This window comes from Prunus avium, chromosome 2, assembly GCF_965620075.1.
Source record: "Prunus avium chromosome 2, drPruAviu1.hap1.1, whole genome shotgun sequence".
Taxonomy (NCBI): Eukaryota; Viridiplantae; Streptophyta; class Magnoliopsida; order Rosales; family Rosaceae; genus Prunus; species Prunus avium.
The window spans coordinates 42,601,452-42,723,347 of record NC_142285.1 but is presented as its reverse complement, the minus strand read 5'-3'; the positions used below and the strand labels follow the sequence as shown (position 1 = coordinate 42,723,347).

The 121,896-nt window shown below is 37.9% G+C and overlaps 22 protein-coding genes and 2 pseudogenes across 32 annotated transcripts; 8 read left to right on the top strand and 16 right to left on the bottom strand.

Annotated features, from left to right (window-relative positions):
- The first annotated feature begins 217 nt into the window (after positions 1-217).
- LOC110767641 (hydroxyproline-rich glycoprotein family protein) lies at positions 218-3,993 on the top strand. The gene is made up of 2 exons (XM_021971235.2): positions 218-622; positions 2,284-3,993. The coding sequence occupies exons 1-2, from the start codon at positions 530-532 to the stop codon at positions 3,688-3,690; spliced, it is 1,500 nt and encodes a 499-aa protein (XP_021826927.1). The 5' UTR covers positions 218-529; the 3' UTR covers positions 3,691-3,993.
- Positions 3,994-4,935: 942 nt separating this feature from the next.
- LOC110767789 (Divalent ion symporter) lies at positions 4,936-8,703 on the top strand. The gene is made up of 4 exons (XM_021971444.2): positions 4,936-6,023; positions 6,541-7,861; positions 7,953-8,142; positions 8,274-8,703. Exons 2-4 carry the CDS (start codon positions 6,671-6,673, stop codon positions 8,534-8,536), a joined length of 1,644 nt encoding a protein of 547 aa, XP_021827136.2. The 5' UTR covers positions 4,936-6,023; positions 6,541-6,670; the 3' UTR covers positions 8,537-8,703.
- A 2,735-nt stretch (positions 8,704-11,438) lies between these two features.
- Positions 11,439-17,989, top strand: LOC110767750 (mitogen-activated protein kinase kinase kinase YODA). The gene is made up of 12 exons (XM_021971390.2): positions 11,439-11,702; positions 12,376-13,241; positions 13,377-14,114; positions 14,272-14,359; positions 14,457-14,519; positions 14,820-14,980; positions 15,108-15,183; positions 15,551-15,610; positions 15,700-15,807; positions 15,992-16,231; positions 16,398-16,489; positions 16,679-17,989. Exons 2-12 carry the CDS (start codon positions 12,676-12,678, stop codon positions 17,196-17,198), a joined length of 2,712 nt encoding a protein of 903 aa, XP_021827082.1. The 5' UTR covers positions 11,439-11,702; positions 12,376-12,675; the 3' UTR covers positions 17,199-17,989.
- Positions 17,990-18,056: 67 nt separating this feature from the next.
- LOC110767751 (short-chain dehydrogenase TIC 32, chloroplastic) lies at positions 18,057-21,344 on the bottom strand. The gene is made up of 8 exons (XM_021971391.2): positions 21,055-21,344; positions 20,122-20,353; positions 19,927-20,006; positions 19,497-19,650; positions 19,177-19,255; positions 18,707-18,791; positions 18,539-18,585; positions 18,057-18,377 (listed from the first exon to the last, which is right to left on the bottom strand). Exons 1-8 carry the CDS (start codon positions 21,158-21,160, stop codon positions 18,219-18,221), a joined length of 942 nt encoding a protein of 313 aa, XP_021827083.1. The 5' UTR covers positions 21,161-21,344; the 3' UTR covers positions 18,057-18,218.
- Positions 21,345-21,637: 293 nt separating this feature from the next.
- Positions 21,638-26,596, top strand: LOC110767749 (SKP1-like protein 21). 2 transcript variants are annotated; one of them, XM_021971389.2, is made up of 11 exons: positions 21,638-21,805; positions 22,776-22,868; positions 22,954-23,046; positions 23,704-23,925; positions 24,168-24,359; positions 24,435-24,545; positions 24,744-24,822; positions 25,207-25,307; positions 25,516-25,694; positions 25,967-26,100; positions 26,180-26,596. In XM_021971389.2, exons 3-11 carry the CDS (start codon positions 23,011-23,013, stop codon positions 26,194-26,196), a joined length of 1,071 nt encoding a protein of 356 aa, XP_021827081.1. In that variant the 5' UTR covers positions 21,638-21,805; positions 22,776-22,868; positions 22,954-23,010; the 3' UTR covers positions 26,197-26,596. The 2 variants fall into 2 exon arrangements, with proteins under 2 accessions (XP_021827081.1, XP_088105027.1); XM_088248901.1 differs by lacking the exon at positions 22,776-22,868.
- A 351-nt stretch (positions 26,597-26,947) lies between these two features.
- On the bottom strand, positions 26,948-27,944 carry LOC110767569 (uncharacterized). The gene has a single exon (XM_021971148.2). The coding sequence runs from the start codon at positions 27,782-27,784 to the stop codon at positions 27,026-27,028; it is 759 nt and encodes a 252-aa protein (XP_021826840.1). The 5' UTR covers positions 27,785-27,944; the 3' UTR covers positions 26,948-27,025.
- Positions 27,945-28,241: 297 nt separating this feature from the next.
- Positions 28,242-29,446, bottom strand: LOC110767748 (uncharacterized). Its single transcript, XM_021971388.2, has one exon. It carries the CDS (start codon positions 29,239-29,241, stop codon positions 28,510-28,512), a length of 732 nt encoding a protein of 243 aa, XP_021827080.2. The 5' UTR covers positions 29,242-29,446; the 3' UTR covers positions 28,242-28,509.
- Positions 29,447-29,697: 251 nt separating this feature from the next.
- LOC110767724 (uncharacterized) lies at positions 29,698-30,623 on the bottom strand. The gene has a single exon (XM_021971353.2). The coding sequence runs from the start codon at positions 30,578-30,580 to the stop codon at positions 29,789-29,791; it is 792 nt and encodes a 263-aa protein (XP_021827045.1). The 5' UTR covers positions 30,581-30,623; the 3' UTR covers positions 29,698-29,788.
- Positions 30,624-31,326: 703 nt separating this feature from the next.
- On the bottom strand, positions 31,327-36,105 carry LOC110767697 (C2H2-like zinc finger protein). Of its 2 annotated transcripts, none has more exons than XM_088248515.1 (10): positions 35,853-36,105; positions 34,813-34,990; positions 34,427-34,563; positions 34,261-34,305; positions 34,119-34,172; positions 33,604-33,708; positions 33,286-33,489; positions 33,108-33,193; positions 31,999-33,017; positions 31,327-31,895 (listed from the first exon to the last, which is right to left on the bottom strand). In XM_088248515.1, exons 2-10 carry the CDS (start codon positions 34,988-34,990, stop codon positions 31,621-31,623), a joined length of 2,103 nt encoding a protein of 700 aa, XP_088104641.1. In that variant the 5' UTR covers positions 35,853-36,105; the 3' UTR covers positions 31,327-31,620. The 2 variants fall into 2 exon arrangements, with proteins under 2 accessions (XP_088104641.1, XP_021827009.1); XM_021971317.2 differs by having other exon boundaries at positions 34,813-35,034; positions 35,853-36,104.
- Positions 36,106-36,522: 417 nt separating this feature from the next.
- On the bottom strand, positions 36,523-41,450 carry LOC110767758 (U-box domain-containing protein kinase family protein). 4 transcript variants are annotated; one of them, XM_021971404.2, is made up of 11 exons: positions 41,302-41,450; positions 40,932-41,180; positions 40,594-40,715; positions 40,275-40,396; positions 39,813-39,917; positions 39,495-39,619; positions 39,320-39,387; positions 38,900-39,040; positions 37,814-38,341; positions 36,978-37,718; positions 36,523-36,844 (listed from the first exon to the last, which is right to left on the bottom strand). In XM_021971404.2, the coding sequence occupies exons 2-11, from the start codon at positions 41,137-41,139 to the stop codon at positions 36,662-36,664; spliced, it is 2,343 nt and encodes a 780-aa protein (XP_021827096.1). In that variant the 5' UTR covers positions 41,140-41,180; positions 41,302-41,450; the 3' UTR covers positions 36,523-36,661. The 4 variants fall into 4 exon arrangements, with proteins under 4 accessions (XP_021827096.1, XP_088105703.1, XP_021827094.1 ...); XM_088249577.1 differs by having other exon boundaries at positions 40,932-41,175; positions 41,302-41,447; XM_021971402.2 differs by lacking the exon at positions 41,302-41,450 and having other exon boundaries at positions 40,932-41,295.
- Positions 41,451-42,395: 945 nt separating this feature from the next.
- LOC110767672 (ATP-binding protein) lies at positions 42,396-44,784 on the top strand. Its single transcript, XM_021971281.2, has 5 exons — positions 42,396-43,464; positions 43,541-43,617; positions 43,910-44,021; positions 44,123-44,239; positions 44,340-44,784. The coding sequence occupies exons 1-5, from the start codon at positions 42,499-42,501 to the stop codon at positions 44,685-44,687; spliced, it is 1,620 nt and encodes a 539-aa protein (XP_021826973.1). The 5' UTR covers positions 42,396-42,498; the 3' UTR covers positions 44,688-44,784.
- A 483-nt stretch (positions 44,785-45,267) lies between these two features.
- LOC110767629 (ATP binding microtubule motor family protein) lies at positions 45,268-50,624 on the bottom strand. Of its 2 annotated transcripts, none has more exons than XM_021971216.2 (18): positions 49,611-50,624; positions 49,108-49,273; positions 48,812-49,012; positions 48,536-48,725; positions 48,231-48,436; positions 47,881-48,122; positions 47,736-47,778; positions 47,429-47,494; positions 47,262-47,309; positions 47,119-47,175; positions 46,966-47,022; positions 46,801-46,888; positions 46,350-46,705; positions 46,232-46,278; positions 46,077-46,098; positions 45,927-45,995; positions 45,742-45,780; positions 45,268-45,535 (listed from the first exon to the last, which is right to left on the bottom strand). In XM_021971216.2, exons 1-18 carry the CDS (start codon positions 49,817-49,819, stop codon positions 45,491-45,493), a joined length of 2,151 nt encoding a protein of 716 aa, XP_021826908.2. In that variant the 5' UTR covers positions 49,820-50,624; the 3' UTR covers positions 45,268-45,490. The 2 variants fall into 2 exon arrangements, with proteins under 2 accessions (XP_021826908.2, XP_021826909.2); XM_021971217.2 differs by having other exon boundaries at positions 47,429-47,482.
- A 155-nt stretch (positions 50,625-50,779) lies between these two features.
- Positions 50,780-53,460, bottom strand: LOC110767632 (Oxoglutarate/iron-dependent oxygenase). 2 transcript variants are annotated; one of them, XM_021971220.2, is made up of 7 exons: positions 53,300-53,460; positions 52,170-52,289; positions 52,001-52,058; positions 51,810-51,911; positions 51,611-51,668; positions 51,337-51,509; positions 50,780-51,233 (listed from the first exon to the last, which is right to left on the bottom strand). In XM_021971220.2, exons 1-7 carry the CDS (start codon positions 53,368-53,370, stop codon positions 50,880-50,882), a joined length of 936 nt encoding a protein of 311 aa, XP_021826912.1. In that variant the 5' UTR covers positions 53,371-53,460; the 3' UTR covers positions 50,780-50,879. The 2 variants fall into 2 exon arrangements, with proteins under 2 accessions (XP_021826912.1, XP_021826913.1); XM_021971221.2 differs by having other exon boundaries at positions 52,170-52,286; positions 53,300-53,458.
- A 247-nt stretch (positions 53,461-53,707) lies between these two features.
- On the bottom strand, positions 53,708-56,938 carry LOC110767630 (alpha/beta-Hydrolases superfamily protein). Its single transcript, XM_021971218.2, has 5 exons — positions 55,472-56,938; positions 55,094-55,152; positions 54,771-54,899; positions 54,280-54,415; positions 53,708-54,151 (listed from the first exon to the last, which is right to left on the bottom strand). Exons 1-5 carry the CDS (start codon positions 56,174-56,176, stop codon positions 53,891-53,893), a joined length of 1,290 nt encoding a protein of 429 aa, XP_021826910.1. The 5' UTR covers positions 56,177-56,938; the 3' UTR covers positions 53,708-53,890.
- A 1,444-nt stretch (positions 56,939-58,382) lies between these two features.
- On the top strand, positions 58,383-59,709 carry LOC110767633 (large ribosomal subunit protein eL36x). Its single transcript, XM_021971222.2, has 4 exons — positions 58,383-58,477; positions 58,809-58,913; positions 59,148-59,347; positions 59,452-59,709. The coding sequence occupies exons 2-4, from the start codon at positions 58,812-58,814 to the stop codon at positions 59,483-59,485; spliced, it is 336 nt and encodes a 111-aa protein (XP_021826914.1). The 5' UTR covers positions 58,383-58,477; positions 58,809-58,811; the 3' UTR covers positions 59,486-59,709.
- A 203-nt stretch (positions 59,710-59,912) lies between these two features.
- On the bottom strand, positions 59,913-64,750 carry LOC110767628 (GPI-anchored adhesin-like protein). Of its 3 annotated transcripts, XM_021971214.2 has the most exons (11): positions 64,240-64,750; positions 64,065-64,151; positions 63,124-63,891; positions 62,945-63,033; positions 62,629-62,717; positions 62,399-62,502; positions 62,212-62,311; positions 61,688-61,763; positions 61,468-61,579; positions 60,841-61,372; positions 59,913-60,746 (listed from the first exon to the last, which is right to left on the bottom strand). In XM_021971214.2, exons 1-11 carry the CDS (start codon positions 64,538-64,540, stop codon positions 60,254-60,256), a joined length of 2,751 nt encoding a protein of 916 aa, XP_021826906.2. In that variant the 5' UTR covers positions 64,541-64,750; the 3' UTR covers positions 59,913-60,253. The 3 variants fall into 3 exon arrangements, with proteins under 3 accessions (XP_021826906.2, XP_021826905.2, XP_088105231.1); XM_021971213.2 differs by having other exon boundaries at positions 62,945-63,891; XM_088249105.1 differs by having other exon boundaries at positions 62,945-63,891; positions 64,065-64,162; positions 64,240-64,383.
- Positions 64,751-65,767: 1,017 nt separating this feature from the next.
- On the bottom strand, positions 65,768-67,779 carry LOC110767585 (cytochrome P450 89A2-like). Its single transcript, XM_021971167.2, has one exon. It carries the CDS (start codon positions 67,573-67,575, stop codon positions 66,028-66,030), a length of 1,548 nt encoding a protein of 515 aa, XP_021826859.2. The 5' UTR covers positions 67,576-67,779; the 3' UTR covers positions 65,768-66,027.
- Positions 67,780-68,848: 1,069 nt separating this feature from the next.
- LOC110767627 (cytochrome P450 89A2 pseudogene) lies at positions 68,849-70,615 on the bottom strand (annotated as a pseudogene).
- A 3,429-nt stretch (positions 70,616-74,044) lies between these two features.
- Positions 74,045-76,211, bottom strand: LOC110767752 (cytochrome P450 89A2 pseudogene; annotated as a pseudogene).
- Positions 76,212-80,190: 3,979 nt separating this feature from the next.
- On the bottom strand, positions 80,191-85,183 carry CPSF100 (cleavage and polyadenylation specificity factor 100). Of its 2 annotated transcripts, none has more exons than XM_021971365.2 (18): positions 84,947-85,183; positions 84,692-84,860; positions 84,483-84,579; positions 84,272-84,398; positions 84,040-84,155; positions 83,739-83,833; positions 83,473-83,624; positions 83,285-83,342; positions 83,094-83,201; positions 82,701-82,953; positions 81,991-82,175; positions 81,639-81,731; positions 81,440-81,538; positions 81,198-81,329; positions 81,060-81,104; positions 80,805-80,972; positions 80,639-80,713; positions 80,191-80,534 (listed from the first exon to the last, which is right to left on the bottom strand). In XM_021971365.2, the coding sequence occupies exons 1-18, from the start codon at positions 85,093-85,095 to the stop codon at positions 80,433-80,435; spliced, it is 2,223 nt and encodes a 740-aa protein (XP_021827057.1). In that variant the 5' UTR covers positions 85,096-85,183; the 3' UTR covers positions 80,191-80,432. The 2 variants fall into 2 exon arrangements, with proteins under 2 accessions (XP_021827057.1, XP_021827058.1); XM_021971366.2 differs by having other exon boundaries at positions 81,991-82,172.
- A 449-nt stretch (positions 85,184-85,632) lies between these two features.
- On the bottom strand, positions 85,633-88,488 carry SPPL1 (SIGNAL PEPTIDE PEPTIDASE-LIKE 1). The gene is made up of 4 exons (XM_021971287.2): positions 88,350-88,488; positions 86,784-87,720; positions 86,302-86,502; positions 85,633-85,971 (listed from the first exon to the last, which is right to left on the bottom strand). Exons 2-4 carry the CDS (start codon positions 87,576-87,578, stop codon positions 85,855-85,857), a joined length of 1,113 nt encoding a protein of 370 aa, XP_021826979.1. The 5' UTR covers positions 87,579-87,720; positions 88,350-88,488; the 3' UTR covers positions 85,633-85,854.
- Positions 88,489-91,084: 2,596 nt separating this feature from the next.
- On the top strand, positions 91,085-95,640 carry LOC110767565 (Pectinacetylesterase family protein). Its single transcript, XM_021971144.2, has 13 exons — positions 91,085-91,618; positions 91,747-91,829; positions 92,537-92,666; positions 93,416-93,495; positions 93,692-93,778; positions 93,915-94,039; positions 94,126-94,186; positions 94,287-94,346; positions 94,429-94,506; positions 94,594-94,699; positions 94,792-94,940; positions 95,182-95,292; positions 95,382-95,640. Exons 1-13 carry the CDS (start codon positions 91,447-91,449, stop codon positions 95,409-95,411), a joined length of 1,272 nt encoding a protein of 423 aa, XP_021826836.1. The 5' UTR covers positions 91,085-91,446; the 3' UTR covers positions 95,412-95,640.
- A 2,007-nt stretch (positions 95,641-97,647) lies between these two features.
- Positions 97,648-109,467, top strand: TPP2 (tripeptidyl peptidase ii). Its single transcript, XM_021971405.2, has 34 exons — positions 97,648-98,005; positions 98,222-98,300; positions 98,394-98,467; positions 98,653-98,762; positions 98,872-98,952; positions 99,474-99,560; positions 99,644-99,786; positions 100,037-100,187; positions 100,273-100,395; positions 100,568-100,651; positions 100,756-100,943; positions 101,052-101,226; positions 101,332-101,453; positions 101,545-101,624; positions 102,016-102,074; positions 102,272-102,426; positions 103,089-103,267; positions 103,408-103,520; positions 103,588-103,758; positions 104,293-104,421; positions 104,534-104,634; positions 104,729-104,846; positions 104,969-105,048; positions 105,215-105,287; positions 105,529-105,614; positions 105,694-105,745; positions 105,826-105,960; positions 106,128-106,196; positions 106,752-106,844; positions 107,335-107,430; positions 107,548-107,646; positions 107,817-107,909; positions 108,558-108,722; positions 109,023-109,467. The coding sequence occupies exons 1-34, from the start codon at positions 97,672-97,674 to the stop codon at positions 109,179-109,181; spliced, it is 4,056 nt and encodes a 1,351-aa protein (XP_021827097.2). The 5' UTR covers positions 97,648-97,671; the 3' UTR covers positions 109,182-109,467.
- On the bottom strand, positions 109,186-112,561 carry LOC110767613 (cytochrome P450 714C2-like). The gene is made up of 4 exons (XM_021971195.2): positions 112,228-112,561; positions 111,868-112,097; positions 110,976-111,584; positions 109,186-110,128 (listed from the first exon to the last, which is right to left on the bottom strand). The coding sequence occupies exons 1-4, from the start codon at positions 112,532-112,534 to the stop codon at positions 109,700-109,702; spliced, it is 1,575 nt and encodes a 524-aa protein (XP_021826887.2). The 5' UTR covers positions 112,535-112,561; the 3' UTR covers positions 109,186-109,699.
- Positions 112,562-121,896: the final 9,335 nt, after the last annotated feature.

Sequence of the window (121,896 nt, the reverse complement as noted above, 5' to 3'; positions counted from 1 at the left end):
TCATAAAATACATCCCTTAGAATAATGCATCAAGTGGCAAGCCCACGTGCCCTTTTTTTGCTGGTTAATAAATATTCATAAAAAAAAATAAAAGAAATAATGCGAAGATGGGATTTTATTGGAGGAAAATTTTAAAAAAAATAAAAAAGGGAGTGGGCCCCAACTCCGCAGAAAGAGAAAGAAAGAGATGATTTAGGAGGAGGAGGAGTTAATGAATGTTAGTGTTTCTTTCTATATTTACAAGTTCACATTTTGCATTCATTCATTCATAGCTCCTCCTCTCTGTCTGCCTGTCTCTCTGTCTGCTTGCTTCGGCTCCTCGGCTTCAAAAACGTTCGTCACCAGATCGAAATCCAGAACCCGCCATGTCCTTCGCATCTCGCCGGAAAATCCATCGTTCTCCGGTGACATAGCCCGAACACACAGAGACGGTCGCCGGAGTTTAAACAAAAGCAGACAAATTCGCTCGAAAAGCAAGAGCTTGTTGGATCACAAATTATCCAGAATATATAACTCAAATTAAGCAACCATGAGAAGCGTCAATAGCAGCGTTGATACTATCAACGCCGCCGCCACTGCCATCGTCTCAGCCGAAGCTCGAGCGCAGCCCACCACTGTCCCTGTATATATCTATCTCTCTCTTGCATTCATATATATATATATATATATATATATATGTGTGTTATGTATGATAGGCATATATGTATGCATGTGTGCTGTTTTTTTTTTTCTCTTATCTCAATTTGTTTAATTTGTTGTGTTTTTGGGTCCTTCGTTTACTCTGATTGGTTGCTGAGAAACTGTGGAAATCTGAAACACATATATGAGCAGTTGGATCTTGCGTTTTATGTTCCTTTTACTTATTTTCAATGCTGAAAAGTGAAAAGTATGAAGCTTTGAGTGTTTTTGGGAATCTTTTTAGAGTCTAGAAAACTTATGCCTTGATTTGGTTACTCGACTCTCTCTCTGTTTTGGCTTTTTGGTTCCTTTTCTTTTTTCAGAAAACTTATGCCTTGATTTGTCCATCACATGTTTGGTTTCTCAAATCAGTAGTAATAATAGAGGAAAAAGTTGAGAAATTTAATTGACTTGACTAGTATAAAATGCAAGATTTCAATTTTGGTTCTGTTTTTCTTTTTTCCCAGGGTCTTTGGCAACCAGTATAGCATGGTGTTAGACAAACCACATGCCTTTACCTTTGAATTAACATCATATAGTTCTGTAGTCATTTTATTTCGTGATTTGTCTGTATCATGCATTTCAAGTCCAGACAATGATGTTGGTGGTCAGTAATACACCTGAGCCTTGCTCTGTCTTTAGATAGTAGCCATAGCTTGCTTTACGGAGACGTGGTTGTCTTTGTATTCGTGGGTTGCTTTATGGAAACTTCATTGTGCTTTATGCGGTACTAGTTAAGTGCATTTTATTTCAATGGCTAGTCTTTCAAGTATGTTTTGATGTAGCAGCAGGTAACTTAGATTCCAGATTTTCTTAGTAGCACCTAGCAGATTTACAGAATTTTCTGTAAGGCGTCTGATCAACATTTGGTAGTTCAGAGATTTTGGAGCTTGGGTCAGGAATTCTTCAAGTCACAAGAATCCAATTGGGCATGGGACCTGCTTCCCATTCTAACCACTCATCTTTCTTGCCGCGATAGCTACGGAGGATGTTGTCTGGGAGTGTTTTCAGTATCGCCTTTTAGAGTGCCAGTAGAAACACAAGGGAATTTTGATTTTCAATTTCCACTTGGATACCTTTAACCCATAACTGTCAAATGTTCAATGATCAAGTTTGTTTTATTTGCTATATGAGGCAGAATGGTGCTTTTATATGAAACTTCATACTCATTTTGAAAATTGGGCCTCAATTTCTTCTGTTTGTGGCTTTTAGTTTTAAAGGCAGGTTATTTCCGTTTCTTTAGTGCCTGCTTTCGTAGGATCCCCTTTATCATTGCCCTTATCACCTCTAGTTGTCTGTTCATGCTGTTCATGGATATACTGTAGCCTTTTAAGTCAAGTATTTCAATATTGAAGCCACTTTATGGAGTTTAAATCAAGTTTCGTTTATATTTATAGTTTGTATCAATGAGCATTAACTAGGCTAAAATGATGTGGAAGATTTTCTTTAGCTTCTGGACACATTTTATCCTTGATGCTGGAATAACAAATTGATGCATGTAATATCCGTGAAATGCTTGAGCCTTACTGGGTAAATAAGAAACCAGACATGATCCAGCTGAAACTGAGTCATTGACAATATTTTTTTTTAATCATTTGACTACAGAAAAGAAGATGGGGAAGCTGCTGGAGCCTATATTGGTGCTTTGGGTCTCATAAAAACAAGCGAATTGGTCATGCTGTCCTCGTTCCTGAGCCCGTAGTTCCAGGAGTTGCAGTTTCTGCCATTGATAACCAAACAACCTCAACTGCAATTGTAGTACCCTTCATTGCCCCTCCATCTTCTCCTGCATCTTTCCTCCCATCTGATCCACCATCTGCTACCCAATCACCTGCTGGATTTCTGTCCCTCAAATCTCTTTCTGCCAATGCCTACTCTCCGGGTGGTCCTGCATCCATCTTTTCCATTGGCCCTTATGCATATGAGACCCAGTTAGTCTCACCACCTGTATTCTCTACCTTCAACACTGAACCATCTACTGCTCCATTCACTCCCCCTCCCGAATCTGTGCAGCTGACTACACCTTCATCCCCTGAAGTGCCTTTTGCTCAACTTCTGACTTCTTCACTGGACCGAAATCGTAGAAATAGTGGTACCAACCAGAAGTTTGCATTGTCACACTACGAATTCCAGCCTTACCAACAATATCCAGGAAGTCCGGGTGGTAATCTCATATCACCAGGATCAGCAGTCTCAAATTCTGGCACATCTTCTCCTTTTCCTGACAGACACCCTGTGCTTGAGTTTCGCATGGGAGAAGCTCCAAAACTCTTTGGCTTTGATCATTTCACCACTCGTAAGTGGGGTTCTAGGATAGGTTCTGGATCATTGACCCCAGATGGTGTGGGGCTGGGTTCTAGGCTAGGTTCTGGGTCGTTAACGCCGGATGGCAATGAGCTAGGTTCAAGGCTAGGCTCGGGATGTGTGACCCCCAATGGTGCTGGAATCGGTTCCAGGTTGGGTTCTGGATGTTTGACGCCTGATGGTCCTGGCCCTGCCTCTAGAGACAGTTTCCTTCTGGAGAACCAGATATCTGTGGTGGCATCCCTGGCCAACTCAGAGAGTGGATGTCAAACTGTGGAAACTGTATTTGATCATAGGGTGTCATTTGAATTGACTGGTGAAGATGTTGCTTGCTGTCTTGCAAATAAAGCAGTGGCATCAAATAGAACTGCATCAGGATCTTCAAAGGTTATAGCATCAGAATACCCAAGTGAAAGGGATGCGTTATCTTCAGATTCTAGTAATCACTGTGAGTTTAGTGTTGAGGAAAGTTCCAGTAGAATTCCTGAAAATGTTTCTGGGGAAGGGGAGGATCAAGGTTACCGGAAGCATAGATCCATCACCCTTGGGTCAACGAAGGACTTTAATTTTGACAACACGAAGGCTGAAGTTCCCAATAAGCCCAACATTGGCTCAGAGTGGTGGGCTAACAAAAATGTTGCTGCTAAGGAATCTAAGCCTTGTAATGACTGGACTTTCTTTCCAATTCTACAACCTGGAGTTAGATGACATAGGAATGATTCAACATGGCTTCACCTCTAACCCATCTGATGTATAGCTTGGTAAACCTGGGATCACATTGTTGATGGATGGATGGATGGATGGATTGCAGAGATGAGAGTTTCTTTGGCCCTAAAAATATAATTCAGAGAGAAAATAGATTGTAGAATTGTTAGTGTGAGTACTCAAAGGAGCATTCTTTAGAACATTTCTTTACTTGATGTTATACAAAAGATAGGATTCACTTATAGATTTTGTGTTTTTGAATATTTTTTCTGGATGTGTAATAAAAAGGTCGTATTATCTCATTAACCTCTGAATCATTACACGTTCTTTGCTGCTTTGAATTCTCTACTTCTTTTATATTGGTAGGTCTCTCATATCTGGAAAAAGGCTCATAAAGCATGAGGCTGTTTGATTGAGCCTTACAGAAAGTATCTTTGGTATTTTGATGTTTGGGTCATGCCTGCCTACTCATATCAGTGCGATCATACTTCTTGCCAAGGCTACCAAATTCTAGCTGTTGTGCATATGTTTCATGTCAATTATCTGCCATGTAGGGTCCTGTGAAGGGAATAATAATGCTCCAAGCCCCCCTGACCTGGTCCACTTCACCTAGTTCTCTGTTAAAACTACCCTTAATAGTGCATTTTTGTCTTCTAAAATCGGGTTCTTTGGCCTAAATCAGTTGTGATATATACCAAGTGTAACAAGAATCTGAATATATATATATATATATATATATATATATATATATGTGAGTTCCATTCAAGTTGGTTATGGTGCTGGCCAAGGATAAGCATAAATTGATTGAATGTCTGCTGCGTAAATGGTCAAACCTCATGTCTCTGTCTGCCCTACCCACTTGCCCAAACACCACTACAAGCATGAAACTAGAAAGAAACAGGCTGTGACCAACAAACCAGGAGACATGATAAAACAAGAAGCAATAGGCATGTCATGTGGAGCGTTTTATGGTTCAAAATCAAAGCTCATCACCGTCAGGTGGATAAAGATAAAGAGGCATTTTGCAGTGTGGCAAATTGCAGACCAGAAGGTTTATGTGAAAGTAAAACCTTGACACCTTGTTTGTTTATTAGTTAGATAGATGTAAATCTCATTCCAGGAAGGTCATTTTGGACTCTTTCTGGCATGTCTTGGGCTCAGATATCAGACTTCGAATTGTTTAATGCCCATGAAAATGATATGCCCTCAGGAGCCAGCCTACCCGTGAAATATTTTATTGATGTTTGATAATTTAATAAAAAAGGGAGTGTGTCACATGATTTGGTTACGATATCTGACGTTAAGTGTTGAATTAGATTGAAGATTTTTTATTTTCATGGCATCTAATTGCGTCATTTGTTTTGATTTTCTTCTTTAATAATAATAATAATTCTCTCTTGAGATCCAATAGCGACAAATTGAGTTTGATGTTTTGATAGTAGACAAACAAACAGGTTACAAGCATTTGTGCCTGCTGGCTGGCTGCTATGGAAGAGATGTAAGAGGAGCTCGAATGCTTTGCTTTGCACCAAGGCCTTGAGGTGCTGGTCTCTTATTATCTCAGTTGTCTGGAGGTTCAAGGGTATTGCGACATTGTCGTTGATGCTCTTCCGGGCAAAGTCTCCGTTTCTTTTCGCGGCGATCATCTTCATGTTGTGCATGTTCAACACATTTACCATGAAGCAAATTTTGTCGTTCGTTTCTTGATTAAGAAGGGTCTTACCCCAGATTTTATCTGGACCTCACTTGGTAGGTACAAAAAGTATAAAAAAAGGTGCATTTTTTAAAATACAAAAAATACAGATTGACTAAACATTATCTTTTTGTCGCTCTCACTAAAATATAGTACAAACTTGTCATTTTCCATTAAAACTCAGAAGAAGTAAGAGAAAACATTTTGCCTAAAACAAAAAAAAATCCTTTTTGACTAGCATATTTCATTAATCCATGTAACATTGCAAGAAAAGAAGGCATTTTTGGGACAAAAATTTCTTGTTTTCAAATCCATTTATCATTTATGAGGGATTGTTGTGATGAGAGGGGTACGAGTCTACCACGCAAGAGCATCAAACAGTAAATAAGTTTTCAGAACAGCAAAGATTACAAGATAATCAGGGAATGCTTCATATAAAGGTTTTTCGCTTTTAGATGTGGAAACCGAGAAGAAGCTCAACGATCTCCTCTTTTATTTAATTTAGCTGAAATAGAAAAGTTGGAATCTGCCCATCATCCAATCCAAAACCAAGAACTTTCTGTTTCGTAGAGTGTCTGCTTTGCAGTACAGTTATACACACAATGTTCTTCTGATTTTGACAGCTGCAGAACGGCATGTTGAGGTGAGGTTATGTTGCTTTGGGGCCGGAGTAGCATTAATATATGCACTTTTTTCTGTCTAATATCCTATCTGAAACAGATAATTATACGTGTGGTTATCTTTTCATATTGTGTGTCCGGATCCCTCAATATTATTGAGTTCTTCATAACAAATTTTTGGATATGGGTTTCTTTTTGAGATGGACTTGAAACATTGGCATTGACTTTTTCTTCCCTTAATACTATCTTTGTAAATTTCTGTTATGTATAGAATTTACGATTAAACAGTAAGAAAGTTTCAATCTTGGCTGGTTTTCTTCTTGTTATGTACTGAGCTTCACAGTCCACGCGAAGTTGCAATACTACTACTTATACTGAACTTCTTGTTTAGTTCCTGTTTTCATTGCAGCTGTTTGATCAGGTCTTGAATGAAATGTTGTCTTGCTGCTTCAGATTCATAGCATCACCTTGTATGTCTATTTCAGTGTCCAAAGTTGAATCTTTACTTAATCTGATTGTGCAATTGGTTTCCCTGTTCAGGGTCTTTACATTTTTGGCCTGTATTAATGCATGCTATCGTTAGCTGCGGGGTTCTTAATATATTCTCAAGCGTTTGGAATTTCATATGTATATACCAAGAATAAGATTCTGAGCTTCTTAAGTTGGAAAAATGGCCATGGCTTCTTCTGTGAAAGTGGTTCTTGGCTCAATTGCCTTTGCAGTCTTTTGGGTATTGGCAGTGTTCCCGGCTGTCCCTTTTCTGCCAATTGGGAGGACTGCAGGGTCCCTCCTAGGAGCAATGCTTATGGTTATTTTCAGAGTTTTAACTCCTGACCAAGCATATGCTGCTATTGATCTCCCAATCCTTGGTCTTTTGTTTGGGACAATGGTTGTCAGTATTTACCTTGAAAGAGCAGATATGTTCAAATATTTGGGTAAGTTGCTCTTGTGGAAAACCCAAGGAGCAAAGGATCTGCTCTGCCGAATCTGCTTGATTTCTGCAATTTCCAGTGCTCTCTTCACCAATGACACCTCTTGCGTGGTTTTGACTGAATTTGTTTTAAAAGTTGCAAAACAGCATAACCTCCCACCTCATCCATTCCTACTTGCCCTTGCCTCAAGTGCAAATATTGGGTCTGCAGCAACCCCGATTGGTAATCCTCAGAACTTGGTTATAGCTGTTCAGAGTAAGATTCCTTTCGGAAAATTTGTGATCGGAATTCTCCCTGCAATGCTTGTGGGAATTTTTGTGAACGCCTTAATCCTTTTATGTATGTTCTGGAGGTTGTTGTCTGTCCATAAGGACGAGGAAGATCCAGCTGGAGAAGTTGTTGTAGAGGAGGACGTAAGTTCTCATCGGTTTTCACCAGCCACATTGTCACATAGTGCATCCTTAAACTCCCAAGAATGGAACTCTAGATTAGAAAACGCAGATTTGAAAAGTTCTCCAAATTTTAGTGGGAACATAGATAATGCTGAGACTCTTAGAAACCGTTTACCTTCAAGTGAGAATGAAATAAACAAAGTTCATAGTGGTGCTTTGGACTCTGCAAGAAATTCAATTGCATCAAAAGAGGAGACAGTTGATGTGTCTTCTCACAAAAGGGAGGAAACGATCCTATCGGAAAGGGCTGCGTCAAACAATAGACTAAGAGATGCATGTCCTACAGAGTCTTTGGAAGGGAAGGAAAATCTGACCACAAGATGGAAAAGATTGCTGTGGAAATCTGGTGTTTACCTTGTTACTATAGGAATGCTGATTGCATTGCTTATGGGCCTGAATATGTCATGGTGTGCAATTACTGCTGCACTTGCTCTAGTGGTTCTTGATTTCACAGATGCTGGGCCAAGCCTACAAAAGGTATATTTTATAAGCATATGATCCTCCTCTCTCTGTATGTTAGATTACACTTCTGATAACTTTTTTTTTAATTTTTCTCTACTTTGAGCAGGTCTCGTATTCACTTTTAGTTTTCTTCTGTGGGATGTTTATAACCGTCGAAGGGTTTAACAAAACTGGTATTCCAAGCGCTCTCTGGGACTTCATGGAGCCCCATGCACATATTGATCATGCTACTGGGATAGCTGTTCTTGCCCTAACCATACTTGTGCTATCAAATTTGGCTTCAAATGTACCAACTGGTATGTTGCTGTATTTATTTTTACGATTCTAATGTCTATTTGAAGAACACCAACAGCTAATGATCTCAAAACTGGAGCTGCCACTTTACATGTTTTTTTTTCTTCTTCTTTTCTTTCTTCCTGTTGGCTAGTTCTGTTGCTTGGAGCACGGGTGGCAGCATCGGCGGCTGCAATTTCTGCGGCAGAGGAGAAGAAGGCTTGGCTCCTTTTAGCTTGGGTGAGCACGGTGGCAGGAAATCTATCACTGTTGGGATCAGCAGCCAACTTGATAGTGTGTGAACAGGCTCGCCAATCCCCATACCTTGCATACACTTTATCCTTCTGGAGCCATCTCAAATTTGGCGTCCCCTCCACTCTTTTAGTCACCGCCATTGGTTTGACACTGATAAGATGATTGATCATATTTGCCCTGGTTGGTGTGTTTGATTTAATCAATCTTGTTGCAAGTGAAACTTTTGTACAAAGAAAAAACCAAAAATCATCAACCTTTCGGAATAGGGTTTAGGGTTTGGGCCTTTACCATGATGTGGTTGGTGGGTTTGAAGGATGGGCTTTTACTTTCATGGGCTCTCTTTTTTTGTGGCCTTTTTCATCCATGAAATACAAAATAGGTGGTTTATACTCGAAAAAATCATGACATTAATGTAACAATATTATAAAATAAAATAAAAATAAGAAATTATGATGACTTGGAAGTTAGAAGCCATTTCAATCAAGTATGATCTAAGTAACATTGATGAAAGTAAGAAGAACTGAAGCTGACCTAACCCTAATTTACAGAAAGGGAGTATCTTTCTTGTGTGGGAAGGGAACATGCCACGTGCAAGCAACTAAGGACCCGACAAGTTTTGCTCTCCTCTCCTCTGAATAGCCTAGTTACATCTCCCCTTGACCCTTGACCCCTGTGTAGATTAGATTGGCCATCTTTCATCTCCAGCACCAAACCCTTGTCTCTTGCCTTCTTCATTATTCAGAGTTTTCCTCCAACGAATTTTCATATCAGTATTTATCCTTTTCTTCTTTTCTTCTTTCTTTTTTCCTTATTTCACGTACCATGTTTGCGGTTGAGTGACTTGAAATCAAAACTTGTTTTTCCTACGAATATTATCAACATTCATGAAAACAAACAAAAACAGTCTCATGTTTCATGTGTAGCTACGAATATCACCTAGGAATCAAGTTTCACAGACTTTGACAATTATCAGGAATTCAAGTTGATAAATTATTCAGCCTCAAATCATAGACAGCGAGCGTCGTGTCAACATATATATAACTTGCCGAATAGGGCCAACCAGAACGACCCAAGTCAGTCAAGTGAAGTGAACTCAAGGAGTCCAATTTCTATCAGCTATCTTCTTTTCTTATTATTTTCTATTTTCTATTTTTTTTTAAAATCTTTTATTTATTTATTAGAAGACAAAAAAATGGTCCCCTTTGAGGACATCCAATAAAATTGGAAGCGGTCACTGGTGTAGTTGGTTTGGAATAATTGCTCCCCAAAGTAAGATTTTGGGTTCCAGTTCTAGTATCGGTATTGTGTGTGTGAGTTTAATATATCATTGTCATTCTCAATATAAAAAGATCTTAAGCCAAAAAATAAAGACAAAAAAAGAATAAAAATGTAAGTTACTATTTAGCATACCTTTTCTGCTGACATAAAAGGTCAAAACAGCATCATCTTTTCTTTTAATGGAGTAAATTGTATGACTTTTTCCGGCAAAAAACACATATATGCTGCTACCCTTTTATTTTGTTTTGAAGAAATCATCGTACTCTATAAGAATTTTCTCTCTGATCTTCACTTATTTACTCTTCCGGGTTACAAGTTTATTTAATTAAAATTTTATTTTAGTTTGCATCTCATTTAAACTTGTTGAATCCAATAGAGTTTAAAATCACTTTATCAAACCACCCCCACATCATGATCAATAAGTGAAGTTTTCCTAATCATCACGCACGCATAATGATTTTTTTATTTATTTTAAAAATATACACCCTAATTAACCAGTTGGGAAAACCTTTACAAAAACATTAATAATTAAAAGAAGAAAACAACAAATATACCTACCCAGAAAACAAAGTTCATTATGTTTAAATAATGAATAAATAAAATAATAAAAAAACACACCCACACACCCACACACCCACACAAAGTAGTTCAACCTAACAATTAGTAGCATGGTCCAATTAATTTTGACTGCACCAATTAAAACCTGTCAATATTTTATTGGAATAAAATGATGGTATGATATGACTGTAAACCTTAATCCCATTATATTCTCTCAAATTATGCCATCCCCAAACAATTACTTTAATGAGTAGCTACAAATGTTTCTTAATCACCACTAAATTTCAACATACATGAACCATGCAATCAATAAAATTATGCATTTCACTTGCTAAAGGTTACTCTCACTCATCTAATTATTTTTAGCCTGCTAATTACAATTTGGATGCCATACTTTGCAATGTTTTCTTGTTTAATTTAAATTTTTTTAAAGAAAGATACTGCACTACTTTATAATTAAAAGTTGGGTATCAATCAAGTTGTCTGTTTTTTTTTTTCCTTAGGCACATATAATCAAGTTGTCGCCAGACTCAATTTACTTTTTGTACATTGATAAATCATGGAATGATTTTAAATTTTAAAGTGAGGGCTGCCATCTACATCACAAACTACACTATTTTTTTTTCTTTTGAAGTAATTATTGCATATACGAAATGATGACTTTGAGAAATTACAATCCCCATTAAAAATAAAATCATATTAAAAAATTTATTTACCCCCAAAATTTTTGTAACGAAATAGTCATGACGTGTTTATTAATTCGTGTGTTTACTCATGAATTAAAATAAAAAGTTGGACTCCAATTATGGATTACTCGTACGTTTATCGACATCATGGAATGAATATGTAAGTGGGGCACACACAAAATCATAAAATTCATTGGACTCTTAGGTGGGAAATAGTATTCTTACTCCTGGAGAATCAACCCATCAGGAATTCATATTTTTCTACCAATTATATCATCACATACCCCAATTCTAAATAATTTAGTAATCAACTTCATGTAATCCAGATTTTGACTCATCCTCAATTTAATTCCTCCTCGTCCAGTTACGGATTAGTAAACATAGTTTAAATGTCATTAGTTTTAAAAAAAAAATCCTTGTTGGAGAGCAGAAGGAAATGAAGGTGGAATATGTAACCTGGCACTGTTACAGTAATTAAATATTTCTTCAATCATCCGTATTAAATTTGTAAAAAAATATAAAACAAAAAATCAGCTTCAGACAACTTATTAATGTCTTATGCTCAGACATGCTCTCTCTCTTTTTCTCTCTCTCTAAAAGCGACGATTCCCCTCAACCTTTCAATGCAAGTAAATACATCAAAATCCTCTTTATCCCATTACTCGCGTTGCGCCCTTGATTTTTAGGGGTTTGTTTTCTGAGCTATTTCACTGTGCAATCAGAAGAAGTTCATCAAGTTCATCGTTGAGATTTGTGCCAGATTCCAAGTGGGTTTAGCTCGGATTTTGCAGCTCCTAATATTTACAGTAAGTATCATACTGTCTGTTATCTAAGTGCAATAAATTTCAGATTTTTCTTTAAGTTAGTTAGCTGTTGATTCCGCTCAGATTATTTAGTTGTAAGTAGATCTGTGTTGCAAGCTTGTGCTTGTGAGCAATTTGGGATCGAAACCTTTCGTTTCGTTCCCGAGAAAATTGGTGAAAGAAGATTAAACTGAAATTTTGAACTTTATTCTTACCGTTATTTCGTGTTCTGGGTATTGAAAAATTGAGCCAATGGGTCCATGCCGCTTGTTGAAGTCGGAGTTTTTGTGCCCAATTTATCAAGCTTTGGATTAGAAATTATGGGTTTCATTTGCTTTTTGCCGCGTTTAGTAGGGAACCAAACAAAGATTAGTGTTTTTGGATTGGAAAGAAGTGGGTGCGAGCTAATTTAACCTAGTGGTGCACTCCAAAATTTAATGGTTCACATTTGTTGAGTGCATTAAGTCAATGTCATGTTAAGCCAGGTTAGTGCGTGTGGCACGAGCATAAGCAATGGTCAGATTCCTCTGATCTACAAAATTTTATAAACTAGGATTTAGGTCCTAGTGTCATTTACTTAGTTTTGGTTGTTTTTGCAACATAGCCTTCTGTGCCTTGTATTTAATTTGGAGATCCTTGAAATAGAGTTACTGACCTGCAGCCTTTATCCCTGCAGGTTTTTGTTATGCACTGAATTTAATTGCGAACTCATTCAAATACTGGCTGATATTTTAGAATTGGAAGGTGTGGCTTTCCCTTGTATCTGTCTGATGAAAGTCATTTCTGGAAGTCAGAACTGAACATTCTGTTGGTCTCAAAACCTGTATAGGTGCAGTAACTGGTTAATAATCTCACTCACTGATCGAGAGAAAATTAGCTGATTGATAATCCCATGTAATGGTGCTGTACAATAAGTTATAATGCTGGCAAATGAAATAGCTTTAGAGTACTTGCCCATTGATTCCATAAAACTTTTATGAGAAATATGCCTTCATGGTGGGGGAAGTCGTCGTCCAAAGAAGCAAAGAAGAAGGCCGGAAAGGAAAGTTTCATTGACTCATTACATCGGAAATTTAAATTTTCATCAGAAAGTAGAGTGAATGGTAGATCAGGAGGGTCACAAGGACATTGCAATGACACAATTTCGGAAAAGGGATGTCAATCCCCTATAGAATCAAGATCCCCTTCGCCCTCCAAAAATGTTTCAAGATGTCAAAGTTTTGCTGAAAGGACTAATGCTCAACCACTTCCACTTCCTGGTCTACATCCTGCTCATGTTGGTCGTACAGATTCTGGAATTAGTATATCAACAAAACCAAGATCGGAAAAAGGCTCTAAGCCATTATTGTTTCTACCTCTCCCGATGCCTGGGTGCATTGGTAGTAGGTCAAATCCTACAGACTTAGATGGAGATATGGTCACTGCTTCAGTTTTTAGTGAGAGCTCCGTTGATAGTGATGATCCAGCTGACTCATGCCATCGTAGCCCTCAGGCAACTGACTATGACAATGGGAATAGAACTGCTGCGGGAAGCCCTTCCAGGTGAGCTTTCACTTGTTGCACATGCCATTATGCTACTAGTAAGCATCTTTTATGTATATGCATGGATGTGCATGATTTATTTGTAATTCTTTTAGCTTGCTCATCCCTGATAAATTTACTGCAATTTTTCTGAAGTTCAATGCTGAAGGATCAGATATTCACTGTTGCCCCAATAAAGTCAAGAGAGCCAAAAAAATCAGCCATTTCCTTCAGTAATAACATTTCCCCTACATCACCCAAACGGAGGCCTTTAAGAAGTCATGTGCCAAACCTACAGGTTCCTTATCATGGAGCATTCTGCAGTGCTCCTGACAGCTCAAAGTCAAGTCCTTCTAGAAGTCCAATGAGAGCATTTGGCAATGAGCAAGTTGTGAACACTGCTTTCTGGGCTGCAAAAACTTATACAGATGTCACCCTAGTTGGATCTGGCCACTGCTCCAGTCCAGGTTCGGGTCACAATTCTGGGCATAATTCAATGGGAGGGGATATGTCTGGACAATTGTTTTGGCAGCAAAGCAGGGGTAGCCCTGAGTATTCTCCAGTACCCAGTCCCAGAATGACAAGCCCAGGCCCAGGATCAAGAATTCATAGCGGTGCCGTTACACCTATCCATCCTAGAGCAGGAGGGACTCCCAATGAGACACAGACAAGCTGGGCTGATGATGGGAAACAACAAAGTCATCGTTTGCCTCTTCCTCCTGTGACAATTTCTAATGCGTCTCCCTTTTCTCATTCAAATTCAGCAGCAACATCTCCTTCTGTGCCACGAAGTCCAGGAAGGGCAGAGAACCCAGCAAGTCCTGGTTCACGCTGGAAAAAGGGAAAGCTGCTGGGTAGAGGGACATTTGGACACGTTTATGTTGGTTTTAATAGGTAGATACCTAATTATATTTCCTATCACTCTCTCTCTCTCTCTCTCTCTCTCTCTCTCTCTCTCTCTCTCTATATATATATATATATATATATATATATATATATATATCACTTATTAGTTAATATCCTACCTGATTTATATTATTAACTTGTTTAGTGAAAGTGGCGAAATGTGTGCAATGAAGGAGGTTACATTATTTTCTGACGATGCAAAGTCCAAAGAAAGTGCTAAGCAGTTAATGCAGGTATCATCATGCTGTTTTATGTGTCATTAAGCTTCCTTGGACAAACGTTATATGCTTTGTGTCTTTTGTTTGACTTTAATGTTGCATGTTTTGACAGGAAATTACTTTATTGAGTCGTTTACGGCATCCAAACATTGTTCAATATTATGGGTCTGAATCAGTAAGTCTTCTGTCCATTATGTATTATTCATATTACGCATTTAAATACCATTACTTACGACAATCTTTTATTTGTCTTGTTTGTCATTATCGTATGTTTAGTTATGACAAGAGTGACTCTGAAGAAGTTAATGCTATATGTATTCAGTAGTTGTCAGTTCACAGGTCTTTAGCAAGCTAAGCATGGTACTCTTAATTGGTCTGCCATAAAGCCACATTATCTGCATTATTAATTTCTGATTGAAGATTCAAGTACCATTGTACTCCACTTGATGTAAGCTGATAGTCATTTGTATAACAGGTTGGTGATAGGCTGTATATATATTTGGAGTATGTATCTGGCGGCTCCATATATAAACTTCTCCAAGACTATGGGCAATTTGGTGATCTAGCAATTCGTAGTTATACTCAGCAAATCTTGTCGGGACTTGCATATTTACATGCTAAAAATACCGTCCACAGGTGAATTTCATTACCTATTTTTGATCAAGTAATTTGAAGCTCAACTGTTGCAGTATACTGATTGTAATGTATATACTGGACATTAAGCATCTTTCATCTTTATAAAACTGTGTGTTCTTTTGTACAGGGATATTAAAGGAGCAAATATACTTGTAGACCCAAATGGACGTGTCAAGTTAGCAGACTTTGGGATGGCAAAGCATGTAAGCATAGGCATTTTTACTTTTCATATTAAGTGTTGTTAAATGAAATGACTATTAAATTATGCACGTGAGACCAGAAGAATAGGGAAATAGGATTGCTTTTGTAATGGTTGGTTGTGGTTCACATTATCATTTTCATATTCCTATCAGCAGATTCTACCTTGTTGAGAGCTTTTGTGAATGCATGCAAAGAGCATAATTGATAAAACTGTGATCTTAAATGAAATTGCATGAGTTTGCGGCTGGAACTTTTTTCTCCATATTTACTTTCTAGTTGCTAATATATTATATATCACAGAACAAGCCTGCTTGACCTTAATTATGTGGATCAATCTTGCTCTCCAAACTTATCTTGTGTGCTTTGCAGATCACTGGCCAGTCATGTCCTTTATCATTTAAGGGAAGCCCTTACTGGATGGCACCTGAGGTTATACTTTTTCTAGTTTTCCCCTTCATCTCCTCGGTGACATACTTTGTGATGGTTTTACCTAATCTTCACTTCTGTTGCGTCCCCAGGTTATAAAAAACTCAAGTGGTTGCAACCTTGCTGTGGACATATGGAGTCTTGGGTGCACTGTTTTGGAAATGGCTACAACAAAACCACCTTGGAGCCAGTATGAAGGGGTAAGAATTTAGATCTCGTGATGAAAGCTTTTGTTTGAATTTGAGACTGAGATCATAGCAGCTGATTCAAGCATTCTCTCATGTTTGAGGCTCATGTGTAATAATATGTTGCGTATATTTGAAACATGTTCATTAATTGTTCTTTCTTTTCATTGTGTAAATATATTCTTTTTGCGGTTAATAGGTTGCTGCCATGTTTAAGATTGGGAATAGTAGGGAACTGCCAGTAATTCCAGATCACCTCTTGGATGATGGAAAGGATTTCATAAGGCAATGCTTACAGCGAAATCCACTCCATCGTCCTACAGCTGCTCAGCTTTTGGAGCATCCTTTTGTGAAATATGCTGCACCTTTGGAAAGGCCTATCTTGGGTCTTGAGCCTTCTGATCCACCCTCTGGGATTACAAATGGAGTGAAAGCACTGGTATGAATTCCATTTTTACCACAAATGTAAAATTGGTATCTTATGGTGTTGGTAGTTTTGTGCTCAGTCTCTATTTATGTTTGAGCATAGTGCATGCTATCAAGTTTATGAGTCCTCTCTTGTTGCTTCTTATTTTCATCTGTTGTGTTTTATTGATCATTGTCAGGGCATTGGGCAATCAAGGAATTTCTCCAACTTGGATTCAGATAGGCTTGCAATTCATTCATCTAGAGTTTCAAAAACTAATAACCATACCAGGTCTCTCTCTCTCTCCCTCTCTCTCTCTCTCTCTCTCTATATATATATATATATATATATATATATATATATATATATCTCTCTCTCTCTCTCTCTCTCTCTCTCTCTCTCTATGTTTCTCCCTGATGATGATTACAACAACAGTTTGATAATAAGATTTTGGTTTGATCTTATTTTCCTAAACTCCAGTGAGATCCATATTCCAAGGAACATATCATGCCCCGTCTCACCCATCGGAAGTCCTCTATTGCACTCAAGGTCACCACCACACCTAAATGGAAGAATGTCACCTTCTCCTATATCTAGCCCGCGCACCACTTCGGGCTCATCCACACCTCTCACAGGTGGCAGCGGTGCCATTCCATTTATTCACATGAAACAGTCCATCAACTTGCAAGAGGGTTTTGGAGGCATTTCAAAGCCCATGAATGGTTTCTATGTCAATGGGCCCTCCTCCTATCACGATTCATGTCCTGACATGTTTCGAGGGAAGCAGCCAGGGTCTCATATCTTCTCAGAACTGATGCCTTGTGAGAATGATGTTCTGGGAAAGCAATTTGTAAGGCCTGCCCATGCGGAGCAGTATGATGGACAGTCAGTTTTGGCTGATCGTGTGTCTCGCCAACTCCTTAAGGATCATGTTAAGATGAACTTGTCACTGGATTTAAGTCCCAACTCTCCTTTGCCCAGCCGCACAAACGGTGTCTAACTAATTTTGATGGACCCGCCAATCAGTTCAAGCTCTCAAGTTAATCAGACCATTCTTGGATATACTGGATCAACTATCCGTCATGTTGAACTGCAAAGGAAATTATATTTGTACAATAAGGACCCAAAGTTGAAGAACTGTGGAATAAGGTTGAAGCTCTGGAAAGTTAGTGGCTGGAAGCAGGCAACTCTTTTGCATGGCTTAGTGTTCAGGCTTATGGCATTTGGTAAGCTAAGCCAGACGAGATCTGATTCTGAAATCATGCATGGTCAAGCTCAATTCCTGACAAATAATAGACTTTTATAGTACATAGAACGTGACGCGGTTTTGACTTTGTACAAAGTTGAGTGCTTGACTGATTGGAGCAATGAAAGCTTGATTTCGCCGGACAAGGATGGCTTCTGATGATCCAAATGTATTGCAGTTTCTTCGGTAAGAAAATACTCAAGGCAGCAAGAAATGTATATTTTTTGAGATGTTCATATAGAGAAAGAGAGGCTAAGAAGCAGCCTAAGAGAGAAAACTATTAGCTTTGGAACAATTTTTTGTGTCTGAAACTGCTGTACAGAAGACGGGAGACTGAGCTGGGGTCCTGATTTGGTTAACGAAATAGTCAGTTGGGGATTTTTGAAGCCTGCACATTCTGTTTCTTGTACTGATTTATTGCAGGCTCATGTGTAACATTGTATACTCTTGTATCTCATTTCTTTCTTGTATCATGTATGTATGTATGTACTGTACATCATCCACTTAAGTGAAATGAAGAAATCTAACCACATGTTTCTCTTTTATCTTCTTGGGTTGCCACGTGGCATGTGATTAGCAAATTGAACAAACAAGCAAAAGTATGATTTGGAGTTGTGGTTTTAGGGTATGAGTTTATTGAAAGATGAAATTTCTGAAGTTAATACACGATGTCAAACGACAAACCAATCTCTGTCGTTTGAAGGGAATATCCAATGTGCATTATGTAAATGTTTATATAGCAATTACAGTATTATGTGATGAGTTTCCAGAAAATCATTTCACCAAATCCATGCTGAAATCCCAGAGTTTCTTCGCCAAGTCCACGTCTTGACCTTGTGGCCTTGGCTTGGCTAGGTTACTGTCTGAAAAATATTCACCTGTTACCCCCTTCACTTGTGGATGCAGTGCCACGTAGCATGTTGTTGCTGCTCCCTATGATCGACAAAGTTCATAAACAATCAAATTCTAAATTCAAATGGTTTAGAGAGTGAATTTGAATCAAAATATTTTTCTTGAGTATTTGAAATTCATCACATTTCGGAATACTCAAATTCACTTCATCTTCTATTTGCTCTATAGGTTGGATAGCTTACCTGCTGAACACTTTTAAGCACAGCTCTACCGAGCAAATTAACAAGCCCTGCATCAAACCAGAAGACCAAAAGTATAAATATCTGAAACTAAGCACATAATGAATACAGAGCCTCCTCGTCAAAGTTTCCTTTTTTCACGTAGTTTTCGTGCTAAAGTGAAGTGCTTACCATTAATGGTGCTGTTGTGACGGAAAAGATTCGTAACAATTGCACCAGGGTGAAGTGAGTTTGCAGTTATATCTGCTCCATCTTCCTGTTGAAGAAACAATCACAAATAACAAAAAAAGAGAATACGTATGTAGAAAAATACGTATATGGGCAGATGTATGCAAGCTGCTATTTTCATGAATGATGATTCTGTTGAGATACTGAAGAAGCACTCCCTCTCAAGATAAATAACAGAAAATTCTTATGCCTCCAATGCCAACTTTTTTGAAAAAGTAAGACGGATGGAGAAAAAGAAACATTTCGTGAACAAGTTGCTGATTGCCAATTCAGCAAGAATATAATACAAAAGCAGTGATATAAGTGTGAACAGTGGCCTAAAAGTTGGATTTTAAAGAGGCCATTGATAAACTCTGGCACCATTCATTTGTTGTCTAATTCATTTCACCTGGGTCTGGGAGAAGACAATATACCTTTAAACGTTTTGCAAGCTCATTAGCGTGCAAAATGTTAGCAAGCTTGGATTGACCATATGCAGCAAAACTGCTGTACCTGCAGAGCCAGTCTAAACTCAGATAAAGCATATAGAATTCTCAATTCACAGCATATGCTATCAACAAAAATGTATTAGATAAATATACTATGCGGCTAAGCCGTGCACAAGTACTGATATGGTATCAGAATCGAATTTGTAACTCACTTCCATCCACCTTTAATTAAAAAAAAACAAGTTGTAAATCACACACTAACATATAAAATAATATCTCAAAAGTAAGGGTTGTCTCATTGTTACCCTGATGGGTCGTTAATTTTATCAAAACGAATTCCTTCCCGATATGGATACCGGTGAGCTTCTGAGGACACATTTACAATTCTCCCTTCTTTGCTGCTTTTACGTGCTGTTTTTTTCATAGTATCCAATAAAAGATTTGTCAAAAGAAAATGACCTGCAAAATCGGGAAAAGAATGAGACAAGTATTGCACATTAATCTTATGTGCCTGGCTTTCCACGTAAGTCACACAATTCTGTGTGCAGCAAGATGGCAATGGAGAGGAAGGAGGGCGGGAGATAAACAAGATTTTAACAGACATATAAGCAGTCATCTAGCTTGAATGTTTATTTGCTCAAATTGGGAAAAGACAAAACATTCAGTCTAGTAGGACAGCTTAAAACAAACAATACTTTAAAATGCCATTTTCATGATCTAATCAGTGCAACATACCCACGTGGTTTGTGGCAAACTGAAGTTCTATGTTGTCTTTCGAAAGCATGAAAGGGGTGGCCATAATTCCTGCATTGTTACTTATGAAAGAAAAGTAAAGTTATCACAGGTGAGTTTTTTGAGACACAGCGGGGTTATGCATATGACACTGCTAGGGAATGATAAGACAAAATATGACAAAACTTGCACCCTTACATTAGAATGTTTAGAGGACGACCAGAGGAATTAAACTCTGAGGCAAATTTCCTCACAGATGATAATGAACTGAGATCCAATTCAATAGCATCAATTTTGGCAGTGGGTATTTCCTTAACTATTGCTTCTTTCACATCTTTACCAGCAGCCATATTCCTCACTCCCATAATCACATGGGCACCACGCAGTGCAAGAACGCGTGTAGTTTCGGTGCCAATACCACTGGATGCTCCTGCAATGAAAATATGCAGAGCCAAATTTAAAAAAAAATGCCCATAAGACCATGTAAGAACTTTAAGATCAGTCTTGACCAAAAAAAAACTTTACGATCTGTGTATCCTCATTTACTAGCAAGAAAACTTCCTGTGTCAATTCTTATTTTGAATGAAAACTGCAGTTACATAAAAGTGTTGGGCATAAACGGCTACAAATGCTACACTCCACAACTTCAGGGAAATTTTCTTTTCACAGTGCTTGATATATCAAGGATGGACACAATCATTCTATTAGAATTCCATACAAGAAAACTGATTCCGAGAGAGGGTAAATTTTGATACATAATATTGGATTGTTGATTGTTGAGTAATATGGAACAAGAAATGGACCCCACAACACAAAACTAGACTGCATTAATCTCAGATTGTCAAAACAATACTGCATCAGCAAAAAAGGATTCAAGTGAAAAATTAGCATGTTAGGTACCTACCACTATCCAAAATTCTAATTTTCTATTATTTTTATAAGTAAATCAAGAACTGATTTAATATTATCCAGTCATCCATATAACTAGAAAATGGGTGATCCATACTATCTTCCAACTGTAAAATCTTATCAAGAGATGAAAATATACTGCACAACATAACATGGTAAGAGTTGAAGAAAATAAATATATAGATATCAATTTTGAGGAAAGAAAAAGCAAATGGACTTTGCCTGTAACAATGGCAGTGAGACCACTGGCATCAATCCCTTGAGTAACTTCTTCTGCCGTGGAAGAAGATGAGAACCCAGATGGCCCTTTTCTTCTAAACAACCACATCTTTCTCTCTGGCTCTCCTTCTTTCTCAGATACCTCACAGAAAGCAAAGAAATGGGAAAGCGTGGGTTTTTGGCGACAGTTGTGAGGAGGAGTTTTTAACTGTTGGAAAGCACGTTATAAAAACAGCGGTGAGCGTGAGTGGGTGGAGCCTCAGCCAGTCAGCTTCTTTTGTTCTGTGTTCCTGGCTATGTCTATGTGGCAATTCCTGAATACACTAGTTTAGTTTTGGACATACACAAAGTTGGAAGGTCAACTCAGTTACTGTGAATACATATTCGAAATAACACGTATAGTTGCTTGTTAAGGCCCATTTACAAAAACCTGACCCAACCAAAGAGGTGTTGGCAGCTTACAATCCGACCCGCCCAAATCTGAATCGGGCCGATTCCTTCCCGAATCCCCATCCAAAAGTCCGAAACCCTAACTACCAGCACGTGTGAGGGCGCCTCCTTCTTTGATAGAGTCACGTGCCGGACACAACCGCACAGAGACTCAAATCGTGATAGAGAAATATGCAGAGGAAAAGGAGCACACAGAAAGACAGAGATAGAGCATTTCTGAAACCCTAGCTACCAGTACTCCACCCCCAATTTCACCATAGAAGTTTGTCTAAAAAATTTCCATGCATTTCAGCTCATATTTAAGGTAGGCTAAGCTCTCTTTCTAATACAAATACATATCTTTATATATGTATGCATGCAATCTATGTTAATTATATTTTGCTGAATTCAGGATTAGTTAATCGATTGATTATCAATTGAAGGTATTGTATATATATATTTTAACAGAAATGGTGTTGTCGTTTCTGGATGAAAATGGAATAGTATTGTTGATAAGGGTTTTCTTAGTTGCAAGGTGGAATCTTCAATAATGAAAGTTGAAGATTTTTCTTTTGGTGGAAATGGGTTGGATTTCCGAAACCATTTGGCATGGTTTATAATCTGAATTTTTCTTATTTGTCATTGAAATTTGGCTTTTCAGTTTCCTGGCAACCTAAAGAGAGCGTTAGGAAGATGAAAGTTTGAATCTTGTATTTTTCTTTTCTCAGTTCTTATTTGGCCAGCAAACCAACTGTTTGCATTACACTCCTCTTTTCCGTTCATATTTCTTTTTGGGTCCCGGGTGATGAATAACCTAAGGTGTCCAGTTATCATTCAATCTCTTATATTTTCGTCTGGTATTGACTACGAGCTTTGCTCTGCTAGTGTGAAATTTATTTGTTCTCAACTTTCCCAACCTCCCTAGATGGACTATTCGTAGTTGGAAACCAATAACTTGTATGTTGTACGTGAATGTACTGGTGTAAAGTGAATAAAAACAAGTGAAAACCGATACAACTGGAATCTACTGTCATGGGGAAGCTGGGAACTCCTCCCTTCGATAAGGAACCAGTCTTTGTGCTCGTCAATATCTCTCATTTATGCACACAGAGACACTGAAAAACTCCATTGAAGTTTTTCTATAAATTTACTGGCATTTCTTTTTTCTTGTTACAATTATCACTGTTGATTGTTATAGTTACATTAAAATTAGTGATGATACTCATCTTGAAATTTCAGGCATATCAAATCTGGTTTGCTCTCCACCTCTTATTGTTTGTTACCTCTAAATACAGGAAAAATATTTGAGAAAGCTCTCCGGATAAGAATGCTAATACACATTTTGTTGGGATTCAAGATCATATCATTTTGGGAAGCACTGATAAATAGTCTGTCCTTACTTAACAAAGTTAAGCTTTTGAATAGAGAAAAGGTTTTATTTGCCTTGTGACTTCCTTGTTTTTGGAATTGGAGGTGCAAGGTGGTTTCTGGTTCACATCTTCTAAAGTTTAGTTGCAGTATCACTGTCAAATGTCAGAAGGTGTCATGGCGGTAGTCAAACCTGAGGTATGCTATTTCATTATCTGATGAATTATAAATGGTAATTTAGATAAATTAGATTATTTAGTTTGGGCAACATAGGCAATCCAATTTTGCCCATTTTATCTTTTTAGCAGCCTACGCATCTTTTAGGGCCCTTTGTCATTTGAGTATGACAGGAAGGTTTTCTTGTCTAGTTGTTGAAAATTGTTCAAGGGCATACTTGCTCTCTCACTCACTCACTCACTCACTCACTCACTCTCTCTCTCTCTCTCTCTCTCTCTCTCTCTCTCTCTCTCTCTTAATGATAAACATACCTTTCAGATTTTGATTTAGGATGAACAAGATGTCCGAGGTTTATGGTTTAGGGTAAACTCTTGCAGGAATCTTAATAGAGAATAGTTTCTATGGGTGCTAGGGCTGGGGCTAATGGTCGGAATAAGGTTGGTCTTCTAGTGGTAGATCATGAGGTGAGACCTAAATATTAAGGGGTTTAGTTGTGGTGATTTCAGCTGCGTAGAAATTATTTTAAGATGGTAGTTAACACTGCAGCTTCTAGGGTTATGGGTTCTGTGGGTGGCGTGTGGTAGTTCAAGCTAAGATAATACATTCAACTTTAGGAGAACATTAGTTGTGGTTCTCTTTCGACTCCCTCTGAATTTTTCTTATGTTTTGTTCAACTAGATGAAGTCTTACATCTGGCTTCAAACCGCTGACGGCTCAATCCAACAAGTAGAAGAAGAGGTTGCCATGTTTTGTCCCATGATCTGCCGAGAAATATTGCAGACAGGAATGGGATCTTCCAAAAACTATGCTATATCACTTCCTCAACGAGTTAACCCTGCCATTTTGGGCTTAATACTTGACTACTGCCGGTTTCATCAAGTACCAGGTCGCTCTAATAAGGTCTGATACATAAATTTGGCACTCATGGTTTCTTTTGCTTTTCCTACATGATATTGTTCACCAGTTGGCAAGAAATGATACAAAGCTTTTGCATAAAAATTGGAGCAAAATGTATGCTATGTGGGTGAGAAGTGGAGGTTTTAATATTCTGCTATTCGTTATCATCATGTACACAGTGAAGTCAGAAGTAATTATATGATTCAATTGTTATATGTATTTGAGAGTATTGTTATCTTGTTTAGGAACGCAAAACTTTTGACGAGAAATTTATTCGAATGGATACAAAAAAGTTATGTGAGTTGACATCTGCCGCTGACAGCCTCCAATTGAAGCCTTTGGTTGATCTCACTAGCCGAGCACTTGCTCGAATTATTGAAGGAAAAACACCTGAGGAGATACGTGAGACATTCCATTTACCTGATGATCTCACAGAGGTTTGTTGCTATCAGAAGTCATTGGTTTTTATTCTCTTTCATCCATATTTTTCATGTATACATGGTTCAATCCAGGAGGAGAAGTTGGAACCTTTGAGAAACATAACTGATGATCCACGTATCCGGCTTCTTAATCGGTTATATGCTAGAAAGAGGAAAGAATTAAAAGAGAGAGAGAAACTGAAGGTGCTTACTTTTACTTGAAGAGTTTGAAGCCTTTACCATATGTTAAATGCGATATTTGTGGTAATTTTATATTTCACAATATTTATTATTTGAATTGTGTGTAAAGTAGTCCAATTGTGATTATGTTTTGGAGTCTTGAATGGTTAAAACCTGCATATACATGTTTGCACTAATAGAAAGTTCTTTTATTTGTTTCAGAATGTTGAGGTTGAGGAAGAGCGTGTCGATGAACGTTCAGTCGATGACCTCTTGACTTTTATAAATGGTGGAAGTGGAGGTATGAACCAGAAATCTTTCCTCTTTATCCTGGTTGCAAATTGTGTGCCTGTATTCTTACATATTGAGTTTTAACTTTTTGAGACTTCTTCCTTCGGTGTAGAAATTTATATGTTATGTTGGGCTCTCAAATTGGTAGTACATAGAATTCTCATCTGTGGTGTTGCTTAGTGAAGTGAGTTTGCTTCCAAAGGACCACTTTATAGAAGCTTACTGGCATCTATGTTCTGTCAGTACGTTCACATATATTGATACTTCAAGAAGTATTCAAGATTGTTTTTCCATTCATTCTATACTATCGCTTGGAATATGAGAGTTGTATTTGATATACCTATCTTGTTACTTGTTATCTACTAACTTAGCTGTAATGTGATATGCTCTACAGAGTCAAAGGGGGTTAAGACCAATAAGAATAAAAAGAAAAATCGGAGAAGAAAAGATCATCCAAAAGACTCTTCAACCAGTGTAAATGGAAGCCATAATAAGGTTGGTACTTCTCTCTCTCTCTCTCTCTCTCTCTCTCTCTCTCTCACACACACACACACACACACACACACTCACACACACACACACACACACACACACACACACACCCCAACCCCACAATTAAGTGTGTATAGTCTGCTTGTGACTATTTTCCTGCATATGTCAGCATTTGTTTGTGATTTCTCATTGTTGGTGCCTACATTTTTAGGACTTGGATGCTCTTTCTTCTGATTACCATGATGGTGACATTATCAATGTTGAGTCGCCATCTCCCAGTTCTTCAAAGTTGCAAGATTCTACATCAGTTACCTTTTCACCAAAGCTTGAGTTTGATGATTGTGATATTGATGATGATTTAGATCCTGCCATGAAGGAGGAGCTTGACAGGTAACAACAATGTCCAGATAGAGTTTGTCGATGATGAATCAAACTTCTGTTTATTCGTAGATCATACTAAAATCTATGACTGTAGTATGGAACTTTCGGGGTTCAAATAAAATATGCGTTATGCTGATTCTTGTTTCCACATACCATGGAAATTATTATGTAATATCCCATCACTTGGTTACTCAGTATAATGTATAGATATTTAATAATTATTGCAAGACTTTTTTTATGTCGTATGTCATATTTTACTTTATGTTCTATGCTTTATGTAGGGAAGTGGAGGATTTTGCACGAAGATTAAACTCAGATTGGCCAGAAAGAATGCAGGAAATTTTATCATTGGGCCAAGAGAGGAGGCTTGCACCTATAAATATAAATGGCAATGGCTCTGCGCATAGATATACAAGTATGTTGGAATTCATCCTGAGAGAGAAGGTTGAGTGCAGATTGTAGTTAGACTGACAGAGTTACTGGGTGGTATGCAGGTTTGGACAGGAGATAATGAGAGGATTATTTAATCAGAATGTCCAGCAACTCGAGTGATTGGAAGAGAAGCTACCCATGGGGTTTGCTGCTGCAGAAGCTTAAAAGAGGGAGCAGTGTTTTTGGTGTTGACGGCATGTGAGTATATTTGTTTGTTTTTCCATCACCAAATGCAATTTTCGTTCTGTGGCATCTTCTATGTTGAAGAAAGGAAAGAGACAGATGTTTGAAAAAAAGAAAGGAACTCGGAGGCTACAATAGGAGCAAAGTTTCCTCGTTGTCTCGAGTGCTTGTTTTCTCTTTTTGGTTGTTTAAGAGGAACTAATTTCCTCTGTTTTGCCTTGAGCCAATGTTGCTGGCTGTCTTCTGTACTTTCTTGAAATGATGCTGAATTTACAGATGTACCTTTTTCATTTTCATTTCTTATAGGCCCCATTTGGCTTTGGAAAGTCTTACGAGAAGTTGTAAGTTCTTAAGTTAATGTAATGAAATTGAAATGCAAAATAAAGGTTATTCAAAAGTCTCTGTACAATTTGGTCGTTTCATGTGTTGGATAGGCCAATTATATATATGCGACGAATATAAATGGTAGACCTATTAGGTTCCGTGTGCACAACTTAAGCTTTCAACCGGCCAAAAACATGGATAATATTGATAATAATAATACAGAAGATTCCTTTTGGGCCCTTTGGAATAACTTTGCCATGTAGATTTAGTATTAATTCAGCCAAACATACGCAGCTCTACGAATAAGGAAAAAGACTGAAGGATTGTCTATGAAGATCATTTATTCATTAACAAACGAAAAGAGAAAAAGAAAAAAGTATGCCCTTGAGTACATTGATTGGTCAATATTCTTTCACTTTTTGCAGAGAGTAATATTTCTTGAAAGCTCTAGGAAGATAAACAGGCAATAAGAAACCAAAAAGGTTGAAGCACCAAAAGGCCATGTTAGCAATTGCAAGCCCTCTCCCAAGATACAATCTCTTTGCAGATCCACCATACTCTTCATACTCTTTGGAAAACTCACTTCTGAGCCACTCCACAATGGTGAAAATCCTCCTGGAATTATAGAAAACCGGCACGAAAACGCGTATCGGGGTCGAAAACCTGTCAGTGAAAGCCACTCCTTCCATGAACACTTGACTGGCAAGAAGGAAAACATGTGGGGAAGCAGCGCTGATGCCTTCTTTGTCACCCTCCACAATGCCCTCAAGTATATAAGCTATGGGGAGCAAAAGGCCTACGATGGCTCCCACGAGAACATAGAGGCGCAGAATCTTGTTTTGAGGGTTAAAGACTGCAGGGTCTTTAGGAGAATTGAGGGTTGTGGGGAAGGCAACTTTGGAGATGAAGTGGATGTAGATCATGGAGAAGAGAACGAAAGCAAAGTCTGTAGGGCTTACCATGCCGCTGGCCGCGAGGACAACGATGACTGCCAGGGCGTTGAGCTGCCGGAAGGAGAACAAACCGGGTTTGCTTTGGGCTGGGGGCTTTTGGCGGGGGCTGAGCTTTGAAGAAGCTGGGTCATGGTGTTCTTTGAATTCATGTTCTTGTTCTTTTGGCAGGCTTATGTCATTGCAAGTTGGACCAACCCCACCTGACATTTTCTATGCTTTTTGTTGTTTGTTATGAGAGAGAGAGTGAGAGAGTTGGATTTGCTTGCACAGAAGCGGAGTTGAAGTAGTTGCGGAGAGAAAATGAAAAATTGTGATGAAGAAGAAAAAGTGATTAAGCTCAGAGAGGAAATTTAAGATGGAGGGATGGGGAGAAGGGAAGATAGGGTTAGGCATAAGGTGGGGAGGGTGGATACGTGGCAGTGTAATAGGGTATTAAGGAAACAGCTTGGTAAGAAGAAGAGAGGTTGTGGACATAATTTTATCTAATTTTGTTAGTCTAAGTCAAAATTGGCTTAGCTGTTCTTAAGCTCAGCTTATCAAATTAGACAGAGGAAATATGTCTGAGCTACTTGCAGGCCATGGAATTCGGTGCCATGACAAAATTTACACTTATGTTTCAGTGTGTGGCAGAGTTTGTTTCCTGCAGTACATGTGGTGATCATGGGACCCACAATAAAATTTTATTAAAAAAACAGAAAATTACCCTGCAAATTGAAATTACAAAAGTGAGAGTGATGGAGACTATCTTTCTAAGAGAAGAACTAGTCAACATTGAACTAAAAAACTTTGTTCACAATTAAGAAAAAGAAGAAACTAAACTCTAATTTTTAACTGATCAACTGAACTACAAAAACATCTTCCAAATTTCTGACAGAAGAACACTGGTAACTGAAGTAGTAAAAGGATAGAGATACAAGTCACTGGAACCATTTTCAATCTTTGCTTTCCTTGTGGGCAGAGTAATATTTCTTGAAAGCTGCTGGAAGATGGACAAGCAACAAGAACCCGAAAAGATTCAAGGACCAAAAGGCCAAATTAGCAACAGCAAGCATTCTCCCTAGGTAAAGTCTCGTTGCAGATGCACCATACACTTCTTCTTTAGAGAACTCGTTTTTAAGCCGCTCCACAAGAGTAAAAATCCTCTTAGAATTATAGAAAACGGGCACGAAAACGCGTATGGGAGTCGAAAACCTGTCACTGAAAACCACTCCATCCATAAAGACTTGACTGGCAAGAAGAAAAACATGAGGAGCAGCTGCTTTAATTCCTTGTTTGTCACCTTCCATAATGCCCTCAAAGATATATGCTATTGGGAGAACAAGGCCTATGATAACACCCAAGAGAGCATAGAGGCTCAGAAACTTGTTTTGGGGGTTAAAGGCTTGGGGATCTTTAGAAGAAGGGAGGGTGGGAAAAGCAAATTTTGAGAGGAAGTAGATGTAGATGTAGATGTAGGAAAAGAGAACGAAAGCGAAGTCTCCAGGGCTTACCATGCCACTGGCTGATAGGACTATGATGACTGCCAGGGCATTGATCTGCCAAAAGGGGAGGACCCTAGCTTTCTTGAGCTTTGAAGAAGTTGGGTCTTGGCTTTGTTTGAGTTCATGTTCTTGTTCTTTTGGGAGGCTAATGTCACTGTAAGTTGGACCAACCCCACCTGACATTTTGTGTCTTTGTAAGACAAGTTTTCTTGGTTATGGTCAACTGGGAAAGTAGGACTTGGGAGATTTTCCTTGCACAAAATGTGAGCTGAAGTTATACACAGAAGAAGGCAAATCAGTGTGGCATATGCACAAGGAAGATGAAAGAAAGTTATGAGCTCCTTCTAAATATAAAAATGGAGTAAGAAGATTTGAAACAGAAAAATATTCTTACTGATGTTTGTGTAATTGAGTATAAAATTAAACAGGGGAAAATGACAAGATCAAGGGAGTCTGACAGAGTTGAACAAAAAGTGACCAAGATGGACAAGTGGCAGTCTCATGGGAATTTTAGGTGTGACTCTCTCTTTTTGTTAACCTTATCTCTCTTTTTCTGGGCCTATGTTCTTATCTTCTTCAAGCTCATTGAAATTAGACACCAGGAACATGTATTTTTAAGTCCAAATACCAAATACCAAATACCGAAATACAATACATATATTATTTTTTGATGTGACTACATACGTATACATACAGAGTAATACATATATTGATATATTGATATTGGAGTTCACTCTGTTTTTGCAGAGTAATATTTCTTGAAAGCTCTAGGAAGATAAATAGGCAACATAAACCCAAAAAGATCCGAAGTCCAGAAAACCAAATTAGCAATGGCAAGCCATCTCCCAAGAGACAGTCTCCTTGCAGCAGCAGATGCAGAACCACCGCCATAATCATCACCATAGCCTTCGGAAAATTCATTTCGGACCCAATCCACAAGGGTGAAAATCCTCTTCGCGTTAAAGAAAACCGGCACGAAAACCCGAATTGGAGTCGAGAACCTGTCGGAAAAAGCCACTCCGTCGACAAAGGCTTGACTGGCAAGAAGAAACACGTGCGGGGCAGCCGCTCTGATGCCTTGTTTATCTCTTTCCAAGAAGCCATCGAAGATATAGGCTATGGGGAGGACGAGGCCGATGACGGCGCCAAAGATTGGGCCAAGTCTGACCATTTTGCTTTGTGGGTTGAAGACTGGTGTGTCCTGAGATGGGTCTCTGGAAATAGTTGGGAAGGAGAATTTGGAGAGGATAAAGATGTAGACGATGGAGAAGAGAACAAAGGCCAAGTCTTGCAGGCTGACCATGCCGCTGGCTGAGAAGACAAGCATGACTATGAGGGCATTGAGCTGCCACAGAGAGATGAGATTAGCTTTGCGTACAGTTTCCATGGTTTGACCCTTTTCTGGGTTGAGGTATTTCAGGGAGCTTGCTGGGACGTCGTCGTTTTGTTGTTTGAAAACACGTTCATGTTCCTGTTCTTGTTCTTCTTGGAGGCTAAGGTCTTCGTGAGTTGCAGCAGCCATTTTCTTGGTTATGGTTTAACTGGGAACTATGAGAGCTGGATTTTCTTTTTCTCTGTTTTATTGCAGAGAAACAGAGAGCTGAATTGAAATATATAGAGGGGAGGAGAGTGGAGAAGAAAGACGGGTGAAGCATGTACAGCTGTTAGCAGAGTGGACACGTGGCAGCCACATAGGAATTTGAGGTGGTATGCGGTGTAAGTTGACAAACCAGTTGCTGAGGAGAGAGAGGTGTGACATAACCTTAGCTCTTTTCCCTGGAAAAGCCTTTGTATGTTTGGGAAAATAAGTTTTTCTTTCTTTAAGGGCAATTATAATCTCCTTTTTACACCTTTTCATTTGCATGTAGAGTATACTAATGGTTAATTTGGAACAATTTATCTAAAAATGAAGGAAATAGAACACTGTTTTTGAAATGAAATCAAAAGAACGGCAATTTATCTAAAAATGAAGGTAATAGAACACTGTTTTGGAAATGAAATCAAAAGAACGGGAAATTGAACGGGTAAGAGCTATTAACAAATTGAGCTATAAACCTAGTCGAACATTTAAATGATCTTTTTTGGGTGAATTTAAATATTTTCACATCGAAAAAGAACTATAATAGTAGAACTTCCAGACTGCCTCCATACTCATTTAGATTTTATATATAGAGAAAATATATTCTGCAAATAGGCTTGTCCAGAAATCGACTCATTCCGTCTGTCGGTCACATTGCCGACGGTACAAAGAATATATGGCAACAAAAATAAATAAGGACGGTTCACACTAAAAAAACCAAATTTATTACATAAAATTTTGACAATTAAGCAAGAAAGGAAACAAAGAAGAAAATCTCAAAATCTCACTAAATCAATCTGCTATGACAACAAAAGAAAAAAAAGGCGGAACTACAAAACTTATCTTCCAAAACTTTTCTTCAATTTTCTGACAGAAGACCACTGGTAAAACTGGAACCCTCTGCTAAGAATATAATGACTGGGCTAAACTGTGCACATCGTATAACCAAAAAAAAACAAAAACCATCTCTTTCCCCTCTATCGCTAGGTAACTGTGCTCTGTTTGGGAATGTATTTTATCTTCAAACCCTTTTCAGGCTTCGTCCTGTGCTTGACTTTAGCAGCTCCAGCAGTTGGAACCTCAAGTCCCTCTACATTTACAAGCCGGTTTTCTGCATTGCCAAGAATGCTGCGTTTAAACTTCAATGAATGACTAGATTCTACTTCGCCATCATTTTGATTGTCTGGGCACCTGGGAGGCTCAGAGTCTTGTAATAGAACCAATTCTACATGGTCTGCCGCAATAGCTTCCTTCCACCCTGCACAAATCAAGATGCTTACTTATTGTATAGCATTTTAGGGTTAATTAACTTAGGTGGGTACTGTACAAAAGATCAAGATACACAATGGAACTGAACTCACTCTGTGCAAGAAAATCTTTTGCCGCACGGCTAGAGAACCTCAAGCTTCCAGTTTCATCCAGGTGAGTAAAGCCATTCCCATTTCCATCATTACCGCCATCCATGACACACGATCTTGGACAATTTTCACTGGAAGGGTTTTGACTGTTGCCCTTTTCAGCTACCACATCAATTTCAGATGCTCTGTTGCCATTCTGAATTGCCATAGGACCCTGTGTTCCATGCCGGCTCACAGGCCTCCAAAGCTTCACTGTTGACCGATTTGTGCCACTATGTACCAAATCAGGTTTATTGGTTTTATCGTGAGCATTGTTCTTTGGAATTTGATGCTCCAAAAGGCAATCATCATCAACTCCGGCCAGATTATCATTTTCTTGGGAACAATTTCCAAGATTGACCGATATGGAACCAATCAAAACCTCGTGGTTCTTAATTTGATCTGGTTCAGTTGCTTCCTTCTGTACTCCAGCTTTCAAACTTCCCCCATCATATTCTGGTTTAGGTTTTCGACTCCATACTTTATTGCCACTAGAAGCAGCCCTTGAATCCCTGTGGTTACCATGATTTTGTATGGATGAAAGCTTTGATGTTTGAGAGCTCTGACCTCCATGAAATCCATTAGGCACACCCCGCTGTGATTTTGACAACACCTGCCATCGGGCAACAACTGCACGTCGACAACCACTTCCTTGCACCATTCGCCGTTCAACATTTGGACCACTCACCGAATCAGTATGTCCATGGATAAATTCAGTCTGAGATTCGGGATCCACATTTTCATCAGCAGTTGAAAGTTGGAATGCTTCAAGAGATAAGCTATCATGAGCCTGCACATCTGAACTGGTCGTGTCAGAATCAAATGTTGCTGAAGGACTAGATGTTTCTACCAGTGGCTCAGCCTCCCGTGTTTCGTCAATGTTCTCTTTAACATCGACTTTATCCCCATGTCTTTGATCCTTTGCCTTTTGTTCTTTCTGCCTAAGCTTCTTCTGCCTTTTCCTTTCCATGAGCTCTGCTTGCCTACAGAAATTCGAAAAATTAAATGAAACAAATTACACAGTTGAAGAACCCACATGCACTGAATATCCAAAAGAAATGCTTGATGTGTACCTTCTCTGAGCAGCTTCTTCTTCCTCCACTAGCAACTTCTGTAACCTCAAAGCTTCGGCATCCTTGTCAGCATGCCAGGCTTTCACCTGATAACAAAATCAATACATGTTTAAACATGATAAAATAGAGTAAAACCAACTACGTTAAATAAATGGAAAAGAAAAACAAGAAAAGTTACCAATTTTTGTTCCACCAAGAAGCTGGTACAAGCAACTAAGTTCTTTGATTCAAGGCCAATCTTCCCAGCTTCCCCATCGAAAATATATCTTTGCATTGACATGGCTGTCCCAGATAGGAACGTCTTTTCACTTGCATCATCAAGGATAGAAAATAACTCCTGGGAAGAAATGGGAAACCTGGAAGGTCTAGCTTGGACAATATCCTGATAAGGACATAAAAAAGAAAAAGAGTCAGATATATCACATCCATAGAACAGGCCATATGTAAGTTCATTACAATAAAAGCTGATACACAAAAACAAAGAATAAGGCCTTACCAAAAGGGCAGAACCAGCCTTCAAATAAATGTGGGGCATTGAAGAAAATCCTGGTTTCCGAATATGTGTCGTCAATGCCTTTATGATTGAAGACCCTGGAACTTCCTAGAAAGTATATTAAATTAGGATCTCTACTTCAAAAACTATTCCTTTCAAACGATTGCACTTTGAAAACAGATTTTTTATAATAAAGAAAAAAGCAGAAGCAAAACAAACATGAAGCCAACACAAATAATATGAACTGACTTTTGAAAAAAATGAAGCCCATAAGAAATTAACTGATCATAAGTAACTGGAGGAGGTATGCAAAGACAAATCATGGTCAATTCAAAACTATGATCTATGAGGGAAAAATAATACATTTACTGTCCTACCTTGGTTCATGGTTCATGAACCTAAGCATAAGAGGCAAAAAAGAGTACCACTTAATATACCAGCACCATGCATACCATGGAAACATAATTATAGCTTATGAAGCATGCAATCAAACATACAGGCAAGTAAACAGAAAATACCTCTAAAGTTACATTCTTGAATGATGCAGCTTCTTTTGCCTCTTCTGGCGATAGCTAGAAAAAGTACAAATTATGGAATGAGTGAGCGCATCATTAAAAATAAGGTAGCCCTCACATAAATAATTCAAAGAAGAAATTGTACCTTATCCCAAAATGCCCCTAGAAGCTCCCTATTTTTAGAAGAATCCTACACGATGTAAGAAAATATTAAGCATTATGAGCAAACTGGAAAGAAAATTATGCTGAAAGTCGCAATACACAAAACTCAATATGAACAAAGTCATAACACTTTAAAATAGTAAGGAAACCTTATCAAGCTTTTTCAGGCGATGGTGCACACGTATGTGTCTTCTGTAGTTGATGGATGAACAAAACTCGCGGGGACATTTGTCACATTTTTGCAACTGCACTTTAATGGGAGAGTGCAAGGGCCAACCTGGAAGTTCTGCCAAAATTAACATTGCTTTGTCAGCAAACACATGCAACCAAAATACCATCCTATGACATATAATATACAAATTAGTGCAGCCTTTGGCCTTCGCAGGACCAAGAAAAGCAAAACAGCCTCAGGACATTTAGCCCCATTAGAGACAGCTGCATTTAAGCTGAGCCTATCACAAATCTCAATAAAAAAAAGTTTCCCAATTCTATAATCTAACAAAATTTTGTGTTTAGAAGAAATAATTGCTGGTACCTTGTTGATCTAAGGCATGAAGTAGTTGAATCCACGGGACCGGACTATCCCCAGCCCTAGAGAAAGAAATAGAAGGCTCTTTTGCAACTTGTCTGATGATAGTGTCAAGGGAATCGTTTCCCTCCTCTGATTTCATAGCATCCAGAGTGTTTGAGGCCTTAAGTTTAGCAATTGGCATCTATTCACACAGAAGCTTCAAATCCACCAGAGCACTAGATGCCTCTATAAATAATATAAGACAAGTAAAAATAAGGAAAACATCCAACGACAAATTGACATGAAACTGAACTGGACTGAGGAATTCGTATGCCATATCTTAAGCGGATATAGCAAAAGATAGCAAGCTCGGGGCACAAAAACATCCTCCTTCATCTACATTACCTCTAATAAGTCTAATAAGAGCAAACTAAAATACAGAAGAAAAAGTAAATTGACACACCAATAGGTATAACAAAACAAATTCTAAAATACAGATCCACCAGAAAGAATGCATAGCTAAAAGTTCCTCCACCTCGACAGAAAACGAAGCATCTACATACATAAGCAGCACGACCTCTTTATAGAAATATATTCTTACAAAAAAAAAATTGAAATAAAATTGAGGCTAAACGAATCAACATACGGGGAATAAACCAAATTGAACCCACTATAGAAAAGGGAAACAAGAATTCAAATCTTTCATAATCCGCAGTCAGGAACTTAACATGCAATCAAAAATAAACCAAGCACGACTATAAGACTTAGCTAAGTTGAAAAAAAACCATTCATATACAGCACAAAACTAATATATATATCGAAATTCTCTCATAATTTTTTTCTATTTTGGTTGCACAAATACAGAGTCTTTCCAGCTATCAAACAGAACGACAATACAATTAACCAAAAAAAATAAACGACTCAGAAAGCATGAATATGAGAAGGCAAAGCTTGGTAAGGTTTGGGAACACGTGATCTATGATCAATATGTGATTCTATATGTATATATGTAAACATATATATGTAATACATGAAGGCACTGAGAGAGTAATCGGTTTACGTACCAGTGGAGGTGTGAGAAGAGATCGAGAGAGAACCTCAGGCGATCTGTGGGATTCGAAGCGGGCGGGAGGGAGATTGGGAGTGTTTGGCGGGAAGGAAAATCGCCGAGAATACGCGAGAAAGTGATGAGGCAAGGAAGGGAAAGGAGAGAGTTCCGACGGGGTGGAGAGAGAGTGAGAGAGTTCGTAAAGAGAAAATAAATCTAAAGGCTACAGAGATGGACGGGAAGGGAACCCCTCTTCACCCCTCTTCAGTAATAAGGAAAATAAATATTAAAAAAAAACAAAGGAAGCTCAAGATTACGACATGAGACGGTAGCATTTATTTTCACGCGCCAACGGAGAGCGTTGATGCGGTGCGTTGGGAATTGAGAGGTTGACAGCCCTAAATTGGTCCACTTGAGAGAATTCAGCTCATTATAAAATTTGTGGGAGGCCCGTCCACTTCGGATTGGGCTTCCAGTTATTTTTTATTTTTTATTTTTATCAATAGGGCTTCAAGTGTTTGTAGCTCTGGCAAAATAATCAAGGATTAAATTCCTTTCTTTTTTTCAATACTGAGTGTGCCCTATAAGGGTGTCTTGGGATTCCTCAATAGAAGCTCGCTGTATATATATAAGATCATCTAAACTACTATCTGATTTACGAAAAGGGGATTCGAATTTGGTCAAAGTAACCTTTCTAGTAACTGTGTTTGTGCCCAAAATATTATTGGTAATTGTTTCAAATATAGTATATTTGGTCACTGTGATTTACAATGTTTGCAATTCAAACCACCTTGTATATGAAAGAAATAAAGATTCATGAAATTTTTACAACTCTAGTTGCCACTGTTGAATAGCATACTGAAGGGCATAATTGGGGACCAGATTGCAGTGTTCAAGCTTAAGATTCGTCATGGGCGAGGTATTGTGGCCGCCTTTCAACCATCCTCTTATTGCTTCTTCTTCATAGGTAAACCCATCTGCTGCTATGTGTGGATCTTTCATGACTTCCTGCAAGTAAAACAGTCATGGTCATCAGAAAAAACATTCAAAATGGTGCCCAAGTTACCATTTTAAGTTCTAAGTTAGTTGAATCTACAGAAACTGGACATCAAATACACGTGCAGCAGTAGACGTAAATCACCTGGAAAATGGGGCAGACAAAATGGGATGGTGTCCTAATAAGTTTCTTGGAAATCAAGCATGATGCTGAGGCAGCACAGGAAGCTCCCATTGCCTCATGGACAACCCATAGGTCAGGCCGATTCAACTGGTTCTTCTCGCAACACCTCAGTGCTAAGTAAGCAAGCTCCTTTGCTTGCTCTTGTGGCCAATCCCCAGCTGAAATGTCCAACAACGCGTCGATATTGTCATTTTCTAAAGCAGATTTCACATCCTTCACTATCCCTAGGAGTGGTCTTGCAGTTAAAAGCTGTAAGAGTATAATCCCAAATGAGTAAACATCTGATTTGGGTGTAAGGTTTCCAGTTTCAAGATACTCTGGATCCATATACACATCTGTTCCATTTGGGTCATTATGCATTCTGGCGAAGTTGGCCGGATTTTCATTCTGTGGGATCAAACCAACGATGCCCAGATCACCCAGTTTGCTCACAAAGTTTGCATCAAAGAGAATGTTACTGGGTTTCACATTCCCATGCACAAGACAAGGGATATTTGAGTGAAGGAAGACAAGGGCAGAGCATATCTCAGTAGCAATGCACGTTCGAACTTTCCATGGAAGAGGTGGAGTGTTGCCTTTGCAGGCAAGGCGGTCTTCAAGGCAGCCATTTCTTAGGTACTCATACACAAGTGACCTGGATTCTGGACAGTTTCCAATCAGTGTTACCAAGTTTGGATGCCTCACTCTGCTCAAGACCTCTACCTGATGAAATTCAACCAAAACAAAGAATTCATTGGTGTTTTACTGGTTTCTAATAACATAGTATTGTAGGGGAAAAAAAGCAGCATAACATTTACCTCATCTTGGAAGTCTAATTGCGTTTTAGAACCATAAGAAGGCAACATCTTTATAGCAACATGCATGTGGCGAAGAATCCCTTTGTAAACACTTCCATACCTTCCTTCTCCAATCTTCCAGGATGGGTCAAAATTGTGAGTTGCCTCGTTGATCTCCATAAAAGAGAACACAGGGAATTCTGCCCGACAAAAGCTTGCAGCTTCCCCTTTTATCGATGTCCTTAGCCATTTGACTTTTGTTATTGCATCTCTATGCTCTATCTGCAGCTTATCCCGTCTATCCTTGAAAGTTATCAAGAGCTCCACAGCTGAGAGGATCTTCTCCTCTAACTGCTTCACCATACACTGAGAGTCTCCCAGTTGGCTCTCCAGCGCTAACTTATTGTCCTGGGCCATCTGGAGTTGTTCTATGAATCCATTACGTTCATCCTTCAGCCCATCTATTTCCTGCCTTACTCTAGCGAGCGCTTCTTCCATCTCTTTTCTTTGGCTCATCTCCTTTGTGCATAAACTTTCAAATGCTTTGGCCTGTAAGAAGGTGTCATAAACACAAACTTGCTGGTGAAAATTGAGATAGTATCTACGATGAGTACGTATGCATTCATGAACAAAATATGCATGCTTGCACAGATGCACATTGCAGACAAATATCAGCCAAACACTTCCTAATAAACCCAGAAGGTCAAAGTTTGAGCCAAACACTAACTAGAAATGGTCAGGCTACATAACTGGGATAAGTTTAACTCATCAGTCAATTGTGCTGCCCAAGATACAGAAAGCATAGTTTACTTAGGGTCGATTTGATAACGTTTTTTTTTCCCTTGTTTTAATTAGAAGAGGAGAGACGAGAGATGAGGAGATAAAATACATAAACTAATTCTTAAATGAAAAGTTTAACTAAAAAAAACAGGCTTAGTTTTTTACCAAGTTAATTTCCAGCCATGTATATCCTGAAAACCTAATATTTTCGTAAGACAAAAGAATTTGATCAAATTTGACGTTAATATATAAACCCAGCATCCCCTGCCAAAACAATAGCAATACAAAAAGAAAATGAGAAATTGATTAGCAAAAGATAAATTTCACCTTGCATTTAGCCTCCGTGGCATTATCTTCCTCTTTCCACCGCTTCACTGTCCCTTCATATTCTTTCTGTTTTGAGTTCTTATTAGTGTCCACAATGTTTGGTTCTACTAGATGATAACTTTCACAAGCTTCTTTTTCCTCCTGCAAAGATGGGCAGTTAAATACTAATCAAATAATGAGCAATATAATATCCATAAAGGGAAGATTATTATCATGAATTATATTCTACAGTACAAGTATGTTCATTATCTGCTCCAACATTATGTGTCCATTAACTCAAAACCTCAGGACATAAAAATTAAAAATTCTTCATTTTCATGACCCTTCACCCTTTTTTAGTTCAAATATAAGTGTACCAAGACGATGCATAAAGAAAATCATCTAGGGACTTGTATATGACAATGAACAATTTTTTCTAACCTCATCTATCAGCAATGGGGTCAACCTCTTTGATATTTCTTCCAATTCACTGGTATCTTCCTCAGCATCTGCAGAGCTCTGTAATAAAGTTACTTGTCTAGTACTCGCTTATATTATAAAAAAATCAAACAGATTTTTCTCATCCGAGACATAACAGTTTGGGTAGTGACCCTACCTAGATTTCTCAGCCAATGAGTTGACTCTGATTTTAAGTGCTCTGGTTGTTCTGCTCCACTAGCCGAACTTGTAAGCAGCAAAGGAGGGGCAATTTCTATTTCAGATTCATCTTCTCTGTCTCCCCTGTTAAGTGCAATTGTATATGGTGTACATATACAGATAAAGCAACAAGTTACAGAAATGACAATTTGAACTTAAATGGGAAAGCCACTTGGGCCGAAACAACAGTTTGAGTTAGTCTGCCAATGCTAATACATTAGGATAAAAATCAAACACACGTTAATGCATGGGTTATTGTAAAGGGTGCCAATATTACCTTGTATATATGAGGTGCCCCTTACAAACAAACCAAATATGACAAGAACTAGCTGCCTTGTTGCATACAAAAAATGCTTTCCTGGACTTTATCTCTGCCAATCTCCTGCAATCGCAGTGAGTATGAGTCAGTCAACTTAAATTTAAGGCAGATAAGCATGTTCTCACAAGTCTTTCAACTCATCAAAGATCACAAATTTTTTTCCGTTTAATTAGAGACAACAATAATAGATGATTTTCTATAACAGAAATGTACCCACATAGTATTAGGAGTAACATTAAGAATAAATTTGAAAGATCACAATTTCCTTCTCCTAATCCCTTATCCAGAATGATGCAACACAATAGCATGACGTCTACAACATGAGTACTTTTATTTAAAATTTGAGTGTGATAGAGAGACAAAGTTTTCCCCTTCTAATGAAAAAATGTATCCTTGAAAAGTATAATCACTGATGCATACTCAGAATAATATTCATCTGCAGCTGCCCCCATGACAAGCCATCTAATATTGTGCCGAGCAATTAATTCAACAATCCCCTCTTCAACATTTTGCATCTCAATCCATACTTCATTTGCCTGCACCTGCATTTATCAGAAATCATTTGGGAATGTTTTATGAAATGTCTTAGTCCAGTTTCCTAAAATATTTGAATGTTCATATTCTTCCAATCACGCATGACTTGCAATTCTATTCTTACTAACACAATTGACTTAAAATTCAGAATGATCAATGCTAAAGCTCACACTATGGTACGAAAACAACGAAAGGGGATCGTTACCCCTGCTCTGATGAGAATCAGTAGGTACTGATCTAGAAGTTTGCGAAGTTTTGTCCTCTCAAGTGCTTGGTATACCTTGATGGCTCCTTGTTGCAATTTACTGGCAGGACCATTTCCTTCTGCTGCAAAGAGTAGCAAAATCACAATAATTAAAAGCTCTGAAGACAAATAAATTACAACTAGAAATTGGAGATGGAAACTACTCCACAATTGACTCAGAATTCAACTCCCCTAGCTTTTGTTGTATTATCTCAGCAGCCAAACACAAGCTCAAGCTCTCACAGAACATAAACCAAAAGACATTGAACGAAAATTAACATTCAAAGTCAAAAACTCACAAAGTGAAAGCACGCGGGAAGGCTTGTGAACATGGAGTAGGCATATCTTCTTCCCTGCGAAGTTCTTTACCGCCCAAAGCAGCGTCGTTTCGCTCTGCTTCACGTCCTTCCCCACCGCAACGAATATAGTCTCGTCCACATTCAACACCCGCCCTTCTTCTTCACCCTCTTCATCGCTCCCCATCCGTACAATATCGCCGAATCTCATGGAATTTCGAATCCCGGGCGAGGCCAGGGAATCGGTCTGTTCTGGGGATAGTGAACTCAGTGAGTCAAACTCAGTCATTGCCGAGTCATAGAAAAGCTAAACCCTGTTCACTGTAATTCCGATAAGACATGGTATTATTTCTGTACCAAAATTAGTCCTTACCTGATCTGTTACAAAAACAACTTTACTTATGGTTATGTGTTTCCTTTTGGGCTGAGATTCTTATGAAAATTTGAAGATACTTTTAATTCAGATGAAAAAGAAAAAGAAAGTAATTTTAATTAGAAAGTTAGAGAGAGAGAGAGAGAGAGAGAGCTAGAAAAGAGAGTAACAGAAAAATTGTAACTTTTCCTTATTTTATGCTTTGGTATGTAATAAATTATTAGTCAATAGACTCAATACGTAAGGTAGAAGAAGTAAGTGCAAGCAAGACAAGCATTTCTTTTCCACTGATGTGAAAAATGGACCAAATTAATAAATTAAAAATAGCATATTTGATGTGGTTGTGGTCAATTCTTCTAGATTTTATAATAGAAAGAAGAAAAGTTTTATCTTCGACCCAAAAAAAAAAGGAAGAAAAGTTTTATCAATGAAAATTCCTGTTTAAGCAATGACCTGCACTTTGCATGACAATTACGTGTAAAGTTAGCACCGATACTTTTGATCTTTAGCGAACCGGCTGGACTTTTGATCTATGTCTTTGTCCCTATGAGGGAAGAAAAAGACTTCAATTTATTAATGAAGAGTAAACAAATTGATAAGGTCTTTACAATTCAAAGCCAATAATATTCAAGCACTTCAACATCAAATATTTTAAGGGTATGGATACAAATTTTAAAATTAAAGTAACAAAGAGTTAATTCGGTGAATTATCATATAATGTAAGTAAGGGATGCCTTGTTCAAAAATTATGAGACATTTTTTAACACAAACGATATTGAAAATGAGAATTTGAACACAAGATATCGAGTGCTGGGACAACTTGCACTTTGAGCTACAAGGCTCTTGTATTATGAGTCATTTTTTAAGCCAATAATGCTCGTTTAAAGTATTTTTTGTTTTTTTCGACCAAAAAAAAAGTACTTTTTGTTTTTAAAAGTTTTTTTATGGGCTTTACATATATCAGTATGAGCAATTCAAGCAGCCCATACTCAGAAAAAGCCCAAAACTAGTTGGTCCATTAGCACTGTACTTTCTCGCGCCAAAACCCAAACCCATATACATGAAATTCTCTTTCCATCACCGGACTCTCCTCTATTTCCCTCTCTATTGCTTTGACTGGTAGCTCTGAAACTCTCTCTCACACACACGCACGCATTTCTTCATGTTGATCCCCAATCATCTTCTACTCTATGGACCATGGAAAGCCCTCCAGGAACACTCCCAGAAACCCAGATAGACGGCCCAGATCCGCCCAACTCCACAGAAATCTCCGATCATGATCTTCGGACCGAGCTCGAGTCCCTTCGCCAGTCGCACCAGAGTCTCCTATCAAAGGCGGCGGCGATGGAGGAAGACTTTAACCTCGTCCAGAAGCAGAGAGACGAGGCCCTGGCTCACAACGCCGACCTAGTCAAAGTCATCGGAGAAATTTCCGGCGAAAGAGACTCTCTCCGCGACGAAATTCACGGGCTTGAAGCTTCTCTGAGAGAAAGTGAAGATGGGTTTGCGTCAAAAATCGATGAGGAGTTGAAAACGAAGGAGGTGCTTGAACATGAGGTTCAAGTTTCTAGGGAGACGGTTGAAAGATTGGAGCTTGAGAGGAAAGAGAGAGATGAGTTTTTGTTGAAGTGCTTGGATGCCCTCCAGTCGACCAAGGAGGGCCTAATTGGAATAATTGATGGTGTTGGTGATGAAAAGGTTGAGAATGGGGTTGAAGAAATTGAGGGGACGAGTGAAGAATCACAACTAGACCTAGAATGGAGGGCAGTTTGGGAAGAGATTATGGCGGTTACGACCCTAGCGACTTCAGCTGCAGTGAAGGTGAATGAGTACAAGGAATTGAGGAACAAAGAGAAGAAGGAATTGGAGAATAGTGTGGTGAGTTTGACAGAGGAGAACAGGGACATCAGTAGCTTGCTTAGGATCGCTTTGGTGGAGAAGGAAGCTGTGGAGAGAAGGTTGAAAGGAAACAGCGAGCAGAAGAGGGTGGCCATTTTGCAGATTGCAGAGAGAGGTTTGCAGAGAGTTGGGTTTGGGTTTATGAGGGGAAGTGGGAGCAATGAACAGTCACTGGAGAGTTCAGGGGATAAGTTGGATGCTACGGGATCTACCACAGGAAGTAAATCAGATAGTAGTGAATGTGAAGAGGGGGTTGTCAGTCTGGTGAGTTCAACTTTTCTTTAAGCTAATTTATGGTTTTTCTTGCTAATTAATTTATAATTGTTATTGTTTTTATCAGGCATCGACTGTAGAGAAGATAATGAAGAACCTACGGCTTGAAATCACTCAACTGAGAAGATCACTGGAAGAATCTAGGTAAACTCGTAATCAAGTTATGTGCCTGCCCACATAATTGTTTTATGATCATATTTGAAACTGCATTTTTATTTTGATTGTGAGGAGAGGCCTGCCTTTCCAGAAATGCTGATTTGAATGTTGAAATGATGTACTTTTTAGTTCTTAAGAAGAAGGAAAACATTGTTTCATTTGGGGAAACGGTAATAATAGAGTTTCCAGCTTTCTATGAATATAAATTTCTGCAAACACATCTCTGCTTATACTGCACTATTCATTAGTTGTCGATTACTTATTATCAATTGGATGCCAGGTCAGACACTGAGCGCCTACAGAGTCTCACAGAAAAACAAGCTCAAGAAATTGCAGAAAACGTGCAGTACATCAAGGAGTTAGAGGATAGAGAGAGGCTGTTAACTCAAAATGTAATGACCAGTTTCATAGAACATGTTATGAATGTTTACTGTGCCTTCCTAAAGCATGCTCATCTTCTTGCTGACTCATTCCCTCGTTTTATGGCTGGCAGGTTGAGGAACTCCTGATCGAAATAAAAGAAAGTGAAGCGGAGGTTGCTAGATGGAGAGAAGCTTGTGAGTTAGAAGTTGAAGCTGGGAAAAATGAGATTGGAGAACGTGAGAAAGTGGTAAAATTCTATTCCCATTTGATGTTTATTGTTACTGATTCATTGGTGATTGGAATTTAGAAAAGTATATAATATATTTATCTCATTGCTGGTTCATTAGATCGCCATTCTGAAGCAAGAATTGGAGAAGACCAAGGCTGCTTTGGACATATCAAATGGCAAACTAAAATTGAAAGAAGAACTCGCAGCAACGGCCATGGCGGCACAGGCAGCAGCTGAGAGGTCCCTGCAGCTGGCTGACAGCAGGGCGGCAGGGCTGCGTCTGCGGATAGAGGAACTGTCAAGACAAGTAGAAGAAGCAGAGAGCAGAGAGCGCAATAACAGAAGGGTGAGTCGCATATGTTGGCCATGGCGACCCCTCAAAGTGAACCCTAATGCACAAAACAGAGTTGGGGCTGTAAGACGATTGCTACCAGAAATGCAAGCCTTGCTTAATTATAGTGGGTGATGAAACAGTCACTTTTGGGTTCGAATGGGATTTGTTTGAATTTCTTTCGTTGTTTATTTATTTATTTATTATAAATGTAAGGAAACCATTTGCATGATTATGGGTGTAATGTGCAGTGTTCAAGTAAACCACATTTTAGCATCTTAAAAAAGATGTTTAAACAGATGGGTAATTTCTCATCAAATCACGGCTTATTCGTTTGCCATAAGAAAGAACATTTGATTTGGAATCCCAGGAGGCAGTGAGAATGAGATATCCAGAGTAAATATAAAACACCCAAAATGAAATCAAGAAGGATTTTACACTTAGAAATCCGACCCCAAAATCATCTAGATGATGTGATGAAGTGGAAACTTGAATATGTATTGGTTCACAAAGTCTGACTCTTGCTTTTTGAGTGTTAAAATTATAAAATTACAAATCAATTATTTGAATTTGTTTTAAGATCAACGAACTCACAGGGATTGTCAATAAAATCCCTCTTATCTATCAGATTATGATATTCTTTTTTTCTTTCTCTGTCATTTTGCCACACCAATCAAGATTTTTTTTCTGTCTTTCATAGGAATTACACCATAAATAAATAAAAATGTACAACATTACACGATAATTTTACGTGAAGGTTTAGGCAATTTGATGTTGCCAATGCCATGACAGTATCTGCTCCTGTGCCAAACCAAAAGATAAATATAAAACAAAGGAGAAAGAAATCTCCAACATCTCTAATACTTGATTAGCTAATTGAAATGCCCTCTAACTTCCTTCTTCGTCAAGCCTTTAATCTGTGTGTAATACTTGATTAGCTAATTGAAAAGCCCTCCAACTTCCTTCTTCATCATTCCTTTAATCTGTGTGTTTCAAAACACAAATTTAAAAGTAAATTCGACATACTGATCCTGGCATGAATTCATATGCTTTTCATATACTAAGAAAATTGTCCATAAATAGCGAAAAGGATAGCAAATGTTCTCAATGATTTTCCTCAAGTGCAATTAGGATATATAGGATACGACTAACTAGAAAGATAAATAACATGAAAATTGACGAGAAGTACCTGCTTCGCTGAAAGTCCAATCTCTTTTAAATCATCAAGCTGAAAAAGCAAAATTGAAAAGCAATCAACTACCACGACGAAGGCCCATACAATTGAAATGAGAATTTAAAAATTGCATTAGCATATTGTAAAACTACAGAAAAAAAAAATTAAAAATTCCCATACTGTGTATTGAGAATACTTACATTCTTGAAGGGCTTAGGAGATTCATCACGCAATTCAAGTATGTAGGTTGCTCTTTTCTCACCAATCCCCTATATGTAAAATCTCAAATCAGTTAAATATGAAAAGATGGTAGAAAACCATGATAATAATGGAAAAGTAGTGATCCTCACATTTAATCTTTTCAATTCTTCCCTGTGAAGTGGAAAAAAAAACAGAGGAAAGGTTAGATTGTAGAGGAAAGCTTAACTGAGTTAAAGAAATACTAAAATTTTCAAAGTGCATTGCTCAGAATAGAAACTTAGAAGGAAAAAAAACATATACTTACTTGCTAGCTGTATTTAAGAAGCTAAGATAGTCTTGGACAAGGGAATGCTGCAATGAAAGAATAACATTAGAAGCAAAGTCAACGCATAAAATGGATGAAGAGAAGGGATAGATCAGACCTTCACTTCGGAATTGCGCGTACTAAGTGTTTCCCAAGGGCTGTTGAAATTTCCAACCTCCCATCTATCATTATCTTTCGTACCCTTATTGATAACTGGAGTTTTTGGTTCTTCAATGTTAGTAGAGAGGTGATTGTAGGATGAAGCATCATTCCCCTCTGGCATATTTATGCACAACGGAGTTGCAGGACAGAGTGATTTCAAATTATTTGATTCCTCAGGCATATTTGTGCACAACGGAGTTGTAGAAAAGAGTGATTTCAAATGAATCGATAATTCTTGTAATCTTGCACTTATTGGTGGCGATTCTTCTTCATTGACCTCTGAGTCCTTGTTTTCCTTTTCCATGTTATGGACTGTCAAATGAAAGAATACATTAGAAATAGTTATTTAAATTTGCATCTAATTTCTTGCAAATTAGGTTTTGCGATTCAAACCATAAGAAACCAACCTTCAACTAAAGACAATGTATTTCTGCTGCTGCTATTGACACTCGGAGTAACTTCCTCGGTATGACCACCACTGTTACTAGAAACATCCTGGAAAGAAAATGAAAAATCCATTAAGCATGTATGCCACTTAACCAAGCCATGATTGTGGAGCAACTGTCCATTACCTTTTCTGCCATTGAAGTACTTTCTGCATGCTTTGGAGCATCTGATAATAAATTGTCCTGCGGAATTTCAGTTGACCTCCATCAAAACTTTAATATATGCATCTTATAAAAACTAAAATCCTCTTATTATATTTTGCTAGACTTATTGATTACCTTTTCAGCCATAAAAGTAAATTCTGTGGGCTTCAAAGTATCTGATAATGAATTTTCCTGCATAGACCATCAGTTGCCGTCAGTCACAGATTCCAAAGGTATTATTCTATAACAATACAGGAATACTGTGAAGGATAAATTACACATTCTAGATGTTCTGTTGCTTTGGTAACGTTTGAAATGGACATTTCCTGCAAAAATACGATGCAATGTCTGAATATGAATACAAGATTACTCCCCTACAAGTATCCTCACTTCTTGAAAATCTGAATATAGACCAGATCAAAGGTAAAATATAAAAGACCCTCACCTCTTTATCTAAAGAAGTTTCTGTGGTTGAGGCCACATCTGAGATTGCACTTACCTGCATTAAAATCTAATAAGCTAAAATTCAGGTTGGAAATCCAAATTCTCATATCTGAGATTGCAAAATGCTTGGCATAGAAATGTGTCAGGGAAAGCATATAAGCTTCCCACACTCATATGTTAGATGTGCTTATAATCCTGGCATATGAATCAAACAGTTTCGAGTTGATAAGGTGGTGCTTTTTCTACCTTTGCGCATATCCAGGATAAATGAGACAACAATATCTGATACAAAGTTGGAGATTAGGTACCTTCTCCGATTTGGTCAACTGACTTGTTTCATCAAATAGCTTCCTTTAAAAAGAAAAAATATATTATAAATTAAAGTCAGTACATTGGAACAGGAAAAATGATTCAACTACAACTTAGTTTACAAGAGGGACCTTCTTAACATACCTTCCTTTCAATACGGATGCCGTACTACCATTGATCTTCTTGTCAGAAAGAGGCACTCTGGAAATGGTTTGTTTCTTTGCTGTAACAGAAATGGTCTTGGGTACATGGATCTTACGTGATGAAAGCACCGCCGATCTTGTCAAACACTTAGTTTTGTTTGTGGAGTCTATCCCATTGTTGTTTTGAAAAGAGCGAGACACCAAGCTTACCATGTAAATGGAATCTGGGCAGAATGAAGGTTTCTACAGTGAAAGAGAGAGATAATATGTTAAGGTGATCAAAGCCAGTCAAAGCTGTCAAACAACAATAAACCAGAAAAAGAAAACTTGCAACCAAACTTAAAACCTTACCAAACAAGTGACCGTCAAAACTCTACTTGCCCCACCCAGGGAGTCTTGCAATAAGTGTGTGAGCTTGCTTTCCCGGTAAGGCACATGATTTTCTGTGGTACTCAATGCGTGAACAACATTTAACATGGCATACATTGTCTTATGAATTTTACTATTCTCAACAAGATTAAGGCCGTTGATACTTTTCTTTCTGGTATCCTCATAACCTGTTAAGGGCAGATTCAACAAAGTTATTGCCTATATAACATTGTTAAAACCAAAGAGGCTGAAAAATATATTTGTGGCCTGTGCTTAAAAAATTCAACCTGCCAAGTCAACAAAATTCAACTTGCCCACATGAAGTGTATCTGAGTTTTCACTGGGAGATGATACATGCACTATCAAGCCCTTGTGGCTCCTACGTGGAAGTTCAGTTGCTACCTTTTGTGCTGGTTTACGGGAACCACACCCAGTAACACATAATTTGTAGAACTCTGAAATGGATTTCACGGGAACCTGGAAAGTTATGGAAATTATGTCATCAAGAATGTACAATAGACGCCCAGTCTTACCATCTACATTGAAAACACCAAATAACTTGCCTGAGAAAGTCCTTTAAGCCGAATTTTTCCTTGAGCATCACCCTGTACCAAAACTACTTTGCGTTCTGGGTCCAAGATATCATATACATGGTCCTGATAAACCTCATAGGAAGATATAGTAACTGAATTTCCATCTTTCTCAGTCAGTGAAAGAATCTCAGCCATTGCTAGTGCTGCCAAACCCGGTTTCTCACTAGAACCCTTCAAAATCAAGTGGTTCAACTCATTATTGTAAAGTTTATTTCCCAAGAAACTAGAGTGAAAGCTTTTTTTGGGATTAATAGAAATACACTCACCTGAATTAAGCAAGTCTTTCCACTGCCTCTCGCTCCAAATGCAATCACAGTGGCATTACAACCATCAAGAATCCCAGGAATTAGAGGCTTTACTTCTCGCGAAAAAATCACATTATTGTCTTCATATTGATCATAGCAGTAGTCCACTTCATAAGATTCTTTACGGCTGCAAGACAGCAAACGAAAATTCTTGTTTTATTATATCATAAAACAAAAAAGATAACGAAGAGGAAAGAAAATTCAATTTATCCAATTATTGGTGTTCACTTTTTAAGCCTGAAATTTGAAATGCCTCAATTCAATTAAGCCGACTAGCTGTATTAGCCAAAATATAATATTTACAAGTTAATTTATCTGACACTACCAAGAACTTTATCTTTTCATTTTCCAGGCTTTCTCAGAAACGAAAAAAATACCAACCAAAGTTTACATTTTCATAATAGAATTATGACGAAATAAAAAAAGAGAAATAAATAAGACCCCGGCACAAAGAGCAACATTACCTTGCTTCCTGTTGTCTGAAAGAGAGAGTGACACTCTCAGAAGCCTCTCCCTTGGGCTTGTTCACAGAGATCCAAGAAACCTCACTTGATAGCTCCCCCTCCGGACCCGTAAAACCCCCGATCTTCGCTACAACTCGTACCTTCCGAGATGGGTTCGGACGCATAGGGGTCTTGGTGCGGTCAGGGTGGTCGCACAAAGACGACGCCATATAGAACTGAAAATTTCTCAGCTACTGAAATTAGGGTTTCAATTTGGGATCCAAAAGCGTGAAATTGAAAATTTTGAGAGAGGAAGATTACTCAACGAGAATTGCCAATTGGGAGTAAAAGGGTTCTGAATTTGTTGGTTCTGGTTTTGATTTTATTTTGATTTTGGTCTTTATTTTTTGGTAAGAACCAAATAGCCGTTAAGGCCTGGGAGGGCATCCATTCAAATTTTGCTGACGTGTCGTTCATCTTACGCTCCCTCTCCTCTCCTGAAAAGGATAGGCATTATATGGGCTAGCGCAGAAACAACCCGGAACCCATCGAACGCATTTTAAATGACAGCCCAAGAGAACAATTTTATCACAACGCTGCGTTTCATTTTTCGTTTCTGTCACAAAACGCTGCGTTTCATTCTTTGTTTTGGGTTGCAAACGGTGCGTTTTCACTGAGCTCGCATTTTCCTTTTTCTCAGCCGCCAAACAACGGAGGGAGACAATAAACCCACGACTCTATAATTTGATTTTACAAGTTGTTCGAGTTTCCACCGATTGGAAGCAAGCAACAATGGACGAGAGGGCTTCGGAAACAAAGAACATCGAGAGGAAGAAGATAATGTCTGCGTGCGATGTTGAGGCCCTGAAGAAATGCTTGGAGGAGAACAAAGGGGACTACGTCAAGTGCCAGTCACAGATTGAGGCCTTCAAATCTTCATGTGCTTTAAAGAAGCCAAACCCATCTCTAGCATCTGTGCCATAGATCAATTCTGCTGCTTCTCATGTTCTTCCAATTTGGAGTTTGCTTTTGTATTTATGGTGGAATTTTGATCTTTCATCTGGATTTTCTTCAATAATTCATTACCTTTAAACTGTTTCAAGCTTGATTTGGAATGGAATTGCTTTGAATTTTTTTACTGTAGAGCTTTCTTTGCAGAAATGAAATCCTACCATTTGAACACCGAAATCAAATTAAGAAGTTTGATAGTCACGCTGTAATCTTTATTGACCAATCTGCATTGTGGAAACAATAGTTGTTAAGGTAAAGGACACTCTAGAGGTTTGCCCATCAACACACATTACAACTCTTCCTGCATGTCCCATAGTAATCAGGCGAACCAACCATGAATACAGGGTTCCTTTGACACTCCCCAATCGAAGCCCAATTGGGACAGTTATTGTCTTCATCAGTGCATTCGCTGCTCTCGGAATCGGATGACACTTTTTCCCCACCAATGGCTTTTGCATAAATGAATTTTGTGGCACACCACATTTCCCCTTCTAGTACTGGGCATCTGGTATGGGGGCTACTCTTATCCGGAGATGCATTAAGACGAAGAGTGAAAAACAGGATTGCGTTTCCTTTAGTGGGTTTCAAGATGCTGCTACTCTTTCCACAATCAGACCAAACCTCGCTCCTCAGCTGGGATGGTTTCAGTCGTGATCAGCATTTGACAATACATCCCAAATCTATAACGAAAAAGCAGAAATAAGGGACAGTTTCTATCTCACGGTGAGATTCTCACCTCAGACTCTGGGAATAGAATCTCGCCACCATGAGTGACGTTTGAGAGATACAAAATGACTGTTGCTATCAAGGGCTCACTCTGTTCCAATGTAGATTTGTTACCAAAAAAATTTAAATTCTTCTCAGCCTCCTCGACCCCATTACGGGAAACCTGTAAAGCTCTGCTATTCTCTGAAGGACAAACACAAGCACTACATATGTAAGGTATGATGCCCAACAAGTCAGCCAGTTCAGGAATAGAAGACCATAGCAATAACACTGAGGGGAGATACCTTTAGGAAGGAAAGTCCAAGCTGAAATTCTTTCCTCAATCCTTGAAACTATCTCATCCTAGAAACCAAAAGACAATTAATCATCAGATATTGTGCAGCATACCGGTGAAATGATTAAGAACGCACACTTTGACAGTCAGTAGTACTGGTGTTCTGAAACCCAATTACAATAACGAGTCACGGAAAACATGAAAGGTACCTCCATGTTCAAGGGAATTTCTAAACTTTTACGCAGCCTGATTGTGTTGGTGTTTCCTAAATCATCATATTCTGTCAATGATTTCTCTTCTCCACCACGTGCCTAAGCCCAAAATATCAATTTAGAACTACCAAGCAGCCTTAACCAATTTATATGCTGAAAATCTCAAAGAAAGATGTCAGGGGATGTACCAAAGAAACAAGGTGGTCACACTCCTCATCTGATAGGAAACCTTGATATAAAAAGACCCTATTGCAAGAATCAAGAACTCAGAGTCTTACAGCAACAAGACATTACACATTCACCGATTTGGAAACTCCACGAAATTCATGAAATAAGAAATTCATCAATGTACCTGACCTTGGTCGCCAAGATAGTTGGACAGCCCGTGAAGGGTCAATTCTGTTAGAATGAACTGAGTGGCCAAAGTGTATGAAAGTTTCTTTGTTGGCTTCCTCACTCCTTAGTTCCTTCCTGCTACTGAAGCAAAATGATCGCAACAGAAAAGATTAAGGACAAGTAGAATGAACCAAACAAACACAGTCGAAACATAGACAGAAATAAACACTTCCCTCAGTTTGTGACAGGCATCTTTCTTTTTCTTAATTTATGTCTATTTAGCAACTCAGACTAGCAAAAAATGGAGCTCAAAATATAATATGTCGCTAATGTTCGAAACATTGCTAGGCAGTAGGCGGGTGGCCTAGCGCCTAGAGGTGTAATCGGGGCATAGGCGGGGGCGTAGGCGTTTTTTTTTTAATAAAAAAATAATAATTATTTTGTATTATAAATTTATACCAAAATTAATTATTTTGTCTTACTCATTTGATATAAAGCAGAGGTTGAAATAAAAACACAATTATGTTTTAGTATATGGGCCCAAGCCCATAAGAGAACCTTGTTAAAATACCAGCCCATAAGTGAAACACAACGTTTCACTAACCCTAGCACCTTTTTTTTGGACGAACCCTATCCACGCTTATCTCTCATACCTCCGCCTTCATCACCTCCCATCTCTCTCTACCTCCATCGTCTCTCCTCTTTCTCTGCCTCCATCATCTCCTCTTAACAAAAAAAGAAGAAAAATTCAAAGATACCTCTGACGAGTAGAGAAGAAACCGTCCTCCCGCCTAGCGCCTAGGCCGATTTTTCGAACTTCAACAATTTACAACAATAAATAAATAAATAAATGAGTAGGGCTTGGGCAGAATGAGGATAAAGAATGTATAATTCCAGAATCTATAGATCATTGGCAAAACTGTAAATTTAAAGCCTAAGTGCCCAGAATAGCGAACATTTACATGGATATGGAAATACTCAACGATACCCATTAATTAATTAATTAATTAGCGTGAAAACAAGGCTGAAATGTGAGAATTAAGGAACCAAAAATTGCGAAATCTACTAGTGAATCTCAAATTGCGGTTAGCTTAAGATTGAGTCATAAATAAGATGAGGCTACAGAAATGAAAATTGAGATGATTTCTTACACTTCAGCAGAAGAGCTGGAGGAGAAAGACGTAAACGCCAAAAGAAGAAAGATTGAGACGAGGGAAGCCATTGACGCTAACTGAACCTCTGTGTTGTGCGTGAAATATACTTGCCTCCGCTGCCTTTCTCTCTTTCTTTTTTTTTCCTTTCTTTTTTGGGTTAAATGTAAAGTACTTTGAAAACACAATGGAATGCAAAAGTTTTTTATTTTTATTTTTATAAATAATTATTATTAAAAAAGCACCCATTAAATGGTTTCCTTTCCTTGTATTTATCATAATTTGGTTTGTTTATGTTTTTTATCAAGGAATTAATGTTACAATCATCAAAATGTTTAAACTTGTCATGAAATGTTGACCAAAATAAACAAATTTGTCATGAAATGAGGCATTACAGAGAGCTACAACTTTTAGCTCAAGAAAAAAGTAGGGAATGAATCAATGAATAGTTTGTCGCATGTTTATTCTTTTTCCTCTATGATTGTAAAGGAAAAAATATTACAATAAATTAATGATCGATCACTAATTATCAAGTCATCATAATAACAACAATCACTCCTCTCTTTTTTTTCTTTTTTTTTCTCTTCAAAATCAAAACCGCACAACAAATGTCTTGCTTTTCTTAGCAGAACCAAAAGAAGATTCCCCACTGGATCCATATGAACGCTCCTCCTCATCCTTCTCATCAAAAGTTCCATAGATAGATGGTGAATATGCATGAGGCACGGCCAACGTGACAGCCCTCTGTAATGCAGCCCTGTACTCCTCAGTGTGTTCTTTGGCTAACGTCTCTTGCCGCTCCATTTTTTGCTTCGGCGGTATCTCCATAATTTGATCTTTCTCCAACATTAACTGAAGGGAAGTGGAAAAAAAATTGCAGAGGTTGAGACACCAGACTATTGCAAGTTGGAAACCTAGTCTTTTGCAAATGCAGAAAGTAGACATATTTCCTATAAAATCTACTTGAGGGAAAAACTAACCTTTAGAGCCCTTTGGGCTTCTCTCTCTATCCAAATGATGGCATGGTCTGAAGTGGCATTACAAGAAAGAACTATGTGCTCAAATCGCCCATCTACGGGCACTGCAGTCTTGACCACTGGGGGAAACCTTCCTAACCTGCAAACAAAAATATGCAGATGAGAAGTCCTTTACACAAGATAAGATCAACAGTTACTCCCTGCTCAGCAAAATATCTATTAAACTGCTATGTCTTTGGTTCAATGTGGATGTGGCAAATCCCGCATACACCAGGTACCATTGTATAAAATCCCTAATAGGAAAGATTTAGTTAACAGGACCTGGATATAGGTATATGATATTCTATGTTAGTTTGCATATTGACCACACACTGACAAAAGCAAGAACAACACGAGAAACTTGTTCTTAGTAATCTTGGTCAGGATAAAATAAGTTTCTGCAGCTATTTTGAGCAGATAATCCCAAAAGTTTGCTCATTAATGACTGACAATACCTAAAAGGCTTTCTCTCAACAATGTGATAGAGGCGGCCAGGTGCGTACAGCCTCCTTGGATCTTTGAGCATCTTCTCCTCAGGTATGCATGTGTCCCTCATGCATCGTATGCACAGTAGGCACGGCAAACTGTTTAACGAAATAAAGTCCAATTTTAACAATATATTGAATTAACATTTAAAAGGTGAAAATCCAGATAACTAAAAATCCAAAATTGATATGATCACCTAACTAATTCTTAAGATATTAAGTATGCCCTCTTTATGGGCCCCTTCAGCTGAAACAAAGCAATAGTTGAAAAGAGTGATCAGAGCCAATTATACCAGAAAAGTGACTTGAAAATGTCTTCCAAGGGTGTAGCTGTCCGAGGTAAGAAGTCATCCTGGTTCAGCATAATGATCAAAATCAAATCTAAGGAATGCATTTACGGAACTACTACTTAAAGATTATAAAAGTCTATTGTATAGTTGTGGGAATACATCCTTTAGTGTTTAGTTTTTCAAAGAATAAGCTCCCATGCATTGCCAATACAGACAAAGGAGCTTTTAAGATGAACAATTTACACAACAATGAGATAGAAGATGCCAATATATATATAATATAAGGCTGAAGCATAATAAGATGTATATTCCTTTAAACTTATCAAACAAATTCTTCCTACCGAGACAAAATATGAACAAAGAAAGGGATTAAATACTTGCCTGAAGCACAACAGAATTGATGACGTCTGCATATCTGACGGCTAAGTTCAATGACATACACCTCGCAGGTGCAATAGCATAGCCCCTAACCCTCTTCCGATCAATGTTCCCCAACCTATCCCTGTTCTGCACCACCACCATTGTTAACAATGCTGCTACACCGGACCCTAGGGAGTGTCCCGTGAAAGTCAAAGTATAATTTGGATACTTCTCTACCAAATCTTTCAAAATCTCACATTCTGCATCCAGAACCCATTCAGCGGCTTTCAATAGCCCATTGTGAACATACCCGCCATCAAATTTCTTCTTGCCCAGCTTATTATCCATAAGAACTGCATAGTCACTCTCTCTTGCCAAGTTAAGGCCTCTGAAGGCAAGAACTATATCAGCATGGTCATGATCAAGATATAATATATATGGAGGAGCTTGTCCTTGAGTATCTTCATATGTCTTTTTCAAAATTAACCAATCTGGTTTAATTCCATACCCACCAGGGGGCTCCCAAAGGGGTTGACGAAGGTCATCTTCATAAACAGCTAGAATGTAGCGGCAAAGGCGAGGAACAGGCTCAAATTCTTCAGCAGTGGCAACCCCCCAAGTCTCACTGTCATGACCCGCTGTGTGGAGGCATCGCTTCCAAGCCCAGCGGGTACATGCCAGACAGTAAACGCACTCAATGAGAGGGCAGCCACATAGGATTGACATTGAGCCCTACAGTCTAAAGCATACTATGACAGATCAAAACTCACAGATACAAGAATTCAATAAGATACTAATAACTAAGGAAATTTCAGCAGCACCTAAACATTGGGATTCCAAACGCAAGGATAGGCCAATTGGAAATAACATAGAAGTATGCATTGACTAATGTCACAAACAAGAACTCAATGGACTGAGCAAATTATAAGAACAGAGAGGATCTATGGAGATGAAAACAACACAAACAAGGATGGTCACAAATTAAACAACACAAATGACCAGATGGGTGTGGCAGAAGAAAGAGATCAAGCAAAATGTTCTATGAGGAACTCGACTCAAATTAAGGGTACCTCTAACCAGAGCTTGATAATCAAAAATTGAACCCAGAGCTGTTATTTATAAGGACCCAGAAGCTGAAACATGATACTGAACTCAATTGGATCTCAAATGAGGCACTGAAAAATCTTCAGCAGCTTTTGATCACAATTTCTACATCCAGTGAGACAAGCACACCAAAAAAAAAAACAAAAAACAAAAAAGAGAAGAAAGTAACCGATACCCAGACCAAGATTTCGGCTTTGATCAAATGCTGGAATCTCACGAGATTTAACATGCAGAATTGAAGATGGAGAGCATGGGATTCGTGGTCAATATTATATGAAATTAAAGCATGGTTTTTGCGTATGAGCTGGTGCTCAATTATGGTATTATACAAATTTGGTAGTAAGTTAAAGTTCAAATGAAAATTTAAAAAAGGAAGAAGTGTAAAAAGAAGGTCTATACCTGCAAGTCAATGCCCATTTGGGTTTTCTTCATTTCTTGAAGAATAGGTGGAAGTGGACGAAACATGAAGGCGCCCGGTAAAGGCCTCCCCAATCATCATCGTTGGCTTTACATTGGAAGTGGCAGTTGTGTAAATTGGCTCCACTTACAGTGGCATTTGTTGTCTTTTTAATTCATCTTCTCCTACCGTTCTTATGTAAATGTCTCACCTGCTCCCTCCATTTACTCCTTGCTCTTTTGACTGTAAAACTTTATTACAAAATACAAAAACTAAATTTCACACTATTATTGATTACTTTTTTTTTTTCTTTCTTTTTTTGGTTTTTTTTATTAAAAATATGGTGATGATGTAAATAATTAAAAACAAACAATCGTTGTATATTATTTCAAGTTTTTTTAATTCAATTCTCAATTTGACAAGAGATTTGTAACTCGAGTTGTTAAAAATAGTTACTTCTGCATCGCAGTTCCTCCATTCAAATCTCCCTCTTTCACTATGACCTGTATATAATAAGAAAAATCAATTATCTCTCTTCCAATTTACTCTTATGTGTGCAGGAGTTGAAAATTAACAAAACTTAGGCAAAAGTATAATCTCAACCTTTCATCTTAAAAAATTTGGACATGTAAAATTACAATCATTTTTTAATAGTTTGAAGCATCTTTGATCTACATGTATAAGACTACCAAAGGTGGTCCATTTTTTTACTATATATATAATCAAAGATTTAATTTTTTTTTACCATGAGTAAATAAATCAGCCCAAAAATTTAAAAACAAAAGGAGTACAAGATCCAACATTTTTTTCCTGTAATATAATTCAACAATTACATATTAAAATATTGGATTAGATTCTCCTCGTTTACATCACAATCATAAATCTTTGTTTATGTATAGGGCGGTTCTAATAAACTACCATCTCTGCACGCGCTTCCGCGCCTGCAAGAGGCTTTTTAAAAAAATTAAAAAAAAATATTTTAGAATTAAAAAAGATAATGGGTAGTTGTGTTCCATAAAAATAGGATCCTTTATCTAATTTTTCTTTTAATTTTAATTTTTTTAAATATGAAAAAGTGTGAATTTACTATATTATCCTCATTTAATTAATAATTTCAATTCTTAATGTTTGCATTAATCAAGGGCATTTTCTGGTATTTTGAATGTTTCACCATTCTCTATCTTTTGCTTTATATATATAGATTAGTAAATAAATGCTTGATCAATTGATTAGCAATTTATTTAAAAAATTAAAATTAAAAATTAAAATAAAGAAATGTAGCAGTAGATGGGCTTCGTATAGTTACTTCCTATGATGTCCAACAAACTGAACTCCCACTATAATTGAGACGTAGTTTTCTACAGCTGGGCCGAAATGGGGCCTTCATTTTCATTGACCAAACTACCCTTAAACTTTTTCCAGTTTCCCCATTAAAACTCGGTATATATAAAAATCAAGCTCAAACCCAAAAACCCTAAGCCTTCTTCTTCTAACCCGTCTCAGAGATCCTTCAAGCTCCGACTGAGGTATAACCCTAGCACTCTAGCGTTCTATTTCTCGTTCATGTCATTTCCTCATATCGTGAAACCATAAACGAGTACATTTACTGCTTATTTTCCCAGAAATATAGGAAGAAAATAGTAAATGCTGCTGAGCTTTCTAGCCTTTTGATATGTGTTCATCTCTCTGTTTCTCGTTTTGACTTTTGCACAATTTTTTTTTTTGGACTTATAAGGTTTGCACATTTAAATTTATTGTGTTGTAGCTAATTACTAACTGAAACGATGAATATCTGTGATGAATCTGGGTATCAAATGGGTACGTGATGAAACTTGTTTTTTGCTATTGTTGAAGCAGGTAATGGCTCCAAAACAGCCAAACACTGGGATTTTTGTGGGTTTGAATAAAGGCCACATAGTGACCAAGAAGGAATTAGCTCCACGCCCTTCTGATCGCAAAGGGGTAAGTTGATTCATATTTTACATCTGCAATGTTTTCACATCTTAAGTCATGCTTTGAATTTGATTGTTCAACCCAGAAGCCATGTTGATATGTTATACAATATAGGAATTTGTATTTGGTATTTGATTCAAGTTCTTCTCTTGATGGCTGAAGAGATTAGTGACTACTTTTGTTGTAATTTTAACTATAGGCTGCTGAAAATGCTTCAATTGCTGATATTATTTGCTGGTGCAGAAAACTAGTAAAAGGGTACACTTTGTGAGGAATTTGATCCGGGAAGTAGCTGGTTTTGCACCATATGAAAAGAGAATCACTGAGCTTCTTAAGGTAGGCAAGGACAAACGTGCACTGAAAGTTGCTAAGAGAAAGTTGGGAACCCACAAGAGGGCAAAGAAGAAGCGTGAGGAGATGTCCAATGTCCTCCGTAAGATCAGGTAAACAAGATTCTATTTCTCGTCTCCGAATCTTAAAGAATGCTAACCTGGTTTGAGAATTCATATCAATAGTTACTTATTGTCTTGTGTGACTTGTGATGCAGGGCGGGTGGTGGAGCTTCGGAAAAGAAGAAATGAGGCACATGAAAGCTAATAGGAAGTCTCATAATTTCCAACTAGAGTCAATATGTTAGAAATTCACCTCTACAATGTGTTTTTTCTACTCTGAGACTTGAAATTTTAGTTTCAGAAATTTGTTCTGTTTTGAATGTGAGCTGCAAATTGGAAAAAGCTGCTTGCCCAACATTTTTGCTTTTGTTACTTAATTGATTGTCTTGGTGGCAAGCCATTTTTGTTAGATAGATTTTGTTTGTCAGTGATTTTTAATTTATAATGTGCTTGTAGCTCAATGGTTTCTAGACCACTCAACATGACTAGATTATTCACTCCTATTGTATATCAATTAAAAAGAGACTATTTTAAAGGATGAAGAAGAAAGGAAAGAAAACTCGAGAGTAAAATATACTTATGGACAAATGCTAATTCCCTGATTTTAACCGTTCCATTTGAAATGTAACCAGGCAGTTTTATTAAGCAATAACGGTGTTTACATCTTTTTCCCAAACAAAAAGTAAAACGATCGGGTTTTACATCAGCCACAAGGGACTCGTGGAGCCAGATTGACCCATCCTCAATCCAAATACCAAAATCTGGATGATCCAATCCAATTAACTACAACTAAGATGTGTAACTATTTATTACAGAAGACCACCTAGCTATTCATCAATATGGTATAATAAACATGGGTGATGGATTATCCCCTTCATTAACAGAATCTCAAAACTGTTTTACAATTCTCACTCCTCAGCAGCCCGTCATCCGGAAAAATTGTTAAAGAGATAGGAGTCATGTCTTAAACTTCTGGGTGAGTTTCTCCACTCCTCCCCTACAATCTTCGGCGACGCGCTTTGCACCTTCTTTGAGGGCCAAGCTAAACTCCAAGGTACTTTGCTGCAACTCTTGGGCTGATCTGCTGGCTTTCGAAATGGCAGCATCTTTCAGTTCTCCAGCCTCTTTTCCAGCCTGGGGAATCCATTCCCTCAAATTGGATACAAGCAAGGCTATCTTTTGGATGATTTTATCAATTATATCTCTGGATTTTCCTTTTATATTTGTTGCTATTGCCTTCAGCTTGTCCATCAAATTTTCCGCCCTGCTGACAGTTCCTTCAACTGAGAACTGCTTGCCAGCATCAAGCCATGTAACTTCAGCCAAGGCCTCTTCACGGAGGTCATTGTCAACAACCACCTTGATGCCCTGCCTCTCCCAGCGATCTCTAGCCTCCTCAAGTACTTTAGCTTGTTCTCTTGCTCTTTTTGCCTCATCTTCAGCCCAAGCCCTGGATAACAAAGATTAGAAGTCTCACAAGGTTGTGTGAAAATAACAAAGTTACTAGACGCATAAAAGACACATAAGACTTGGATACTAAATACCTGGCCATGGACAAGGCTTTCCGTTCAACCTCTAGATCATACTGTAAGCGGGCAATCTCCTGGCTTTCATTTTCTGCTTCTTTCCTAAGTTTGCTAATTCTTTCTTTTTCATAGGATATTTCTACTTTGTTACTCAATAGGCTCTCCAATTGTTCCTCAACCTCATGCCTTAACCTTGACAGAACTTCCATTTGTGATTCAACAGCTGCACGTTCCTTCATTAAGGCAACATTATCTTCCTCTCTCTCGGATCTTAACCTTTCCAACTCACGTCTTGCTTCTTCAGCCATTTTCTCCACGGCGTCAATTTTTTCCCTCTCTATGGAAAGATCCTTCTGAAAACTTGCATTCACATCCTTTTCAACTTCAGCTACTAAAGCATTATGTGCATCCACAGCATTCTCTGCTATAGATTCTGCTTCAATACGTGCAAGCTCCTCACTAACCAAGTCAGAATACTCTCCAGTTGCCAGGGCAATAGCAGCCTGGGCTTTTGTTACTGGCTTATCTGGCTGGAATAGTCTGGTGTAACCTTTTTATAAAAAGGAAAAAAAAAGAAAAGAAAGGAAATGTTAACTATTAAACTCATAAAATTTGCTCGAAATTCAAAATGTAGTTATGACTCACCAAATGCAAGGGTAATAATACCCTGCTCTCCTGACAGGTCAGCAACAAGTGCAGGACATGCATCTGGATGTATCTTATCGGTGTCTATAAATCCAGAAATTTGGTAGAGGACCTGTCCAAGTGCACAATAATAAGTAGAGAGTTAAATATTCAGAACTACAAGCACACGAGTAGCTCCAAAAGGAAAAAAAAAACACTAAACAAACTTAATTTCAACAACCTCCTTGTCAGCTTTTGGGAGATTTCTTTTCTCTAGGGCCAATTTCCAACTTACAAGATCCTGGCGTGATAGAGGGCTGTAGCAAGGAATTTCAGAGATAAATAAGGTCAATAAGAAAATTATAAACCATGCAATCCACCCTCAAATCTGTAACAGAAATCAAAACAATGCTATATTTATATGGCAGATACGCAATTGAATAGATAGCTGTAAGCTCACACAACAAAGAACAACTAATTTCCACAGGTAAAGAGACCATCCAATGGAACAAGTACTCGTAAAATCCTCTATCAGGAATGGACCTGATAATCGGTTTGGAGATACATTGATGTAAGTGTGTCTTGTGTATTTGGGATCAGACAGAAAAACAACCAATGCAGAGTGAAGTTGGATAAAAGGTTGGAACAAGGAGAAAAACATGCTGGGAGTGCCAGCACAGTTCCTAGCAGTTGGGATGCCAACTGCATTTCAAGGAAACAATAATCTAAAGAGGAAACTATATTTCAAGGAATCTATTACACCACCTTTCAGGAGAGAAGTAGAACGGACTCTCATCTTCATCTAAGGAAGAAAGCATATCATTTCTTGACAGCTTGCTTGAGATAAGTCCAGCTTCAGCCAACCCTGAGAGGATGCAAATAAATTCCAATAAGCAAACAAAACCTATCACACTTTCACTTATGCTATAGCCCAAAAATCTAAAATTCAAACCTTGAATGGATGAAAAATCAGGGTCTTCAGGTGTAATATCGTCAAATGCAAGCTCGGTAACATTCTCAATATACATTGCAGGATATACTTTAGAAATTGAGTTCCTACAGATAACAAGAAGATATGCCAATAAATGTAAATATATAATATGCTTAAATAATAGCTAAACCAATCATAGGTTGCAAAGATTTATATCTTATCAGTCACAGTGAGAAAGGAGGTTTTTATACCTTGAAAGAGCACTACTTGCAGAAACCAACCAACGAGCATATTCACGACGAGTACACAAGTCACCAGGTTGAACTTCAGCCTCTATGACCTGAAAACAGTTGTCATATTCAAATTATAGATCACAAACTGTAGTAACATATTTGCAAGGAAATTATAAAATCATAAGAACATTGCAACTTGAGTCGAACATTTCCAATTAAAAAACTGTCAAATCTAAGGATCAAATGCAACAATAGAGTAAATTCTAATACATATATATTTGTCATAACTTTGGAACAAGGAAATTAAATGCAAAAAATGACAAAATGTCAATACCTTCAACACTTGCAGTGCTGATAATGCCTGCCCCTGAACCTGATCAACAACTGCAGGAACCAAAACCTTTCCAGGAAGCACCTGTAGAGCTGCAGAAACCACAGTTGGAGCAGGTATTCCAGCAGAAGAGAAGGAATTCCCAGCATTTGGTAATTGTGATTTGCTTTTAGATGACTCACTTTCACTTATGATATTCCCTTCCAGGGATGAACTGATTCCCTCAGCTAAGACCTGCAATGTGCTCAGGTGAAGGTTTTCTTTGGTTGAAGATGAGGCTACAGTCCCTATACTATCTTCAGACGAAATCTGAGGTTCTAAAATTGTGTTGGACTGTGAAGTAACTGAAACATCCAGACCTATAGGTTCATTTTGTTCACTAGTCTCAGGTATTCCATCCTGGGGTTCAATGCTAAGGTTTGAAGGATTAGCATCATAGGCTGGCAAGTTGGTTGGTTCCACACTGACTAGGTTCTCTTTAAGTACAGAAGCCAAATCTCCTGTACCTACAGTGAGGCTGCTGTCAAAATCCTCAAGCCCATAGGCAACAAATGAATCATTTCCATTTTCCGGTTCAGGCAGATTAAATTGCCTTGTGGATGTTTCAGGTTCTAGTAACTTGTCATCAGAAGTTGATTCATGTGGTGAAACTTCTTGAATGGATGCATTATTCATGGCGTCAGTGTCTCTGGATGTGTTCTTAAAATCTTGTACTGACAAATCCCCTATATCATTATCATTACCAACTCTAATTTCACTCAGAGACTCATCAATTTCTGTAGATGAAGAAGAATCCTCAATAGTACCTGTCCTTCCTTCTGGACTACTACTAGCATCATGCTTCATATTGCTTTGATCATCTACATCTTCTGTGCTTCTATCATTTTGATCATCATAGGTCAATGACATCTCCTGCTGTGTTGTTAAGGGCTCCATTTTTTGTTCTGATCCTGAGCACAGCCACATATGTTTCAAGACATAGCAGAAAACTAAATACATTGAATACAGGAACTTACACAACAAAACCATGAAAATGATACAAAAAACTTCCATCAACACTACCCAACTTTCAGTCCATATTCAAAGCTTGATGGTTATCGAAAGAAAGAAGACAGCTACTCACCGGAATTGTTTCGTTTTCCCAAAGACAATGCTGCAAAAGTAAGCCCCACAACAAAAACGGCTCCTGCTACTCCAGCTCCCGCAGTCCCTGAGAGCAAACTACTCCACAAGTGTCACTAGCCATACAGAGCATAAGAGGTAAAAAGAAAACGGCAATCTATTCAAACAAGCATTACCTCCAAACCATTTCCTCCTCTGTGAATCCAATGCATCTTCTCCATTATCGGAATCGGACCACCCCTTGAACCCATCAGCGGTCGAGTTTGACCCGACCCACGAACTACCATTACGACGGGGTTCCAATCCATTCCCAGGCCTCTCTCTGCCTTGAGCAACACAGAGCACTCGAGCCCGATGATCCAGCTTCCCCAGTCGCATCCGTACAAGAATGGGGGAGGTTTTAGTGCAATTGCCGTAATTTAAAGCCAAACGAAGCTGGAGCGAGCTCGGAGACCATGTTGCAGTCACAGTAGCCATGAAAACTCACTGCTGTTGGTTCAGATTGAGTTGATTACACCAAATTGAAACGCATAGAGAAGCTCTCGGTGGAAGAACTGAAAATTAGGGTTCTTATGAGCTTGAATTGCAGAGAATTGGATGGGATTCGGAGGGTTTTCTTGTTTATTGAAGAGGAACATAGTCTCTCTTTAATTTTCTTATCCAATATTTTATTTTATTTTATTTTTGTCTATTGGTGGGTGGATACATGAGGAGGCCCCGAGGGAGGTCCTTTTTGTTTAATTTTTTATTTTTGGTAAAAAATAAAACAAAATGTATTTTAGACCACTAGAAAAATATGTAATTCATTACATTTTTCTCGTAATAAATTATGAAGATGTTTTATGTGCAAATAATACATAAAAAATTAGGTTTGTAAAATTTTCAGTAATTAATTTTCTCTCTGTGTTTGTCTGTCTAGGTTTCAACTTTTACACCGATGGAAACAAAAACGAGCCTTTATGGTGGTTGTGAAAGTTCGATTTGGGGTTTCTGTTTTCTTTGGTGAGTATGAGAGCGGACGATAAAGTTGTCCTTAAGTACCCGAATTCACGAAATAATCGTCCTTAACTTGATAACAGGGTGTAACTCATTGAAAAATGACCTAATCAGTAGTCTTTTATTCAAACTCTCATGGCACTTTGGTAGTGTACATGAGAAACCTCATATTTTCCTCTAGTTTAGACTTACGCTAGTGCTAAAAAAAAAGGAAAATGCTAGGGAGACCAACTTGGGAGACCAACTTGGGATACCAACTCTCTAATAGAGCGTGAGACCCATTGCATTGGTGGGCTCCACCTCTATTAGAGAGTTGGTCTCCCAAGTTGGTATCCCTAGCATGACCCTTAAAAAAACCTTAACCTGGGTACTCAAAACCCCAAAGCCCAATGTGGGTCTACGAATCCTTAAAACTTGTTTGGGTTTTAAGCTTTCTTTTTAGACCCAATGTCTATGTGGACTCTGCTTTTATTAGGGCCCAGAACTCTACGAACAGCTGCTTTTTCCTTGAGCAGTAAACTATAAAGCAGAGAAAAAATATTCACGTAGCAGAGCTGTAATTGTTTGTTGGTAAATATTAACATAGCTGATATTGTTTCTTTTTTCTTTCTAAACAACAATAATATTGATAACAGTAGAGAAGAAGAATGAAAAAGGAAGACTAAAGAAGCAGAAGAGGAAGCAGAACAGTAAAGAAGAAAGCAGAGATTATTGAAACTGAGAATTGTATATTGATTTTCGTAGTAGTATTACACTGTAACAGTACAACCTTTATAGCTAATAACAATCTCAGAAGCTAAGCAACCGACTAACAACTTGTTTAACAAATCTGACTTAGAGCACGTGTCATCCATGTGCTCTTCTAACAAACTCAGCTGACCTGGACATTATAGTTATGAAATATAACATAGCTGAAGCTAAGCTGATGCAGAAAATGAGACAAGTAAGCAAGAGACCCTCTCCTCCGCTTATTTCAGTCTGGGGGATAAGTGAGCCTGCAATGGATTCTTCATGACTACAGTGAACTCCTGCTTTTCTGACAAGTCAACATCGTCTCCCTCCACAGCCCTCCACTCAAATTTCCAAACCAAATTAGCCACAAAATACTCTAGATGAAGCACTGCTAAACCAGAGCCAGGACAGATTCTCCTCCCCGCCCCAAACGGCATCATCTTAATCTCTCTGCTCCCTGTTAAGTCGAACCCTTCTTCTGCTCCTCCATAATCACCACCACCCAAGAACCTCTCAGGCTTGAACGCCATGGGGTCCTCCCACACTTCTGGGTCCCACCCCATCTCAGCCACCATGAAATTGATTGTTCCATTTTTGGGCACCACATGACCATTCAAAACCACGTCCTGTGTCACAGCGTGTGGCAGCACAAAGTGCCCCGGTGGGTGGCGCCTCAGACCCTCCAAGATCACAGCTTTCAGATATGGCAACTTGTGCAGGACCTCCTCTTTCACCTCTTCCTCTGTTTCCTCCACAACTCCTTTAATCTCTTCAAAGAGCTTGTCTTGGATTTGTGGGTACTTGACTACGTTGGCCATGATCCACTGCAACGCAGTCGAAGTAGTATCAGTACCCGCGTTGAGAAACTCCGAACAGAGACTCACTATTTCGTCTTCAGAAAGCTTCCTCTTTTCCTTCTCGTCAGGGAGCTGAAGATCCAACAACGTATCAACATACGCCAACACAAACTCCTCTCCTCTACCGCTTTCATCCTTTGCCTTGTTTTGTCGTGCTCGAATCAGAGGGATGAGCACGTCTTCTTGTTCCTTACGGAGCTGCAAGAACTCGTCCCAGTGCTTTCTTAGCAGAATCTTGGTCAATTTGGGCCAAAAATTGAGGAAATTATATCGCCCAAAACTCAAGAGCGAGCGACGCTGAACACCCTCTATTTCTTTGATTTGGTTTTCATCCAATCTGTCCCCAAAGCACATCAAAACCAGCAAGCAAAACATGGAGTATTGCAAATGGTCGACCACTCTGACGCCTTTGGGTTGGGATTGAGACTCTGTTTCGAGCTGGTTGACGAGGATGTCGAGAACCCATTTGCGGGCCCCACCGTAGGACTTGACTCGGGAAGGGTGGAGGATTTCGGAGGTGAGGTTGCGGCGGAGGAGACGCCACGTGGGACCGTAGACGGCGGAGTTGATGTTGTGCTGGTTGCTGTTATGGACTTTGTCGGTGGCTAAAGCCGGAGGGCGGTCGGCGAAGACGGCGCCGTTTTGGACGAGGGCCTGGTGGGCCAGGGAGCGGTCCGCGACGAAGAGGGCGGGGCGGGAGCCGATCTGGAGAGTGACTATAGGTCCGTATCGAGCCTTGAGGTTTCGGAGGACGGGCTCGAGTTCGGAGAATGACTTGCGGAGCCATAAGAAGTTGCCGATAACGGGGATGGTGAGGGGCCCAGGAGGGAGTTTGGGTTTGGAAACGGTGGGGAAGAAGAGACTGAGGATGGGTTTGAGGAGAAAAGAGATGCAGAGGGTGATGACGATAAGGAACCAGGTTTCCATGGTGAATAATGAGCAATGAGAGCAATGACACAAAAGACAGGACGTTAAAAAGACTCAATACTTTTTTTGAATTTTTTTTCTTTTGTTTTTTGTTTCTTCTTTTAGTAACGTAGCTGCCTACGAATACTGAAGTTGACCGGATATTTGTCTTTTGTGTGATATGGGAGACGCCTGAATGTGCCGGCTGTTTATACTCAACTACTCAACAGAATGGCAACTTACGCAGAAGAACACATAATGCAATGCATATATACCAAAATACAAAATCTATTAGACCGAACGAACAGTTTTCTACTGGAAAGTAGCATCTATTTTAAACTTCTGTCCTTCCTTCCTGTCTCATAACCAACGCAAAGCTATTTCAAAATCTCTAAGCTGTGTTTGCAATTTCATTCTTACCTTCTTTTCTTAAGCGGCACGTTACTCATTTCACACAATTAGAAACGGATTAAATTGTGATTTCTGAGTCAGTCACATAAGTAATAACCCATATATATATATAGCTTTCATCGAGGGGATCCCTCAAATTAGCTTATTTGAGGGACAACGTTGTAGGGCCCACTTCACATTATATTTCACTAATACAAACCGTCTATGTTTTAGATAATCGTTCAAAGATCATCTCTACAAAAAATAACTTGAATCCGATATCGTTTGACCTCTTAATTGTGTTATTGAAATTTTAGTACTTTGTTAAAACACCGTGTTCATTGATTTTGTAGGATATAATTGGATGTCGAAACGGTTTCCGATTTGTCTAATTTTTTGCAAGGATGATCTATGAATGTAGACTTAAAAAATAAAAGGTTTGGCTCATTGGAAAAAAAAATCGTAAGGTATCCTAAATGGTGTCTCTCAAATAAAATTCTCCAAACCACCACACAAGGTCTTTTGCTTTGTTTGTTTTTCAGGGACGTAGTTGCTGACGAACACTGAAGTTGACTGGATGTTTATGTATTGGTAAGTATTTGAAGCTGCCACGCATATATAGTTGAAACGTACCATGTCTTTTGTATGATAGTTGAAACTTCCTACGTCTTTTGAAAAAAGAAAATGTTAGGCCTATGGCTAGTTGTGCAGAAAAATACATCATCCAATGCAAGGCATTTTACACGCACACTACAAACCAAAATGCAAAATATATTAGACCAAATTGTTCTCTACTGGAAAGTAGCATCTGTTTCAAATTAAAGCTTTCCGTCTTTCCTTCCTCTCACCTCATTCTTACCTTGTTATCTTAAAAGGCACGTTACTCATTTCACACAACGAGAAATGGATCAAATTGTGATTTCTGAGTCGCATAAGTAATAACCCTTTCTTTTTTTTTTTTTGGTGGTAAACACTTTCAAGAGTTATGCAGTCTACAATAAGTCCTTAATTACACACAATCAACCAAAACAACCCTTCTCTCACTTATTTCACTCTTGGGGATAAATGGGCCTGCAATGGATTCTTCATGACCACAGTGAACTCTTGCTTCTCCGACAGGTCAACATCTTCTCCCTCCACAGCTCTCCACTCAAATTTCCAGACCAAATTGGCCACGAAATACTCCAGATGAAGCACTGCCAAACCAGAGCCAGGACAAATTCTCCTCCCTACCCCAAACGGCATCATCTTAATCTCTCTGCTCCCTGTTAAATCGAACCCTTCTGCTCCTCCACATTCACCACCACTCAAGAACCTCTCAGGCTTGAATGCCATGGGGTCCTCCCACACCTCTGGGTCCAACCCCATATCAGCCACCATGAAATTGACACTACCGTTCTTGGGCACCACATGACCATCCAAAACCACGTCCTGGGTCACGGCGTGTGGCAGCACAAAATGCCCCGGCGGGTGACGCCTCAAACCCTCCAAGATTACAGCTTTCAGATATGGCAACTTGTGCAAGACCTCCTCTTTCACCTCTTCCTCTGTTTCTGCCACCACCCCTTCAATCTCTGCAAAGAGCTTGTCTTGGACTTGTGGGTACTTAACTATGTTGGCCATGATCCACTGCAACGCAGTCGAAGTAGTATCAGTACCCGCGTTGAGAAACTCCGAACAGAGACTCACTATTTCACCTTCAGAGAGCTTCCTCTTTTCCTTCTCATCAGAAATCTGGAGATCCCACAACGTATCAACGTACGCCAACACAAAGTCATCATCTTTGTCATCGTCCTTCTTACTCAGCCTTTCATTCTTTGCTTTCTGTCGTGCTCGAATCAGAGGAATGAGCACGTCTTCTTGTTCCTTGCGGAGCTGAAATAGTTGGTTCCAGCGATTTTTCAACAGAATTTTTGTCAATTTGGGCCAAAAATTGAGGATGTTGAATCGCCCAAAGCTCAATAGCAAGCGGCGCTGAACGCCCTCGATTTCTTTGATCTGCTCTTCGTTCAACTTGTCCCCAAAGCACATCAAAACCAGCAAGCAAAACATGGCGTACTGAAAATGGTCTACCACTCTGATGCCTTTGGACTGCGATTGAGACTCGGATCCGAGACGGTTGATGAGAATATCCAGAACCCATTTACGGGCCTCGCCGTAGGATTTGACGCGGGAAGGGTGGAGGATCTCGGAGGTGAGGTTGCGGCGGAGAAGGCGCCACGTGGGGCCGTAGACGGCGGAGCTGATGTTGTGTTGGTTACTGGTGACGATCTTGTTGGTGGGTAAGGCGGGCGGGCGGTCGGCGAAGACAGCGCCGTTCTGGATGAGGGCCTGGTGGGCGAGGGAGCGGTTGGCGATGAAGACGGCGGGGCGGGAGCCGATGCGGAGAGTGATGATAGGCCCGTATTGGGCCCTGAGGTTTCGGAGGATGGGCTCCATTTCGGAGAAGGATCTTCGGAGCCATAAGAACCGGCCGATGACGGGGATGGGGGTGGGCCCAGGAGGGAGTTTGGGTTGATCGGTGGGTTTGGAAATGGAGGGGATGAAGAGACTGAGAAGGGGTTTGAGGAGAAAAGAGATGCAGAGTGTGGCGAGGATAAGGAACCAGGTTTCCATGGTGAGAAACTGACTAGCGTGCAATGAGACAAAACACAAATGAAATGAAATGAAAGCTTAACAATAAAGTTAAGGACTATATAGGAAGTGTAGAGAGCAAGAAAATATTAAGTGATGTACTTGCTGACGCATACTGATGTTGAATTGATTTCTTTGGAACTATCTACACACGTGTGGTGCATACCATAAGATTGGATAATTCGTAATTCATAGTCAAATGGATGTATTGAATTTTAGTTAACACGCTTAGACTTTGGCACTTGCATTGCATCCAAAGTTTGAATATCTTTTCATGTCTTCTTAAACAAAATTGATAATGTCCATTATGGGCACAGAAGAAAGGGAATGATGATGGCAATAGGGAGAAGCGAAGTTATGATGAAAATGAGAGTACGTACTATTGAACATAATCCTCATATAATGCTTTCGCCTTTCTATACCACCATATTTAGTTCAAAAATGCGAGTCATTTGATATTTATATATCACATTGTGTACCATATTTCTAAGAAAAGTAGTCCCCATTGCATTAATAGGTTCTACTTTTATTAGAGACGTGGTATGCAAATGGGATATGACTAATATTGCTCTTTAGGTACTACTTGACACACATTTAGCACTTATTCTAGCAATTTGGCACATCTACTCTCTTTATATACCTTCCATACAGAGGATAATATATGTAACAGAACTTAACACTAAATTTAAATTGGGGGGGAAAAGCTTACTAAAGTTGAATAGTGTAAATAATAAGGTGACAAGTTTATATTTAATCAGCCAACTGCAAGGAAATATAGCGAATGGTTGTAACAAAATCTGATTGAAAGGGTTAACTTTGGGAAGAAAAAGAAAAGAGAATGAAAGAAGACCCTTCATCATCTTGTTCCATAGCATCTGCCTCATCCTCAGATGATGTCCAGCCAGTAGATCTCGGGGTGTTCTTTCTACTTGATGATGCCACATTGGTCAAAGCAGTTCGTATTGCTTCTGCATGAACTGCATCACCAACACAATCATTGAAGCTCTACACCGTATAGGAGACAGAGATCCTGCCAAGATTAAAGTTGCCACACAAAATGATAAGTTTCCACATTTAAGATACATATATATTTTTCATTCATAAAACGAGTATTGAAAACCAACAAATCAAATACTTCATTTTGCTAAACAGCTGATCTCCGCAAAAGCAGCACAAGCAACTGCTCAATTGAATTGAATTCTCTGAAACAAATTGAAAAACTTATTAATTCTAAACATTAAGCAGAATAAACCCAGAACAATTGCATTCCATTAACGACAATGAATTATATTTACGCAATAACCTAACAACCTAAGAAGGGAAAAAAAAAAAAAAAGAAGAAGAGGAAATTTCAATTCCATTTCTCCGAAATAAATCCAAATTGCACCCCTATGATCTAAACACGTCAGCAGCAGAGGGTCCGGCGAGAAGGATTTTGATACAAAATTAAAATTTGAATATTTAAAGAGTATAGTCGAAAGGCTATACTTGTTAAATATAATAAATTCGAATATTTAAATGGTATAGCCGATCGGCTGTACTCTTTAAATATAATAAATTCGAATATTTAAACGGTATAGCCAATCGGCTATACTCTTTAATGTTGTTAGGTTTTGTGCACTCTTGATTTTTCTTTTCTCTTGCATCCATCACCATAATTGGGCTCTCAATCACATCACTTCTCGCCTTCACCTGAAAGATCACAGTGGTGTGTTTGGAAGATTAATTTCGTTGAAGACATAGGGTACCGTCACTTAATGAGAACATTCTGGGCTGCCCGTATTGTTGATCTGTCCACCTCAACAATTAAGGTGGATGCAGAGGATACAGATCTTGGACTTTGCTTCAGAATAATATCCCCACTGAAAACTTACACATTGCAAGTAAGTAGTTGATTGGTTGTTGGTTATTTCATTATTGTAAACATGCAAGAAAACAGAAAGGGGTAGTACAAAAGACACAGCGTCCGCACGATAATAACGTCCGGATGTCCGTATAAGAGAATTTCTGTATATATATATATGTATGTATATAAGGCTTTTAAATGAATCAATATATAACAACAGAAAAATAAAGATACAAGAGTTTGTATTAACCAAAAATACTAACTTGCAGAGATGATAGAGGCTAGCAGATTTGCTATGTCCTTTAGATAGTATTTCGCCCCCACTCCTGTGCTTGTGGTTCTGCAGACAACTGTCCACCAGGATACAACTATCAAAACCAAAATTCTAGCACTTGAATTTTGGTATCTGGCGAACTACAGTATGGGTACTCTCAATGCATTTCAGCGTTGTGTGAGAAGTATTGGGTTTCAAAAGTTGGTTATTTGCTCCGTACGTTTGGCTATTGAAACAGATATGTCTGAAGTTTGAATTTCAAAATAATTGAAATTATCTGAAATTCAAAAACTTAAATATATAAAAATATATATTTAATTTGAATAAGGCCAACAGGTCCAAAGCCCACTTCAGAAAAACCCAATTGTGTTAATTATAATAAAAGATCACTACTCTTATAAAGAATGTAGGAAAGTTATAACTTTCTAATCTGGGACTCTTTTCCCGCTCAAAGTCTAACAGATAACTCTACTAAGAAAAACACGAGAAAAAGCGACTAGGCTCAAGTTTAGCTCTTGGAAATAATAAGTTGATATGTGATAGCATTTTCTCTTTATCTCATTTGTAACCGCAAAACTAGTTTAATGTTGATCAAAACAACTGTCACTGTCTCCCCCTTGCAGGCAGATAGGATACTTTTTGCCTCAAGTCAATGATGCTAAATAATCCTTGCATTTTTTCATTTCATCTGAATCAGTAGCTACATAATTGAAGTATCCGGGACAGCATTCTTCTGACAGGCCACATTTTCCATCCTGTTTTGGTCAGACTGAAAATGATGCAGATAGGATGGATTGGATAAACAGAATAACAGGAGCTATTCAATCTCTTTTGAATTCTCAGCTTCTTGAACAGGCCCCTCCCTCGAAAGCTTTGTGACAAAGTTTCGTTGTATCTTATGCATGCCGCCACATCCTAGAAACATGAATCTCAAGACTAGTATAAAATTCACTTATGGTGTTCGTCCGCTAAATAGCAATGAAAGTAGAGAAGATACCATAAAATTCAACAGAATAGATTATGTTTATCCTATGACCCCAAGGCTATTTTGCCTTGTTTTGTTGTCCTATAGCCAGAAGAGAGAAGAAGAAGAAGAAGAAAAAAGAACAAAAAAACCAAGACAAGGGGAAGAAAAAAATCACCCCATGACAAGAGGAAGAAGAAAACTGGCGGAGAGAAAGAAAAAAGAAAGAGAGAGAGAGAGAGAGAGAGAGAGAGAGAGAGAAGGAAAAGAAAGAAAAAATAAAGAGAGAGGAGAGATATTGTTGGAATTTATGAGGTGTGATATGTGTTGCTCTGATACCGTTGTTGGTTTATGTGTAAAGGAGTTTAGGACAATACGATAATAGTTGAATAAAATAATTTTATTACACTGAAGGAGAATAGTACATAGATATAGGCTAATTGGCCATCACACTAAATTTAGATTAATTTGGGCTATTTGGCCCTCAACATACTTTAATATTTAATTTGGGTAGCTTGTTTGCTCCCATATAGTTTGGGAGTTGGCTTGTTTACTCCCCACATGCATGACTTAGTTTGGGTCGGGTAGCTGGTAGCTTCTACGTAGGTTGGGCTGGTAGTTTATTAGTTCACTCCACATCTAGTTTGGGAGTTCTTTTTAGTTGACTCCACCTTTTGATTATTTGCCGACTCAGCCTTGGTCCACCGACTTGGACACTTTCTCGCAACCACGTGTTTGTAGTAGTCATGCTCTAGAGATTTCTTCCACAGCCATACTTAGCCATTCACTTGTCACTTTTTCTAAAATATTCTACCCATATTCATTTTGTTCTGCCTACAGAATCACATAAGTCAACCCCTATATTTTATTCCAGTCTAATATATAAGTGTTTAATAACACCAACAACCATAAACCCTCTCTCACTTCACTCTTGGGGACAAGTGGGCCTGCAATGGATTCTTCATGACCACAGTGAACAATGGCTTCTCTGAAAGGTCAACGTCATCTCCATCCACAGCTCTCCACTCAAATTTCCAAACCAAATTCGCCACGAAATACTGGAGATGAAGCATTGCCAAACCAGAGGCAGGGCAAATTCTCCTCCCCACCCCAAACGGCATCATCTTAATCTCTCTGCTCCCTGTTAAATAAAACCCTTCTTCTGCTCCTCCACATTTACCACCACCACTCAAGAACCTCTCCGGCTTGAATGCCATGGGGTCCTCCCACACCTCTGGGTCCCACCCCAAATCAGCCACCATGAAACTCACAATGCCATTCTTGGGCACCAAACGCCCGCCCAAAACCACGTCCTGGGTCACAGCGTGCGGCAGCAGAAAGTGCCCCGGCGGATGGCGCCTTAGTCCCTCCAAGATCACAGCTTTCAGATATGGTAACTTGTGCAGCACCTCCTCTTTCACCTCCTCCTCTGTTTCTGCCACAACCCCTTTGATCTCTGCAAAGAGCTTGTCTTGAACTTGTGGGTACTTGACTATGTTGGCCATGATCCACTGCAACGCAGTGGAACTAGTATCAGTACCCGCGCTGAGAAACTCCGAACAGAGACTTACTATTTCGTCTTCGGAGAGCTTCCTCTTTTCCTTCCCGTCAGGAAGCTGCAGCTCCAGTAACGTGTCAACATATGCCAACACAAAGTCGTCGTCATCATCTTTGTGGTCGACTTTTCTGCTCAGCCTCTCAGTTTTGGCCTTGTTTTGTCGTGCTCGAATCAGAGGGATGAGCACGCCTTCTTGTTCCTTACGGAGCTGAAATAGCTCACTCCAGCGGGTTTTGAACAGAATTTTTGTCAACTTGGGACAAAAGTTGAGGAAGTTAAATCTCCAAAAACTCAAAAGCAAGCGACGCTGAACGTACTCAACTTGTTTGATCTGGTTCTCATTCAACTTATCCCCGAAGCACATCAAAACCAGCAAGCAAAACATGGCGTACTGAAAATGGTCGACGACTCCGATGGCTTTGGACTGAGTCTGAGATTGAGACTCGGATCCGACGCGGTGGATGAGAATGTCGAGAACCCATTTACGGGACCCACAGTAGGATTTAAGGCGGGAAGGGTGGAGGATCTCGGAAGTGAGGTTGCGGCGGAGGAGGCGCCAGGTGGGGCCATAGACGCCGGAGCTGATGGTGAGTTGGTTGCTGCTGGTGATCCTCTGGGTGGGTAAGGCCTGTGGACGATCAGCGAAAAGGGCGCCGTTTTGGATGAGGGCCTGGTGGGCAAGGGAGCGGTTGGCGACGAAGATAGCGGGGAGAGAAGCGAGGCGGAGAGTGACTATGGGACCGTATTGGGCATGTAGGTTTCGGAGGATGGGCTCGAAATCGGGGATGGATTTTTGGAGCCATAAGAAGCTGCCGATAAGGGGGATGGGGTGAGGGCCAGGAGGGAGTTTGGGTTGGTTGGTGGGTTTTCCCTTGGAAATGGAGGAGGGGATGAACGTGAAGAATAGAGTGAGGAGGAGGAAAGAGATGCAGAGGATGAGGGTGGCGAGGAGGATAAGGAACCAGGTTTCCATGCTGAAAAAGTGACTACACTACAAGAAAAACGGGTATTTATGGTGCAATGCGCGCAGTAAATAAGTATTTACGGCGTACACTGCCACGAAAGGCCGCCTTAAAATATATATTTTATTTATGGCGTGCAAATGGGTGCCTTAAAAGAGTAAAAGAGTAATTTTATTACAACTTATGGGCTTCATTGCACCGTGTTTGACTTATTTTTTTTAATAAAAAAAATTTAATCTGCTTGCTCCTGGACACACGATTTCATAAAAAATAAGAAGGAAAAGAAGTATAGCAACCAGACATAGAACAAAATAACCATTTCATTGAGAACTATACCAAATACCAATCATAATCAATTCCTAAACTTGAGTTACTCACATCATCCAACCCTTTCATTCATGAATATAACAAAAATCAATCTCTATACCCGGGGGGGCGGTCCTACACCTAGGGCAAGGTAGGCTGCTGCCTACCCCAAAATTTTCAAAAATAAAAAATACCCCATATATAATAGGCCAACTCATGTGAAACATACAAACATATGCCCACCCAAAGAGCAACCCACATGTATTCATAACCTAAAATTTCTCTCTTCTTTAATTATCTCCTCTTTAATTACCTAACCCCAAATTTTAAGATGTTGTATATGACAACATTGAATCTAATATATTTTAAATAGGTTAGAATTATGTGTTCTAATCTATTCTAGTGTTTACTTAAGAATGAATTATAATTTGCTAACTTTGTTGAAATTAATTAGGTCTTTGATTTTTGGAATTTTGTTGAGATGTTTGATTTGATATTGGTATTGTTGAGATGTTTGATTTTTTGTTGGTATGTTAAGTTTGTGTTGGGGCATGAAATTTTGGGTTCTCCAACAAGTAATCTCGTAATCAATGTTGAGAGAAGCCGAACACCATCTACGATTGCTACCAACTACCCCAAAATTTTCATAAATAAAAAATACCCCATATATAATAGGCCAACTCATGTGAAACATACAAACATATGCCCACCCAAAGAGCAACCCACATGTATTCATAACCTAAAATTTCTCTCTTCTTTAATTATCTCCTCTTTAATTACCTAACGCCAAATTTTAAGATGTTGTATATGACAACATTGAATCTAATATATTTTAAATAGGTTAGAATTATGTGTTCTAATCTATTCTAGTGTTTACTTAAGAATGAATTATAATTTGCTAACTTTGTTGAAATTAATTAGGTCTTTGATTTTTGGAATTTTGTTGAGATGTTTGATTTGATATTGGTATTGTTGAGATGTTTGATTTTTTGTTGGTATGTTAAGTTTGTGTTGGGGCATGAAATTTTGGGTTCTCCAACAAGTAATCTCGTAATCAATGTTGAGAGAAGCCGAACACCATCTACGATTGCTACCAATGAGAGGGGAGTACCTGCAAGAAAACACTCTGACGCTCTAGTCAGTGTTCGTTTAGGAATATTGCCTATAGTCAGAATAATCTCATACCTCTCCCCCCTTGGACTCCAAGTCCCATATCCCTTATTTATCTCCATGCTCCCTAGAATTAAATGACATGATATCCACTACCATTGAGCATGGAGATAAATAAGGAATATGGGACTTGGAGTCCAAGGGTTCAATGCTTATAAAAGGCTAACTAATCCCCAGCATAAGGGGGGAGAGGTATGAGATTATTCTGACTACACGCAATATTCCTGAACGAACATTGACTAGAGCGTCGGAGTGTTTTCTTGCAGGTACTCCCCTCTCATTGGTGGCAATCGAAGATGGTGTCCGGCTTCTCAACATTGATTACGAGATTACTTGTTGGAGGACCCGAAATTTCATGCTCCAACAGTTTGATCAAAGGTATTGATGTTATTATGAGAATTTATTTGATTTTTTGTTGGGATGTTGGATTAAATAGGTTATCTTTTGTTATGTCAGATCACATTCCGAATCCCAAGAAAACAAAGAATTAGTTGGAAATTTTTTTTTTTTAAAAGAAAAAGAATGGTTTTTTTTTGTTGCTAAACTTTTATTTATGTATAGAGATGCATTTGAGGGTAAGGGGTATTATGTCCTCCTACTAGGTGTATATTTTTATGTTTATTAATGAGATTTACTCATAACGTTGAGTTTTTAATGTAAGTTTCGCCCAGTCGGATTTTGAATCCTGGATCTGCCACTTATAATATATGCAAAAACACCCTATGCAAAAAGGAATCCTAGCAGAATCTGAACTCAAGTGGTTAAATTAGTATTCATTAGTTTTACAAGTAACTGAATTTGCAATCCAATAACTTCGCTTTGCCGTTAAATTTTTTCCCAGGAAACAAACAGAGCCCAGTTTGCACAGATCTAATAATGAAATTAAACAAAAATAATTTCATAGGGAAAGTTGGAGAAGGAAGGAACCTTAGGGAAGGTGGAGCTCTGGGCCCACACACTACCGTCGTGACCGACGATGGCCGCAGAGGTCAGATGGTGCCTGTCAAATTTTCGTCTAAGGTCTGAGTCCTCTCTGATTTATGGTTCAAGGAACAGAAAACCTACAGTTACAACCAAATCAAAACCAAATAACTTATAACCCAAATCAAACATCACAATTTGAAGGAAAAACAAAACTACTTTTGCCTAACCTCAAATCAATTTGTTCCATCATCGGAATCCATTAAAGGCACGGAATTCCATGGCATGAGCTTGAAAGTAGAGAAAGACGACGAGAGAGAGACCATGCGTGAGATTTATTAGGGCTCGAAGAGGCTGAACACGTATAGGATAAAATCTATAAGATCAAATCTAAGGTTAAGGTTGGGCTCGATGGTCTCTAAGGCTTTGGAAGTTGGAGAGAAGGTGAGAGAGTGAAGGTTGAGCATTGCGTTTTTTTTTGGTCTCTGAGGTCACTGTCATACATATATAGTGTTTATGGTCGTCGTGAGCAACAACTACGTACATGTCAGTTGCATGAAACTTAGTTTTTGAACAAAGCATGCATGCATGCATGCATTTGACTATTAGGCCTCTCTCTCATATAGTTATGACAGTGGACAGATCATCATTTACAAAATGTCAATTACAAACCAAAGTAGCTGGCTTTAAGAGAGAGAGAGAGAGAGAGAGAGAGAGAGAGAGAGCGTTTTAGTTTGAACACTTGACGCCCTGTGCTGAGACTGGATTTGTTTTTCTACTTTCCAAACTTGTACATTAATTGATTCAATGGGTACGTAAATTAAATTGAAGAAGTTATCATGCAAACTTTCTTTCCCATTTTTCCTACAAATTTAATTGTAGCAATGCATGACCCTGTATCTTCGGGTCTCACAACACCAACCATTGTATTTACACTTTTAGCAGACAAAAAATTTACACTTTGAAGTATAATCTATATATATAAAGCAAAAGGCAGAGAATAGTGAAACATTCAAAATACCAAAAAATGTTATTGGTTGATGCACACATTAAGAATTGAAATTATTAATTAAATGAGGATAATATGGTAAATTCACACTTTTTTTATATTTAAAAAATTTAAAATTAAATGAAAAATCAGATAATGGATCCTCCTTTTAAGGAACACAACTACCCATTATCTTTTTTTAATTCTATAATTAATTAATTACTTTTTTTTAAAGTCTCTCGCAGCGCGGAAGCAAATGCGGAGAGGCTAGTATTAATAAAATAAAATATATATATATGTTATAATAGTATTAATAAAATAAGAGATATATGTGTTATAATATAGGATGACCGGGCTTATTATAAAATTTGATTGATGGATGTTACTTTATCCACAAAATATCACACACAATTAATATTAGTAAATTTGATCGGCCTTCATTGATGTTTTTTTTTGTTCAAAGGTCTTCATTGATGCTTGATTAGAATAAAAAATTTAGGATGACACGTTTAATTATTCCGATGTTATGATGAAGAGGAGAGAACGATAGATTTTTTTTTTTCTTCCTCAATTTTAATTTGTTACAAAAAGTTGAACGAATAGGAACAATTTGGATATTATCATATCTGAAGTGTATAGAGAAATCATATAAATGTAATAAGTTAAAAATATCACCCAATTTCCTATTGTTTAGGTGTTGGTTGTTGGGGTTTAAACCCCCTATGTCATCCCAAAATATATATATCACCCAAGTAAAAAAGTTGTAAAAAAAATAGTATGTGTTTGAAGAACAACTTGCATTCTCTTAAAAGTTTATCAAAAGGCGTTACAGATGATGTGTCTGCCTCTCTCTCTTTCTCTCTACTCAAAGCAAATAAAATTGCGAGTAGAGATACTCCCGAATCTTGTAATAATCCTCACATAAGGGGCCTTCAATCACAATTTGCTGGGTACCAGAACCACCACCCTACAAGACATAATCACGCAAGTCAGACTTTCCATCTACACACCAAAATTTAAGCCATGCTACACTCTCAGTATAACTAACTGTATGGTTATTGGCCAACCTACCTTATGGCTTGCATCCCCAACTTTGCGTAGTGTCACATATTCACCGCATCGCAAAGCCCCACCAGCAAATTCAACCTGTCAAGGTCATCAGATGAAGATGGTATCACATTTAATAGTTTCTTAGAGCTTAAAATTTCGCAACATGAAGTTGAGATAATTTTGGTACCTGAACACCGTTGTCAGAAAGAAATTGCTTGAAATTAGCCATTTTTAAGTCACCAACAAGGACAGATTCATGTGGTGGAGCTGGGGTTGAGAGGGGTAGCAAAGATAGCGCTCCATTTTCTGTCTTTCCTGCTTCAGAATCAACCCAAGCTATTTCGTAATCTCCAAGCTGTGTTTGTAATTACATCAAATTTGTAAGGAGGACATGATATAGATATAGACTACACAAGGTAAACTTTAACCCTCTCGTGCCTACCTTCTTAAAGAGCACGTTACTCATGAGCTTCTCAGACAGTTGCACCTATATATTTCACATAATGGGAAATGGATTAAATTGTGAAATCTGAGTCACATATCAACAGACAAAGAAATAAATTTTTATCTATGATTTTACCTTATAAGCACATAAATCAGAAGTGACATCAATTGTTTCTTCGATTTGAGGAGCATAAACATGAGGGCAAACATGTTTCAAGCAGTGTTGCTTCAAATGTTCCGTGGCCTCAGCTGTTCCATGAACCAAAACCTCCACCCAAAAAAAAACACATTAATGAATTACTAGAGTAGAACCTACACCCAAAATAAATCACTTCACTGCAAAAAGGAAAGACGAAAAAAACAAATACGCAGACTTACAAGCTTGAGAGGAGCCATATGGGAAAGAATTGATTTGATGGATCTCGCGTCAGAACGGCCCTCAAAGTCCATATAAATTAACGAACACTTCACTTGAACCTGAATTAGACAAAGAAAAAAACAAAACAAAAGTACAACTTAGTTCAGCGAACATCAAGATCAGTAAAACTATAAACTAATTTAGCAGACTTCAACTTACAGTCAATTCAGTCGCTACTACTTTCGAAGGTCTTGTGTCATGTATCAAACTAGCAGAACCTTCATCAAGCTTTCCATCCATATCACCACCAACCTGAGATGATGAAATTTTAAAACAGAAGCATCATGGTATGTACAAATCTCTGCTCTACAAGCTGAGAACAATTTGGCATAGTGGAGCAGAGAAAATGTTCCTGCCCAGAATATGGCTAGCATGCCCTGGAGAATCGGGATCCCTGTTAGGGTTTTGGTTTAACCTTCCAGCATCACTATCACAAACTGAGTGAGAGCTAAATAACTCAGATTTAAAAGAACCATAATCAAAGAATCTGATATTTCAAGATAAAACTTACATGCATAGCTCCTTGGTCCATGTCTGCATCCTTGATTACATAATCATCTGGATTTATGACTTCACCAAAGTCATCCCAGTCAGAATTATTTTCATAGAAGGGAAACATAGGGGCAACACTGGTAGAAGGGGGAGTGAATCCATCTATTAGCATGTCCCGGTACCCACCACCGTGTGGACCTGCTGCTGCAACAAACAATTACAAAAGTTCATTATTTACACCATAGATGAGATATAGTTTGCGTACTTTAAAACTTTAAATGATCCATAGGTATAAAAAAAAATCCTCAATGCACAGGATCTATCATCTCATCAATCTTCAAAAAGAAAATCAAGAGAAAATTGTGGAACTACACAATGATAAAACCGATCCTAGGGAACAATGAAACAATACACTTTAGCAGCTTGACCGCTTAGTAACGAAGAATCATCTAACAATAATTGCATGTGTGTGAATAAATTGGTAAAAAAAACAGATATATGCTACTCTAACGACTCCCAAGTAAAACTTTATCCATAAATTACATGCAAAAGTTATATACGCAGATGAAACGAACTTGCTGGAAGGCTTCAGATTTTAAAGGTCCAAAGGACTAGTAATTCTTTGATGTTCATTCCAAATAGAACATTTTCCTTCAAAGAAGGTTTCTTGAATGCTTAGAAATGTCCTTCAAAAGATTAGCAGACAATTGCAATTTGTTTCACACCTACCATCTAGCAAAGAATGTGTATTGCTAGCATCAACAACCATTGGATCACTCGTGCTGACATCAGCTCCTTGCGCAGATTTCGATTCCTCCTCTTTAATCAGACTAGCCTTTAGAGCTTCTTCCTTTCTTATTCTGTTCTGTTCTTCTTCATAAGCAATTAGCTCCTCTCCGACCAAGGGCACCCTCTTGGACATGGTAACCTTAACAGCTTTTGGAGGCGGGTCTGCCTGAAGCATGCGAGCTAAAGTACCAAACTACATAAACAGCTCAAGGTGTCAATGTGTGGTACATATTAATGAAAAAAGAAATGAATATGAGTAAAACATACATTTTAATAATAACATTAAATGCCTGACATGGATAGTTATGTCAAGAACCTATGTCCGAATTATACCTGGGCTCGTTCTGTAAAAAGCACAAGATTCTTGGGATCAGTTGCCCATTCGACAAATATATCGTGAGAGAAACCAGCTTCCAAGCTAGCCATGGATGCTAAAACAACCTGTATGTGATGCATACGTCAATGCCATTCAAACTAGTAGGCAAACTAAAGATAAAATACTCCAAAATGTATATATTGTAAACCTTCGGACCATCAGGAGCACTGTCAAGTTCGCTTTTGTTAACTAAAAGTGTTATACGCCTGCAAGGGTTAGCAAACATACTTAGTAAGTGATTGTTCAGCAACAGTAATTTGCAATAGTATCTAAAGTCAGTGACTCAAAATTTCAAATTGTCGTGAGTTAACATATATAGTAAATGAGACCACTTACTTCAAAGTAAAAGCATTCTCCCGTGTCTTCTCAAACGACTTTGCAATAGAATCACTCATCCACTCGAGGAAACTTTTAACATAATCAATTGTACTAGATGCAACATATGTTAGAAAGAAGATGGGATAGTTCAAATTTTCATCTGCCCAACACTGCAATTAATGGAAGAACCAATATAAATCATTATAGTATAGTTGACAAGACAAAACTTATGTGTTGTCAATACAAATTTTTTAATTTTAAGAAAAAATGTCTCCCCTACTAACCGATTCCAATATTTGAACAAGTTCCAAAACTCGGCCAGCGGTATCAACAGGTAGTAACACATTTCCATCAGATCGTAGAGTCTTCTTTATGGTATCTAAATAATAACCAGAAAATAAAATACAGACTAAGAATAATAAAACCTCATTCATTCACAAAGTATAAATACTTGTTCATTCCATGCATGTTTCTACAACAGGAAAAGGGAAAATAAAGAAGACAAGCAAACATGAATTTTACTGTAGATGACAATTTTTAAGACAAAAATCTTGAGGTAGCTAAAATTCCTTGTTCGCAAGGTACCTGTAAATTCCTTGTCCTTTTGGCGTCTATAAGGCTGATTGTTCAAAGCATTATAGGCATCTGTTATTAGAACAGCAGGGCGCACAAAGGATGCTTGATTAATTCCATTCAAATGCCTGATGAAAATCACAGCAGTAAGCAGTTCAAAATCATCTTTCTTTACGCCAGACATCATATACACATACATATAATTGAATTGTCACAGGTAGTTGAAAGAAGAGTAGAAAATTACTTCTCTTTTCGATGGTTGAAGTCCACGGCATATATAACATCTTCTCCATCCTTTGTTATCTTCCAGACAGTACCACCCAAGAGATGCCCAGATACATGGGGTGAGATCACAATTCCCTCTCCTTTGCCTATAAACTATATACATTAATATATCTATATTTATTCCACCAATACTTTGCATATGAATTATGAATAATACATAATGGGCATACCAGAAAGATGATGATTTTGAGCATAGGTTAGTCTGGTGACATTTTGGAAAGCAGAATCAATATCATCCAGCGTAAACAGGTCAAAATCCGATACTTGCTGCAAATTTTTAATAAATCTCAGCTCAGTCAGAAACTTATAAATACATGGTGAGCATAAATACATACAATTTTGAATTAGCAGAATATTTTGCTTTATGAATTAATTTCACCTTGCGTGAGAGGTACTGATCATACATAGTGAGAAGACCTAATCTGTAAACAGGCTCAGTGGAGTAAACGACAGCAGAGAGGCCGAGTTGTTTCATGGCGTATGGAAGTGCACCGAGGTGAAGTGTATCTGGATGTGAGAGTAACACTGCATCTACTGTCGAAGCTACCCTGCGCAACAAAATTCAGCCATTGAAACTCTGCAAGTAAAAAAGAAAGCAAGAGATTGAATTGAAGAAAGGGGGAGAGAGAGAGACCTGGAGAGGGGTTCAAGGAGGGAGGGGTCAAAGTGGTCGTTCCAACCACAGTCAATGAGGAAGTTGAAGCCATCGATTGACACCAAATACGACAATGGATTCTCATTGTACACTCCACACAACGGTGTTACCTGAACTGAAGTTCCCATCTTCTTCTGAGTAACTCTCTGCAAATAGAGAGAGAGAGAGAGAGAGAGAGAGAGAGAAGAAATGTTTCAATTCAAAGAAGTGAAGGAAAGGGAGGGGTTCTAGAGGATGTCGTTTGCTGGGAAAACAGCTCCGCGTCGTCGTTTCGGGCTGCCTTTTTCTTGAATGAAACACGATAAGTCGTTTTCCAAAACGAGGTCGTTTTAGTTGCTTATCTTTTTGGGCCCTTTTATTATGTGAACTTTTTTGACCAACGGGTCAGGCAACAGAGCCAGCCCAACTTCAAATAAAAAGTGTTCTTCAAAAGAAGCCATTAACTTCTTTTTCGGGCCCTTTGTTTCTTTCTTTTTCTTCTACTCATGGGTTGAATGGTCACAAAATGCATAGAGAGCATTATGTGAAGGAAGCAGGAACCACTGAGGTTAAGGTTGGGAACGGATGTTAATGGGTATTTCCAACGTTTTGATACATCTGCTAGATCAGTTTTTACCAAGAAAATATCCAATTTCTTATTTCAAAGAGATTTTTGTAATAAGGAATGACAAGATCAACGCATATATTTCCTTCCATACATAGCATGTCGAAGAATTGGAACCGGAATATTTGAAGTATCAGATGTCTGAACAAAAACACTGATTGCTAATTTCCTATCAGGGTTTTCAAGTAGGAATATAGGACTTCCAATTCCAAGTGAATGTACAACTTTCAATTTGGTCTGCAAGCAAGCACTAAGCTGGTGCAAGACCACAATTATAAGTGACTCATACTTCTATCTGGTGAGCTTTATCGTTCGAGTTTGGCAAGGGTCCATCCCATAGCTCTGCTAGTTCCTTCCTTATCCAAGATATGAAAACAATTGGTCCCAACGTAGAAGGCACCTACATACATTGACAAATTGCAGGAAAAGTTAAAAAGAGATGGTCAATAACAAGAGGTGCAATCAAATCTTCAATCAAATTACTCCAACAACTAAAACAACCCAAAAGAAGCCCGATGGTAAACTCTCTTAGTCATGACCAAATGTTGCCAATGCAATTTTGGTATGATTTTGTCCAGAAAGCACCCCCTAATTTTCCAGAGCACCATACCTTAATGTTAAATGTACGATTTACCAAAGAACTGAACCTTATAAGCGGCAACATCCATCAACTCTCATGAGAGAATAGCAGACAATAGCAATAAACTTTAAAAACAACAAAAAGACTTACAAGATAAAGAAGAGCAGGTTGAGGTGAGTGGGTCAGAACGCCAGCTGCTAAAGCAGTAACCAGTCCAATGGCATATCCGGGAAGGGCATACCAAATATATTTGTGCCCCTTGGAGGAATGCATTTCTAACAGGTTTATCGAATCCCTGCTCCTTCGATGATCAAAACATAGGACTAATGCCAGAAGCATAGCAGGAATTGCCTGCAATAAAACATGAAGAAAATAAAATTTAAAATTGTTTGAGACTTCCAGGACATAAGTACCTTAGCCAGAAAGGAATATGCATGATGATTGTATGAAAATACTAACTCTAGATTAACACAAAATGCTTATAGTCCGTAGACTCGTAATCTCGCAAGGTAAACTATAAATATAAATAAGGATGCATCAGGGCAGTGCATTGTTGCAAAAATCAAAAGTAACACGCCATCAATACTTAGCGTAAGTTACACTAGTTGCATTGACAAAAAAGGATGTCATACCATGTCACCGAGACCAAGCATCATGAAGTCTCTGGCTCCTCCAGGAATCAGTCCGCCCAATAAGTTCCTGGGAAACACAATCTTCACGGGCAATTCCAACTTCTTTGTTACCATTTGCAGCCCAGGCAGACTCAAACTATTTGCAACAGTGTGAACAGGGTTTGAAGCTTGTTGTGTTGCCACTGATACCATGACATTCGCCCCAAAAAACCTCTCGGAGAAAAAAACCCAGAATATGTCATATATGAATAGGCAGACGAGGAGCATTGCACAGATTTTGATGTTTGGAAGACGGACATGACTCACAAATGCAATGCATATGGAAATGCCCAACAAATTGTTCAATACCCAATGTCCAGTAACAAGCCAAGCAACAACTGTACCAATGCATAAGAACAGTAACAGCCCTTGGATTCGTGTAAATGACTTGGAACAACACCTTGACACATACGGGTCAGCAAAACCAATTTGTGACTTCAAATAGGCTACATAAGGAGATAGGCAGAAAAATAGGGAGGATACAGAGGCAATGGCTGTGAATACAGTGAGGAGTTGTGAGACAGAAGAGAACAGGTAGAACATCAAAAGCAGGCTTATAGAGCTCATTACTGGGATCATGAGAGCTTGGGACCTATCTAATGTAATTGATGTTTCTGATAAATCACGATTTCTCTCCATTTCTTTCCCATAATTAAGAGCGCGAAATGCAGATCCAAAAGTCACACTTACTGCTGTTACAATTAGAGAAACAGGTGCAGGCTCCAGCAAATACAAAAGCTTCCAGAGGGGCTCCATAACTAATTGAACACGCAAATTGTTCCAATTTTTATCTCAAACTTGATTTTAATGCACACCAAAAACGTTATCAGTCACAGCATTCGCAACCAAAGTTGCAATGCTTCTCCGTCTGACACTTGAGCAGAGAAATCCATGCAACCTGCAAAACAATAATGACAAAAGAAAAATGTTAAGAGTTTCTTGTCTACTTTCCAAGTTCTCTCAAACAACATGGAATGGAATCCCTATTCTAAATCATATCTAGCACACCATTTTATAGCAATGGGACAAGGAAAGGATTTTAAAATCTAAAAACTTGGTTTTGCATCGCTTTCTTGCAAAATCCTAACTCAGCTGTACTTGGCACCAACAGTTGGACAAGTTGAATTGACTATTTTTGCAATTCCGTATTGAAACCTAAACCAAACTCAAACAAAAGTGTAAAACTTTAACATTTTCTTCTCTTTTTCCCCAATTTTATCATCCACCAGCCAAAGGGTGAGTCTCAAAATTTCAAATTGTCATTTCCTCTCCTTCCTTTTTCCCATCAACCAAACAGTTTTTACCAAAACGCAAAAGATAAAAACAATCATCAGTAAATTGACAAAACTAAACATCTAGACCTTACAAACAAGCAAACAAATGTAAAACTAATACCAGATACACGCAGAATTTTAGCAATTTACATATAACCATAGCTAGACTAAAGATCTGAGACAAGAAGCACACTGGAATGAGAAATTTTAGTTTATAATACAGATTGTTGAATATGGTGGTGGGAGGACTAACCTTGGACTCGGAGGAGCTCGAAAAACCTTTGCTTGCTCTCTGATTAAGCAGGTCCCCTTTCTCGGAGCTATACAATGGGCTTTTTCTAATTTTCAGTTTGGCCCCATAACTTTAACTCTTTTTTACATTGTTGCTCGGTATTCTTGCATATACAGGGGTTGGATTGCAATATGAATTTTCACATTCTAAACTTTTTTTATTTCACATCCTTATTAGAGATTTTATTTGGGAGTTTCACTAAAATACCCAAAATGGGGGCTGAAATTATAAAAATACCCAACACCCAAAACTCATCATTATACACACTCAAAACCCATTTATAAACATACCCAAAACTCATCATTACACACATACCCAAAACCCATTTTAGGTATGTTTCTATGTTTAAATAGTGCTTAGGTATTTTTATAAATACATGTATAGAATTGGGTATTTTTATAAATATCTAATTTTATTTTTCTTCTTTTTTATGCTGGGATATTCCACATTCTTATTAGAGAATTATTAATTATAACGGCCGAAGTATAATATTTGAGTAATGCTATTTGGACATACAACATTGACATACTTAGTGACACCCGCTGATGTGTCAATGTATCATTTGCTCTTCTTTTCTCCTCATTTTCTGTTCAGCAAATGATACATTGATACATCAGCAGGTGTCAATGTTGTGTGTCCAAATAGCATTACTCATAATATTTATATTTGATCAACCAAAAAAAAATAATATAATTCTTTGTTAAGTTTATAATGGTCTACATCTTATGTCGTTGTCATATTTGGGTTGGGTTTGTTGGGGGTACAAGTTACAACAGAGGAATTGCTGGATTGGCATATTGGGCCTAGTCTGTACTGAAAGGGTAACGACGCGTTGATTGTAAAGATTGCATTTTTTTTATAAAAAATTTACTATCTCATTTTTATTATTTTTATGCTTATAGTATTACCCTTTGAAACACCACCTCCCATAAGTACTTAAAATTTATTGCACTTCATATAATTGAATTCATACGTCGGTTTATTATTGGCATAAATTTGAAAGATAATAAAAATATATATATAATGTTACTTATAGGAAGAAAATAAAAATTTATGCTACTTTTTTTATCAAGATTAAAACGACCATGGTATATGCCAAAGAGAAAGTTATATAAGGTTGGAAGCAATCATAATTTATTGCAGGATAGTTGAGACTCCAAGCATTATTATTAGGGGTACCGAACCGATTCCACGCATCCGAGTACTGACGGACATCGTCAGTATAGCCCAAAAATAGAATCGCCACTGCATCGCGTGTCGTCGGTTTGCTGAGTTTCAATTTTTCTCGCCTCGAGGAAGCTTGTCAATATCGTCAAGGCAAATCCTTTCGACAAACCTCTTACCAATCTATTTTTGCAGAGAGAGAGGGATGAGAGCTAGAGAGAGACATGAAGAAAGAGAGAAGACATGAGAGAGATGGAGATGAGGTAGAAGAGGTGGCGGAGTGTAAGGAAAAAACTATTGTTAGGGTGATGTTAGGTTTCCTAAGAGCATCTCTAAGGGATATGTCAAATGCAAAATATTAAATTTGAATTTGATGGCTTATATGGCAATTTGACACTTTGGAAAAAAATTAACTCAACCTGAAATGCCAAATATCATATTATTTTATTATATTTTAAAAAACAAATGGGACCTATATGATGCATAAAGTTTTTAATGGCATTGTTTTAAGGGTAATTAAGTGATACATGTCATGCTAAAAATGAAGAAGGTCCAAAAGAGAAGGTTAGAGAGAAGGTTGCTACCATTCCCCTTAAATATATTCGCAATATGATACTTAAACAAGGAAGCATGTTTGTGTGGTGGTAAATGGTTGAGTATGTAAGTTGGAGGTAAGGGTTTGAAAACCATTGGCTCCAACTTCTAACATATTTAACGAATTTTTGAGTCGGGTTAAAAAACCGACTGACATCTAAATAGGCCATTATAAAGAATGGAGTGTGACTTGATTGATATGAATGCGAATAAGTCACCATCCTAATTTAAAGCAATTAAATAACATTATGGTAAGGAAATTAAATGCAATATGAAGCATGTTATGCTAGTTGCAAGTCACTTGTCTAATCATCTGCATTATTGTGAGACCTCACATCCTAATTACCAACCCAATAACCCAATCATACCATAAAAATTAAAGTATGACGCAATGAAAGTTGTTATCCTCAGAACTTACAATAACGTGTCATGTAATTAGGGTCATATTGATGTTATTTTGTTAATAACTTCATTTTTGTTTATAAAAAAAAAGTAAGTTATAGCACAAAACTCCAATTAGACCCAAAACCAAATTGATCCAAACTAAAAAATTTGATGAGATGTTGCAGACTAGTGGTCTCCAGTTCGAACTCCTATGTCACTTAGGTAGTGTGTATGAAAAATCATTCTCCCCTATAATTTAAGGGTATCACTTATATTAAAATAAAATAAAAAGAAATAAAAAAATTAATGAGATGTTGAAAATCTAGAACCGCCAGTCACGGACAAACCAATTAGTGACTAAAATTCAAGGCTAGTGGGTTAGAATAATTTATCACCAACCCAGTTACCCATTTGGGTCTGGGTTCACCGTCAAAGTCATAATACATTTAGCCATCGCTAGGCCCATCTTCTAAATAAGTTTAGGCGGTGGGCCCCATAAAACCCAACCCAAGTTGGATTATAGAGCGCCTCCTCCAATCCAAGTTCCAACTCCTTTCTCCGTCCGTATCTGCTTCGCTCCATATTTTCCTAAACCAAATCTTCTCCTACTCTCTCTCGGTTTCTCAATGTTCCTTGTATTATCAGATCCAGAGCCAAAAAATAGCACTGACTCCTTTCTCACGTCACCGTCTTAACAGTCAATTAACACACGTCAGTTTTCTCTCATTAAATTAAATTAAGCCCGAGATTAGCTACGAAATAACAGCTCATATTTTGGTTTCCTACTTTGCCTTTTTTATTTATTTATAAATTTCTTACAATGAATTTAGCAACTAGAGTCGTTGTATTTTTATAGTAACAGTTTCCACTTTTCCAATCCCAACTATGTATATCTCTGTATGGCCATGAAAACTCAATGTTAAAGTTGAAGAGAGAGCGCACGGCTACTACGACGATGAATGCGAACGCGGTACTGGTCGCCATCACCCTGGCTCTGCTAACGTGCTTGCCTCGGTGCATTTACTCGGCCGAGCGGCGGCTCCTGGTCAACATGACTCTGGTCCGGAACGCTCCGGCTCTGGGAGCTTGTAAGTTTCTTCTTCTCGATCTCACCCAGCTACAAGAGTATTTAGAAAAACAGATTTAAATTTTTATTATTATTAACTTGTTTTTTGTTTTGTTTTTGTTTGTGGCGGCGGTGGGTGAATATTCGTAGTTTGCTTGGATGGGAGTTTGCCTGCGTATCACCTGCACAGAGGATTCGGGGCCGGAGCAAGAAACTGGCTTTTACAGTTCGAGGTACTTCTTTTTGTTTTTTATTATTTAAGAAAAACTTCGGAACCAAATTCAGAGTTTAAAAATAGAAAAAGTCTGCATAGGACCATTAGCGTAGTTGTTTGAAGAATTTAATCCTTTGATTTTGAGTTCGAATTCTGAATCAAAGTTCGAATTCTAATATTCGTATATAGTATATGAATTTAGTACACTATTTTCTCTCTTAGCAATAAAAGTCCTATAAAAAAAAGTCTGTACGCAGACTAAAAGTTTGGTTATTGCTTGTCTTGGTGTCCCGTGCACGTTACTAGACATCTTGCACTGCTGTCGGCGTCTTTCGCCGCACTGTGACGTGGCTTCTTCTTAGTGGTTTATGTATATATTTTTTCTTAATACAAGATGTAGAAGGCGACCAAAGGGTGGACTTATTGCCGTGACTAAGTGACTTAATTTATGACTATATTTTTTGTCCTTTTAGATATTCTAGGGGAATGTTATTGTTATTGAGTGGTTGTACCAAAAGTGGTCCATTGGGCCTCTACTACTTATTTGGTGTTTTTCTTCACTTATGTGTTACGCAATGTTAATTTCATGATCCATATTATTAAAGAAACTCAATTATGTAAATCAGTTAGGTAAGTTAGTTGGTGTGTGGGGTCCAATGTGAAAAGCTTGAAGTTTTGCATTGATGATCATGAAGGATAATATATATCCATATGAACTAAACGCAGGGTGGTGGGTGGTGCAATGACATAGAATCATGCTTGGAGAGAGCCAAAAGCCGTAGAGGATCAACACGCTACATGACCAAGTGGGAGGTCTTCTCTGGAATTCTAAGCAATAATGCATCTCTAAATCCAGGTTCGTCATCATGTTCTCAATGCATGATTTAATTGACTCATCTTGTGGTCCATATATGTCATCACATTTTCACATGTTACGACACTGCTCCTTTCATAATTGATCTTAAATATAAGAAGAAGAAAAAGTCACTTTATTTAAAGGATGAAAGCATCAGTCTCAAGGAGCTTTTCCAAGTGGTTAAAAGTAGTTACCCCTACACCAGTTCTGTGTTCGAATCCCCCTCCTATCTATGTATGGTGAAGTTTCTATGGCGGACAGTCCATGTTCCTTCGCTTTCTTAATTGTCCCTTTCACGTGATTATTACAGTGATGACAGCTATTTTCTGAGTTTGTAGCTTTTGATCAGCCGACCTTCCAGCCTTTCTCCAGTGTTGTCATTTCTTGTTGTCTTTGGACTGTTTAAGGGCATGGCAACGCATAAGCCTTTGTCCTATTGTGCACATTGACCTGTGTCCAGTTGGAAGGTCTGAATCTCTGCTTGGGCTGACAATTTACAGTAGTAGCTCTAAAAGCTTCATGGCATAGTTAGTTGTATCCACTTGGTTTTAGCTGAGAGCTCCCACCATTGAATCATTCGAATAATTTTAATAATCAATTACATGTCCTGATAAAAGCTTTATAATTTGTAAACATAATCTGGATCCATACATGAGTCACATGACATGAATCTGATGATGCATGCAACAAAAGATAGAATCTTGCAGTGAACTCAATTCTGAAATTGTTATGTTCTGATTTTGAACCAGATTTTTACAACTGGAACCGTGTGAAGCTTAGATATTGCGATGGAGCTTCATTTGCTGGAGATGCCGTATTTAAGAATGGGGTATTTCTCTCTCTCTCTCTCTCTCTCTCTCTCTCTCAACAAATATTTCCTTCCAACATTCTTAAGTAACCTTCACTTTATCCACAATCTCTCAACATGCTGTTGAAATCTACCGAAAAAGCCGATTTCTTATACTTAATCAACTGATCAGTTCTTTGCATGTATGTGTTGAATGCGCGTGTGAAATGAATTACAGACATCGTTGCTCTATTTCAGAGGGCAAAAGATTTGGGAAGCTATCATTCTTGATCTTCTACCAAAAGGTTTAGGACAAGCAAGAAAGGTAAATAAATAAATAAAACCCACCCCTCAGTTTCTTCTATTTTTATAGGAAACCTGATCAAACAAGTTGCTAAAATATTTGATATAAAATTAGATATTCAAATTCAACTACTTATTACATTCCTTCTCTGCTCTAGGCTCTGTTATCAGGATGTTCTGCTGGGGGTTTAGCATCCTTTTTGCATTGTAACAACTTCACTAAATATTTACCAAGCAATGCCAGTGTGAAATGCTTGAGTGACGCTGGATTCTTTCTTGATGAGTAAGTTAGCTTTGTCCATTTTCCAAGTTCAAAGCAGATTGCAGCTAATGCATAATTTTGATGTTTCGTTTCTTTCTCGAGTGCAGAAGAGATATAACTTCGAATCACACCATGAGGTATTTCGTTAAAGATGTTGTTTCTCTACAGGTAACAATACTAATGCCTAAGAAAACAAATCTTTGCTCTATTTGTATATTTGTATTTTTCTTAAAAATATGTATTCACACGTTGGAAGTATGCATGGCAGGGGGTAGAGAAGAATCTGGATGAGAACTGCACCGCCAGCTCCCTTGATTTTCCCGAGTTGGTAAGATTTTCGTAGCATCGTTGAGCTGTTAGATTTTCGTAGCAATCACATGGTTTTAACATTTGCCTTTCTTTGGATGCAGTGTTTCTTCCCACAGTACGCACTGAAGTTCATTACAATACCATTTTTCATATTGAACTCAGCTTATGATGTTTATCAGGTACAAATTCTCCATGCCTTGTTCATGTGACAGTTGCAAACTTTTGATTCAAATTTGAATATTTAGTAGAGCTGTTAATGTCCACAGTTCCATCATATATTGGTGCCATCTTCAGCTGATCCACACGGCCACTGGAACCGTTGCAAACTGAATCCGGCGGCATGCAATCCTGAACAGTTAAATACATTGCAAGGTTCTTCAATTCTGCCCTACACTAGTTTACTGTTAAATTTGCAAAAGTCCTAATTGCTCAGCTGAAATATCATTGTTTTTCTTAATTTTCAGAATTCAGGCGTGACATGATTGTTGCTATGGGATTGTTCTACAAATATTCGAGAAGAGGAGGCTTGTTCATAAATTCATGCTTTGCTCACTGCCAAAGTGAGTCTCAAGACACATGGTTTTCTGCAGATTCTCCAAGAGTTCACAATAAGGTAATTTCCTAAGATCTTAATTAAGTATATTATTCTTTTACAGAAGGTTATAGCAGGAGAAAAACTTCCCCTAACCCCCTTGCATTGTCCCTTTTTTCCTATCTCTCTCCTCGTGTCACTTATCAATAGAGGAGAGATAGAAAAAAAAGGGAACAATGCAACGGGTGTAAGGAAGTATTTCTTGTATTGTAGGCTCATAAGGTCTTAATTAAGTAAAAACTGTGATTTTGCTTTTTGCCAGACCATTGCAGAAGCAGTAGGTGATTGGTACTTCAGCAGAAGGATAACAAAGGAAATTGATTGCCCGTATCCTTGTGACACTACCTGCCATAACCTTATACCATCAACTCAAGTAATAATGTTTTTCATTATGCAATTTAATAATTAATTCCTGCTTAATTATTAATTCCATAGATCTGACCTGAAAATATATTTTTGCAGGCCCTTGTACAAGATTTGAGAAGCTATTAGGTCCAACATTTTCAAGGAGACAAAATTCTTTGGAAGGTTCACAAGGAAGAATCTAGAATACAAGTATACAATACAATACACAGTGATACATAGAGCTATTAGGTCCAACATTGTCACCACCAAGCAGTGGTGGAGCTAGAAACTTTGTACAGAGGGGGCACCCTCAAATATTGAAATGACATTTGAATTAATTTTTTAGTTAATACAAAATCCCTAAATTTGATTACTATACTCTATTATTTACATATAACATTAACTATCTATTCATCACTGATACTAGCACAAAATATATTGATTGAAATTAAATGTACTTTGTTAAATATACACACTAAGAAATTCCAATTATAGTTTATTACTACAAAATTTAGAGTTAAAATAAGACAAGAAGAGATTTAGAAGGGTAGTAATAATAGTGAAAGGCTTATTATCACAAAGCGTCCCTGACGTTTGGGAAATTATCACATTGCATCCTTAAAGTTTTTTTGTATCACTCATGGTCCCTAACGTTAATATAAGTGCTCTTAAATAGTCCTTCTGTTAAAAAAAATGTTAAGTTTAGGGATATAATCGTCAAATCAATCCAAAATTATAATATATATATATATATATATATATATATATATAAGTTTCTCTCTCCCCTCTTTCTTTTTTGTTGCCTTTCCTTCTCTCTTCTCTCTCTCTCTCCCTTTCTTTTTTTCTTTTTTCTTCCTCTCCCCGAGTGCAGGCTTCTCTCTCCTCTTTCTTTTTTATTTCATTCCCTTCTCTCTTTCTTTCTTCTTCTTTTTTCTCTCTTTCTTTTCTTCTTCTTCTTACTCTCACCGAGTTCACTCTTCTCTCTCTCTCTCTGTCTTTCTTTTTTTCTTCTTTCTCTCTCTCTTTCTCTCTCTCTATTTGACCCAGCTCCAACTGAAGAATCTATTAAATGGGTTTTGGTCCACTTGGGCCTGGAGCTTGTAGGAATGTGATTATTTGAGATTGGAAGTGAGAGAGTTTGGGAACAAGGAAAGATCATGAGAAGGGTTGAAGGGAGGCTGTGTGAAGAATTTTCACCTGCATATTATGGGCTCTGCACTGTTGGTGAAATGCTCAGTGCTGGCACTACCCATCTTGCAATCACGCCTCTTGATGTCTTGAAAGTTAATACGCAGGTTCGTTTTATTGATTAAGAGAAGGGAAGGAAATAAAAAAGAAAGAGGAGATAGATGACTGAACTCGGGGAGAGGAAGAAAGAAGAGAAAAAGAAAGAGAGACAGAGAAGAGAGAAGGAAAGAAAACAGAAAAGAAAGAGGGGAGAGAGAAACTTATATATATATTTTATAATTTTGGATTGATTTGACGATTATATCCCTGAATTTAACAGTTTTTTTTGACAGAAGGACTATTTAAGAGCACCTATATTAACGTTAAGGACCATCAGTGATAGAAAAAAACTTTAAGGATGCAATGTGATAGTTTCACAAACGTCAGGGACGTTTTGTGATAATAAGCCATAGTGAAAAGAGAGAGAAGGAAAACATAAAAAGAGCACTTTGAAATTTGATAAAAGATTGGTAATTGTGCTAAGAAAACAAAAGCCTCAATAATATTGAGAGGGGGCATAAGAACCCCCCTGGGCCTTAGCTCCCTCTGCCCTTGCCGCCGAGATACATGTACATGTGTTTTTCTATTTCAGATTTTAAACCGAATGAGCCTACGTACCCATATCTCTTCTCTATTGTTTAAGTTCAATTAACAGTCATCTTGCTAGGTTTTTTTTTTCTTTTTCTTTCCTTCTACCTTACTAGTTGCTATTCCTATTCTAGACAGGAATCTCTCAAACTCTAATTAGTTGAAAGACCCAAATATATGAGATTTTAACCTATGCAGATGAAGCCAAGTTCGCTAGAACAAATAAGCTTTTTAATTTTTAATTTTTTAAATCTGAATATCTTGGTCTTGGTCATATACTATTGTACTTTATTGGTATTTCCCACAAAGGAAAACGAAGGCTCCTCCTATCCCATCATTTGCAATCCCTACAAGGACAAACAAGTAATTTCCATGACAAATGATAAATTCACCACCCATTTATTTACATCCAATCCAACAAAACCCCGTCGCGGTTTCCACCAGCTGTTTTGACGAAAAAAGAAATAAAAGTGGCTTCCACCAGCTGTCCCAAAACTGCTGCACTTCACCACCTCGTCACCGCCGCCACCACAGTCCTAAATTACCAAACCACCCTTGTTCATTTATTTTTGGCAAAAAATATACAAAAACGATGCAATGCCCAGTAGTTTTAATCAAATTGCCGTATTTGCCCACGTCACGACTCTCACTACACTCGCCATTTCTCTCACTACTCATTAGACCCAAAAAGCTCAGGAAAGCAAGAAGAACGAGAGAGAGTAGAAGTAGCATCGGTAGAGATAGGGCAATGCCTTGTTCTGCAATTGGTGGAGGTGGTGGTGAGGCTAATGGTTCTCTGCTCAATTTCAAACTGACCGAGTCCACGTTCTTGGCCTCCCTCATGCCGAAGAAAGAGATTGGCGCCGATCGCTTCATCGAGGCTCATCCCAATTACGACGGCCGTGGCGCCCTCATCGCTATCTTCGGTATCTTCATCAGTCCAATTGCTTAATTTCTGCTTGCAAGAAGAGAAAACGAGAAAGAAAGTTGAATTGTTAAGAACGAACTGATAAGAAAGAAAGATAATCTGTTGTGCTAGGCATAATTAGGAAAATGAATTTAGTTGACAAAAGATAAAAGAACTATTGGTTTGATTTTCTGGGGCGAGGAACTTAAGTTGTTGAACTGAAACTGTGAATCAGATTCTGGAGTGGACCCTGCTGCTTCTGGATTACAAGTTACATCAGATGGAAAGCCGAAAATCCTAGATGTTCTTGATTGGTAACTATAACTGAACTAATTTATTTGAGCATGCCATTGGTATTGTTAGAACCTTTGATTTAATCTGACAACTTTTCTCTTTTAATTTTTCAGTACTGGGAGTGGTGATGTTGATACTTCAAAGGTAGTGAAGGCCGATGAAAACGGTTCTATTCGTGGAGCTTCCGGTTAGTTTCTTGTTGTAGATGTGTGTATGCATGCAATTGCTTCTGCTTTTATTTTCGTTAAAATTTCCTGCATTTTCTTTAAGCTTTGTAGCCTGTGTTTATGCTTTTGATTGACTATCTAATCGTGAGCTAAGCTCTGTTTTCAAAAATGCCATGCTTGGGTTTTAATGCAAAGTTTCATACAGGAGCATCTCTGGTTGTCGACTCCTCATGGAAAAATCCTTCTGGTGAATGGCATGTGGGTTATAAATTGGTATACGAGTTGTTTACAGATACATTGACTTCTCGCTTGAAGGTAAGCATTGACATTATGATCCATTGATTAGTTTACTGGAATTGTATTTATAGTCTACATCATCACTTCAGATGATAGTGATCAAATTTGACCTCTTTTTAATTGACAGAAAGAAAGAAGGAAAAAATGGGATGAACAAAACCAAGAAGAAATTGCCGAGGCTGTTAAGCATCTTCATGAATTTGACCAGGTTTTTTAATATGCTGATTCTTGATTTCTTGCATATACATGATCCTTAGAGCGCACATTACCCATTTAATCCATCCTATGTTATTAATTTGATATAAGCACACCATAAATGCAGTTGAAAATGTTAAATAAACTGGAAAAGATTATTATTGCACTTTTCAAGTAAGCTTAATATACACTTTCTCTTTGCATTCTTGCCTACATGGATTCTTATATTATGCACTTCCTCTTTGCATATGTTGTGTAACTGGATTGCATTTTCGTTCAAAGTAGTTCATTTTCGTATATTGTACCTATGTAGATAAGGGTACCGATTCAAAACTGCTAACACTTAATCATTTGAAATGTATATACGTTCACATTGTAAAGCATCTCTGATCAACTTTACCATAATCTGATCAATTCTTATAGAAAATGTACATGCAAGCTTTCCAGCTGTTTCACTCTGATAAATGATTAGCAGAGTATGCTTGCATCGCATTGCTCCTAAATGTGTAACTCTTTATGTTACCATATTTCCAGAAACACAGTAAAGTGGATGATGCTAACTTGAAAAGGGCTCGGGAGGACCTGCAAAATAGAGTTGATTACCTACAAAAGCAAGCTGATGTGAGTGCCAAATATTAAATTTTTTATTTTTTAAAATTTTGAATTTCCTCTGCAACTCTTAAAGGTGATAATTTGTTTTCTAGACCTATGATGACAAAGGCCCTGTCATAGATGCTGTTGTATGGCATAATGGAGAAGTATGGAGGGTTGCCCTTGACACACAGACTCTTGAGGATAACCCAGATTGTGGAAAACTTGCAGACTTTGTGCCCCTAACTAATTATAGGTATGGTTGGCTTGGTTTAGTGGCAATTTCATTAGAAAAGTATAATGATGTTGAGGCAAAGAAGGAAGATATACTTAATTATTTATGGTTATAAAATGTGTATAGTGATACCAAACAATTTTACATCTGAAAAGTCCTTTTGATTTCTCAATTGCAAACTTATTTGTGTTTGGTGTTTTATTTTCCAATAGGGTGGTTATGATCATGGATCAGTTCTATAGAATTTTGACTTGAATAAACTTTCTTGCAGGATAGAACGAAAATACGGTGTTTTTAGCAAATTAGATGCCTGCACATTTGTTGTTAATGTGTATGATGAAGGGAATATCGTAAGTATTGTGACAGATAGCTCTCCCCATGGCACTCATGTTGCTGGTATTGCTACTGCTTTCCACCCAAAGGTACTATTGTGTACGTTTTATCCATTTGCTGCACTTTTTCTCAATGTTAGGATAACATACTTATGATACACGCGGTTGTTCTTAGGAGCCCCTGTTGAATGGAGTTGCACCTGGAGCACAACTAATATCTTGTAAAATTGGAGACTCGCGCTTAGGTTCAATGGAGACAGGAACTGGTTTGACTCGAGCCTTGATTGCTGCTGTGGAGGTACTTTAAAATTCGATTATTTTCTAATCTCTCTAAGATAATCAGCAGTTGTAGTTTGTCCAAGTCTTGTTTAGGAGTTCAGCATTATGCCACTGGTGGTCATGTATTATAGGGAATCCAATGCGTTGTATAGGTTAGTATAATGATGTCCTTACTGTAATGTTTTCTGCAGCATAAGTGTGATTTGATCAACATGAGTTATGGAGAACCTACTTTACTGCCAGACTATGGGCGTTTTGTTGACCTCGTTAATGAAGTATGATTTCTTAAATTTGTGTCTGGCTCGTTTGACTACAATTTTTTTTTCCTGCTCTTATTTTTTATGCTCTCAATATCTATCCATGGATGCTATAAAACTAGGCTGTGAACAAGCACCGTCTAATATTTGTGAGTAGTGCTGGCAATAGTGGGCCAGCACTGAGCACTGTTGGAGCACCTGGTGGTACCACATCAAGCATTATAGGAGTTGGTGCATACGTCTCTCCAGCAATGGCTGCTGGTGCTCATTGTGTAGTTGAAGCCCCTGGTGAAGGGCTTGAGTACACTTGGTATATAAAATTCATTTTTCTGACTTCCAATTTTAAATGTGAGCTCCCACATTCGACTTCGTTTAGGTTGGTCTTCTAGTTTCATGAGAAGTTATGCTTGATATGCAGGTCTAGCCGTGGACCAACCGCCGATGGAGATCTTGGTGTCTGTATAAGTGCTCCTGGTGCGGCTGTTGCTCCTGTTCCTACATGGACTCTTCAACGACGCATGCTCATGAATGGAACATCAATGTCATCTCCATCTGCTTGTGGGGGAATTGCTTTGCTCATAAGTGCATTGAAGGTACTTCTGTTATGCATTAGTAGTTTTGTCTTTTTTTCTTTTGACATTGTTTGTACAGATGTTTATTTTGGGGTGTAACTTCCTAAAATCTATTGTTTTTGGCAGGCTGAAGGTATTCCCGTGAGTCCATATAGTGTAAGGAAGGCTCTTGAAAATACATCTGTTACAATAGGCGGTCTACCAGAAGATAAACTATCAACTGGAGAAGGGCTTATGCAAGTTGACAAGTTAGACTTTTGATCTGGGCCTTCACTCCTTCCTACTATAGATTTCTGCATGTAATTTTGAGATAAATCGTGATCATTTACTGATTATCAGGGCACATGAATATCTAAGGCAGACCCGGGATGTACCATGTGTTTGGTATCAGATAAAGATAAATCAATCTGGTAAACCAAGTAAGTTTAGTGCCACCCTGCTCCTATTTCTCCCACTCTTCATTGAAAAGCGCAAAATTGCTGGTGCATGCCCAATTTTAGCATGAGACTTCCTATTTTCTTGCTTGATGGGATGATTGCCTCCAAAATTTGATAATTCTAAATTGTTAAGCATGTTTCCTATGAAGAAAAAAAGGCTAAATATGTAAATATTTTGGAAGATTTGGTAATGCCCTTCTGCATGCTAATATATTAAGTCTGATATAACCTCAGCATGGATCTATTCAGGTTTCAGTTTTCAGTTCACTTGTTATTAGGTTCTTGGTAATCACTCTATGTTCGAGAATTGTTCTCTTGATTTTAGGTTATGTTAATGCACTGAACTTACTTTGTGACTGTAATTTGATGGCAGCACCCACATCACGAGGAATCTACTTAAGGGAGGCTAGTGCTTTCAAACAATCTACTGAGGTAAAATTATTTATTGACATGCTGGAATTTCATAATATGAATATGTAGTTTAAGATTTATTGTGGTTTCCTATTTACGGTTATTTTCTTTAGATGTAAACTTGCTAAGAACAACTTTTGCAACATTTCTTTCAGTCCCAATTTTGAATTTCATTGCGTCTGTCGATTTATATATAGCTGAAGTAGTGTTTTTAACAGTGGACAGTGCAAGTTGAACCAAAATTTCACGAAGGTGCAAGTAATTTAGAAGAATTGGTTCCTTTTGAGGAGTGCATCGAGTTACATTCCAGTGAGAAGGCGGTTGTGAGGGCTCCTGATTTTCTCCTTCTTACTCATAATGGGCGTAGCTTCAAGTTAGTTAGCACTACTTCAATGTGCCTTTTTTTTTGTCTGTTAATTGTCCACATATTAGCTCTAATTCTACTTGTCACTGATTTTTGCCCTTTTTCTTTTCAGATTTGTTTTCTCCTGTTTTTCTTCATGTATAAAATTGACTAACCTGTTTTTCTGCGATGCCAATTTGCATGCTCTATCTTTAAAAGAATGCATGACTCAACTGTTGCATTGCATGCATGCATCTTGTGTGTTGTCATACTTTTATATGTGGCTTGGAGCATAGCACAACATCTGTTTTAGTTGTGAGTGCATATTCTTGAGGGTGCTCCCTGCTCCCAAACTATGGCATAGACATTTACTTGTGAACCAAATTCCCAGAACAGAGCGAATGGGCAGGGAATTAAGCTTCATTCTGATACAATTTTCCATCATTGGAATATATATGCACGGACATATACATGCAGAAGGAACAAAAGCACATGTTGGTTTATCATAAGCTGCTTGTATGATATTTAACTATTTCTGTGCTGTCTTAAGAGTTTTAACATTTCTTTATTTTTAGACTCTTTAATCTTATGATCTTTACATCTAATCTCCTTAATATATTTTGTATGTATGGGTAAGTTAAGTGTTAGTTTGTTCATCATCAGTTACAAGTTCTCTTTCCTTATCTTTTCAGCATAGTTGTGGATCCCACCAACCTTAGTGAAGGTCTACACTATTATGAACTATATGGTGTTGATTGCAAAGCACCAGGGCGCGGCCCCCTTTTCAGAATCCCTGTTACTATAACAAAGCCTATAGCTGTGATAAATCGACCTCCACTGTTGCCATTTTCTAGGATGTCATTTTTGCCAGGTGTGAGGCATTGTTAGTTGTCTTTCTTCTCTGTTTCTTGTTACAAACAGTTTATTCTTAGCTGCTTGTGTTTTGAATTGGCTGGTATTAATCATATGGACAATTCTTTGATGGTGGCAATTCTTTTTCTTGATGGTTAGGCCACATAGAAAGGAGATTTATAGAAGTACCTCTTGGTGCTACATGGGTTGAAGCAACCATGCAAACATCAGGATTTGATACAGCACGAAGATTTTTTATTGACTCTGTTCAGGTATAGCTTGCAGTTAAAACTTATATCAAATGGTGTAAGCCTGCTTTAACATGCTTGCAATGTCCAGCTTTGTCCCCTGCAAAGACCTCTTAAATGGGAGAGTGTTGTAACATTCTCTTCTCCGGCTTCCAAAAGCTTTTCATTTCCCGTTGTGGGTGGTCAGACAATGGAATTAGCTATTGCTCAATTTTGGTCGAGTGGGATAGGAAGTCATGAAACAACTAATGTGGATTTTGAGGTATGCTGTTTGTATTTGGACATAGCATATCTAGTAAAATTGTAACACTTCTATTGTTTATTTTCCACTATTCCTTAGATTTTTACTTTTACTGATGATGCCATGAATTTTCTTTGTGGTTAACTTCCGGGAGTTCTCTATTATTCTGATGTTATAATAACTCATTTGATTTCTACGTTATCTTCTTATATTTCCACTTATGTTTTTTTCCTCCATATTAATTGAGTTTTGAGAAACTGCGTCATCACCCAACTGATAGACTTGTTTAAATTCTTCAACTTGTAGAAAAAGTATCTCACATATCCTTCTGACTGATACTATCTTACATTTCCTTCTTTGGAAATCCTTTATTTTATTACTTTTATCTCTTTAGAGATAAATCTGAAAAACTTTTATAACAATTAAATTTAGTTTTGTTGTCAGTCATGTGGTGTCTTTGAGGGGGAAATAGGCAGGAAAAATCTTCTGGAATTTGATGTTTGTAATGAACTTCATTGGAGAGCCTTACATGCGGGTTTTGTATAAATGTTTCAGATTGTATTTCATGGGATTAACATTAATAAAGATGAAGTAGTACTTGATGGAAGTGAAGCACCGATCAGAATTGAAGCTGGAGCTCTACTGGCTTCTGAGAAACTTGCACCAGCTGCTATTCTAAACAAGGTGAAGTTGCTCCTCTTGTATAGATGATGGTGACCATATATGTTGTTCCTTAACTGTGTGTTACCAGTTCTGTTCTAATATGGTGTCTTCTTCCTTTGAGATAAACTTGCAGATAAGAATTCCATATCGGCCGGTTGAGTGTAAACTTTTTACTCTGCCAACAGATCGTGACAAACTACCCTCAGAAAAACGTATTCTGGCACTTACTTTAACGTGAGTTGTGATCTGATGTTTCTTAATTTGCTGCTTTGAATGACTGCACTTTGTGCTTTATTGTAATCGACCCTTTCTGTTCTGGTTCTTTCAGTTACAAGTTCAAATTGGAAGACGGAGCTGAAGTAAAGCCTCAAGTTCCACTACTTAACAATCGCGTGTACGACACTAAATTTGAGTCTCAATTTTATATGATCTCTGATGCAAACAAGGTACTTTTGAGCTTTGTTCCTTTGCATAACTTCATTTGTGGTTTATTATTACAACGCTTTGGTAGTTGTAAATGTACTCTTTTCTTTGGAATTTCTTACTCTTTTTACCTTTCTGATCACAGCGTGTATATGCAATGGGTGACACTTATCCAAGTTCTGCAAAACTGCCCAAGGGTGAATACAATTTACGGCTATATCTGAGGTATGGTCCTTTTTGAGACAACACATAACCAGCATGCCCGTACATGCTATTATTTCGCTGTTGAAATGTTGTGAAATACTTAGTTTTAAGTCCAAGACTTGGTTATGAATTTATCTTAACTTGCTGCTATTGAAACTTTATCTAATATGAGGTGTTTCAACCTTAGACACGACAATGTGCAATATTTGGAAAAGTTGAAGCAGCTGGTGTTGTTCATTGAGAGGAAGTTGGAAGAGAAGGTAGAGTTACAATCTCTTTAATGATCTTTATAGTCTGAATAAATGCTTTGTCAGGACGGTTTGAGAACCTGATTTTGTGTTATATTTGAACAAGTGGTGTATTGAATCAAAACTGTATAAGATTATCTGTTATTCCCCTGAATCTGTTCAAATCAATGTGTCATTATCAGAAGGGGCATTTTGTGATCAATGCGTCTGTGTTTCATTACCTTTTAAATGCTCTGGTTTCCTTCTAAACCAGGATGTAATCCGATTGAGCTTTTTCTCCCAACCTGATGGCTCTTTGACGGGAAATGGTTCTTATAAGTCCTCCGTTTTAGTTCCAGGGTATGCGACTGAATAATTTATTCTTGTGGTTTAATAATGTCATTTTGTAATGCTATTTAACTTATTGGAATTGTTGTAGGAAGAAAGAAGCAATCTATTTGGGTCCACCATCCAAAGACAAAATCCCAAAGGTTTGTTATGTTTTTTTTTTTTACTTTTATTTTGATGTTAGTGTTGAAAGTTTTTAATACTACTTATGAAATTTCTGCAGTTTTCTCCACAAGGATCTGTTTTACTAGGAGCGATCTCATATGGGAAGTTATCGTATGTTGAAAAGGGAGAGGGGAAAAATCCACTAGAGAATCCTGTGTCTTATCAGATATCATATATAGTGCCACCAAATAAGGTTTTTATATATGCTGCCTTGTATTGTTTTCCAGTAGTCTAAGACATCATATACGTCCTAATGTGACTGACCAGCTGAGCTGAGCTTTGGTTAGATATACCATTTTTGCTGTTATTTGACCAAATAACATGTGTATGTAAATAGTTTTTATTACAATGCTTTTGCAGCTGGACGAGGACAAAGGAAAAGGTTCTTCTACTTCAACTAAGGGTATATCTGAGCGATTAGACGAAGAGGTATGCAAGGCACATAGACTAATGTTTCTTCATCTGACTGGATGCATCAGATTTTCATGCAGGTTACTTTGGCAAAAAATTCTAGGTTACTTCTGACTTTCAAATTGGCAAAGTCGATGGCATGCTACTCATTTCCACCTGTCTCCAACACTTGTTTGGAGATTTGTAGTAAAATCATAGATAGAGTTACTTAAGGTGCCATCTTTTTGTCAAGATGCTCATACAAAAGCTGTTATTTTAGTAGTGGGTTTCTCACATAGGTGCACCTACAGGGAGACATACACCCATACTTATGTTTGTCTTATATTGTCAAGGATTTGTTTGTGGGTTTGTTTGTGTTCCCCTTTCGTTGAGGACCCCGCTAGGCTCACTTACATCTACCTGTGATTATAGTATCACCATGCTTCAGTATAGAACGTTGAAAAACCTGATATTTGTGTGGCACATACATTCAGTTACCCTTATTTATGGATTTTCAAAGTTGGTTGCAGATTTTTCCATTGAGTCATCACTATCTGCGACACTGATGCTTATTGTCTATACTTTGTGAATCAGGTTCGAGATGCAAAGATTAAAGTTCTTGCAAGCCTGAAACAAGACACTGATGAAGAATTCTCAGAGTGGAAAAAATTATCTTCCTCTCTCAAGGTCTAGCTCATATTGTTATGATATAGCTTAATGATTTAGGTTATATGATCAGGAATTGACCATCTTATGTTTTTCTTTAACATGGGAGAAAAGATTTATTTAAACTCATTTTCATCTATTCTCTACATGGTAGGGTGTAAGGTTTTTCAACTGAATCTTGAAATGAGGCTGGTCAGCTCTTATTTCAGTTAGTTTGTACATTCATTCAACATGGATAGTGGGGCTTTGACTTCTGAGTACCTTGTTATTAACTTTGCATATTTTACACAAGCACACGACACTCACCATTGAGTAACTACTTTGAAATCTGTTCCGGAACTACACGTTCTGAACTGTTAATTTTTACTTCCATTCAGTGTATGTACAAATATATTTCGTCAATAATTGAGTATCTGTTTTTTAAGTCTGTTTCGGATTTCTATATAATGTGTAAAGTTTATGTTGTATGTATGACTCATCCATCGTATGTACCCTATGTTTCTCTTTACAGTCTGAATACCCTAAATACACTCCATTGCTTGCAAAGATATTGGAAGGTTTGCTTTCTCGAAGCATTATTGAGGACAAAGTCGGCCATGAAAAAGAGGTAGTGTAGCACAAGTGTGTGGTCAAGAATGATGTAGTTTTGTATATTGTTAATAGATACCTTGAGGGATGGGTTTATGCGGTGATCTGATAGCAGTTACCATGTGCCGCTTTGCAGGTTATTGATGCAGCAAATGAGGTGGTTGACAGTGTTGACAAAGATGAGCTAGCAAAATTTTTTGCACTCAGAAGTGATCCCGATGATGAAGAGGCAGAGGTGTGTATGTGTTAACTTATTTATTTATTTATTTTTATAACTCTCTTTCTTAAAACCAATATGAACAGAGATCTGCTGAAACTCTTTCAGAGAATCAGCAAATCCTAGAAGCTTTTTCCACCTGAATTTCTTTCTTGGTTAATAATGACTAGTACTGTTTCTTATTGTAGAAAATTAAAAAGAAGATGGAGACAACCCGTGATCAGTTAGCAGAGGCGCTGTACCAAAAAGGACTAGCACTGGCAGAGATTGAATCTTTGCAGGTTGGAACAGTTCTTTCTGTTTAATTTCATAGTTACGTTCTATTAGGTTAATACTTTGCGGTTTTAAATTTTGATATAAAGTATGAGATGAACATATGGTTTTGTAAAAATATGTCAAAGTTGCACAGCCAGATTTTATTTTTTAGTTGGTCAGCCTGTGATGGTAGTATGTCTAGTTTAATGTAAAGCATTTTTGTTGTAGAGGAAATAAATTATTCATTCTGAGGACGTTGAGCTTTAAACATCTGAGGAACTCTTTTTTTTTTTTAAATCCATAGAAGAGCTAAATATTTTCTAGACTTGTAACGCAAATTTGATAACTGATTCCTTTAATGGTAGACATCCAACTCCAACGTAATGAGCGTCGGTTACTTTAACCCAAGCAAGGGATGAATCATGGGTCGAAAATTGAATTGTGCACTTTCTTGGTGCAACCATTCACATGCTGGTATATTTTGTTTTTGGTTTATAATTTGAGATTATTTCTCCATACCTATGAATGCTGATAAGGAGCACGTTATCTAGTTACCAGTGTTACGGTCAATTTGTTTCTTATACCCATTATTTAGTTACCAGTGTTACGGTCAATTTGTTTCTTATACCCATTATTTAAATGGAGCACATGCATCATTACAATTATTGTTGCAGGGTGATAAGCGCACTAAGGCTGAAGAAGGAGCAGAAAAGACTGAAGATTTGTTTGAAGATAACTTCAAAGAACTTAAAAAATGGGTTGAAGTGAAGTCCTCTAAATTTGGAACCCTCTTAGTACTTCGTGAGAGACGTTATGGAAGGCTTGGAACAGCGTTGAAGGTATTTTTTTCCTTCTTCCCTCTCACTCTTAGGAACTTAAGCACACTTCATCACGCCTAATACCATGAATAATCCCATTTAATGCAATAATAAGTTCCAGGTCCAGTAAAACTTAAAAAGAATAAGGAACACTCTAGAAACATACAAAGTGATCTTCAAATGTCAGTTCTAGTTCTGAAGTTTGTATTTGCTTGGGAATGGTGTCAAAGAGGAATGTTTTATCATGTTCAAGAACAGATTTTGGTTATTATTTCTCAGTGAATTAGCCTTCTTATCTGATTTGATCATTTACAAGCGCAGGCTTTGAATGACGTAATCCAAGACGATGGAGAGCCTCCCAAGAAGAAGTTTTATGAATTGAAGATCTCCCTGCTTGAAGAGATCGGTTGGAAACACTTGGTGACACATGAGAAACAATGGATGCATGTCCGCTTTCCAGCGAATTTACCTCTTTTCTAGGGGGTTCCTCCATAACAGAGATCAAATAGACTTGAATAATAAGCATCAAATAAGGTCCTAGCTAGGCCCTGTTTACTAGGTTAGAGTCTTTAACTGCTTCAAGGATAGTTCCTATGACAGTAAACTGTGATCATTTCTCCCTCCCGCTTTCCCCATATACTGATTGTGGTTAATATTGTTAGAAACTCTCTACTCTTTTCTCTCAGTTCACATGTAGTGTGTGTTATCCTTTATTTAGACCCGTGTTAATAGTGAAATAAAAATGACTTTGATTTTATGTTCTTCATGAGCTCGTCATTTTCTTGTTAATTGTAGGTTCCTATTCGTGTAATATCGAATTTGTTGTTAATTGTTACTGCTTTCAGATTAGAATTGCCCATTTAAAAGATACTGAAAGAATATATTAATTGAATGACCTGAGATAATAGTAAAAATTGAAAGGCATTATACAATTCTTAATTTGCCTTTTATACAATGGAGGAATTAAGAGCGATAGAAGCTCGAGGCCCTTATTGTGACTAAAGGGGATGGAGAACAAGCGGCAGGCCATTGGAAGGCCTGAGAGAGAGCGCAATCGAAGGAGAGTGACAATAGGTAGGAGAGATGGTAAAAGAAAACTTAGACAGAATTAGGGTTAGGACAATCTTGTACTCCAAGAAACTTAGGTTTCGACCAATGCACATTCTTCCTCCAAACCCAAAAGGCGAATACCCCATCTTGTGCTTGCACCCGCCATGTATGTCATCTTTAAACCTCTCCGGCTTGAACTCATTGACGTCATCACCCCACAGAGCTGGGTCATGGTGCATGGCCACTATGTCAATCCACATGTTGGTTCCACTGGGAATTGCCAGGTCATCACTCACTTGAATGTCCCCTTTCGCTTGTCTCTGTGCATTTGGTGCCGATGGATACAATCGAAAAACCTCATTCATCACCCATCCCATCTGCATGATTAATTACAATTAATTAAGCTAATCATAAATATTAGTCTAATCAAAGAACAAATTAAAATGCAAACGTGGGTTATGTCAATTAATCAAGAGTGTGCTCATTCCTTGCAGTATGACCCTAGTGTTTTGCCAAGTGGCCGGTGAAGCCACTAGTGTTTTGCCAGGTGGCAACCCAATTGGCCGGTGAAGCCACTAGTGTTTTGTCAGGTGGCAATCCAACATTAAAAGTGTTCCTTTGTTATTATATTTGAGGCTGTCATGCTATATGTGACAATGGGAATCATGTGCTCGCTTTCCCACGCGCCTTAACCCGTAGACTGAGGCCAAAGGTATCACTCTGTTGTTTGACCATTGACCATTTGACCAAATCCAAATCTATCTGACATTTTTTCTTCTTCTTGTGTTTATTTTTAGTTTTAGGTTACAGATTTGGGAGAAATTTTTAAATGTTTCAGGTACACCACGTGTCTGGTGTACCATCCAATAAACATAGAACATGTGGAATTATTATCCAACCTACTGCATTTCTTCTTATGACATGTGGCGGACTGCATTGGACATATTCCATATGTCTTCCGTCTATTGGATGGTAACACTAAAAAATTACTCTAACCTTAGTTAATTAATTTCAATCTGGAAACCATTGCCCCTTTAAAAATATATCGGTCGACATGTACTTTAATTTCCATGCATTGAATTTTATATTTATAGTATGAAAGACATTAGACTTTATCTTCAGAGAAATCCAGACGCACCACACAAAGTATAAGTTTATAACAACGCATGCATGCATGGGATGGTAATGTGACAGTGCGAGATATGTATATAAATGAATTATTACCTTCTTTAGTCCAGCAAGCATGTTGACATCAATCTCCTTATCTCCCACCACTTCCCTAATCTCCTCTCTCAATTGATCTTGCCAATCCTGGTGAGTCGCCAGAAGCAACATTGTCCATGTGATTGCCAATGCTGTTGTCTCATGACCGCCAAAGAAAAATGTCTTGCACTCATCCACCAGATCCTGTGTGGTTAAAGCCTTTGTAAAACCTCCTTGTTCACTTTGCTTAAGCAGTATTCCGAGCAAGTCGTGCTGCGGCGTCGACTCTTTCATCGATTTTTTCCGAGCACTGATGATTGACAGGAACAGTTGGTTGATTTCTTGTCCAAGTCTTCTGGCCTCGAGGGTTTTCTTAGGGTGCATTATTTTGCCAAAGGGAACTCCCACAAAACGGCTCGTTTTGAAGAGGGTCATTTGCAAGGCTCTTAATTTTTCATACACTAGTCGCCCACTTTGGTAACTAATGCCAAAGCTTGTCTTGGCGATGATTTCTCCTGCCGTGGCAGTGATTTCTCTCTCGACGTCGATTTCCTGAGCGCCGGAATCTATGAGGATGCCCCAGTTATCCAGCATTTCTTTGGTGGTCTCCACCATTAAGCTAGCCATTGCCTGTAATATCGATTGCACATGGAATCTAATTGAGTGGATTTGATATAAAAATGTTAAAAGTCAAAGCACTAGAAGAAAAAATGCTTCACCCAATTAAGGTTTTATATTCTTTTCTAAGAAACAAGCTTTTTAACCTTTGTATGGAATGTAATGCTTTGCCAATTCCGGTGTTTTTATAAACATGAGATTCTCATAATAGAATAAGCTATATGTATATATATAATGAAAATAAGAAAAAGCATCTTTGAGAGAGAGAGAGAGAGAGAGAGAGAGAGAGAGGGACCTTCAAGTTGGTAGGGTTAAAAGCAGGAGTGATAACGTGGCGGTGACGAACCCAGTCATCACCTTCTGACATAACGAGGCCATTACCAAACATGGCAGCTCTGTCACGTCTAAACACAGCAGGCTTTCCCCAGTTCTTTGCTGTGACCTCTGCAGACAATTTTTTCAGCAACTCTGGATCGGCTATGTACAGAAATGGCTCTGTGCCTAACCAGTAGACGAACATTTTTCCTGCATGTGTGAATATAACATAATAAAAAATTAGTTAATCTGTAAAACACATTTATCACTAATTGATACTTAATGACTAATTTTGAAAGCAAGTGCAAAAAAGTGCTGGTGGGGTAATGTTGTTAATTACCGTGGGAGCTCTGCCAACGAGCAAAGTAAGGAAATAGAGTTGAGTGAATGTCATGGGTGATGATATTTGAGTTAGGCTGCCCAAATGAAGACGACGAGCTTTTAACATTGATCTTCTTTTTCATCTCAGTGAGATTTCCTAATGGAAAGCTTGGAGATGGACCATTTAGCCCATATTTCTTAAGCTTCCGGTAAGCTAGGACTGGAGAAACCCAAAACGAATATATTAAGCTGCAGCACATGTACAGCAGGGCCATGGCGGCCATGAAGATGAAGAAGAAAAGTTGAAATGACCCAATGAACTCCATCGCTTTTCTGTGTGCGTCTCTTTTAAGCCTTTTTTATGGTTTTGTGAGTTTAACAAGAGAAGAGAGCCAGTATTTATAGACGAGAGAAGCTGATCAAACGAAATAACCAATATAATGGGGAGGTTCAAGAATGTCGGAAGTTTGACTATGACCTAATGACGTGGCTTTTTTAATTATTAATTGACTTTGCGCTCCTAATTTAAGCGACCTTCTCTTTTCTTCTTCTTTTTATTTTTTGAGTTGAACAGGCCGAGTTAACTTCGAATCGGTTCTACCAACACCAACTAGTCTTTGGTCTAATGGTATTTATCTTCAGTTGATTGAAGGAGGTTCTAAGTTCGACCCACATGAATAATAATGACATATATATTTGTTGAATCCGGGTTATAGTTATAACTTTATTATATGTGTACTATTTGAGTGTATTGTGACCCGTTATAAAAGTATTTTCCTTGTTTGTCAAGAAAAAGTTTGAATGGGTTCAGGTGCTTCATTTTGAACACTCTTCCTTCTTCTTTTCTTTCTCTTTCATTTTTACTTTTCATTTTTGTTTTGTCAAAAGATGGACCAAACTTTAATCACTTTCTATGTTGCGGTTCGATCATTCATACAAGTCGCCGGGCATGCGGCTGAAAAGTGTTACAGTACGAACTGGATATGGGTGTGTCCTGTGTGCACGCCACCGTCCGTATAGTTCTTGTTGATTGTCAGATATTCCCACGTGTACGGCTGTGGTTGGAGATCAACAACCGCTTTGTAGACCATAAAACAGAAAATTGATTTCTCTGTGTCTAGTTCTTCAAAAATTGGCAGCAGCTCCAATTTGGATTTGGTGTAATTTATTTAAAAGTAAAGTATTAGTTAGCGTTATATATAATTAACAGAAACAAGAACTAAAAGTAGAATGAAAATTGTCAATGTGTTGAATTTGTGGAAAAATAAAGTTAGCTCGTCGTTTTCATTACTAGCTAGATGGTTTTCAATGCTTTAATTTCCAGTCTTACTTTGATGTTCCCATGGAGATACCATTCTAAATAAAAGTATAATCACAAGATTTAAAGTTTAACTATAATAACTATATACTCTCCACGTGAAGAATAAAGGTGACAAACTATATATCCAAGTTAATTACAAGAGCTTAGTATTAATTAAACGTGCTTAATACAATACTATTATACTATTTTCAAACTAATCAACGCGCGACACAGTACATGATGGAATAATTTTGCACTACTAGTCCTAGATGCCAATTAGTAACCCAATAATATGCCTAACGACTTTTAACCATCCATTACTTAATTAGGAAAAGTTGATATAAAGCAGCTAGCTTTAGGTTACATATATACATGATTATCACGTACATGGTTGGATTAATTTCTATGTCTTTTAAGTACGTGCAATCGTGTTTGACCAAAAACTCTATTAGAACAGAACAGTTTCGACAGACGTTGTGATTATATTGTTTATTTATGCATTAATTTCCGAGTTTGAGGCCAACTTTTCTCACTAAGATAGATTGAATTCAAAGATATGTGTTTCATGCATATATACTTTTACTGTTGAATTTGACGGATTGATGTCGTAGGTGATGACCACTGAATATATATAGCGGGGGCAGGTTTGTTAGGTTTGAATCAACCTACCCATCATGATTTCTAAATTCTATTTACATAGAGTTTGCACGAGAGAGGCAACCAACGAAAGAGGCTGGAAATGTTAAATCTGTTTGTTTGCATGAATGTAAATTTTACGTCCCTAATAATTATATAAAGATATTCTTCTGCATTAACACTGAAACACAGTGCCACTGGCCCACTGGCCCACTGCATGTATATATATATATCTAGCGATCGAGATCCTGTGGTGGACTTGGTAAACCAAATTAGAATATTGTTTAATATAGAATAATTGAACATTCCGTCCATCCATCCTCCTGTCCTGAATCCTCGTGAGGAGGAGATGAGTCCCAGTCTTTGTTTTCTCCGGTCAAAATTCAAATAAAGTCACGAGTTTATCATCACCGCGGTTCTTCATGTCCTTTATTATATTTATATCAAAATTGAATGATTTCTGAGTTTAAAAATGCTTTCAATTCAACATGAGAAAATCAGCGCATGCGAAGCAAACGGGATCAATTCCGCAGCCACACGCTCTCATCTACTAATTCCAAGTTGTTTTTCTTATTTTAGTGCGCAAGTGCACGAAAACGATTTTCACATCTCCTACTTTCTCCTCAACTCCTAACTATTTCCACCCAATACAGCACAAGGTTGGTTTTGACACGTTTTAGAGTGAGAAAATAATTAGGACGTCATCCATGAACTCAAAGCACTTATGATCTTCTTACGAAAGTGCCCACCTCAACACGTCCTTTTACTAATTTACTTTATAAATTCAACTAATAAGGTCCTATCTAGTATCCTTCTCAAAAATCATGATTCTTTTTTAAAACTTGTTTGGTATTGAACTCCAAACTACTTTTAAGATCTAAACAAAATTAAAATTAAAATCATAAAATCAAAAATCCTAGATTCCCAAATTGAAATTAACCACAAAAAATAAAAAATAAAAAAAGAAGGAGAAATAGAAGCCAATCCAAGTGGAAAGGAAGAAACACAAAGAAGAGGTCGAAATGGGAGGAGGGCAAGAAGGAGTGGAAAGAATTGAGGGCGGCGGAGCAAAGGGCTTAGGGTTTAAAGCAGCGGCGATGCTCCTGGTGGCCGAGAGAGAAAGAGAGAGAGGTAAAACCTCACTTTTTGTGTTTTTAGTTTGGGTTTTTGAAAAATTGGCTTTACCAAACGCGAATTATGGGCTTTGGACTCAAAAATTGTTTTTGAGTTTAAAAAAAGAGTGGTGATTTCTCCACTCCAATTTTATCCACTTACACTTTATTTTATAACTAAAAAATGAGTGTAAGTGAATAAAATTGGAGTAGGGAAATCATTTTCCAAGTAGAATACCAAACATGCCGTAGTTGATTAAGTGAAATATATGTGCGTAAACTTTTCTTTTGTCAAATTGTTGGATAGCAAAATTGACGTTGTGAATTATTTAGATGATTGATGAAGTTAATTATTGTTACTATTTTCCATCGGGTCATGCTAAGGAGACAAACTTGGGATACCAACTTGTGTACCAACTCTCTAATAGAGGTGGAGCCCACCAATACAATGGGTCCCACGCTCTATTAAAGAGTTAGTACAAAAGTTGGTATCCCAAATTGGTCTCCCTAGCATTTTCCTTTTCAATTTCCTATAGTTAAAGAGAATGTTGGAGAAGTCTTAGGTAAGAAAAAGGGCAAGTGCTATTGTCATCCCTATTAAGCTCAAAGACAAGACAAGTCCGGGCTCTCAGTAGCTAGTGAGAGTATCTTGTCTTGTCAAGTTTTCAACTATTAAAAGATTGAGAAAGATTTGATGTCGTTAACTTGTATTTTCATGAAATTATTGTCCCTCTAAACTCTCAAGTCAACATCAGAATCATATTGTTTGATTTGCATACTTACTTTGGAGACAAAACTATTGTTTTGTTGTTTGAGAGGTCGTTGACTTGTGGTTTGATTATGTAATTAAATTCTTTCCATCACTAACCATGGTTCTCGATACTTAATTAGATCAGTGGGAGAATGTCAATATATTAAACTAATTAACGTGAATCATAATCAATCTTTCTTTCACTACTTTTCGAAATGTACATCGAATAAAATAGCATCGACGTCTTTGCTAGGTGCTACTTTTAGACTTGAAGCTATTTTATTCGGTGGATTTGAAACAAAACTTTAGGGTTTTTGTGGCTTCTTTCAAAGACATACGTTGATTCTTATTACAGTGAGTGAGTGAGAAATTGTCTACATTTAACACAGAAAGCTAATAAATAAATAAATTTCAGTCGTCGATCGTCAAATTGGAAATGAAGTAGTGGTTTTGTATTCGAAATTCACCACAAAACACATTCCAAACGTGACCCTCTCCGTCCCCTTTGGTCTGTAGTCTTGTCTTTTGTCACCTAACAGTGAGAAGCCGTGTCACAACTTACCTCTACTTCCTGTATACATGCATGCATGCAATGCAAGTCATGGAGTTTCGACGTCACGAGAGACCTCCTTGAGAAAATAAGGAAATAATTTATTATCTAATTTGGGGAGGGAGGGGAATAAAAACGTTTATAGCGACTCATAGCGAGGGGAACAGTCAGTAAAGGAAAGCGGTTCAAATCTCTTTGCTGCTGAATGAGATTCCTTTACTGACTCGACTCAATGAGAAAGAATGTTCAAATCTTTTGACTATTTAATTATCATTTTAGATTAATGTGAAAAATGCCTTTCATTTACTGCTCACTGCTGCTGAATGAATAATACCTCAATCATCATATCATTAACTACAATTAATTACGATAATTAACATCGTTTTAATTTCTTCATCCAACTATTAATCATACCTCAACTACTGAATGTACACTGTAACTGTACACTAGTATTATGTATGTACACTAGTATATGTATACTATCTGTTTGTGGACGGTGAGGCCACCGGGGTTTTGACAGGTGGCATCCAAAAGTGCTGCTTTAATGGCAGAACTGAGAGAAGGCCAATCCATCCACCACTCTGTATCTGTTGCATATATGACCGTTGACCAATATTTGATCCACCACCATCTATCCAAGTTCCTTTTTTTCTCTTTTAATAAATGAAATCCCTTGAGGCAACTTTCATTTGAACCACAAACAGAGAGCATGTGTAGAAAGAAAGGGAAAGATCAAAGATAAAACAAAATTTCAAAAAGGAAAGCAAATAAGGAAAACTAATCCCTTTCCGGCCAACTCATTGATGTTGACTCTCTCTATTAATGAATTTTGCCTTAACAATGTGAGGCCATGTACTACTTTGATATCCATGCTTTAACTCAGTTACATTCTATCTACGGCTTGATAGACATTAGACTTTAGCTATACAGAAATTCACATGCACCACTAAACCCTATATATATATATCAATTTCTTTATATCTCCCACCACTTGATTTAATCTTTTCCCCCAACTGGCTTTGCCTTTGCCATGTGATTTGCCAATGTTGTTGTCTCATGACCACCAAAGAAAGAGGTCTTGCACTCATCCACAATAATATATTCTTGTCTGGTTAAATTGAAGCCTTTATTATTTGTAAAGCTTCCTTGTTCATAACCCTAATAATCCAAGAAAGTAGTTATTTGAAGACGTGACGCAGCATGACAAATAAATAGCTTAAACTTTAGTCTAGAACATGGAAATCTTTGGAATCCACAAGAAAAAGCCCATACGTCATGGTAAAACAATGTGTTTTACTTGTGACGTCGTTCTTTTCGAATCGACGGGTCATGGGCCCGATTCTGAGCTCGAAGCCCAAATATGCAGTTTACTCGATTTGCTCTTGTGCACGCGTCACTCCAGCTCCTCTTCGATTGCTTTGGCCATCTGTTCAGCTTCAAGACGACCCTCATCTAATCGAAACTAGTTGGTGAATTTGTTTCCCAAGTATTTTCACGACCTGATCCAAGAATAAAGAATATTCTCGAATCAGGGTGCGTGAATTGAATGAAATAAAATAAAAAGACTGAAAATTTGGTTAAAATACATTTCCCTTATACAAAAAAATAAATAATAATCTTACAAGTGTACATTAGATAAATAAAACTTTATCACTCTAAACTAATCCAACTTCTCTGGTTTCATCTTTGTCTTACCCATTAATTGATTTGGAAAACAAAATAGGTAAGGGATGAGCAAACCACCGCTTAGTGAGTAGATTATGTAATATGCTAGTCAAGTGATGCCATTTTACACACTCTAGAAAATATAATAAAAAGATACACAATCCAAATCATATCACATCATTACTTCATATCTTGGTTATCCTTCACAAATTGTATCTAACACGTGACCCATATCAACCTCACTGCCCTATGTTCCCGTTTGGTACATTTATCCTTTCGGATACCCCATCATTGAAGTTCTCATGTTCCATGAAACACAAAAACTCCAAAATAATATATATTGTGTGAAGTATTGCACAAATTAAACATGCTTGACTTGAAAATAGAGAGAGATTTGTAAATAGAATAAATCCATGATAATCCATGATTTTCACATTTATCACAAAATAAGAACATTTAAAACACATTACATAACCCACTCACCATGATAAGTATGAAATATTGCAAGACAAAACACGCAAGTTCTCTCTCTCTCTCTCTCTCTCTCTCTCTCTCTCTCTCTCTCTCTCTCACACACACACACACACACACACTACTTCATGATAGAAATCTATTCTAAAGAATTGGAATGAATGATTGAAGTAAGAAATGATGATAAAGAGGCTACGGATGCAACCAAATAATATATATATATATATATATATAAAATATTTTAAACCACTAAAAGATAAGATAGAAAAGTAAGGAAATAATATGACTCATCCACCAATTCCAAATCTCTATAAGCGGAAAATAAGAATGATGTCATCTTTCATCTAAATGAATAATCTCATACTAGTTTAAGATTTTATAACATTTAGGTCTTCATAATAAATATTAAATAAAAAAATTTATATTAATAAATAATTAATATGTAGTATGAATATTTCTTTGAAATAAATAATATATATATATATATATATATATATATATAATATATAGTTGTTTTGAAAAATAGGTTCTCACAAGTATTCTGACCTCGAGGATTTTCTTGGTCCATAATAATTTGCAAAAAGGAACTCCCATAAAACGGTTTGCTTTGAAGAGATTCGTTTGCAAGGCTCTGTTGCTGCAAACGACCCTCTTCGAATCTGATGCTAAAGCTGGCTACTTAGTAACTGATGCCAAAACTGGTCTGGTCTTGCCAACACTCTTGCTGCTGTAACTAGTTTCCCTCTCTACATCGATTTCTTGAGTGCCAGAATCTATGAGGTTAGCCCAGTTGTCTACCATTTTTGTGCTGGCCTCCACCATGAACCTCACAATTGCCTCTATTTGTATATTAATTGATTGAATAAAACGGAATAAAATTGAGTGGCGAGGGTTTGATACGATTAAAAAGGCTATTGCTAAGCTTATATTTTGTACATAGGATAAATATTTAATTGTGATTGAAAAAACATAAAACATTTATTGATAAATGATCAAAATGAAGATGCAAATTTCCTACATAAATTCATACCCGTGGCAGCTGGTAGTTGGGTGTAATGCATAAATTCTTCTGGCTCGAGGTTGTGGATTTGTCCTTACGCTAGTTGTGAGAGTAGCTAATCTCCCCCTAAACTTTTGTTCATCCAAAAAAAAAATGAAGATGCAAATTGTTGATGTGTTTTTATTAAATTTAAAATACTTTATTATGAAGGTGTAGGACACATCGCTCTCCCTCTCTGCCTCCTACGATGCCGATCCCACATGCATGTCAATTTCAGTTCATTTTTATTTGCAAGTGCGAAATTAATTATTCATAACCTATCAGCTAATAACAACTATTGCCCAAAAATAAAGACTTGATGTTTATATCATTATCAAGCGATTGATTCCAAATTAATGTTTGAACTTTGGATCATTATTTTTGCTTGGAAACCAAACATCTTTTCCACGTGCTTGAATATATTAAAACCCACGCCCACAATATTTTACTCTCAACTCTCAACTTGGTATTTCAGTGAGGATACTCTTTGCCTCGTATTTTCCTTTTTGTAAAACAAAACCAGCGCCAAAGCCATTAATTACGACCATAATCTAATCTGTATTTTCCCGCTTATAGGGCAGTCTTGTCTTATCCCTTGAGGGCCCAATGCTGACATTTGGGTCATTAGAAAGCCCATGGTAAACAAGGATTCCAAGCCGAAGCTGTTGTAGTCCAGCAAGCATATGTTGCTGTCAATTTGGTTATCTCCCACGACTTCCCTAATCTCATCCCTCAACTGCTATTGCCAATCGGGATTCATAAGCCAATTCGAAAAGGTAGTGAGTCTGGTCTCTTGCACTCAAGTTCAAGTTCTCTTCCCGTAAATTAGATTAATTTATGGCATGTTTACCAATCCTTAATTGGATTAGGAGGAATTGAACTGAGAATAAATTAAATTTAGGAGGAGTTGGATTGAGGAGAATTAGATTCCAGATTCCTATTGAAGTTGTTTACTAAACCATATGAATTGAGGGGAGTTAGATTCCGGATTCCTATTGAAGTTGTTTACTAAATCATAAAGAATTGGGGTAGGAGTTGTACTAATTACTAAAATGTCCTCATTGTTTGATTAAAGTAGATGGTAAATTTGGAATTTTGAAAATTGTGTGAGGATATAATGAGTAAAAAAGATGAATTTCTAATGGGTTAGTTTTCCAGGAATTAGAATACCACCTCTCATCCAAGAATTGAATTCCTCCAAAATTAGGAATTCAATTCCTAATTTTGTGTGGGTCCCACTTACTTTTCAATTCCTTGATGTGAAGTAATCGCAGGAATCCTCCACTAGTGAAATTCAACTCCTGATGAGAATTTCAATTCCTGATTAGTAAACACACCATTCGTGTAATTTAGACTATCACTTATATTAAATAAAAATTGAAATTTATATTTCAAGCTTTCTATGCAATTTAACGTTTTCTCATTTCTAGATTTTTTTTCTTCAAGAAAAATACATATTAGGGTTAAAGGCACAATTGCCAACTTGGCGGTGACTAACCCACACATCACCCTCAGTCATGACGAGGCCAATAGGATAATGTTTGGCTCTTGATATATCAGGAGCCATTCCTTCTCAACACATGATGTGGCCTCCTTAAAAAATGACACATGTTTTTTTTTTCTGTTTTTTTTTTGTTTCGCTGACTATCCCTATCTCTCTTCTCACCCACTCTCCTCTCCTCCCCCAACTCTCTCTTCTCTCATCTCCCCTGTCTCTGTCTCTTCCCCTGCAACTCTTTAGAAGAAATTTTCAGCCCCTTTCTCTTCCCATCGCTACTCCTCCATCATCATCACCCAAATACTATGTATTGATTTCTCTCCTTTTTAATTTTTAATTTTATTGAGTTATTTATTGGGGAGTTTTGGAAATTTTGGGAATGGTGGAAGAAATAGATGGAGAGATGGAGAGATGGAGAGATGAGAGAAGAGAGAGTACATGAGGAGGAGAGGAGAGGCGAGTGGGTGAGAAGAGAGAGAAAGAGAGAGTCAGTGAAAGAAAAAAAAAGGTGTCATTTTGGAAGATGCCACATTTTGTATTGAGGAGGAATGGCTACTGATATGTCAGGCGTCAAGCATTGTCCAGGCCAATTTCACCAAACATGGGGGCTCTATCACGTCTAAACACTGATGGCTTCCCCTAATATATGTTTACCATAGGAGTTCA

Excerpts from the sequence above, each read along its gene's own strand:
- LOC110767641 (XM_021971235.2), top strand. The coding sequence starts at position 530 with ATGAGAAGCGTCAATAGCAGCGTTGATACTATCAACGCCGCCGCCACT. Across the intron at positions 623-2,283 it reads CGCAGCCCACCACTGTCCCT|AAAAGAAGATGGGGAAGCTG; the intron begins GTATATATCTAT and ends ATTTGACTACAG.
- LOC110767789 (XM_021971444.2), top strand. The coding sequence starts at position 6,671 with ATGGCCATGGCTTCTTCTGTGAAAGTGGTTCTTGGCTCAATTGCCTTT. Across the intron at positions 7,862-7,952 it reads CTGGGCCAAGCCTACAAAAG|GTCTCGTATTCACTTTTAGT; the intron begins GTATATTTTATA and ends TACTTTGAGCAG. Across the intron at positions 8,143-8,273 it reads GGCTTCAAATGTACCAACTG|TTCTGTTGCTTGGAGCACGG; the intron begins GTATGTTGCTGT and ends CCTGTTGGCTAG.
- LOC110767750 (XM_021971390.2), top strand. The coding sequence starts at position 12,676 with ATGAGAAATATGCCTTCATGGTGGGGGAAGTCGTCGTCCAAAGAAGCA. Across the intron at positions 14,981-15,107 it reads GCTAAAAATACCGTCCACAG|GGATATTAAAGGAGCAAATA; the intron begins GTGAATTTCATT and ends TCTTTTGTACAG. Across the intron at positions 16,490-16,678 it reads AAAACTAATAACCATACCAG|TGAGATCCATATTCCAAGGA; the intron begins GTCTCTCTCTCT and ends CCTAAACTCCAG.
- LOC110767751 (XM_021971391.2), bottom strand. The coding sequence starts at position 21,160 with ATGTGGTTGTTTAGAAGAAAAGGGCCATCTGGGTTCTCATCTTCTTCC. Across the intron at positions 18,586-18,706 it reads TCACAACAGCACCATTAATG|GGCTTGTTAATTTGCTCGGT; the intron begins GTAAGCACTTCA and ends GGTTTGATGCAG. Across the intron at positions 18,378-18,538 it reads TGCTTAAAAGTGTTCAGCAG|GGAGCAGCAACAACATGCTA; the intron begins GTAAGCTATCCA and ends TGTCGATCATAG.
- LOC110767749 (XM_088248901.1), top strand. The coding sequence starts at position 23,011 with ATGTCAGAAGGTGTCATGGCGGTAGTCAAACCTGAG. Across the intron at positions 23,047-23,703 it reads TGGCGGTAGTCAAACCTGAG|ATGAAGTCTTACATCTGGCT; the intron begins GTATGCTATTTC and ends TTGTTCAACTAG. Across the intron at positions 24,360-24,434 it reads TACCTGATGATCTCACAGAG|GAGGAGAAGTTGGAACCTTT; the intron begins GTTTGTTGCTAT and ends GGTTCAATCCAG.
- LOC110767569 (XM_021971148.2), bottom strand. The coding sequence starts at position 27,784 with ATGTCAGGTGGGGTTGGTCCAACTTGCAATGACATAAGCCTGCCAAAA.
- LOC110767748 (XM_021971388.2), bottom strand. The coding sequence starts at position 29,241 with ATGTCAGGTGGGGTTGGTCCAACTTACAGTGACATTAGCCTCCCAAAA.
- LOC110767724 (XM_021971353.2), bottom strand. The coding sequence starts at position 30,580 with ATGGCTGCTGCAACTCACGAAGACCTTAGCCTCCAAGAAGAACAAGAA.
- LOC110767697 (XM_088248515.1), bottom strand. The coding sequence starts at position 34,990 with ATGCCAATTGCTAAACTTAAGGCCTCAAACACTCTGGATGCTATGAAA. Across the intron at positions 34,306-34,426 it reads GCCTGAAAAAGCTTGATAAG|GATTCTTCTAAAAATAGGGA; the intron begins GTTTCCTTACTA and ends TACATCGTGTAG. Across the intron at positions 33,490-33,603 it reads AGGCTGGTTCTGCCCTTTTG|GATATTGTCCAAGCTAGACC; the intron begins GTAAGGCCTTAT and ends TGTCCTTATCAG.
- LOC110767758 (XM_021971402.2), bottom strand. The coding sequence starts at position 41,217 with ATGACTGAGTTTGACTCACTGAGTTCACTATCCCCAGAACAGACCGAT. Across the intron at positions 39,620-39,812 it reads GGGCACCTCATATATACAAG|GGGAGACAGAGAAGATGAAT; the intron begins GTAATATTGGCA and ends TGCACTTAACAG. Across the intron at positions 36,845-36,977 it reads TTGTCTGCCCCATTTTCCAG|GAAGTCATGAAAGATCCACA; the intron begins GTGATTTACGTC and ends TTTTACTTGCAG.
- LOC110767672 (XM_021971281.2), top strand. The coding sequence starts at position 42,499 with ATGGAAAGCCCTCCAGGAACACTCCCAGAAACCCAGATAGACGGCCCA. Across the intron at positions 43,618-43,909 it reads AGATCACTGGAAGAATCTAG|GTCAGACACTGAGCGCCTAC; the intron begins GTAAACTCGTAA and ends ATTGGATGCCAG. Across the intron at positions 44,240-44,339 it reads TTGGAGAACGTGAGAAAGTG|ATCGCCATTCTGAAGCAAGA; the intron begins GTAAAATTCTAT and ends CTGGTTCATTAG.
- LOC110767629 (XM_021971216.2), bottom strand. The coding sequence starts at position 49,819 with ATGGCGTCGTCTTTGTGCGACCACCCTGACCGCACCAAGACCCCTATG. Across the intron at positions 46,099-46,231 it reads TTCTTAAATACAGCTAGCAA|GGAAGAATTGAAAAGATTAA; the intron begins GTAAGTATATGT and ends TCCACTTCACAG. Across the intron at positions 45,781-45,926 it reads CTCCTAAGCCCTTCAAGAAT|CTTGATGATTTAAAAGAGAT; the intron begins GTAAGTATTCTC and ends TTGCTTTTTCAG.
- LOC110767632 (XM_021971220.2), bottom strand. The coding sequence starts at position 53,370 with ATGGCTTCCCTCGTCTCAATCTTTCTTCTTTTGGCGTTTACGTCTTTC. Across the intron at positions 51,912-52,000 it reads GTGACCACCTTGTTTCTTTG|GCACGTGGTGGAGAAGAGAA; the intron begins GTACATCCCCTG and ends TTTTGGGCTTAG. Across the intron at positions 51,510-51,610 it reads TTGGACTTTCCTTCCTAAAG|AGAATAGCAGAGCTTTACAG; the intron begins GTATCTCCCCTC and ends TTTGTCCTTCAG.
- LOC110767630 (XM_021971218.2), bottom strand. The coding sequence starts at position 56,176 with ATGTCAATCCTATGTGGCTGCCCTCTCATTGAGTGCGTTTACTGTCTG. Across the intron at positions 54,416-54,770 it reads GTTGAGAGAAAGCCTTTTAG|GTTAGGAAGGTTTCCCCCAG; the intron begins GTATTGTCAGTC and ends TTTTGTTTGCAG. Across the intron at positions 54,152-54,279 it reads AAGCCCAAAGGGCTCTAAAG|TTAATGTTGGAGAAAGATCA; the intron begins GTTAGTTTTTCC and ends ACTTCCCTTCAG.
- LOC110767633 (XM_021971222.2), top strand. The coding sequence starts at position 58,812 with ATGGCTCCAAAACAGCCAAACACTGGGATTTTTGTGGGTTTGAATAAA. Across the intron at positions 58,914-59,147 it reads GCCCTTCTGATCGCAAAGGG|AAAACTAGTAAAAGGGTACA; the intron begins GTAAGTTGATTC and ends TTGCTGGTGCAG. Across the intron at positions 59,348-59,451 it reads AATGTCCTCCGTAAGATCAG|GGCGGGTGGTGGAGCTTCGG; the intron begins GTAAACAAGATT and ends CTTGTGATGCAG.
- LOC110767628 (XM_021971213.2), bottom strand. The coding sequence starts at position 64,540 with ATGGCTACTGTGACTGCAACATGGTCTCCGAGCTCGCTCCAGCTTCGT. Across the intron at positions 62,503-62,628 it reads GCAAGTAGTGCTCTTTCAAG|GAACTCAATTTCTAAAGTAT; the intron begins GTATAAAAACCT and ends TGTTATCTGTAG. Across the intron at positions 60,747-60,840 it reads AAAGCCTTGTCCATGGCCAG|GGCTTGGGCTGAAGATGAGG; the intron begins GTATTTAGTATC and ends TTTGTTATCCAG.
- LOC110767585 (XM_021971167.2), bottom strand. The coding sequence starts at position 67,575 with ATGGAAACCTGGTTCCTTATCGTCATCACCCTCTGCATCTCTTTTCTC.
- CPSF100 (XM_021971365.2), bottom strand. The coding sequence starts at position 85,095 with ATGGGAACTTCAGTTCAGGTAACACCGTTGTGTGGAGTGTACAATGAG. Across the intron at positions 84,399-84,482 it reads TCAAAATCATCATCTTTCTG|GCAAAGGAGAGGGAATTGTG; the intron begins GTATGCCCATTA and ends TATAGTTTATAG. Across the intron at positions 81,539-81,638 it reads TAGTAGCGACTGAATTGACT|GTTCAAGTGAAGTGTTCGTT; the intron begins GTAAGTTGAAGT and ends TGTCTAATTCAG.
- SPPL1 (XM_021971287.2), bottom strand. The coding sequence starts at position 87,578 with ATGGAGCCCCTCTGGAAGCTTTTGTATTTGCTGGAGCCTGCACCTGTT. Across the intron at positions 86,503-86,783 it reads TGCTTGGTCTCGGTGACATG|GCAATTCCTGCTATGCTTCT; the intron begins GTATGACATCCT and ends GTTTTATTGCAG. Across the intron at positions 85,972-86,301 it reads AACCTGCTCTTCTTTATCTT|GTGCCTTCTACGTTGGGACC; the intron begins GTAAGTCTTTTT and ends CAATGTATGTAG.
- LOC110767565 (XM_021971144.2), top strand. The coding sequence starts at position 91,447 with ATGTTAAAGTTGAAGAGAGAGCGCACGGCTACTACGACGATGAATGCG. Across the intron at positions 91,830-92,536 it reads ACTGGCTTTTACAGTTCGAG|GGTGGTGGGTGGTGCAATGA; the intron begins GTACTTCTTTTT and ends AACTAAACGCAG. Across the intron at positions 93,496-93,691 it reads ATGCCGTATTTAAGAATGGG|ACATCGTTGCTCTATTTCAG; the intron begins GTATTTCTCTCT and ends AATGAATTACAG.
- TPP2 (XM_021971405.2), top strand. The coding sequence starts at position 97,672 with ATGCAATGCCCAGTAGTTTTAATCAAATTGCCGTATTTGCCCACGTCA. Across the intron at positions 101,454-101,544 it reads GGGCTTATGCAAGTTGACAA|GGCACATGAATATCTAAGGC; the intron begins GTTAGACTTTTG and ends ACTGATTATCAG. Across the intron at positions 107,431-107,547 it reads AAGTCGGCCATGAAAAAGAG|GTTATTGATGCAGCAAATGA; the intron begins GTAGTGTAGCAC and ends GCCGCTTTGCAG.
- LOC110767613 (XM_021971195.2), bottom strand. The coding sequence starts at position 112,534 with ATGGAGTTCATTGGGTCATTTCAACTTTTCTTCTTCATCTTCATGGCC. Across the intron at positions 112,098-112,227 it reads TCGTTGGCAGAGCTCCCACG|GAAAAATGTTCGTCTACTGG; the intron begins GTAATTAACAAC and ends TCACACATGCAG. Across the intron at positions 111,585-111,867 it reads TTAACCCTACCAACTTGAAG|GCAATGGCTAGCTTAATGGT; the intron begins GTCCCTCTCTCT and ends TCGATATTACAG.